General features: G+C 33.3%; 2 protein-coding genes, 1 long non-coding RNA gene and 1 pseudogene across 9 annotated transcripts in view; 2 read left to right on the forward strand and 2 right to left on the reverse strand.

Annotated features, from left to right (window-relative positions):
• The window catches only part of LOC110640018 (uncharacterized), a 16410-nt gene extending 1132 nt beyond the window's left edge, over window positions 1–15278 (reverse strand). The window contains exons 1-7 of one of the 6 annotated variants that reach the window (XR_009148238.1): window positions 14809–15278; window positions 13318–13409; window positions 13185–13244; window positions 12963–13016; window positions 1123–2872; window positions 381–996; window positions 1–300 (exon numbers count right to left, since the gene is read on the reverse strand). The exon at window positions 1–300 is cut by the window's left edge and continues 148 nt beyond it. This is a non-coding gene — a long non-coding RNA (uncharacterized LOC110640018). Of the gene's footprint in view, window positions 301–380; window positions 2873–12962; window positions 13017–13184; window positions 13245–13317; window positions 13410–14808 lie in introns of all 6 variants that reach the window. The other 5 variants (XR_009148241.1, XR_009148240.1, XR_009148237.1 and 2 more) reach the window with 5 other exon arrangements.
• A 52152-nt stretch (window positions 15279–67430) lies between these two features.
• Window positions 67431–80687, forward strand: LOC131179277 (phototropin-2-like; annotated as a pseudogene).
• A 1171-nt stretch (window positions 80688–81858) lies between these two features.
• Window positions 81859–84448, reverse strand: LOC110642414 (AP-1 complex subunit sigma-2). 2 transcript variants are annotated; one of them, XM_058145659.1, is made up of 8 exons: window positions 84306–84393; window positions 84030–84093; window positions 83830–83916; window positions 83539–83630; window positions 83319–83427; window positions 82676–82711; window positions 82337–82423; window positions 81859–82225 (listed from the first exon to the last, which is right to left on the reverse strand). In XM_058145659.1, the coding sequence occupies exons 1-8, from the start codon at window positions 84371–84373 to the stop codon at window positions 82154–82156; spliced, it is 615 nt and encodes a 204-aa protein (XP_058001642.1). In that variant the 5' UTR covers window positions 84374–84393; the 3' UTR covers window positions 81859–82153. The 2 variants fall into 2 exon arrangements, with proteins under 2 accessions (XP_058001642.1, XP_021650161.1); XM_021794469.2 differs by lacking the exon at window positions 84030–84093 and having other exon boundaries at window positions 84306–84448.
• Window positions 84449–97291: 12843 nt separating this feature from the next.
• Window positions 97292–99905, forward strand: LOC131179444 (uncharacterized). The gene is made up of 6 exons (XM_058146289.1): window positions 97292–97792; window positions 97857–97973; window positions 98136–98478; window positions 98578–98712; window positions 98809–99102; window positions 99790–99905. Exons 1-6 carry the CDS (start codon window positions 97292–97294, stop codon window positions 99903–99905), a joined length of 1506 nt encoding a protein of 501 aa, XP_058002272.1.
• The last annotated feature ends 43674 nt before the right edge of the window (window positions 99906–143579 follow it).

A 143579-nucleotide genomic window follows, 5' to 3' on the forward strand; every position in this document is an offset into this window, starting at 1 on the left:
TCATTAGGCTGTCATCCTGGCTAGTGAGAGGTCGAAAGTCAGAAGAAGTAAGTGTAGCTAGTGGCTTCACAATTGAGATATCTAATGGAGCCTAAGGAGTCTGTTCTAGAATATCATAGCCAATAATTTCAATAGTCTCTGACAAGCTGACTCCACCTGGAGGTAGATGCTCTATAATATGGAATGATCACTAGAGAGGTGAGGTAACCTTGGTAGAACTCTATGGCATGTTGATCTTAATCATGGATGGAGTGGCAGTTGGCTCTGCTTTCTTTGGGGTTGGAGAGTTTAATGCATGACCTGTACGAACATGGTTAGTACACAATAACAGGAAAAAAAAAAAAAAAAAAGCTAAGAAACAAAACAGTTTTGGGCCATACCTAATTGGGGAATGAGGAAAGTCTTTGCTCGAATCTTCCACCATTCAGAGAACTCAAGAATGTCATAAGCTAAAAGGGACTAATGTTCTCTAGTCCTCACTGGTCGCATGACTAATGTCATTTGCTAAAGTGTATCTCATCCTATTAGCAAAGGCTAGCCCATCAGACAGCAAAAAGGTAAGCGATAACCTAAACATATCCTAGCTGACGTGCAAACAAGCAGTGAAGATATAGCTCATAGCCATAAAGAGAAGTACGAGGCCAACTGAAGGCCAGTAAGAGCTGCTACAACTCTCAAAGTGATAGACATGGGTCCCAATGCAAGTAACAGTTGCAATGTCAGGACTAGAGTGGTAATAGAGCAGTCAACAGTGGTTCATCACAGACAACATTAACCAAGCTCAAGTTTATCAGCCTCATCAAGTGCATATTTTTCCATGTTTACTCATTTTTGGGGCAAGGCATTCAACTCATTCTGTCTAGCTATCATGTAGTTGGGGCTATGATTTCATGCAACCAAGGTCCCATGAAGCAGATTGTTTGCCCAGAAGAATCTCATATGAGCTAGATAATGGATAGGGCAGGACACATTGAGCAGCTTCATCAAAGGTAGCAACTGGGTATAAATAAGAATAAAGAGGATTAAAAGAAATGATAATGGTGGCCCTATTCAAGGAAGAATAAGAGCAAGTTATGGTGTGAACATTGAAAGATAGGTTGATGGTGATAATAATACACTTACCCGGGGGTCATTTGGAATAACAGTAGCAGCCAGTGGTGGATTGGCTTGAGGATTGGATAGGCCCATGGAAGAAAGTTTAGCTACAGTGATTTGTGAAAACGAAATAGCTAGCTCAGAAAAAAAGCATTTGAGAAGCAAGTCATGTAACACCCCGAACCTCCAAGCTCTAAATAGTATCATTTTTGGTCTGTAACTAGTACTATTCAAAGACACTTTGAGGACAAAAAAAAAAGGGAAATTAATTGAGATAGACACAATAAAAATTCAAGTGAACTAAAGACCTAAGGACTCATCGGGTATTATGAAAAAGAAGGATTATGACTCGATGAGGGGCATTTTGATCAATTCACTTAAAGAGTTGATTTTTACCAAAATGTTAATTAAATTAAATGAAAATAATATATTGAATTATGAAGAAATTTTGAGGAAAAATTAAGTATAAATGTAAAAAGAAAAGAAATAAAAACTTAAGTTTAATTACCTTTATGACACAATTAAAATTTTGATTTAAATAAACTAATTTTTAGGGAGAAATATATAAGAGACAAGACAATTAACTAAAATTAAAAAAAAAAAAGTCATTTCCCTTCTTCTTTCCTTCATGTGCCACCACCCTCTCCCACACTCTCTCTCTCTCTTTTCTTCAATCCAACATCAATAATCCCTCTCAACCCTTGATTTCCCACCTTTCATCTATGGGTTTTCCACCTAATTAGCAGAAAACAACAAAGTGCTCTTTGATTGAAGGATTTACGCAAGAAGAACAAGAGATTTGGAAAAGAAATTGAAGATTAGAAAACCTTAATTAAAGGTAAGTCTCCCTTCCAACCTAAATTAGCTTAAGCTCATGGAATTAAGGTTGAACTAGTGAAAATAATATGAAAAATGAAAGAATTATTGATTGAAATTTACACCATGAAATTTTGGTCCACTTTGGGAAAACTTGAGGTTTGATGTGTTTTAGCTAAATTGATGATAAATTCAAGTTTAATTAAAGTAGTATACATGTTTGGGGTAGTGAAATTTTATGGGAATTTCATAAATTAGAAAATGGAATATTAGGGTTCATGGGAAATTAGGGCTTTTATGTGGTGCTATGCAATTAAGGTTTATAGGACCTAATTATGGTCATTTGAGGTGCCTTGAGGGTGAATTGACATTTATAGGATGAATGGAAGTAATGAAATGGTATGGATTAGGGAAATTGCAAACTAGGGTTTTGGAAAATTTAGGAGTTTTGGAAAATAAAGTGCTAAGGATGTATTAATGTTAAATTATGATCATTTGGGGTGAATTAAATGTGAATTGAGGATATTTAGTGGAAGTAATTAAGGGAAGTGACAATTGAACCTTAAGACAGAATTTCTAGACACTGAGTCTAGTGTGCTTGGCAGCTCATAAGTTGAGCTACATAACTCCAATTGGTGTAAAATCATTTGGAAATGAAACTTAAGACATAGGATAGAACTTTCATGAAGATACCCTACCCATAAAATGACCTTAAGCTGCCCTAAATGAGCCTTGAACCTAGAGGTGGAATTCTGGACACTGACAGTGTGACCACGTAAATAGTAAACTTTGCATTATCATAACTCTCTCTAGAAAACTCCAATTTAGGTGATTCTTGAATTGATGGAAACCTGAAACATAGTAGAATATTTCATATGGAGAACTTAAGACCAAATTATGAACTTAACCCAATCAAATTGCTGAGCAAAGTTGAGTCAACCAATCTGCCAGAATCTGGAAGCTGTAAAATTGGTACACAAACAGTAAATTTTGAATTGTTATAACTCACTCTAAAAAACTCCAATTTAGTTGATTCCTGAACCAATGGAAACTTGAAACATAGTAGAATATTTCATATGAAGAACTTAAGGCCAAATTATGAACTTAACTCAATCAAATTACTAAGCAAAGTTAGGTCAATAAATCTGTTAGAATCTGCCCACGTGAACACTAACTATTGATTTAATCATAACTTGAGCTAAAGAAGTCTAAATTAGGTGATTCAAAAAGGAAAATAAATTTGAGACTTAGAGGAATAGTTTTCATGAAGAAAACCTCACCAAATTATGATGGGAACTAGGTAAAAATTTGGTTCAAAGATTAGGGCACCAAGCTGCTTAAAATCCAAAACTCTTTCAATTTTACAAAGCTAACTTAGGATGCATTAGATATTCATGTAATGTGTACTTGGCAGCAATTGAGATGAGTATTGGGGTATTCTATTTGTGTGTTTTCAGTAGAAAAAGAAGTTAGAACAGACAAGGAAAAATAAGTAACGAGAAAGGAGAATTATTAAAGGTTTGTGCACAACTAACCTTTTTCTTTGTTTTAACCTTGTAAATTGATTTGAATGAGTTTAATTTAGAATGAGATATGGTTTTTCTCTTGCATTTGATAAATTTGGGTGTTGCCACCTCTATATGGGTTTTATGAAGATTTGAATGTGTTTATTGGGTTGCAAATGTGATTGTTGATTCAGAAACTTTTGAAAATTGTTTTGAAATCACAGTTAGCATGACAGTCCCTTTTGGAGCTCCCCAGTAGTAACAGCTACTTGGGGTTTGATATTTTATTATGATTATGTCCCCCAGTAATAACTGTTAGTGGGGTGAGACTATATGAGTACTCATTAGCTAGCTAGCCCTTCCCTCATTAATAATGGTTAATGAGGTTGATTTGCTTTGTCGTGGTGTACAACACGACATTGATTGTGAAATTTTGTGTCATAGTCTAACCTGTGTGTTAATGTTGGCAACACTTATGCTTTGTGAATTGTGATTTGTGAAGTATGATTTCTCATTTGAAAGGTGATTTTAATAAATAGTTTCTATGGACTTAGAACTATTGTGATATTTTCATGCTTATGGAAAATATAATTTATTATGTTTTGACAAGTTGTGCGTTATTTTAAGTTTTGAAATTCTTAGTTGTGCACCACTGAGTGATATACTCAGTGATAGCTTATTTATGCTGTCGCAGGTAAGGGAAAGGAGAAGGCTGCTAAGTAAGAGACTTGGAAGCAGCATTTTGTATTGATTGTGGGTATATATAGTAGATATACACCCCTGTAATTTCCTTTTGATGTAATTTGTATCTATATGTATGGATGTACGAATATTGAGCAGCTTGTATTAAAAAGCATTACATTGCTAAAGCATTTTGAGTTTGTAAATATTTGTACTTTATTTTGACTTTTGTAATATTAAGTTTACTTCATCTAATGAATGTCTACTTGAAATATAATTAAATTTATTATGCTTGTGAAACAGATTGAATGAAATCTTTTATTTGATTTATTTTATGATTTCAACAGGTTATAAATTTTGGATTTTTCTAAAGTTTTAACCACCATAATGTAGTTTTCCGTAAAATAAAGATTAAATAAAATGTTATGTTTAGTTTAAAATCCTTTATAGTATATTTAATAGGTTATCGGTAGGTGTAGTTCTGTAATTCATTAGATATGCTACGGAAACATGTCATGCCTTACAAGGGATAAGGTGTGATATGTTTTAGTAGTATCAGAGCTTTGGTTTTCATACAAGTTTTTAATTTCATATTTGAAATATTTTGATAAGTACAACTGCTCAATTATCATTAATTGATACATATAGTGCATTACATCATGAATATGGACTAAGTGAGGGAAACCTCCTTGTGTTAGTTGTTCAGGGAGTAAAATTCTTTGTGATTCATCATGGAAGAGGGGGATCACACCGTAGAGCAATCTGTAGTAGCTGAGTTACAGGGGGAGGCCCCAGTTCCTCAAAATTCCAGTGAGTCAGTTGCACTCTTCTTGCCCATGCAGTTTTCTGCTCAGTTCACTCAGCAGATGGCTACACTATTTCAAGAAATGGCTGGCAATATACCTATCCAAGCTCCAATAAAAGCACCTCCAGTGCAACCACCACCCCCAGCCATACAGTATGAAAAGTTAATGAAGTATGGGGCAAAAAAGTTAATGAAGTATGGGGCAATAAAGTTCAAGGGTACAGTAGATCCATTGGAAGCAGAATAATAGCTTGAGAGAATGGAGAGGATATTCAAGAAATTACACAGCATAAATGATCTGAAGTTCGAATACTCAGTTTCCCTACTGCATGGAGATGCATATGAGTGGTGGAAGACCATTCCCCACAGTTTGGCTGAGCCCCCAGTGTTGATATGGGATGACTTTTTAAGGGAGTTTAGACAGAAGTATGTTCCTGATACATATGTGGATATGAAGCTTTAGGAGTTTTTAAGTCTGAAACAAGGGGACAAGACTATAGCAGAGTATGAGAGGGAGTTCTCTCACCTGAGTCACTATGCTAGAAGTCTACTTACCACCACCAGGGACAGATGCAAATGGTTTGAGGTCGGGTTGAGACCTAGTCTGATACTGCAAGTGGTTAGGTTTTGACATGATAACTTCTCAGAACTGATATCCCAAGCTCTGGAATTAGAAAGAATTGAGTCAGAAGGGGCCATTAAAAAGGGAATTGAAGAAAAAATAAGAGTGGGAAGACTTCTAGTCAAGCTTCTAGCAGTGGTTCGGGCAAGAGAAAGAGCTTTGGGGGACCGAGTAACAGAGGATCTGGTGGGGGAAATTCTCAAGGCAGAGGCCACCTAGATCCAGTTAGCAGACATTTAGGGGTTCCTTTCCTATCCGTACCTATGAGACCTGTGGCAAGACACATGGAGGAGTATGTTATAAGGCCATAGGTGCTTGCTACAACTGTGGTGGAAGTGGGCATTTTGCTAGAGATTATACTATTACCCACAGATTTGGGCCACCTACCACCACTGAGAGATCTGTTCAAGGTTTTGCCTCCAGAGGACTACAGACAGTCAGTAAAGGCTGAGGTAGGGATAGAGGTAGCACTTCTGGCAGTCAGGGCATAGTGAGCCAACCAGAATAAAGAGGTGCACCAGCCAAGGTGTACACTATGCGCCAGAGGGAGGAAGTAGAGACCTCAGATGTAGTTGTTGGTACTTTCTCCATCTTTAGTAGAGATGTATATGTGTTATTTAATCCGGGCTCTATGCATTTGTATGCTAGTGCTAAGATTGTATGTTCTGCTGCCATCCCTTGTTTGAAAATGGACTTTGATGTGCTTATGACTAGTCCGTTAGGCTAGGAGGTTAGGGTTAAAAAATTGTATAAGGATTGTCCTTCGATAATCCAAGGACAAACATTCCTATTGAATTTAATCGAAATGCCCTTCCAAGATTATGATATCATTTTGAGCATGGATTTGTTAGCCAGGCATCATGCCATGATTGACTGTAGGTTGAAGACAATCACTTTTGGTCTTCCCGAGTACGCAGATGTAGTGATACACGGAGAGAGGCAATTATTGCCATCCAACATTATTTCAGCTGCACTTGCTAGAAAGATGATTAGAAAGGGTGTGAAGCATATTTGGCCCATGTGATAGACACCCAAGTAGGGAGCCCAGAATTAAGGGATATTCCTACTATATGTGATTTTTTGGATGTCTTTTCGGAAGAATTGTCGGGATTGCCTCCAAAGAGAGAGGTGCAGTTTGACATTGAGATTATGCCTGGTGTGGAACCAATTTCCATCACTCCTTACAGGATGGCACCTGCTGAGTTAAAAGACTTAAAGGTGCAATTGCAGGAATTGCTAGATAAGGGTTTCATCCACCCTAGTGTGTCACCTTAAGGAGCACCAGTATTGTTTGTGAAGAAGAAGGATGGCACTCTCTATCTATGCATAGACTACAGACAGTTGAATAAGGTGACCATAAAGAATATATATCCTCTACCACAGATTAATGATCTATTTGATCAGCTGAAGGATGCAACTGTATTCTCCAAGATTGATTTGATATCGGAATGCTACCAGTTGAGGGTGCAGGAGCAGAGTATTCCTAAAACTGCCTTTAGGACTCGGTATGGCCACTATGAGTTCTTAGTGATGCCATTCAGGTTGACTAATGCTCCAGCTGCTTTTATAAGCCTAATGAACACTATTTTTAGGCCATATTTGGATCAATTTATTGTGGTGTTAATTGATGATATTTTGGTGTACTCAAAGAATGCAGAGGAACATGATAAGCAATTGAGGATAATATTGTAGACTTTATTGGAGAAACAGTTGTATGCCAAACTGTCGAAATATGAGTTTTAGCTAAAGGAGATTACATTTTTGGGGCATATTGTATCTGCAAAGGGTATCCAAGTGGATCCTAGCAAAGTAGAAGCTATTCTTAATTGGAAGCCACCCAGGAATGTCACTGAAGTTTGGAGTTTCCATGGTTTAGCTGGGTATTACCGCAGATTTATGAAAGGATTCTCCATGTTAGCATCTCCACTGACTAAGCTACTTAGGAAGGATGTAAAATTTCAGTGGACTAATCAGTGCAAGGAGAGTTTTGATGAGTTGAAGAGGTCTTTAACTGAAGCTCCAGTCTTAACTTTGGCTACTTTAGGTAAAGAGTATATCATATACAGTGATGCTTCTCATAATGGATTGGGCTATGTGTTGATGCAAGACAGAAACGTCATTGCCTATGCTTCTCGCCATCTTAAACCACATGAGATGAATTATCCTATACATGACCTAGAGCTAGCAGCCATTGTCTTTGCCTTGAAGATCTGGAGATATTACTTGTTTGGGGAAAAATGTTATATATACAAAGATCATAAAAGTTTGAAGTACTTGGGCACACAGAAGGAGTTGAATTTAAGGCAGAAGAGGTGGTTAGAGTTGATAAAATACTATGACTATCAACCTAGGAAAGCTAATGTGGTGGCAGATGCCTTAAGTTGTAAGACCATGGCTAGTTTGAGAGTTTCACCTTTATCCATGGTACATGGCTTGAGGACTTTACATGCCAATTTAGAGATTGATAAAGATGGTCAGGTGGTAGTTACTTGGCAAGTGAAGTCAATGTTGATTGATCAAATTAAAACAGCTACTCAGAATGATGAGAAGTACCTAAAATTGATGGAAGAGGCTAGGGATGGCAAGAAACTAGAGTTGTCTATGAATGATGAGAGCTTGTTGCTACAACAAGGCAGAATGTGCATCCCTGATAATGTTGAATTGAGGTAGGTCATTTTAAAAGAAGCACATGATTCACCTTTTGCTATGCACCCTGGTGGAACCAAAATGTACAGAACCATAAAAGAGCACTATTGGTGGAGGGGAATGAAGAAGGACATTGCAGAATATGTTGCCAAATGCCTAGCTTGTCAGCAAGTAAAGGTAGAACACCAAGTGCCACCATTGCTAATTCCCAAGTAAAAATGGGAGAGAATTACTATGGATTTCATAATAGGACTTCCACGTACACAGAAGAATCATGATACAGTTTGGGTTATTGTTGATAGATTGACCAAATCTGCACACTTTTTGCCAATGAGGATGAATTACAGTCTAGAAAGATTGGCTAAATTGTACATTAATGAAGTGGTGAGGTTACATGGAGTGCCAGTGTCTATTATATCAGATAGAGATCCAAGGATCACTTCTAGGTTCTGGGGTAGTCTTCAAAAAGCCCTAGGAACTAGATTAAACTTCAGTACAGCATTCCATCCACAGACAGATGGCCAGTCTGAAAGAATCATTCAGATTTTGGAGGACATGCTTCAGGCTTATGTGATTGAATTTGAAGGAAGTTGGGATTCACACTTTCCTTTGATTGAATTTGCTTACAACAACAGCTATCAATCGAGTATTGGGATGCCTCCATATGAAGCTTTATACGGCAGAAAGTGTAAAACTCCCTTGTGTGTGGGATGAAGGGGGTGAGAGGAAGATAATTAGCCCCGAACTTGTGCAGCAGGCAGAAGAAAAGATTAAGCTCATTAGAGACAGACTCAAGGCGGCATCGGATAGACAAAAGTCCTACATTGATCTGAAGAGAAGAGATATTCAGTATACTGTGAGTGACAAAGTATTCCTTAAAGTTTCTCCTTGGAAGAAGATCATGAGATTTGGTAGAAACGAAAAATTGAGTCCTCGCTTCATTGGGCCATATAAGGTTCTAAAAAGAGTGGGTCCGCTAGCATACAGACTTGCATTGCCTCCAGAGTTGGAAAAGATTCATAATGTCTTTCATGTCTCCATGTTGAGGAGGTACAGATTAGACCCCTCTCACATTTTGCCAGTAGAGAAGATTGAGGTGAATCCAGGCCTAACATATGATGAAGAGCCACAAAAATCTTGGCATATGAGGTGAAGTAGTTAAGGAACAAGCAGATACTTCTAGTAAAGTGTTGTGGAACCATCTTTTAGGCCAGGAGGCTACATGGGAGCATGAGGAGGACATGAGGAGGCAACACCCACAGCTATTCAGAGACTGCGACCAGGTAAATTTTGAGGACGAAATTTTATTTTTAAGGAGGGGAGAATTGTAATAGCCCGAACTTCTGAGCTCTGAATAGTACCATTTTTGGTCTGTAACTAGTACTATTCAAAGACACTTTGAGGACCAAAAAAAAAAAGGAAAATTAATTGAGATAGACACAATAAAAATTCAAGTGAACCAAGGACCAAAGGACTCATCTGGTATTATGAAAAAGAATGATTATGACCCGATGAGGGGCATTTTGGTCAATTCACTTCAAGAGTTGATTTTTGACCAAAATATTAATTAAATTAAATGAAAATAATATAATGAATTATGAAGAAATTTTGAGGAAAAATTAAGTGTAAATGTAAAAAGAAGAGAAAAGAAATAAAAGTTTAAGTTTAATTACCTTTATGACACAATTAAAATTTTAATTTAAATAAACTAATGTTTGGGGATAAATATATAAGAGACAAGACAATTAATTAAAATTACAAAAAAAAAAAGCCATTTCCCTTCTTCTTTCCTTCATGTGCCGCCACCCTCTCCCACACACTCTCTTTCTCTTTTCTTCCATCCACCATCAACAATCCCTCTCAAGCCTTGATTTCCCACCTTTCATCCATGGGTTTTCCATCTAATTAGTAGAAAACAACAAAGTGCTCTTTGATTAAAGGATTTAAGCAAGAAGAATAAGAGATTTAGATGAGAAATTGAAGATTGGAAAAGCTCAATTAGAGGTAAGTCTCCCTTCTAACCAAAATTAGCTTATGCTCATGGAATTAGGGTTGAACTAGTGAAAATAATATGAAAAATGAAAGAATTGTTTATTGAAATTTACACCATGAAATTTTGATCTACTTTGAGAAAACTTAGGATTTGATGTGTTTTAGCTAAATTGATGATGAATTCAAGTTTAATTGAAGTAGTATACCTGTTTGGGGTAGTGAAATTTCATGGGAATTTCATAAATTAGAAAATGGAAGATTAGGGTTCATGGGAAATTAGGGCTTTTATGTGGTGCTATGCAATTGAGGTTTGTAGGACCTAATTATGGTCATTTCAGGTGCCTTGAGGGTGAATTGACATTTATAAGATGAATGGAAGTAATGAAATGGTATGGATTAGGGAAATTGCAAACTAGGGTTTTGGAAAATTTTGGGGGTTTTAGAAAATGAAGTGGTAAGGATATATTAATGTTAAATTATGGTCATTTGGGGTGAATTAAATGTGAATTGAGGTTGGTTAGTAGAAGCAATTAAGGGAGATGACAATTGAACCTTAGGGCAGAATTTCTGGACATTAAGTCCAATGTGCTTGGCAGCTCATAAGTTGAGCTACACAACTCCAATTGGTGTGAAACCAATTGAAAATGAAACTTAAGCATAAGGCTAGAACTTTCATGAAGATAACCTATTTAGAAAATGAACTTAAGCTGCCCTAAATGAGCCTGGAACCTGGAGGTGGAATTTTGGACACTAACAGTATGACCACATGAATAGTAGATTTTACATTGTCATAACTCTCTCTAGAAAACTCCAATTTATGTGATTCTTGAATCGATGGAAACCTGAAACATAGTAGAAGATTTCATATGAAGAACTTAAGATTAAATTATGAACTTAACCCAACCAAATTGCTAAGTAAAGTTGGGTCAACCAATCTCCTAAGCAAAGTTGGGTCAACCAATCTACTAGAACGTAGAAGCTGCAGAATTGGTGCACGTGAATAGTAAATTTTGAATTATTATAACTCACTCTAGAAAACTCCAATTTAGGTGATTCTTAAACCAATGGAGACATGAAACATAGTAGAATATTTTATATGAATAACTTAAGGCCAAATTATGAACTTAACTCAATTAAATTACTGAGCAAATTTGGGTCAATAAATCTGCCAGAATCTGCCCACGTGAACACTAACTATTGATTTAATCATAAATTGAGCTACATAACTCCAAATTAGATAATTCAAAAAGGAAAATAAATTTGAGACCTAGAGGAACAGTTTTCATAAAGAACACCTTACCAAAGTATAATGGGAACTAGGTTAAAATTTGGTTCAAAGATTGGGGCACCAAGCTATCCACATTCCAAAACTCTTTAAAATTTACAAAGCTAAGTTGGGATGCATTAGACATTCATGTAATGAGTACTTGGCAGCAATTGAGATGAGTATTGAGGTATTCTATTTGTGTATTTTCAGTAGAAAAAGAAGTTGAGACGAACAAGGAGAAGTAAGTAACAAGAAAGGACAATTATTGAAGGTTTGGGCACAATTAACCTTTTTCTTTGTTTTGACCTTGTAAATTGATTTGAATAAGTTTGCTTTGAATGAGTTTAATTTGGAATGAGATATGGTTTTTCTCTTACATTTGAGAAATTTGGGTGTTGCCGCCTCTATATGGGTTTTATGATGATTTAAATGTGTTTATTGGGTTGCAAATGTGATTGTTGATTGAGAAACTTTTGAAATTGTTTTGAAACCACAGTTAGCATGAAAATCCCTTTCGGAACTCTCCAGTAGTAATGGCTACTTGGTATTTGATATTTGATTATGATTATGTCCCCCAGTAATAACTGTTAGTAGGGTGAGACTATATGAGTACTCATTAGCTTGCTAGCCCTTCCCTCATTAATAACGATTAGTGAGGTTAATTTGCTTTGCCATGGTGTACAACACGGCATTGAACGTGAAATTTTGTGTCATGGTCTAAACTGTGTATTGATGTTGACAACATTTGTGCTTTGTGAATTGTGATTTGTGAAGTATGATTTCTCTTTTGAAAGGTGATTTCAATAAATGGTTTCTATGGACTTAGAACTATTGTGATGTTTTCATGCTTGTGGAAAATATGTTTTATTATATTTTGACAAATTGTGCTTTATTTTAAGTTTTGAAATTCTTAGTTGTGCACCACTGAGTCATATACTCAGAGATAGCTTATTTATGTTGTCGCAGGTAAGGAAAAGGAGAAGGCTACCGAGTGAGAGACTTGGAAGCAGCATTTTGTATTGACTGTGGGTATATATAGTAGGTATACCCCCGTAATTTCCTTTTGATGTATTTTATAACTATATGTATGGATGTACGAACATTAAGCAGTTTATATTAAAAAACATTACATTGCTAAAGCATTTTGAGTTTGTAAATATTTGTACTTCATTTTTAGACTTATGCAAATGTAACTTTTGTAATATTAAATTTACTTCCTCTAATGAATGTCTACTTGAAATATAATTGAATTTATTATGCTTGTGAAACGGGTTGAAGGAAATCTTTTACTTGATTTATTTTATGATTTCAACAGGTTATAAATTTTAGGTTTTACTAAAGTTTTAACCACCACAATGCAGTTTTCCACAAAATAAAGATTAAATAAAATGTTATGTTTTGTTTAAAATCCCTTGTAGTATATTTAATGGGTTATTGGTGGGTGTAGTTCGATAATTCATTAGATATGCTACGGGAATATGTCATGCCTTACAAGGGATAAGGTGTAACAAGTCATTATGCTAAAGGACTTACTAAAGGTACAATAGTACGCAGAGTTGAGAATAGGGATCAAGTACCCTGTGCTACCTACAAAAAAGAAGAGTCGTGAAAGAAAAAAATCTACATCATATCTAAAAAAATGAAAAAAAAATCGCTTAGCCAGAGCAAATGACATAAAAACAAACAAAGGAGTCACTGCAAGCAAAGTCAAGTCACAATAAGTTCATTGTAAATAAAGAAAGTTGGAGGAGGTACCTGGAGTGATAGCTGTGGCAGTAGGTGATGTCAACATTTCCATAGTTGTGCTGGAGAGACCTAAAAGTTCATGGAAAGTCAACATTTCCATAGTAGAGCAGATGGTATGTGCAAAATGGACAATAATACTCACATGGTTTGATGGATGAAGACTTATCCATGCTGGCAACACTAGGTGGAGAGAAGTTTGCCAAGGGTTCCAGTAAAATGCTAACCCAATTCTAACTGTGAAAAGGTAAGCACAATTATCAGTGCAGCTTGAAAGGTATTTCTCATTACCCTAAAGTTTCATTGGCTTGAAGATTTGGTTATGTCAGATCAATTTATGGTGAGCAAGTTAAAATGACAGCTATATGTGTTGAAGTTGAATGACTGGAAGTGGATTTGGGTATTTAAGTTGAATTGCAATGTGACTTGAGGTTTAGATTTTAGCATTGGGTATGTGTTCTATGAAATTGCCTTGCTAGAGTTTTAGGAGTTTCTTTAGATTTTGGATAAGGTTCTTTTGGGGTGCATTAATTATTCCTTTATTGTGGTTTGATTTTCTAATTTATGGTGGAAGCTTCATGGTTAGAGTTGATATAAATGGGCTAAATTTTGGTACCATGGAGTGAAGTGGAGTGCTTTGATTGTTGTGCAAATTTGGTTATGGATTGGTATAAAGTTTAGTGGAAGACAATTTGGAAAATAATAAAGGACATTTATGGTGTGTGTAGTGAAAGTTAAGTTGGTACAACTGTGAAAGAATGTTTTATAGTTTGTTTATATTGGGCAAGCAGTGAAGCTGATGGTAGTACCACAAGTCAAGTTTGCAATTGTTTAGTCCAAAATTTCTCAAAAAGGGAGCAAAGTTTTAGTTTATGCAGTGGTTACTAGTTTGCGGTGAGCAAGAAAATTGATGTTATAAGTTGCATTTTAATTTTACATAAATTTTGGTAGCATTTCTTCTAAAAATGTGTTATGCCAAAATTTTCTCAGTCAAGACACAAACCATTAATAATCAAGATGTTTAAAGTATATAAGTTTGGGCCACATAATTCGGAAGTTCAACATGTGATCAAGGTTTCTCAATAGTCAAAGGTTCAAAAAAATTCACAGAAACTTAATTTGCAAGAATCATCCATCAATTACATGATACAGACAAAAATTATGCAATACAGTACAGTTTATTTAAAGGTGTGTTATCCAAAAAATTTTGATACTCAAAATTCATCAGTTTTATTCAAAAGTACATTACCCAAAAATTTTCCTATATTCAAATTCCAACATTCTAATCAAATTCTTTACCCAAAAAATTCCAATACCATAGTTTATCAGTTTTTATTAATTTTTTGTTACCTGAAAAATTCTAATACCCATATTCATCAATTTCGTTAATTATGTTCGTTACCCAAAAAATTCTGATACCTACATTCATCAGTCTTATCAATTCTATTTGTTATCCAAAAATTTTCGATACTAAAAAAATTTATGCAATTTCATCAAATTCATCAATAATCTATTACCCATAAATTTTTTAAAATTCAAAATCATACAATTTCATATCATTCTCTTCAAATCAAGGATTTGTTATCCAAAAATTTCTGATAAATGAAAAAATTGCCAAAAAGTCCGAGAAACATACCTTTTCCTTTGATTTTCTTCCTTTTTCCTTCCCTTTCTTTTCCTTCTCTTTTCTTTTCTTTTCTGTCTTCTTCTTTCTCTCTTCTTTTCATCCTTCCTTTCTCCTTGGTGCCACCACTACCTCCTTCTTCCCTCACCTTATGCCACCTCTTTCTTCCTTGGTCAGCGTCCCTCCTTCCTCTTCTTTTTGTGGTCAATAAAATTGGTTGCTTAAATGCTCTCTCTACCGCCAATGGTGGTTCAATGGGATGGATTTATGAGGTTTTGATTTGGATGAGAGAATGGTGAAGGATTTTGAGAGAAATTAAAAAGAAATTAGGATTTATGTGTGATTGGGAAGGAAATTAAGAGAAAAATTATGAGATTGAGAGTGTGTGTGAGAGAGAGAGAGATCAATGGAGAGGGAGAGAGAGTTGGCGAGAGAATAGCAGGGAGAAAGGAAAATCGATTGAGAAAGAGAGAAGGTGAGTGTGGTGTATTTTGAAGGTTTGGGTATCTATGAGAACTAATGGACTTATGATTGGGTGGGTGAGAGTTGTGAATTTGAGCCCATTTGTGAGAGAAATGTGAGACTGGTCCATTAGTTTTGGGCTAAAAGAATTGAGACTGGGTCCATTATATTTGAGAGAGTTAATGGGTCTAATGTGTTTAGGTAATAGGACTAAGAGATTGGACGCATTATATTTGATGAGCTAATGGGTTTATGAGAGTCATGATATTGAGCCCACTTTGAATGAAATTGATGGTCCATTATGTTTGGGTAAGGAAATTGAGAGAGGAAATTGAGAGATTGGGTTTATTGCAAATTCGTAAAAGAGTTGATAGGATTGTAATTCGGTGAGAGAAAAATAAATTGTGAATGAGTCTCTAAATTAAAATACCATATTATTTTAACTTTCAGGGTCTCTGTGGATTATGAAGAAATTGATCCATAGATTATGAAAAAAAAAATTGTGTAGCATACATATATATATATATACACACAAAGAGAAAAGAGAAAAAAATAAAATAAAGAATTAAGAGAAAAATGTGAGCCTAGTCATAGGAAAAATTCAAACCTAATTTTATTAAATAAATTTTAGCTTGCACATCGCTATTTAATTTTTATTTAATAACATTAAATGTTCTTTTATTTAATTTATTGGGTAAAATTTTGGCTTTATTATTATTGTCCATTTTTATTCAGTATATTAAATCCTTCAAAATTTTCTCTATGGAAGCAAGTCAACAATAGAAATATCAGAGCTATAGAATTTTAAGACCAGTTCAAGTCAGATAGTCGAGTGACTACCAAGGTGACATTCAAGTTCTTCTCTATATGTGTACAGCCTAAATTTTCAAGCTATACACATGGAGGCATCTATTTACACCATAATTTAATTTTAATATTTTTGGGTCCCAATTAATTAATGGGTCTAAAATATTAAATTAAATTGTCTATTTAATATGGCATGGCCCATAGCTAAAATTGGTAGCAAACCAACAATTAGTGGGTATTAATTATTTGGAATTAGACCAGTTAAATAATTACCTATATAAGTGGGTGTTATTTATTGGGCAGTTACTAATATTTAATGTGTAAGCGGGTGGTTGTGGATAGTGGTTAGTGGTGAGAAGAATGTGTAAGTAGTGGAAAAAGTGGTCACCAACCAAACTTGGCCACCAAGCAGCTTTTCTCCTATAAATAGATGTGCTGGGTTTTAGTCAAAGAACACACAACCAATCAATCAACACCTGACAGACACAATATTTTAGCTCAATTTTTCTCTAGTTCAGCCAATCTCATTTTTAGCCTAGCATCAGATTCAATTACAGTCATTACTTTTCAATTCAAGCAAGCAACTTACTTTTCTTCTGTAAACATTTTAATTCCAAGCAATCTCTTTAGTTTTCAATGCAATTTGCAACTTTCTTGTCCATATTTCAATTCCTGTGAAACTGCTTTTGATTTCTAATTTCAATTTGCAATTCCTACATATATTTACTTTTCAAGCAATCAACCCAATTAATTTTTAATGCTCAACTTACTTTTTCTAACAATGATTTAATTTTCCTGCAAAGTTATCAATTTACATTTTCAATGCACAGATTTACACTTCCCAAGCAATTAATTTACTTTTCATTAAAGTGATTAATTTCTTTTTCCAATGCACAAATTTAATTTTTTGCAAAGTTCTCAATTCTCGATTTACTTTTTAATGAACATATTTACATTTTTCACAATGATCGGCCTTTATTTTTCAAGCATAAATTTACTTTTCAATGCACAAGACAGCTTTTAATTTTTTCCAGCGATTAAGTTCTTTTCAATTTTCACAAAAGTTGAATGAGTAGAGATCCTAACGAAGCACGTCCTAGTAGAGTTAGGAACCCAAGAGAAAATTATGTAATTTCTTTTCCATCAATCATTCTGTTTAGAAGTCAAACTAGAGCACATTTATTTAACATTGGGATCATACACGTCCCTGGTAGCCCCTAATACAATTCACACTTGAGGAAAGGTTATATATATTTTTGACACGTATAAATTGAGTAAAATCAATTTTACTGGAAAGTACAAATAATAAGTGTTATTTTTAAGAGGAAATTATATTGAACTTTCAAAAGATAAATTTTTACAATTAAGAAATTTGAGTAATTAAATGATATAATTAATAGTAGTTTAGCAGGAAGTGTTATTGAAGATATGAAAGCCTAATCTATATAGTAGTTAGTAATATAAATAGTTATTGAAATAAAAAATAATGTATCAGGTAATGGGTGTTACGTAATCACAAGTGAAATTGATCTAGTGATCCAAGAAAGCACCTTTCCCAAGCCGAGTGCATTGGATCAATAATTGTAGGAGAAGGGAGAGAACCATCAACAAACTTGATCTTGTTCTTTGAGAGAAGTGCTGTCACACCCTATCCCTCCGTAAGGTATAACATGATCCCGTAGTATACCTAATAAATTACCGAACTTCACCTACCGATAATCTATTAAGTACACTACAAGGGATTTTGATAAAACAAATACATTTTTAAAATTTAGAATGGTGATAAAAATTTATCTTAAGTGTTTTGAACTCAAGGATGTATCATAAAACTTATTTAGTAATAATTAGGTATTTTAAAATTTTTATGGAAAATTTGCATGGCTACGGCTAAAAATGGGTAAAAATAGTTCTTCAATTTACCTGCAAAAACAATTTATAAAATCTCTCCATCCAATCTCAACAATTGATAAATCATTTCCAGCAATCAACTCAATTCATTTTCAAACAAAACTCATCATAAAGGAAATAATTCATTAGTTACAAAATTTAGAAAGAAATTTAAGTACTACATTCATTGGGGTAAAAAAATTTATTTCACAAACATATACATGTAAATAAAATTTCCAGATAATTTTACAATAATTTGTATTTGATTACATACCAAAATAATATTACAAGAGTTTTTGTACACTGCTTAAACGTGCTTACATACATATAATTACATGATTACATCACAAACTAATGCATGCGGGTATACATACAATATACTCAAAATTTATCCTAGCCTGTCTTCAAGTCACAGCTCCAAGCGATCTTACTTGGCTGCTCTATCCTTTCTTTCACCTGCGACAGCATACAAAGCTATCGCTGAGCGCTGAACTCAGTGGTGCATAACTAATAATTTAAAACTTAATATAAGTTATGCTTTACCAAACCATAACAAATAAAATTTGAACATTTTCAAATTCTTTAAAATTCATGACACCCAAAAACTAATATTTTCAATCATGCAAATTATTCATTTGAATAACCTTTTGATCAAATAGTAATAATTTATTCACAATTCTCTTAAATCATAAAACAATATAATATTGTTCAAATACTGACAAATATTTATTTCGATCACAATTTATCAAATTATCATAAGTTAAAGAATGTTAAAAACATTCACACAGCTTAGAGCATGACACTAAAATAATGTCAGGTTGTACACCACGACAAAGCTAATTCATACCAATAGCCAACGGCTAATGAGGTATACCAAGGCTAGCTAGCATAATATATGAGTGCTCATTCAAATTCTTCCTCAACTGGCACACACCTCAACACTTCAGCCGGAGAGGGAATTCTTTTCTTCTCATTAGACAAGCTAATGAGGAATTCGATCACATTGCCATGCCAACTGTGGTTTCAAATCATATTCAAAACAATTTCTATTCACAAAAAGTATTTACCAATCACTAAACATATTTAATCATTGTAAATTCATGCACAATATTGACAATATCTCAAATGTACCATTCACAATTTATAATTCTCAAACTATGCAATAAATCCTTAAATGCATAAGAGAAAACATACTTAAATCATATAAAGTCATTCAAAACCCATTATAAATTTAAAACATAGAAAATAAGTTAGTTATGCACAAACCTCTTTTGTTGACTTGATAATCCAACTTTCTTTCTTTCTTCAAAGATCCCTTTCCAACTGAAACACATAATTTAAAAGTGTTTCAGTATGCATTCGAACCATTTCTAATAATTAATTCTAATAATTTTATTTTTGCATACAAGATTTACCTATTAGGTCTTATAAGTTGAATTCTTGTATTTAGGGTTATGGAGTTACTAGTCAAACATAAATGTTGACTTTCCACACTTAACAGATATATTAATTATAGTTGCACTATGATCCCTCAATTTGAGTTTAACTCATGTTGGCCTCAATTGCAAATCATATTTCAAAACTTAGTGTATGTTCTTTTAATTTTTTAGATTTATGGCTAATGTTTACTATCCATTGGACTAATGTTACAGTGAGAATTTAACAAAATTCTCTTCATCAAACTATTTCTTATTGGCTCTTCTTTAAGTCCCTTTTTGAATCACTCCATTTGGAGTTGTATAACTAAAGTTATGGTCAATTAACCATAACTAGATCAAATCTGAATTTTAGTTTTCTCACTAGGCAATTTTGGTATGAAATTTAACCAATTTATTTGGATAGCTTGTAGTAACATTTAGGCTTAGCATTCTTCATAGGATTTTTTGTCCTATGTCTTAAGGTCACTCAAAAATTTTATTGCAATTTTTCAAGTCTTGTAGAATTACTTATGGTCAACTTATTGGGCTGAACTCGAAGGTCTTATATTGGCATGATCCTCAATTAGGTCAGAAATTTTGACCTATAATTCAGACTTCTTGCATTCATAATTTGAGGAGAGTGTCTAGAGCAATGTTTTAGTTCTGTTTCTTAGCTTTCCAGAATGGTATGGCACTTTTCAATTAAAGCTTTCTAGTGGTAAATAAGCTTAAAACAGTATTCTGGATTCATTTGTCAATTATGCCAATTTCCAGATTTTGTGCACTAACTTGACCTAGCCAGATGACCTAGTTTCCTCTATTTTTGGGTTTTGGTCCAATTACCAATTTTGTAGGTCTATGTCTTATTGAAATTTTGGCACTAATTTCATGTCATTTGGAGTTCTATAGACCAAGTTATGGTCATTTTACTAAAGCTGGACAATTTGCACTTGTTTAGCAAATTATGGTCGATTTCGATTCTGGACAGATTTTGTAACCCAACTTGGGCAAGCAATTCGACTTGGTTAATGGTATTTCTGGGCTTTGTGGTCTTAACCAAAGTTGTATCCCTATATCTAAGTTTTCCAATGATATAAATTTCAGGTCATTTGGACATGTCTACAGTGAGTTATGGCCAATTACGTGAATACTGTTCATATAGTTAAATTCTGGGTTTGCACATTACCAATTCCAGATTAGGTCAAATTTAAGGTCAATTTCTAGATAGAATTTTGGCAAGTTTTCTGCATGAAATTTGGTTCATTACATGTCTAATTTTACCTCCAATTGGCTTCACACCAATTAAGGTCACACAATTAGGTTTATAGGCTCAAATGCATACTGCCCTCAATACAGTCCTCAAATACCAATCAATTTACACATTCAACTTGCTATACCTTAACTTCCCATGCCTAAATTCTGGACTCATAATGTACTAACATCATTCATCACATCTCATTATGGTCATTTTGAACAGTATATACAAATCTTCAATGTACAATATACAATCCTAATTCACAAAGTCTAAAATCAACATCATATACACATGAATACACCTAATTATTACATATAATTTCAATAATAATTTACATATACTTCCATTAATCCTTTAGTTCCATAATTCATCAAGTAAATTCATGAAATCAAGCACTCTTCATTGAACCACAAGGCTTCCGAAAATCACCATTGGCCAAAGTCTTCCACAATTTCTTTCAAACCCCAATTCTAAAGCTCAATCACACATACACATGGAATTAATTCACTAACACATCAAATTACTTTAATCAGCCTTAATTTCCATCAAATTCATGTAAAAATAAACCACTTACCTTTCACTTCCATGACTGTCCAAAATTGAATATATCAATAACTCATCAAATCCTTCAAATTTCTTCACCAAACTACTCATCTCAACCTTAATACAAACTTTAATTAAGAAAGGGATGAAAAACTAGCACTAACCTTTTTTGAGCTTGATCAAACTTTACCAAAACTCCTTCTTTTTGCTTCATATATGTTTCCCATAGTGTGGAGAATAACTTTAGTGAAGGGAGTTTGAAGAATCATGGCTTGAATCATGGTAGATGAAGCTTGTATGTGGGATGGCAATGGAGGAAATAATTGGAACATTGAATCGGCCATGGGAGAGGAAGATTGAAGAAAATGAAATTGTTAGTGGAGAGTGCTGTCCTCAAGTCCCTTTTATACTCCACTAATCTTCCACTATCATTTAATTAATCAATATATTATTCAAGTTTTAATAATTGCAATTATTCCCCCCACGTTTCCTTAATTACATTTCATATTTAATTTCTTATTTCCATAAAATTTCAATATTTAATACTACTCATTTTTAATGAAAATTTAGATCAAAAGTCAACTCTAGGTATCAAGTGACCAAAATGCCCCTCTTCGGGTCAAATTCAGACTTTTTTGGTAACACCGATTTAATCCTTGATCCCCCGATTACTTTAATTTTCGTTTTTGTTTATACTGACTTTCTAAATTTTCTTTGACATTTTCAATGTCATTTATACCGCAATAGACATTTAATCATGTCCCAAAAATATTTCCTAAGGCTCCCCGCGGTCTAGGAGTAGTCAACGGTCTTCGCCGTAACTTTCCGATGCGGTCACCCTTCGCTGCAGTTCCAGCTCATTTAACCTAAATGCATTTCATCTCTTTTATTTTTCTTGTATTTTCTTATCATGTATTTCATCATTTTATATCTCCTCAATAACATTTAAGTATAGTTCCAGACATCCTAGCTATCCGGACAGACACCGGTCACCGGAACAGTAGAATGCATAGACTACTTAATATAGGGGTATTACAAGTGCCATTTTCATGGATCTGGCCCAAGAGTGATAATTCTTCCTTGTAAAGATTGGAGATGCTATCACAAGTGTTGGATTCTCATTAGGATGAAGTAAGGATTTGATGGATTTTGGAGAAAATCATTCACTGGATTTGCCATTAATGACTAGTAAGAGAGAGAAAATTTGAGAAATAGGAATGAAATAAGACTTTTGAGAAAATCTAAGAAAGATTAAGAAAAAGAAAGAAAAAAAATAACAATCTAGGAGAAAATTTGCTCCGATACGATTTAAGAAAAGTGGAGAAATGAAATTATTGTATTGATTATGAGTATAATCAGCTTGATGCATGATACACTTTATCATATAGGTATTTTAAAGTGCTTTTGCATTGCATTTCATAGCATTTAGGTAGTTAATTTCATTAAGTTTACTTAGTTTCATTTATTTTTGTTACTCTTGATAATCTCTACTTAATCTCATGTTTTCTGTATCTTTTCAGGTGATTTAATAAAGATCCAAGGCATAGAAGTCAATTGAATAGGTTGAGAAGTCAGAAAAAGTTAGGAAAGTATGCTACACAATTTACATGGGTTGTGTAAACCAAAAGCATGATTCGTGTAACCTTCTAGCCAAGAGAACCTAAAAGAGCTTGAAAGGATAACAGTACATGGGCCATGTAGTTTGCCCCGTGTAACATCCATGACCCGTGTAACTTGCTGTCCTCCCCAAAACACGAAGCATAAAGTTGTCCAGAGACTTACATGGGTCAGGGCTGTGTAGTGGCACACAGGCCGTGCACCATGCACCAGACAAGACTTCTACTTCGACCTAGATTCTACTGCACTCATTCCGAATAGACTTCTAAGGCTTTTGGGACTCTAAAACATGATTTTTAAGCACCTGATATAAATACTAGAATATCGAAATAGGTAGGAGAGTTTGACTTTACTTTCAAACCCTATTTTTCTAAGCAATTTAAAGAGACAGGCTCTAGAAGAAAGACTCTCAGTTGAAGTTTCAAAAGTTCAAGGCTACAGATCTTTATTCTACATTCTTTTTTTTTATTTCTTCAAATTATCTTATGTTCTTTTGTTTTAATTTCATTATGTTTTTTAAACTCACCATGAGTAAGTAGTTTGTTTAATTTTAGGGTTAAGAGACTAGCATCTTTAATTTTTGTTATGGATCTATACTAAAGTTATTTAATGAATTTGAATTTTGTTCTCTGATTTAATATTCTATATTCTTAATGCATGCTATGTGCAGGTACCCACTTAGTTATGATATAAGATACTAATTGAAGAACTGAAAGGTGAATATTAGTATTGGAAATCAAGATTTTGAACTTAAAAAATCTGACACAGAGATAGGCTGAAATCCTTTATGGAGTTTCATAATTAATCAAAGAGCTTAAAGGGTTTTAATTAAGATTGATCCCCATAAAAGTAGGGTTTAGGTTAATTAAAATATACCTTATGTGCCTTGAAAGAGGACTTAAGGTATCTTATGATTAATTTCCATCAAAGTAACAATTCTCAATTTGTTGAATTAGTAAGATTAAATCCATAATAAGGTTGAAGTGTGAAATCCTAATTCTGGAATTACTTTAGTAAATTGTTTTCTAAATTTAAGTTTATTGCTTTGTCTTCTTTTATTCTCAATGTCCTTAGTTTAGATTAAATCTCTTATCATATTTAGCAGTCTAAACAATCAAAGTTGCTGTCTAGTTTGGTGGATAAATTTTGACAATTATCCCTGAACTTATCTAGTTGTAACATTACAATCTCTCAACTTAAAAATGTAACATAAAACCTCATCAACTTTTAAATTTTACACAGTAAAATCCCTCTAATCTCCAATTACCAATTTTTCAGTTAGACGCTGATATAAACAGTTCCAGCAATGATCTTAGTCAGTATTTCTCTTTTCTCTCTAAAGCTATATGTAAATTGTATCTTTTTTTTCTCTTTATAGAAAGAATAATTTTTATGTATAAAGAGAATAATTTTACACTTTGCATAAGAGAAGAGAGAGAAATGTTGACTAAGTGCCATGCGAGAGCTATTCACAGCAGTTTCTAACTAAAAAATCAGTAAATGAAAGTCAGAGGGATTTTACTGTACAAAATTTAAAAGTTTAGGAGTTTTATGTTACATTTTAAAATTAAAGGACTGTAGTGTTACAACTATATAAGTTCAGGGATAGTTGTTGAAATTTATCCCTAGTTTGGTACTTATAAATTTCTCGTTGAAATAATACTCTACTCATTACTATATTACTTGTTGACAATCCGTGCACTTGCGGGTTGTCAACCAGCAAATAATGCACTCATGTACACAGATACAGAGAAATAACTAACTGTACATGTAACAACCTAATAGAAGAAGAATAAATTACAACTTATGCCATTTAACCATATTCTATTTTTTGTGGTAAAAAATCATGCATTATTGAGAATGATCAACATTATATTTCTTACTCGTGGTAATGACGCATTGTGTTAGGTGTGTATCCATCATATATGATACAGAAAATGATCCTCTCATTTCATGGTGATCCATTTTGTTTCTCGTCGCCCATAATAAGACTAGCACATTTTTCAGTATTGTGCGATAGTCAATGGAGTTTCGCTATGCCTAGAGGCAGATGGTTACAAATGTGAAGTCATTTTTCCAAAATCCTCTTTGATTACTCAAAATCAACCAAGAGAATTTCGACCTTTCATTGAATGTAACTATCATCTAGTATCCAGAACGAATACAGCCGTGGCCAAAGGAAGCTAAGAGGAAGAAAAATATTATCAGAGTGGCGGATCGTTGAAATGGTACTCCATTTATTTGAAATTAGCCTCAAAAGCCATCGACTTCCTTGCAACAATCTATCTTCTTTGGGTAGTTAGTATGCGAGGACAGTGGATCAATATTGAAAGCTTCCGATCCCAAGACTCTGATGCCACTAATTTTATTGTGATTCGACGTTGATATCGGCCAGAATTGCCTTCGGAAGCTCGCAGCAAGGAAGCTTCTCTCTTCACTTGTCTCATTAAAATTTAGGTTGTTTTTCACCATTTATGGTTGCTAAGAGGGACAGGGAAATTGAAGTGGTCTGAAGGTGGTCACCAGGTCTAGATTGCCGATCAAATGGGAGAAATCTCTATTCCTCAGCTTTTCCTATTTCTCTTAGCTTCTCAAATTCTCTCTTCCATAGCCTAAAAATAAATTGTATTTAATTTAATTAAAACTCAAAAAAATTATGGACCATACAAATAATTATCGAAAATAATTAAAACGTGTTGACCAGACTTCAAAAACATTCAAAGTTGGATTGAATAAAATTTCAAATACCATAATTAAATTCATAAAATATTACATTAAATTTTAAAAAATATAAAATATAAAAAAAAATAAAAATTCAGAGTATTACAATATCTAAACTATTGAATATCATTATACAATATTTAATAAATATAATTTATGAATAATTAAATGACATTATATACGCCGCGAGCTGATGAAAAAGGGTGTTTTTGGATTTCCGGGAATTATAAATTGCAAATATATTAAAAATAATAGAAAATTTACAATCCATATCGTTGTATTTAATATAATTAATTAAAATGGCATTAAAATTAATATTTTAATTTTAATAATCAAATATAGTATTTATAATATTATGATTATATTATATAATATATAAAAAATTTATAGAAAATTATATAAAAAAATAAATAATGAGTTTTAATAATTAGTATAATAATATGCAACGCACATTTGTAAAAAAAATTTATTATTTATAAAAATAAAAGATATTTTATTTATATGAATCACTTTTGTAGTTATTCTTAATAGATTTTTATTTTTATTTTATAATTATTTATATAAAAATATTTTAATATAATTATATTTAAATTTATGTAAAAGAAATAATTTGTCAGTCAAACATATGAATTTTTTATTAATATTTTTAAATTTTTTTAATTTAATATCTTATAATTTTATAAAAAATATTTTATATAAAATAAATTTATATTTTTTAATTATAGATATACTTCTAAAATTTTTAATTATTGCATTAATATATAACTCAATTCTAATTAAAATTAAATTTATAAGTTCGATCTAAGTACTACTATATTTATTTAAAAAAATTGAAAAAAATACTATTTATTGACTTAAAAAAAATATTTAATTAGTATGTAATATATAATAAAATTATATAAATCTAAAATTTTTAAATAATATATAATTATGTAAAAAACACATAAAACAAATTATATATAAGAAAAAATTTAAATAGATAAATATATATTATTTAAAAAATGAATAATTAACACAATATATTAAGCTTGAGTTTAATTATAAAATTAATATAATTAATAGAATGATTAAAATTTATAATATTAATTTTTTTTGTTATTTTAAAATAATTCATTATTAAATGTTTAAAAATGTTAATGTATGTACATATAATTATTTAATACTATGATCATATCCTAGATTGGCAAACAGTGTGTATATATAAAAAAATAAAAATAATTAGAAATTATATTTTAAATATAAAATCGTTATTTTAGTTTAATAAATATATATTTAAATAATATTTTGATTTAAAATGAGTTCAATTGTCATATGAATACATACAAGTATTAAATTATTTAATAAAATTTTTATTTATTTGAATTCAATAACTTTCTCTTTTGAAATTTGACGTTTACTTTTAAAAATAAATTATAAAATATTTAATTTAAAAATATATTAAAAGTTAGTTTAATAAAATATTTTACTATAAATCTAATAATTGTCTGTACGTTTTTTAACTATTATTATTTCAATTAATAATAATAATAATATACTAATATCAATATTTTTTTATTTTATTAACATTGATTTTTTATTTTTTATATAAAAAAATTAGTTATTAATTTATTAATATTAATATATTTGTCAATTTTATTTTTAAGGTTTTTCTCCATATATTAATAAAATATAAAATTATGAAAAATGTTATATATCAAATAAAAATTAATGATATTAATATTTATTGTTTTTAGTGTGCACAGTTAATTTTATCAAACAAAATTAAAAATTTGAGTAAAAAATAATTAGAAATAAAAAAAATTAATATTATATGAAATTACACTCAATTGAATTTATTTTATTATTTTATATATATAAACTTTTAAATAGTGTTGAAAATATTGAGATTTTGTTAGCTTAATTTATAGGTTTTACAAAAATTATTAAATGCTAAAAACTTATTAATCTTGATAAACTCAATGTTTCATTATTAAATAAATTTAATATGAAAATATATGATAAAATACTTGTAATTATAAATTATATTATAATAATAAATTTTATCTTTATAATTTTTTATTTCCATCAATATATTTTTATTTTCATTAGCTTATTTTAAAAATAATAAGGACACATATATATATATATATATATCATAAAAAATAATAATAATAATAATTATTAGTATGTTATAATAATATTATATCATATAAAAAATTAATAAAAAACTATATATAAAAATATTAAATTATAAATATTTACAATAAGTATAACAAAAAACAACGCACGTTTAAGAAAAAAAAATTTACATATAAAAGTAAGAAGAGAAGGATTGATAAAATAAAGAAAAAAGGCATAATTTAATTTATAATGACAAATTTTCTTATATTTTGATTGATTAAAAAATAATATCAGAATTTATTATTGTTTAAAATATTTTTAAGTTATTAGTTAAATTAATTTTTTATTTAAATCTAAATTTTATTTTAGTAAAAAAACATAATTTTATTAATAATTTTTTAAATCAATTAAAAATTTAGCTAATCGATATAATTAGCCCATTAGCGTAATGGTAATCAAAGAAATATCGTTTCTCTGTTGGACAAAGAATCACGTGGCCCTTTGAAGGGTTCCCGAATGTTGTTATTAAGGGTGATGCTAAAGATATTATTTCTTATGCTAATGGTAATGGTAGTGCGGTACCCTTAGTTCTTCAAGGCATTTTCTATGATATAGCTTTTTTATCTTCTTCTTTTCGCATGTTAGTTTTACTTTTGCTAATAGGGAGTGTAATTGTGCTGATCATTCATTAGCTAAACGAATGCTCCAATGTGACTCTTTTGCATGTAATTTTGCTTGTAATACGTTGGAGCAAATAAATTTTGTAATTTTTTTTTCAATATAATCTATTGGTCTTCCCTTTGTAAAAATTAAAAAAAAAAAAAAAGGAATTGTGGCCCTTTGACCAATAAAATTAATTACTATTTACAAACAATGACACTTAATCTAATCTAATATTAAATGATTTTTAGCTCTTTTAATTGGTTGGTCTCAAAGAATTGAGTACATATAGGGTTAATCTATTTTTTGCACCCAAATTAATTTTATTTTTGACCTTATTTAATTAATGAATTTTAATATTAAAATTAATTTAATGTATTTTATTTATAATATTTTAACTAACTAAAATAATATATTTATTAATTTATTTTTTTATAATTTTTTTAATTAATTTTAATTGAGAATAAAATACCGGTATAGTAATTTGATATTATTAATAATGAAGGATAAATTTAATTGATTATTAAAAATAATATATTATAATAATATTACATTATATTATATAAAAAAATTAATAAAAATTACATATAAAAGTAAATTTTGAATATATACAATGAGTACAAATAACCTGCAATGCACACAAAGAAAAAGAAGTTTTATTTAATGAAACAAATCAAATTTCTAAAACCATACTAGAAATTCAACTTTCCCTGTGATTATGAGATGCAACATGAATGGTTAAATGCATAAATTAACCTTTGATCTTTGTAAAAAAGTGTAGTGGCACCATAACTTTAAAAACTTTTAATCTCACCCTATGAACTTTCATTATTTAAAAAAATTTAGGAATGTAGAATATAAAAATTAACCCTTGACCTCTACTAAAAAAGCCTAATGACATCCTCAATTAGTCTAATTTCTCTTTCAATTTTGATATTAACTAAGATAAAAAGGTTTACTTAATTACACTTTTTAAAAAGTAGAAGTGTGAGATAATATGTTTTTAAATATCAAAATATCACTAAATCTTGTCTCCATGTCCAAAACATGCACTAATTATATACAGATCATTCAAAATTATCAATACAACTCAATTTAATATTTAATGATACTTTATAAACATTAGTTTAAAACAATTTTCTTACTTTTCGAAGATGGGAGCACTTTTGGTAGGAATTAAAAACTTTTACTTGAAGTTCAAAGACTAATTAAAATTTTTGTATATTTTTATTTTTACGCAAAATTTAGAAAATTTTCGACAGAGTGCCGTCTATATTTGAGAAAAACGGTTCTTCAAATACCTGTGAAAAACACTTCTAAATAATTCATTTCATTTCTCAACCCCAACCGCCAATATATCCTCAAATCAATACGATTCAACCAAATTTCAACTTAAATTTCACAACTTAAAAATTGTTCAAAACAATTCGATAATTCATAAACATTGCATTAAATAAAATTTACATACACAAATCTTAATTTACAAAAGAAAAATAAAAAATAATATTATTACAACTTTAATGTACAACTACTCATTTTGACATTAACACATATGACACTAAACTATTTACATCAAAATAAACTACAAGGATATAACTAAATACCCATACAAAAGCCTCTGTGTAGTCTCAACAATCAGCTGCTCATCTACTGCTTTTTCCTTGTCTCTATCCCCGATAGCAAAGAAAGCTATTGCTGAGTATAAAACTACTCAGTGGTGCACAATAAAGTAAAAAATGCAAAATATAAAACATTTGTTATCAATTCATAGTTCAAATATTTTACAATCACATTTCATAATTTTTTAAATCACCTTTATAACAAATCACAATTTAAATATTTTACAATATTCAAAGCTTAATATAACACAATTTGATCAAACAATTTAATAAACACAGTGTTGCCAATCAATAACACAACTTAGGCCATGACACAAAATTTCCAAATATGTTGTGTTGTACACCACGATAAGGCAAACTCACCCCACTAATCGAAATCAATGAGGGAGGTGGCTAGCTAGCTAATGAGTACTCATCCAAACTCACCTCAGACTGGCAAGCCAGAGAGCGAGGAAAGTGATCAAATATCAAACTCAACCCCACAAGTAGAGGAGGAACAGAGTAAGGGACTACCATGCAAAGTGTGAATAAAAAACAATTTAAATCAAGTTATTCAAACATTTCATGCAAAACACAAATCAAGTTCCAACTCAAATTTCTATTCATAAAATGGCAACACAGCATTTCTCAAAACCCATAATTAGTACAATTAATTCACAATGCATAACTAAATAAGTTTTCAATTAACGATAAATCAAAGTTTATTGTGCACAAACCTGATGTGAGTCGTCTCTAGGCCTTGACTCAGTTTGCCCTATCCTTATTCAGGTCTTTTTCAGCTGAAACACATAATTTATAGTGTTTCAATATCTTATCTCACAATAAATGCAATAATTAATTCATATATACTTAATTCTAGCCCCAATATGCTTAAACTAATGTTCTTGAAAATTTTCATTTTGGAGTTACTATTCACGACACTATTCAAGTCAATTTGTTAACTTTCTTATGCTTAATAGGTATAGGGATTCCAATTACACCCACGTACCACTTTTTGGGTGCCTAACTTGTTGGTTTAGGTTGTTTTCTCAAATTTTAAGTCTCTTAGGTAAAATTTCAAAATTTCATATTTGGTGCCCTGTTTTGCACTGTTCCATTGGTTAAGTTTCTATTGAAATTTAGCAAAGTTTTCTTCATAGAAATTGTTCCTTATTGTCTTAACTTTATTTTTCTTTTTGAATCACTCTATTTGGAGTTTTGTAGCCCAAGCTATAGCCATTTGAACATAGCTGGCCAGATTTGGTGTTACCTAGAATTCTGGGCAATTTCCTAGATTATGGCAGTTTTTGTACATTAACTGCAGGTGAGTTTTTAGACAGGTTATGGTCAAATTTTGGGTTTGTTTTCTTATGAAAGTTGTAGGGCTATGTCTCAGCTTTCTATTGGTATAAAATTAGGTCATTTGGACCTTCCTAGACTAAGTTATGGTCATTTACGTAACTACTGTTCATTTAGTCATTTTTGTACAAGTCAGTGTGCCCAATTCCGGATTTGGCATAATTGTTCATTAAGTTATGGTCACTTTCTAGGTATGATTCCTAAATGAAAAATGTGCCATTTTGTGTCTAGTTTCATTCCTAATTGGCTTCACACCAATTGGGTTGATAAATTTTCAGTTTTGGTCCCTGAAAGGGACCTAGGTCAAGCTGCCTACAAATTGACCCTCAGCAATCCGAATTGGAACTTGGTTCCAACAATTCATACATACCACAAATGGTCACAATTGACCATTACTCAACTCAAATAAGGTTAACTACATCATTTGGCTAATTCTCTAATTTTTCTCCAATTTCTTCAAAATGCTCAAACCCTAACTACACATAAAGTTCAATTTAATGCATTCAAAGTGCACATTTATGATCTCTACACCTAATGCACCTCAATAACTATTCAAATACTTCAAACTCATTCATTTCAAACCCTAACCCTAGCTGGACGAATTTCATATTTGGTCCCTCAACAATTATTTTTGTTTGATTTTAAGTTGATTTCTAGTTTAATTGAGCTCCAAACACAACATATAAACTAAAATTTTCAAATTTAATTACTTACCTCCACTTGAATCTCAACTTTTCAATTTCTTCCCTTTTCCACTTTTCTTTTCTTCTTCAATCCCCTTCTCAAGTTGGTCTAACAAGTTTTAATGGAGAATTTTGAGGCAAGGTAAGGTTTAATGGGTGGAATCAAGCTTTGTCCAAGCATTAATGGAGGTTTTCTTCAATGGTGAAGTGAGGGAGAGATGGGGCGGCTGAAATGGGTAGAAGAAGAAGTGAATTTTTCTTCTTTTTTTTTTAAATGTCATATGTCTTTAAATTAGCTATTTGACTTAGTCCAAATTTGTAAGAAAATTAAATCAATTTTGACATCATCCATGATGTCATCCAAGTGATGTAATAACACTTTTTTCCTTTTTTTTATTTATTTTTCCATTAGTTCTTTAATTTAATTCTCAATTCCAAAATTTTTTTTTCTCCGATTTTATTGAACAGTTAGGTCAAGTGTCAGCTTTAGGGGTGAATTAACCAAATTACCCCTCGGCGGTTCGATCCAGTTTGCAAGTAATTCAATATTTCTTCCAGATCCCTGACCTAATTATTTGACCTACTTAACAACTATTTTTCGTGATTTTCTCTTTTTCACTGTGTTTGCAATAGTTCTAAGAACCACAGCGTCATATTTTACGGTTCGAAATTTGAGTTTAGACTGACCTCGCAGTCACTTCCCGAGAAGGTCACCCATCACTGTGACTCCCGGCTCATTTAACTTCTTGTGTTATGTTTTTCTTCTTTATACTTAACTATTTGGCAATTACTAATTATTTGTGTTCAGGGCTTATCTAGGTGTCTTAGATGTGGTTCTACTTCTCTTACTTGTCTGGACCAACACCAGTCACCGGAATAGTAAAATGTACCGGGCTATGCAAATAAGGGTGTTACAATTCTCCTCCCCTTAAAGGAAATTTCGTCCTCAAAATTGTGTTCACTATCTGTCCACAAATAGTCATACGTGTTGTTTTCTCATGTTTTTCTCACATTTCTACTTAGCTTCATAGTCTAAATAATAGTCCATAATACTTTAGCCAATACTATTTACCTAATCATTAGTCTTCTGACTATTCTAGTCAATAATCTTGATAATATTCGTAATATTTCTTTATTATATCTGAGCTAACTATTTAACTTTTTTACTTCCATAACTCTTTTATCTATCAATATTCTATAGCTTATTTTGCACTACTGTGTAGTCATTACTTCCTTTTGTACTGAACTATAACCTTTCGATATTCTAACTTTAGTGTTTTAAATCCCAGGTTAGGATTTTCAAACTCCCTTCCAATAATAAAATTTTGTCCTGACAAAATTTTACCAAAACAGATGTCGCTTGCAATAATCATCATCTTAGTGCACTATCAAGTAGTACGTAGCTCTACACAATAAATCCCAAGTCAGTACTGTAATATGTAACTTACAGCACAAACATAAGAATATTGCATAGTTACTACGATACATCTCAATAGATCAAATTTCCCTATATCTTATTTCTTTCAAATCCACTAATATCTTAAACTTATTTTGATTATGGTACCCACTGACATCTATCAGCAGTAATACCCTTACCCGCATCTAAGGTAGCTATATTACTATAACTTACTTTTAGGTCCTCTTGCCTTACCTAATTAGGCTTACTAAGTAACTTTATAATTTATCTTAGTCTAGGAGATGTCTCTCACTAGAAACTTTTCCAAGATTAATTCCAATCACGCTTATTATCATAATTCTTATCCTAAAAGACTAATCACTAACACATCAAAATTGATTTTTATACATATACATATCTTAATTAAGAATTGAGAAAATACCAGCATCAATGTCAGAAGTCTCATCCTCGTCCCTCTGTCGTATAGTGTATACTCTCGCTAGAGCATCACCTTGTCCTGGCTGATTCATAGTACTCTAACTTCCAGGTGTACTACCCCTACCTCTGCCTCTACCTCTTCCAACTGCTGGTGAACTCTTTGGGGTAGAAACTTGGGCTGATCCTTCTGACGTGGTAAACGATCCATAACGACATACTTATGCAATCCTTAGCAAAATGACTAGTCCCTCCACAATTAAAACATGCTCCTATAGCTCTATAACATACTCCACTATGTGGTTTACCACAAGTCTTACAAAGTCGATCCGACAGCTTATTTCTGTGTGTCTGCTGAGTTTGCTGATCGAATTGGGGTGGTTTTTGTCTAGAAGATCTACCTCTACCCGATTCACGCGAGCTAGATCCTCCAAAATGTTTTCTTTTCCCAGAACCACTCTCAGTAGCTTGGCCAGTAATCTTTTCAATTTTCTCTTTTTCTTGTGTACTCTTCTTCACTGCCCCTTCTGATTTTATCCTTTTCAGTTCCAGGGCCTATGAAATTAGCTCTGAAAAGTTCTGATGTTTGAACCCCAACACTTGCATTCTCAATATAGGCCTCAACTCGGCCTCAAACCTCTTACACCGATCTCTGGGGGTGGTGACCCAGCTTTCGACTAATGCCTTAGTTGAGAGAAATCCCGCTCATACTCTGCTACAGTTCTGTGCCCTTGCTTCAGACTTAAAAAATCTTGCAGCTTCATGTCTACTTCAGTGTCGGGGACCCACTTTTGCCAAAATTCCCTCAAAAAATCTATCCATGTGAGGACTGGTGGCTCTACCAGGCTGTGGGGGATGGTTTTTGCATCCCCTTGTAGAAGTGATACTGAATGTTCCAACTTTAACTCTTCAGCACACTGTAGTTTTTTAAAAACCCGTTCCATCCTCTCTAACCACTGTTCTGCTTCTAGTGGATCCACTATTCCTTTGAATTATATAGCCCCAAATTTCATTAACTTCTCATATTATCTTGCTAGGGGCTGTGGTTGTGCTGTAGGGGCTTGTGTCTGAGCTTGTGTTGGAAAGTTTCTCACCATTTGTTGAAAGAACACAGCCATCTACTATTCAAACTGAGCAAGAAACTGTGGTGCTTTAGGAGGAGATGGAGTGGCTGACCCACTCACATTCTGAAGTGCTGGGGCTTCTCCTTAGGCCTCAGCCTCGATAGATTGCTCTACGGAATAATCTCCCTCTTCCATTCTGTTTTCCAAAAATTTTACTTCCTGAGATCAAACACAAGGAGGTTGACCTCCATTAGTGCATATTCATAATGTAAATATATCATATGTATCAATTTAGGACACTTGAGTAGTTGTACTTATCAAAGGAAATATGTACATGCACAATCAAAATTCATTTAAAAACCATGCTCTGATACCACAAAACATGTCACAACCTATCCCTCAGTAAAATGTAACATGATCCCGCAGTACATCTAATGAATTACCATACTTTGCCTACCGGTAACCCATTAAATATACTATAAGGGATTTTAAAACAATTTTCTTACTTTTCGAAGGTGGCGAGCACTTTTGGTAGGAATTAAAAACTTTTACTTGAAGTTTAAAGACTAGTTAAAATTTTTGTACATTTTTATTTTTACGCAAATTTTGAAAAATTTTCACCAGAGTGCCGTCTATATTTGGGAAAAACAATTCTTCAAACACCTGTGAAAAACACTTCTAAACAATTCATTTCATTTCTCAACCCCAACCGCCAATATATCCTCAAATCAATACGATTCAACTAAATTTCAACTCAAATTTCACAACTTAAAAATTGTTCAAAACAATTCGATAATTCATAAACATTGCATTAAATTAAATTTATATACACAAATCTTAATTTACAAAAGAAAAATAAAAAATAATATTATTACAACTTTAATGTACAACTGCTCAATTTTACATTAACACATATGACACTAAACTATTTACATCAAAATAAACTACAATGGTATAACTAAATACCCGTACAAAAGCCTCTGTGTAGTCCCAACAATCAGTTGCTCACTCTACTGCTTTTTCCTTATCTCTATCTACGACAGCAAAGAAAGCTATCGCTGAGTATAAAAATACTCAGTGGTGCACAATAAAAAGAAAAATGCAAAATATAAAACATTTGTTATCAATTCACAGTTCAAATATTTTACAATCACATTTCACAATTTTTCAAATCACCTTTATAACAAATCACATTTTAAATATTTCACAATTTTCAAAGCTTAATATAACACAATTTGATCAAACTATTTAATAAACACAGTGTTGCCAATTAATAACACAACTTAGACCATGATACAAAATTTCCAAATATGCCGTGTTGTACACTACGACAAGGCAAACTCACCCCTCTAATCGAAATCAATGAGGGAGGTGGCTAGCTAGCTAAAGAGTACTCATCCAAACTCACCTCAGATTGGCAAGCCAGAGAGGGAGGAAAGTGATCAAATATCAAACTCAACCCCACAAGTGGAGGAGGAACAGAGTAAGGGACTGCCATGCCAAGTGTGAATCAAAAAACAATTTAAATCAAGTTATTCAAAATATTTCATGCAAAACACAAATCAAGTTCCAACTCAAATTTCCATTCATAAAATGGCAACACAGCATTTCTCAAAACCCATAATTAGTACAACTAATTCACAATGCATAACTAAATAAGTTTTCAATTAGAAAATGATAAATCAAAGTTTATTATGCACAAACCTAATGTGAGTCACCTTTAGGCCTTGACTCAGTTTGCCCTATCTTTATCCAAGTCTTTTTCAGCTGAAACACACAATTTATAATGTTTTAGTATCTTATCTCATAATAAATCCAATAATTAATTCATATATACTTAATTCTAGCCCCAATATGCTTACACTAACGTTCTTGAAAATTTTTATTTCGGAGTTACTATTCATGATACTATTTAAGTCAATTTGTTGACTTTCTTATGCTTAATAGGTATAGGGATTCCAATTACACCCACATACCATATTTTGAGTGCCTAATTTGTTGGTTTAGGTTGTTTCCTCAAATTTTAAGTCTCTTAGGTGAAATTTCAAAATTTCAGATTTGGTGCCCTGTTTTGCACTATTCCATTGGTCAAGTTTCTGTTGAAATTTGGCTAAGTTTTCTTCATAGAAATTGTTTTTTATTGTCTTAAATTTATTTCTATTTTTGAATTACTCAATGTGGAGTTTTGTAGCCCAAGTTATAGCCATTTGAATATGGCTGGCCAGATTTGGTATTACCCAGAATTCTAGGCAATTTCCTAGATTTTGGCAATTTTTATACATTGAATGCAGACGAGTTTTTGGACAGGTTATGGTCTAATTTTGGGTTTGTTTTCTTCATGAAAATTGTAGGGCTATGTCTCAGCTTTCTATCGGTATAAAATTCAGGTCATTTGGACCTTCCTAGGCCAAGTTATGGTCATTTACGTAACTACTGTTCATTTGGTCATTTTTGTACAGATCAGTGTGCCCAATTCCGGATTTGGCCTAATTGTTCACTAAGTTATGGTCACTTTCTGAGCATGATTTCTAAATGGAAAATGTGTCATTTTTTGTCTAGTTTCATTCCCAATTGGTGTCACAGCAATTGGGTTGGTGAATTTTCAGTTTTAGTCCCTGAAAGGGACCTAGGTCAAGCTGCCTGCAGATTGACCCTCACCAATCCGAATTGGAACTTGGTTCCAACAATTCATATACACCACAAATAGTCATAAATGACCATTACTCAACTCAAATAAGGTTAACTACATCATTTGGCCAATTCTCAAATTTTTTCTCCAATTTCTTCAAAATGCTCAAACCCTAACTACACATAAAGTTCAATTTAATGCATTCAAAGTGCACATTCATGATCTCTACACCTAATGCACCTCAAATAACCATTCAAACACTTCAAACTCATTCATTTAAAACCCTAACCCTAGCTGGACGAATTTCATATTTGGTCCCTCAACAATTATTTTTGTTTGATTTTAAGTTGATTTCTAGTTTAATTGAGCTACAAACACAACATATAAACTAAGATTTTCAAATTCAATTACTTACCTCCACTTGAATCTCAACTTTTCAATTTCTTCCCTTTTCCACTTTTCTTTTCTTCTTCAATCCCCTTCTCAAGTTGGTCTAACAAGTTTTAATGGAGAATTTTGAGGCAAGGTAAGGTTTAATGGGTGGAATCAAGCTTTGTCCAAGCTTTAATGGAGGTTTTCTTCAATAGTGAAGTGAGGGAGAGATGGGGCGGTTAAAATGGGTAGAAGAAGAAGTGAATTTTTTTTTTTTAAATTTCAAATGTCTTTAAATTAGCTATTTGACTTAGTCCAAATTTGTAGGAAAATTAAATCAATTTTGACATCATCCATGATGTCATCCAAGTGATGTAATAACACTTTTTCCCTTTTTTTTATTTATTTTTCCATTAGTTCTTTAATTTAATTCCCGATTCTGAAATTTTCTTTTCTCCGATTTTATTGGACAGTTAGGTCAGGTGTTAGCTCTAGGGGTGAATTGACCAAATTGCCCCTCGCCAGTTCGATCCGGTTTGCAAGTAATTCAATGTTTCTTCTGGATCCCTGACCTAATTATTTGACCTACTTAACAACTCTATTTCGTGATTTTCTCTTTTTCACTGTGTTCGCAATAGTCCTAAGGACCGCAGCATCACATTTTATGGTTCGAAATTTGAGTTTAGACTGACCTCACAGTCACTTCCTGAAAAGATCACCCATCGCTGTGACTCCCAGCTCATTTAACTTCTTGTGTTCTGTTTTTCTTCTTTATACTTAACTATTTGACAATTACTAATTATTTGTGTTCAGGGCTTATCTAGGTGTCTTAGATGTAGTTCTACTTCTCTTACTTGTTCGGATCGACATCGATCGCCGGAATAGTAAAATGTACCGGGCTATGCAAATAGGGGTGTTACAATATATACTAGCAATGACACTTTCTGTAACGTCTTGAACTTCTGAGCTCTAAACAGTACTATTTTTAGTCCATGAATAGTACTATTCAAAATCAGTTTGAGAACTAAAAATGAAATAAAAATAAATTGAAATAAGCAGTATTAAAATTAAATTGGCCATCGGGTTATGGAGTTAAAGGTCATTATCGAAAAAGATTGACTATAACCCGAAGATGGACATTTTGATCATTGGACACCCAGAGTTAACTTTTGACCTAAATGTCCATTAAAATGAGTGATATTAAAATGTTGAAAATGCATTAAAATTTTGAAGTATTTGTGAAAACTAATAAAGGGACATAAAGGGAATTAAAGGATTTGATATAATTAAAATTATTTTAATTAATTCTAATTAAAAATTTCAACTAATTAAAATTAGACAACATATACATATAGGGACAAAATAATTAAATGAATCAAAAGTGGTCTTCTTCTTCCTCTTGCTTACCTTGGCCAAACCATAGGCACTCCCTTTTTCTCCATTTTTTCTGCAATTCAAGCTTGAATTTCCTTAGGTTCTTACCATAAAACCCATAGTTCCCAACACTAAACCTTGTTACTTGATCTTGGTGAAGAGTTTGGAAGCAAAAAGAACTAGAGAATTGGAGTTTTGGCAAGCTTGGAATCCACATAAGTGAGGTTAGTGCAAATTCTTGTCTTCCATCTTCTTCTAACTTTCAAATTAAGTAGAGTCATGAAGAAATTAATTGGAAAAATGAAGAAAATATGCATGAAGGAACAATGTAGAGTTTCGGTCAGCTTTGGTAGTATGGGGTTTGATGAAAAACTTGTTTACTAATGTTATTAAAGATGTTTGCATGAATTATGATTGAAGTTGCATGTGTTGTATGAAGTTGGGAATTGTGGAAGTTAGAGTTTTGAACAAATTTGGGGATTTGATGCTATGATGTACAATTGATGTTGTTAAGGTCAGTTATTGACCAATTGATGTGGAATGGTTGTGGTTTGAAGTTGGTTGTTGAGTTGAATTGAAGAATTGGAAGTGTGACTTTTGTGCAGGAATTCTGGACCTATGAGTCCATTGTGTTTATATGGCTATAAATAGAGCTAGACAGCTCCAATTGGTGTGAGGCAAATTAGAGATAAAATGTAAGACATAATGCTAGAAATTTTATGAGGGAAGCTTGCCCAGAAACTGACCACAAACTATCCTAAGTTGGGCTTGAATCCAGAATTGATGTTCTGGACCTGGGCAAAAATGATCATATGAACAGTGTTTAGTGATTTGAGCATAATTCACTCTAGGAAACTCTAAATGACCTGATTCTTGAACCTATGAAATTCTGAGACATAGGAGAACATTTCTGACGATCAGAAAACCTAGTTTTTACCCTAACTCAACCAAATTGCTAGGTAAATTTAGTCCATCAAATCTGCCTGGACAAAACCTGAATCTAGAAATTCCTGAACTTTGAGTACCCGATTAGTTGTGGTAAAAATATCGTAACTCAGTATAAAAAATTGCAAATGCAGTGATTCAAAAGTCAAAATTTCCATAAAACCCAAAACCACAACTTTGATGTTTTGACCAGGACCCAAAACTTAATGCAACTTGGAGAAATAGTTAGGGCAAGTCAGGAACTCCAATGCTGGAATTCCTGCACTTGGCACAAATTGCCATTTAACCCCTGGACAGTAATCATACCATAACTCCCACTAGAAAACTCCAATTGGGATAAGCCAAACTGATATGAAAATAGAGCTACAACTTTGGTTTAGAAATCTTGCTCAAATTTTGAGTGTAAGAACCTTAAATGTGAATTGTAAAGACTGACCTGAACCTAAAATCCTGGAGGTATAGGGTTCATGAGTCCACGTTAGTTAAATTGCCATAACTCACCCTACATAACCTAAAACTTAGTGATTCTTGAACCTATGCAACCATAAGACACGGGGGAATAACTCATATGGAGAACATTAAGCCAAATTATAACTGTAACTTGTCCAAATGGCTAGAAAAAGTTGAGTTCCAGAAGCTGCCTTATTTTGGAATAGGAATTGGTCAATGGACCAGTATTAGTAAATTGACCATATCTTGAGTTACAAAACCTCAAATTGAATAATTCAAAAAGAAAATTAAAGTTAACACATAAAGGAACAATTTCCATGAGGGAGGTATGGCCAAAAGGACTATGCATCTTAGCTAGATTGCTAGGGGAATTTAAGGCACAAAATTTGGAATTCATGAAATGTTCAAGAATGTCACACCCTACTCCTCGTAAGATGTAACATGCTCTCGTAGTATACCTAATGAATTACCGTACTTCGCCTTCCAGTAACCCATTAAATATACTACAAGGAATTTTAAAATAATTTTCGTTCATTTTTAAATTGGTGGGTAAAATTTTTTTTTCAGATATTAAAAACCTTTTTTTAAAGTCCAAACAAAAATAAAATTTTTAGATATTTAAAATCTCCGTAATTTTTACAAAAATTTCGGCAGAGTGCCGTCTGTATTTTAAGAAAACAGTTCTTCAAAACCTGAAAATAAAGACACTCCCAATATATTTCTTAATCACAACTTCATTAAACAATTTCATTTCACAAATCAGCACAAGTAACTCAATACACAGTTTAAATTAAATCAAACATTGAAACCTCTCATTAAGGTAACAAAATTAATATTTACATTCATGGGATCATTAAAAATTTAGTAGTGAAAAACTTTATAAATACATAAAATCTCAAGATGACCTTATAATAATTTGTATTTCATTGTAATCCAAAAATATATTACAAAAGGGTTGGTACAACTGCTCAAAGTAAATTTCATACATATAATTACAGAATTACATCAAAATCTAAAGTACAAGGGTATACATATGATATACCCAAAGATAGTCTCACTATGCCTTTCAGTAATCTTGCTCAGCTGCTTTATATTTTCTTTCACCTGTGACAGCATACAAAGCTATCACTGAGTGGTGAACTCAGTGGTGCACAAACTAATAATTTAAAACTTAATACAAGTTATACTTGACAATTCATAACAAATAAAAATTTAAAATCTCTAAATTCTTCAAAATCTATGCCATTCATAAATCAATATTTTCATTCATGCAAATTATTCATTTGAATAACGTTTTGATCAAATAGTAACTATTTGTCTACGTTTCTTTTAAATCTCGAAAAAATTCAAAAATATTTTGAATCACTGACAAATTATTTATTTCAACCACAATTTATCAAACTATGCATAATTTAAAGGGCGTTGCCAACAATTCACATAGTTGAACCCATGACCTAAAATTCAAATAGATACCGTGTTGTACACCACGATATTTCACACTCTCCCAATAACCGAGGCTAAAAGGGGGATATATATGAGTACTCATTCAAACTCTTCCCCAACTGGTAAGCCAGAGATGAAGGAACTCGCCCCATCTAGTGGAGGAGATATCTCACTAGACAAGCTAATGAAAATTCACAACAAATTTTGCCATGTCAACCGTGATTTCAAATCATATTCAAAACAATTTCTATTTACAAAGTGTTTACAAATCATCAACATATTTAATCATCATAAATTCATGCTCAAGGTTGGCAATACATCAAACTTAAAATTTACGATTCTCAAAACCATGAAATAAATCCTTAAATGCATAAGAAAATTTACATTTAATTTATACAATTTCATTCAATAAATTAAAATCCTCAACGCAACAAAATTATAAATCACAAAATAAACTTGTTCAAATCAATTTAGAAGTGAAAAGCAACAAAATAGTTAGTTGTGCACAAACCTTAAGCGAGTTGCCTCTTGGCCTTGACTCGATTACTCGGGTTCTTTCCCGATGTTCTTTTCAACTGAAACACACAGTTTCACAGTGTTTTAGTATCATAACTCATCGTAAATCCAAAAATAAATTCAAATTCACTTATACCTAGCTTTAATATGCTAAACTTGGCGTTCTTTTAAATTTTGTATTTCGAGGTTACTATTCAAGTCAATTTGTTGACTTTCTAAGGTTTAATAGGTATGGGAATTCCAACTTCACCCACATACCACATTTTGGTTACTAAATTTATTGGTTTTGGTTGTTTACTCAAATTTTAAGTCTTTTAGGCAACTTTGCAAATTTTCAGTTTTAGTGTCCTATGTTGCACTGTTCTATTGATCATGTTGCTGTTAGAATTTGGCTAAGTTTTCTTCATAAAAATTGTTCCTTATTGTCTTAACTTTATTCTCATTTTTGAATCACTCCAATTGGATTTTTGTAGCTCAAGTTATAGCCATTTGAATCATGGCTGCTGGATTGGACTTAACCCAGATTTCTGGGCACCAAACTGGTTCTGGTAGTTTTAAGTCACCAACTTTGGGTAGCCAAATAACTTGGTTAAGGGCATAATTTGAGTTTGTGTTCTTCATGAAAGTTTTAGGTCTATATCTCAGCTGTCCACTGGTAAAATTTTAGATCATTTAGACCTACCTAGCCCAAGTTATAGCCAAATGAACAAACACTATTTATTTGGTCATTTTTGTACAGGTCAAACTGCATAAATCCGGATTTGATCAATTTGTTCACTAGGTTTTAGTCACTTTTTAAGCATGATTCCTAAATGAAAATTGTATTATTTTGTGTCTATTTTCATTCCCAATTAGCCTCACACCAATTGGACTTGTAAATTTTTAATTTTAGTCCCTCAAAGGGACCTTGGTCCTGTTGCCTACAGCATGACCCTAAGCAATCCAAATTTGCATTTGGTTCCAATACTTATAACATACTCCAATTGGTCACAAATGACCATTTTTCATCTCAAACAAGGTCAAACACACCATTTTACCAATTCTCACATTTTTGCCTCCCAAACCCTAGGTGCTAAAAACCCTAACTCATAAAATTCAAACCTAATGCATTCTAAACATCTATCCATAGTTTACATACTAAATTCAACTTAAGCAACCATTCCAATGCATCAAATTCACCCATTTCAAACCCTAACTAAGGCTGGCCAAAATTCATGTTTGGTCCTTCAACCATGTTTTCCTTTGATTTGTTTCAATTGCTAAGTTTGTTAAAGCATATTTGCATGAAATTTAAAGAAATAAATTAGAGTTTATTACTAACCTTTCTTTGATTTCCACCTCTTCAATTTCCTCTCTTTTCTTCCTTTCTTTTCTTCCTCTAAAGCTTCTTCAAGTTGAACTAATAAGTTTTTATGGATTATTTTGGGGTCAAAGTGGGTTTAAGTGGTTGAAAGAAAGCTTAAACTCAAGCTTTCATGGTGGTGCTACAATGGTGATTTAAGGGAAAGTGGGGCGGCACACTTGGTTGGAAGAGGAAGAAAATGATTTTTCCTTTCTTTTTTTAGGTATTTTATGTCTTTTAAAATTGCTTTTGACTTGGTCAATTTAGGCAGGAAAAATCAAAATTAGTTTTAACATCATGATGATGTCATAAAGGTGATGTAATAAGCTTTTTCAATTTTTTTTTCTTTTATATTTATTTTTTCATTAGTTCTTTAATTTAATTCTTGGTCCCGAAATTTTCATTTCTCCGATTTTATTGGACAGTTAGGTCAGGAGTCAACTCTAGGGGTGAATTGACCAAATTGCCCCTCGCTGGTTTGATCCGGTTTACAGATAATTTAATATTTCTTCCGGATCCCTGACCTAATTATTTGACTTGCTTAACAATTCTTTTATGTGATTTTCTCTTTTTCACTGTGTTCGCAATAGTCCTAAGGACCACAGCGTCACATTTTCCAGTTCGAAATTTGAGTTTAGACTGACCTCGCAGTCACTTCCCGGGAAGGTCACCCATCGCTATGACTCTCGGCTCATTTAATCTTTTATATTTTGTTTTTCTTATTTTTACTTTTCTATCTGGTAATCACTATTTATTTTCAATCAGGGCTTTTCTAGGTGTCTTAAACATAGTTCTAATCCTCTTAATTGTCTGAACCGATACCGATCATCGAAACAGTAACATATACCAGGCTATGCAAATAGGGGTGTTACAAAGAATGACTTGAAATTTGAAATGTATACAACATAAATGAATTGTGGGGCACATTAGTCATATGAAAATGCGATTGGGACTTATGTTCCCATCACAAATAGAGTAATAATGGTATGAACAAATAATAGCACATGAGATGAATTAATGCAAGTTATAAAGTTGCCCATGTATGCCTAGACTTTATGTATGGGTTGGATAGATTGGCATGCCAAGATGGGTTCTAATTTGTAGTACTACTTATGACTTTGTGCCATTCTGTTATCATGGCTTTTATGGCATTCTGTTGATCATGGCTTCCAACCATTCTATTGCATAATGATCTATATGGCTTTATGCTCAATCGCTATCATGGCTTTTTAGCCATTCTGTTGCATACCTGGTTAACATTATGTGTCCCACGGTATGACAGCCCGAGGCACAGATGTGTCCAATTCTAGTTTGCCTGCTTATCCAGTCCAGTCAGTTTGTCATAGGTTGCTTAGGCATTGAATGAGATGTTGAAAAGTAAAAAATAAATAAATGAATGAAAGAATCAACAAATTAATGTAATTCTGATTTTTATTAAAAATGTATCTCTCATGACAACGTGAACATGTATTGTCACACCTTACCCCTCCGTAAGGCATAACATGCCCCTATAGTACACCTAATGAATTATCATATTTTGCCTATCGGTAACCCATTAAATATACTACAAGAGATTTTAAAACAATTTCCGATCATTTTTATAGTGGTGGGAACGTTAAATATTTATTAAAAAGCCTTTAATTGAAATTTTGGTCATGGATCAAATCCTCGATTAAAATCTAGTGTTACGAAAGTTTTTCAAAATTTCGGAAGAGTTCCAACTGTATTTTGAGAAAACAGTTCTTCAAAACCTGAAAAGAAAAACACTTCCAATATGTTTTCTCAACTGAAACTCCAATAAACTCAATTTCATCTCCCAATTCAATACAAGCAACTCAATTCAATTTTCAAGTCAAACTCATCATAAAGGAAACACTTCATTAATTACAAAACTCAGGAAGAAATTTGAATATTACATTCATTAGGGTAATAAAATTAATACTATAAAACTATATAGGTAAATAAAAATATCAAATTTATATTACAATAATTTGCATTTAATTATATAACAAAATATTTTACAAGAGTTTTTGTACAACTGCTCAAATAAAATTACATACATATAATTACATGAATACATCAAAATCTAACAGACTAGGGAATACCTATGATATACTGGAGCTAGTCCCAATGTGTCTTCAAGGAATCTTGCTCAGCTGCTCTATATTCCTTTCACCTGCGACAGCATACAAAGCTATCGCTGAACGATGAACTCAGTGGTGCACAATTATAATTTAAAATGTAATACAATATACATTGACAAAATTATAACAAGAATTTGGAAATCCTTAAATCCATCAAAATTCCAAAAATCAAAATAAACGCTGCCAATAATATAAATCATTTGTTCATATGACCTTGATCAATAATCACAATTTATCAAATCATAATTAGACATCTAAAATAATCCCATTGATTTATGAAAATAAAGACTAAATTTCACTAAAACCAATTATCCACAAATCTCATTTTAAAATCACCATTGCTCATTTTTCCAAAAACCATTCTTAATCTCACTAACTTTATGTAGGACTAATCCATAAGGGCCTATCTTCAAAGTGATTCTCACTCCCTATGGTCGGGGAGATCGAATCGTGTACATTACATCCATAACAAATTACTTCCGAAAAGGGCCAAGTTTCACTTAGATCTAATCTCTGACAAGAGAAAGATCTAAGCATGTGCACGTACCATGGTAATCAAAACAAAGCGAACTCCAGTGTCTTCTCAACAAATGAGGGACAGGTAATAACATGTCAAGCATTTATAGTGAGATATAAAACAACATCATAAATTTCATTATCCTTTTTGTGAGCATAAAATCACAATACAATTCAATTCAATGCCAATTCCAATAACCGATAATTTCCATGCCCATCACAATTCAAAGCATACTTTGTCCTTTTTCCATGTAAATCATTTTCCAATCAAAATTTTTCCAAAGTAAATTTTATTCGATCCATAACAAAAATAAAATCATAACTTATCCATTTCCCAAAACTAAACTCATTCATATTGTAATACATTTCAATAATTATTGAAACAAATTCAATACTTGATAAACATAATACATAAAGAACATAAAATCATTTAATCAAATGAGATATGCAAAACCTTATAAATTGAAAACTAGTTGTGTACAAACCTCTTTCGATTGTCTCGATCTAAGCCAATTTTTTTTCCTTCCTTCGAAGACCTCTTTTTAATTGAAACACATAATTTTAAAGTGCTTCAGTATCCTTTCAAACCTTTTCTAATAGCAAATTCCAATAATTAAATTTGTGCAGACTTATCGTACCTATTACGGTTTCTAAATTCGGGTCCTTTACATTTTTGTTTATAGTAGTACTATTCATTATACTATTTAAGTCAAATTGTTAACTTTCTCATCTTTAATATGTATTTTAATTCTAAATGCACTCACATACCACATTTTGAGTGTCAAATTAGTTGGCATTGGTTGCCATTTCAATGTCTAAGCTTCCTAAGAGAAATTATAAATTTTCAGTTTTGGGTCACTATTTTCTAAGGTTCATTTAATTTGGTTACTGTGGAAATTTGGCCAAGTGCCCCTCACCAAAATTGTTTCTTAATGTCTTAGCTTTAATTCCCTCTTTGAATCACTCCATTTTGAGTTTTGTAACTCAAGTTATGGCCATTTTTCTAAGGCTGGCCAGATTGGTAACAACTCAGAATTCTGGGCACAATTCTGGTTCTAGGAGTTTTGGTTACTCAACTTTGGGTGGTAAATTGACTTGGTTATAGGTAGAATTTGGGTTTGTGCTCTTCATAAAAGTTGTAGTTTTATGTCATAGCTTTCGAATGGTTTAAAAATCATGTCATTTGGACCTTCCTAGACCAAGTTATGGCCAAATGAACAAACTTGGTCATTTTTGTACAGTGGCAGTGTGCCAATTTCGGGTTTGACCTAATTGTTCACTAACTTAAAGCCATTTTCAGGGCAGGGTTTCTATATGAAAACTGTGGCATTATGTGTCTACTTTCATCTCCAATTAGCCTCACACAAATTGAAGTGGCAAAATTATAGTTTTGGTCCTTTAAGTGGACCAAGGTCTGGCTGTCCAGAATTGGACCCTTACGAATCCAAATTTAGTTTCACTTCTCACCATTCCAACACACCCTAGTTGGTCCCAATTGACTAAATTGAGTCTCAATTAGGTCAATTTGTCTCAATTTCAAAAGTTTCCAAATTTTTCCCCAATTTCCCATGGTTCAAGAACCCTAATTCCTCAATAGCTTCAAATCATGAAATCAAAATGTATAAACATTATCTACACACTAAATCAAACTTGCCTACATATTTAATTGCATCCAAATCCATCAAATCTTATTCATCTCTAACATGACCGAATTTCATGGGTTGCTATACATGCATGATTTTTCATTTGATTCTACAATAATTCATCCACATGAACTCAACTTCAAGCATTTATACTAAAGAAAGAGATTTGATTAACTTGCCTCAAATTGTGAATTTTCTACTTCTTCAAATCTCCTTCCTTTCCTCTTCTTTCACTTTCAAATATCAACCCAAGATGAAATTTCAATATTTAGTGTTAAGGATTATGAAGATCATGAAGAAAAGTAAGGTTTTGTAAGCTTTTAAGGTGTGTTAATGGAGGAAAAAATGAGAGAGTTAGAGAGAGAAGATGGGGCGGCTTGAAGTGGCAAAGAAGAAGACCAAATTTTCTAATTTTAATTGTTTTAATCTCTTTTTAACTTATCTTCAAATTTTATAATTCAATAATTAAAGTTTTATCATATTAAGCTCACCTCATCAATGATGTCATAATTCTTTTTGAATTTAAATTTTTCCTTTTCTTTCCATTCACTTCTTCAATTCTAATATGTTTTTTCATAGTTTTAATTTCCTACATTTTATTGGAAAATTATGCCAAAAGTCATCTCTAAGGGTGAATTGACTAAATTGTCCCTTATCGGTCTGATCCGTTTTTCCAGTAACATTTAATTCCTTTCAGAACCTTGGTTTAATTTTTTGAACTGGTTGTTAGTTCTTTTATATGGTTTTCATATTTTTCCTAGCTTCGTAATAATTCTTAGGCCTGCAGTGTCACAATGCCCCAAACAAAAATAGAGTTATAACTGACCTCGCAGTCACTTCTCGGTGCGGTCACCCATCGCTATAACCCCCGGCTCATTTAACCCATTATGCTTTGTTTTCTTTATTTCCTTTTTAACTTCATGTAATTGCTATTTATTTTTGTTCAAGGCTTTTCTAGATGACTTCAATATGGTTCTAATCCTCTTAATTATCCGGAATGACATCGGTCACCGGAACAGTGAAATACACAGAACTATGCATATAGGGGTGTTACAATTCTCCCCCCCCCCCCTTAAAAGAAATTCCGTCCTCGAAATTTTGCCCACTGTCAGTCCTTAAACAGTTGTATGTATTGTTTTCTCACGTCTTTCTCACATTTTCATGTAGCTTCATAGTCTGAATGATGGTCCATAATACTTTAACCAAAGGTATACATTTATTTCTCAACTGCTTCACCTCGTGTGCCAAGTTTATTATTAAATGACCATGGTGGTTGTATTAGAATTACTTATCTAATCATTGGCCATTGATTCATAACTATTATCTTGCAAAATTTATTTTGAATCTATGCCTATGTGCCATTTTATACCATCTTATTTACTTTCGTTTAACTTATTTCTTACTTAATAGAATAATTCAGGATACCATTTCGCGTCTTAAGTAGGTTGTTTGCCCTGATGGCAATCCTCAACTAGTGTCTCTCATTGTTATGACTTAAATGGATATTATCCCCATACTACCTTCTTTAACTTAAAATTGGGATAACAGGGGTTAACCTTTATCTTATGCTTTTGAGCTCCATGGCTGGGTTCTTAACACTGTTCAAAGTTAAGTTACTCCAAAGTTCACGCTTCTATGTTTTTATGCTATAATAAATATTTTTCCTAATGTCATTCCTAATAAATCTGTTATACTTTGATATTACTCTGATCTGGTCCTCTGACCGTCCTAGCCAGCACTCTCACTGATATTCGTAACATTTCTTTGTTACATTTGAACCAACTATTCAAATTTTCACTTTCACAATTTTTTTATCTATCGATATTTCATAGCTTATTTTTCACTGATTTGAAATCAGTGTCTTCTTTTCTACTTAACTATAAACTAGCCTCTAATATCTTAAGAAGGGAATCTACAAAACTCTCCTTTTTTTCTTGTTATATACCAATCATAATCTAGTAATTATGGTCTGCACAATAGAATTATGCTCTCTCTAAGAAATCCCTGGCCAATTATTTTTTTTATTTTTTTTGCACATCATTGTCCTTATTAGAACATCGTTTTTTAATTATTTTATAAGTTATAATTATCATTCATAGCATCTTATCTCTTTCGGGGGAGCAAAATCATATTTTGTATTTTACTGCTACACAAGTAGCAGACCTTAGGCAAAAGATTCATGACAATACCAAAATAACTATAAACCCCATACCAGAGACTGGATGACTTTACTGTATAAAGGTTATCTTAAATTTATAACTATACTGCAATTAGTAATCTCATACCTATGATCTTTTGATATTTTAACTTTAGAGTTTTAAATCCCTAAGTAGGATTTTCAAACTCATTTCCAATAATAAAATTCTGTCCTGGCATAACTATACCAAAACAGATGCCGTTTGCGAGTATCCTTACCTTAGTGCACTATCGGGTAGTACGTAGCTCTACACAATAATCCCAAGTCAGTACTGTAATCTACAGCTTACAGTATAAACATCAAGAGCATTGCATAGTTACTACGATATATCCCAATAAATCAAACTTTCCTATATCTCATCCTTTTAAAACCTATATCTTATTCTGATTATGGTACTCACACATTATCAATGATAATACCTTTGTCCTTATCTAGGATAGCTATATTATTATAGTTCACCTTTAGGTCTTTTTACCTTACACTGAACAGGCACACTCATTAATTCTGTAATTTATCATATTCTAGGGGATGTCTCTCACTAGCAAACTACTCCAAGATTAATTTCAATCACACTTATTACCATAGTGCTTATCCTAAAGGACTAGTCACTAAAGAATCAAAATTTATTTCTATGCAAAGAAATAGTAGCAAAATATATAATTATTTCTTTTAAAAATTAAAAATGTATCGGCGACTATGTCTAAAGTCTCTACTTCTCTCTCTTTATGCGTGAGGTACACTCAAGTCGGTGTACTTCTTTGTTCAGATTGATACCTTGTGCCTTGACTGTCAGTATCACCACCTCTACCTTTACCTCTGCCTGCACTAACTATCTGTGAATCTCTAGAAACAAAACCTTGGACTAATCCTTCTAGGGTAGTATGTGGCATCGGTCGATGTGCTATAGTACAATCTCTGGCGAAATGCCCTATTCTTCCATAATTGTAGCAGGCTCCAGTGGCCTTATGGCAAATACCTCCGTGTAACTTGCCACAAATATCACAGGTATGGTGGGGTAGGAACTTCTGGTTCTTTGCCGACTAGTTCTCGATTGCTTCTGCCTTGAAGATCTGCCTCTGTCATACTTAGGAGTTCGAGGTCCCTCAAAATCTGTTCTCTTCCCTAAACTACTACTCAAACTCTAACCCATAGGTTTCTCACTCTTCTCTATTTCACGCTACCCTTGTGAGGGTTAGGTTTGTGCTTGGGCTTGGGCTGACAGATTATCAACCATTTGTTGAAAGAAAGTGGCCATTTGCTGGGCTATTTGTGCAATAATTTTTATAAGTGGGGCTGGTACAGTTGGGCCTTCGACACTCTGAGGAGCTAAGGCTTCACCTTGTACTTCCGCCATCACAAACTGTTCTATTGTCTCATTCTTCTCTTCCATATTTTCTCAAGGGATTTTCTATTTCTTGAACAACCAACACAAGGAGGTTTCTCCCCATTAGTTCATATTTATGATGTAAATGTATTATATGTATCAAACATTTGAGCAGTTGTATTTGCCGAAAAATATTTCAAATTCACAATTCAAAATTTACATTAAAACTTGCTCTGATACCACTAAACATGTCACACCTTACCCCTCCGTAAGGCATAACATGCTCACATAGTACACCTAATAAATTACCGTACTTCGCCTACTGGTAACCCATTAAATATACTACAAGGGATTTTAAAACAATTTCAGATCATTTTTATAGTGGTGTGAACGTTGAATATTTATTAAAAAACATTTAATTTAAATTTTGGTAATGGATCAAATCCTAGATTAAAATCTGGTGTTATGAAATTTTTTCAAAATTTCGGTAAAGTTTCAGCTGTATTTTGAAAAAACAGTTCTTCAAAACTTGAAAAGAAAAACATTTCCAATATGTTTTCTCAACCACTACTCTAATAAACTTAATTTCATCTTCCAATTCAATACAAGCAACTCAATTCAATTTCCAAGTCAAACTCATCATAAAGGAAACATTTCATTAATTACAAAACTCAGGAAGAAATTTGAATATTACATTCATTAGGGTAATAAAATTAATATTACAAAACTATACAGGTAAATAAAAATCTCAAATTTAAATTATAATAATTTACATTTAATTACATTCTAAAATATTTTACAAGAGTTTTTGTACAAGTGCTCAAATAAAATTACATACATATAATTACATGAATACATCAAAATCTAATACACTAGGGTATACCAATGATATACCCGGAGCTAGTCCCAATGTGTCTTCAAGGAATCTTACTCAGCTGCTCTATATTCCTTTCACCTGCGACAGCATACTAAGCTATCGCTGAGCAGTGAACTCAATAGTGCATAACTATAATTTAAAATGTAATACAATATACATTGACAAAATTATAACAAGAATTTGGAAATCCTTAAATCTATCAAAATTCCAAAAATCAAAATAAACGCTGCCAATAATATAAATCATTTGTTCATATGACCTTGATCAATAATCATAATTTATCAAATCATAATTAGACATCTAAAATAATCCCATCGATTTATGAAAATAAAGAGTAAATTTCACTAAAATCAATTATGCACAAATCTCATTTTAAAATCACCATTGCTCATTTTTCCAAAAACCATTCTTAATCTCACTAACTTTATGCAGGACTAATCTGTAAGGGCCTAACTTCAAAGTGATTCTCACTCCCTATGGTCGGGGAGATCAAATCATTCACATTACATCCATAACAAAATACTTCCGAAAAGGGCCAAGTTTCACTTAGATCTAATCTCTGATAAGAGGAAGATCTAAGCATGTGCACATACCATGGTAATCAAAACAAAGTGAACTCTAGTATCTCCTCAACAAATGAGGGATGGGTAATAACATGTCGAAGCATTTGTAGTGAGATATAAATTAACATCATAAATTTCATTATTCTTTTTGTGAGCATAAAATCACAATACAATTCAATTCAATGCCAATTCCAATAACCGATAATTTCTATGCCCATCACAATTCAAAGCATACTTTGTCCTTTTTCCATGTAAATTATTTTCCAATCAAAATTTTTCCAAAGTAAATTTTATTCGATCCATAACAAAAATAAAATTGTAACACCCCTATTTGCATAGCCTGGTATATTTCACTGTTCCGGTGACCGGAGTCGGTCCGGACAATTAAGAGAATTAAAACCACACTTAAGACAACTAGAGAAGCCATAAACACAAATAATTAGTAATTTCCAATTGGTTAAGTATAAATAAGAAGAACATAACATAAGAAGTTAAACGAGCCGAGAGTCACAGCGATGGGTGACCTTCTCGGGAATGACTGCGAAGTCGATTTAAACTCAAATTTCGAACTGTAAAATGTGACACCGCGGTCCTTAGGACCATTACGAACACAATGGAAAAGAGAAAATCATGAAAAAGAATTGTTAAGTCAGTCAAATAATTAGGTCAGGGAGCCAAAAGATATATTGAATTAATTGCAAACTGGGTTGAACCGGCGAGGGGCAATTTGGTTAATTGACCCCGAGAGCTAACTCCTGACCTAACTGTCAAAGAAAATCTGAGAAAAGAAAATTTCGGAGTTGGGAATTAAATTAAAGAACTAATAGAAAAATAAAAAAAAAAGAAAGAAAATAAAAAAGGTGTAGGGAGATGACATCATGCATGATGCCATAAATGTTATAATTAATAAATTTAATTATATTGATTTTTGGTCTTCCATAAGATAAAGACATAAAGAAAAGAAAAGAAAAAAAAAACTAACTAAAAGCCTTCTTCCTCATCCAAGGTTGTCGCCTCCCTTCCCTCTCCCAAAGCTCCCTCACCAAAACTCCATTAATGCTCATTTTTGAGCTTGAAGAACCAAAATCCCACCATAGAAAATTGTCCTACCATAACTAGACTTTGTTTGGGCAATTAGGAAAGAAGATTCAAGGAAAAGAAAGAAGAAAATTTTGAAGAAAGGAAGAAAGAAAATTCTACACTAAGGTTAGTGATTCAAACTTGAAACTTTTAGTTTAATCTTTGTGATTTTAGCTTAAGGAACATAGAAATGAACATAAAATGAAATAAAAACATGTGTGGAGGACCAAATTGAATTTTGGCCAGCAGGTGTATGGGAGTATATTTGTATGGTTTGATGGATTTGAATGAGTTTATGGACCTCCATTAGTTGAATGATTATAGTTAAAAGCTTTGAAATTAGTTGAATGCAACAATTTAGTGTGGTTAGGGTTTGGACTTAGGGTTTAGACATCAAAAATGTGAGAAACTTGTAAATGATGTCTTGGACCTAATTTGAAGTGAGAAATGGTCATTTGTGACCAAATGAAGTGTGTTGGAATGGTTGGAGTTAAAGCCAAATTCGAATTTAGCAGCATGACTAAGTTACCTTTGAGGGACCAAAAATGAAATTTTATAAGTCCAATTAGTATGAGACCAATTGGGAATGAAAATAGACACTAAATGACACAATTTTCATTCAGGAAGAATACCCAAAAAGTGACTAAAACCTAGTGAATAAATTGACTCAATTCGGAAAATCTCAGTATGTCCCTGTACAAACTGACCAAATGAACAGTGTTTGTTCATTTGGTCATAACTTGAGCTAGGAAGGTCAAAATGACCTGAAATTTTACCAGTGGACATTTTAGATATAGACCTAAAACTTTCATGAAGAACACAAATCCAAATTATGCCATTAACCAAGTCATTTGGCCACCTAAATTTGGTGACCCAAAACTGCCAGAACCAAAATTTGCCCGAGTGCAGGTTAAGTCCAATCTCTGACCATGGTTCAAATGGCTATAACTTGAGCTACAAAACTCCAATTGGAGTGATTCAAAACGGAGAATAAACTTAAGACAATAGGGAACATTTTCTATGAAGAAAGTTTTGCCAAATTCTAATAATAAAGTGACCAATGGAACAGTGCAACTTAGGACATAAAAACTGAAAAATTGTAAATTTGCCTAAAAGACTTAGAATTTGAGAAAATGACCAAAACCAACAAGTTTGGTAACCAAAATGTGGTATGTGGGTGAAGTTGGAGTTTCCATACCTAATAAGCCTTAGAAAGTCAACAAATTGACTAGAATAGTATCATGAATAGTAACTCTAAAATGAAAATTTTCAAGAATGTTAGTTTAAGCATATTTGGACTAGAATTAAGTATTTATGAATTAATTATTGAATTTACTGTGAAATAAGGTACTGAAACACTATAAATTTTGTGTTTCAGCTGAAAAAGACCCGGAAGGCCTAGAGGCGATTAAGTCCAGGTTTGTGCACAATAACTTTAAATTATTGTTTTCCTACTGAAAACTTGATTTGTATGCATTGTGTTAATTATGGGTTTTGAGAACTATGGTGTTGCCACTTGTTAATGGAAATTTGATTTTGAAAATTGATTGTGTTTGTGCACAAAAATTTTAAATTATAGTTTTCATAATGGAAATTGATTTGTTATACATTGTGAATGTATTTGTTCATTGTGAATTTCGATAATATTGTGTCGCCTATTTTACAATGGAAATTTGGAATGAAAATTAATTATTGATTTGTATGAAATATTTGAACAATATGGTTTCGAATTTAGTTATGGCTTTGAAAATCTTATTTGAAAAATAGTGTGTTGCCTACTTTGTAAATGAAAAGTTTGGAATGAAATATGATTTGTGAATTGTATGAAATGTTTGAATAACTTGATTTAAATTGTTTTTATTCACACTTAGCATGGCAATATTAATATGTTCCTCCTCCACTTGTGGGGTGAGTATGATATTTGATCAGTTTCCTCTCTCTCTGGCTTCCCAGTCTGAGGGGTGAGTGTGGATGAGTACTCATTAGCTAGCTAGCCACCTCCCTCATTGATTTCGATTAGTGATGGTGTTTGCCTTGTCGTGATGTATACACGACATGTTCGAAAATTTTGTGTCATGGCCGAAGATGTGTTATTGTTTGGCAACACTATGTTTATTAAATTGTTTGATCAAGTTGTGTTATATTAAGTTTTGAAAATTATGATTTGTTATAAATGTGATTTGAGAAAAAAATTGTGAAATGCGATTATGAGATTTTTGAATGATGATTTGTTCATAAATGTTTTATATTATGTATTTTATGCTTTATTATGCACCATTGAGTATTTATATACTCAGCAATAGCTTTAACTTGCTATCGCAGATAGAGAAAAGGACATAGCAGCAGAGTGAGCTGCTACAGTCAGAGAGGAGCACAGTTGAAGAATTTTTGTACAGGTATTTGTCTATACCCTGGTAGTTTAGTTTGATATAAATATGATAGTATGCATATGTATCTCTGTAATTTGAGCAGTTGTATAGATAAAATTATAATAATATTATTTTTGAGATTTTGCATCTGTAAATTTACTTATGATTATAAATTAATGATTTAAAATGTAATGTGCATAAGTCATGAAATGTTTTGAGATATTAATTCTTGATATAAAATTTAGATTTTGAATTGAAGTGTTGCTATTGCTGTTGATTTGAAGTTTGGTGGTTGCAATTGAAGTTGTGATTGAAAAATATATCGTGAGTGTTTCTATTTTCAGGTTTTGAAAAACTATTTTCTCAAAATATAGACGGCACGCTGCCGAAATTTTTGTAAAAATTGCGAAGATTTTAAATATCCAAAAATTTGATTTATGTTTGGACTCTAAATGAAGGTTTTTAAAATTTGAAAAAAAAAATTTACCCATCAATTCCAAAATGAACAAAAATTGTTTTAAAATCCCTTGTAGTATATTTAATGGGTTACCGGTAGGTGAAGTATGGTAATTCATTAGGTGTACTACGGGAACATGTTACATCTTACGAGGAGTAGGGTGTGACAAAAATCATAACTTATCCATTTCCCAAAACTAAACTCATTCATACTGTAACACATTTCAATAATTGTTGAAAAAAATTCAATACTTGATAAATATAATACATAAAGAACATAAAATCACTTAATCAAATGAGATATGCAAAACCTTGTAAATTGAAAACTAGTTGTGCAAAAACTTTTTTTGATTGTCTCGATCTAAGCCAATTTTTCTTCCTTCCTTCGAAGACCTCTTTTTAATTGAAACACATAATTTTAAAATGCTTCAATATCCTTTCAAACCTTTTCTAATAGCAAATTCCAATAATTAATTTTGTGCAGACTTATCGTACCATTACGGTTTCTAAATTCGGGTTCTTTACATTTTTGTTTATAGTAGCCTTATTCATTACACTATTCAACTCAAAATGTTGATTTTCTCATCTTTAATATGTATGTTAATTCTAAATGCACTCACATACCACATTTTGAGTGTCAAATTGGTTGGCATTGGTTGCCATTTCAATGTCTAAGCTTCCTAAGAGAAATTGTAAATTTTCAGTTTTGGGTCATTATTTTCTAAGGTTCATTGATCTGGTTACTGTGGGAATTTGGCTAATTGCCCCCCACCAAAATTGTTCCTTAATATCTTAGCTTTAATTCCTTTTTTGAATCACTCCAGTTGGAGTTTTGTAACTCAAGTTATGGCCATTTTTCTAAGGCTAGCCGGATTGGTAACAACCCAGAGTTCTGGGCACAATTCTGGTTCTGGCAGTTTTGATTACTCAACTTTGGGTGACAAATTGACTTGGTTATAGGCAGAATTTGGGTTTGTGCTCTTCATAAAAGTTGTAGTTTTATGTCATAGCTTTCGAATGGTTTAAAAATCATGTCATTTGGACCTTCCTAGACCAAGTTATGGCGAAATGAACGAATACTGTTTATTTGGTCATTTTTGTACAGTGGCAGTGTGCCGATTTCGGGTTTGACCTAATTGTTCACTAACTTAATGCTAATGAAAATTGTGGCATTATGTGTCTACTTTCATCTCCAATTGTCCTCACACAAATTGGATTGGCAAAATTACAGTTTTGGTCCTTTAAGTGGATCAAGGTCTGGCTGTCTAGAATTGGACCCTTACCAATCCGAATTTGGTTTCACTTCTCACCATTCTAACACACCTTAATTGGTCCCAATTGACTAAATTGAGTCTCAATTAGGTCAATTTGTCTCAATTTAAAAAATTCTCAAATTTTTTCCCAATTTCCCATGGTTCAAGAACCCTAATTCCTCAATAGCTTCAAATCATGAAATCAAAGGGTATAAACATTATCTACACACTCAATCAAACTTGCCTACATATTTAATTGCATCCAAATCCATCAAATCCTATTCATCTCTAACATGGCCAAATTTCATGGGTTGCTATACATGCATGATTTTAATTTGTTTCTATAATAATTCATCCACATGAACTCAACTTCAAGCATTTATATTAAAGAAAGAGATTTGATTGACTTACCTCAAATTGTGAATTTTCTACATCTTCAATCTCCTTTCTTTCCTCTTCTTTCACTTTCAACTATCAACCCAAGATGAAATTTCAATATTTAGTATTAAGGATTATAAAGATCATGAAGGAAAGTAAGGTTTTGTAAGCTTTTAAGGTGTGTTAATGGAGGAAAAAATGAGAGAGTTAGAAAGAGAAGATGGGGTGGCTTGAAGTGGCAAAGAAGAAGACCAAATTTTATAATTTTAATTGTTTTAATCTCTTTTTAACTTATCTTCAAATTTTATAATTCAATAATTAAAGTTTTATTACATCAAGCTCACCTCATCAATGATGTTATAATTCTTTTTGAATTTAAATTTTTCCTTTTCTTTTCATTCACCTCTTCAATTCTAATATATTTTTTCATATTTTTAATTTCCTATATTTTATTGGACAATTATGCCAAAAGTCACCTCCAAGGGTGAATTGACTAAATTGCCCCTTACCGGTCTAATCCGTTTTTCTAGTAACTTTTAATTGCTTTTGGAACCCTGGTTCAATTTTTCAAACTGGTTGTTGGTTCTTTTATGTGGTTTTCACATTTTACCTAACTTTATAATAATTCTTAGGACTGCGGTGTCACAATGCCCCATACAAAAATAGAGTTATAACTGACCTCGCAGTCACTTCCTAGTCCGATCACCCATCGCTATGACCCCCAGCTCATTTATCCTATTATGATTTGTTTTCTTTATTTCCTTTTTAACTTCATGTAATTGCTATTTATTTTTGTTCAGGGCTTTTCTAGATGACTTCAATATGGTTCTAATCCTCTTAATTGTCCAGACCAACATCGGTCATCGGAACAGTGAAATGCACAGAACTATGCATATGGGGGGTTACATGTATTCATTATTTTTAATTACTTAGTTTATTTTTATATATTATTGCATCAGTAAGCGTTATGCTTAGTGAATGGATTTTTCCTCGCGTAGGTACTAGAGATAAAGCGCAGTGGACATCAGACTAGGATTTTTGGGAGTCCAGACCTGCAGCCAGTGTCCAGCGTGTCATCTCACTCCGCATTGCATTTTGATAGGGTCCACTAGGCCATAGTAGTTTATTTTTTTACATTGTAAATATTGATAAATTTTGTATTGTAAATTATGAATTTGTATAATAATTAATTTTGTACACTATGTAAAGTTATAAATTTTGAAAATTTTATGCATGAATTGAGTATGAGATTAATGTGAATGGAAATGATTATATGATTTGAATTAGAAAATGTTGATGAGATTATGAATTGGACTCATGATTATTGATGAGATTTTAAATAGGTAAATATGTTAACACGGCAAATATAAATAAAACAGAGGAGACTCTGTCAGTTTCTCTGTTTAAATAGAAACTTTATGAAAAAAGATTTTTATTAATTTCAATTACTATAATTATCTTTTGAATCAAGTCAAACAAATCTATGTATCCGAATATAAAATATAAAATTAAATTTATATATTTTTACAAAACAATTTTGAAAAGAATATATAATTGAAAAGAATATATCCCACATGAATTATAAGATCTATTAAATAAAATGTGTATTTTATATATAGTCTACTTTAGTTAAGATATATATTTTATATAATGGATACTCCAATTAATGATAAATTGATTTTAAATATGAATTTTTTGCACTGATTTGTTTTCTTGTTCTTTGTTTTTCCTTGTGAGAGAAGTGTATAATCATGAATATTATTGCAAAGAGTTTTTTTTTTTGTTCCTTTGAATTAGAATTTAAACTCATTGGAGAGTTTTTCAAAGAATCAGAGAGTAATAATTGAAAAAAAAATCATATGTAAATATAATTTATTATGTAGATCAAAATATATGATATATAATACTAAAGCATATAAATTATATAACTCATATAAGTTCTTCACAGTACAAATTTCGTGAAAATGAAAAAAAAAATATACGTGTTCTTCACAAACTTTCATAGAATTGTTTTTCTTTTCATTTTTTTAGTTTTTTATTTTTTTTGAAGAGAAGAATAAAATTGTAAAATCATGTATATATTTTTACATTGACTTTTTTGTTCTCTTCAATTAAAATTGGATCTCATTAATGGTTTTTCAAAAATTTAGTAAAAAATCAATAAAAAATTTATATTTGAACCGATTTATCATGAAATATAACATGCATTAAATAAAACATACATATTAATTAGAGTAAACTATACATAAAATACACATTTTACTTAATAGATGCTACAATTCATAGATGATGTATTATTTTTAATTATACATTCTTTTTTCAAATTTATTTGGTAAAAATTTTTGAATTTCTTTTTATATTTTACATTCAGATATATAAATTTATCTACCTTGATTCAAAAGATAATTACATAAATTGAAATTAATAAAAATATTTTTTTAGTATAAAGTTTTAATTAAAAATAGTATAAAGTTTTAATTAAAAATAAATATAAAAGAAATTTTATTTTTAAATATAAAGTTTAATCAATAGACTAAAAATGTCAAATGTTTATATTAAATTACTATCATATCTAAAATTTTTATTTGATAATCAAATAAAACTTTTGATACTATATTATAATTTACCATTAACTTTTTACATTCAATTTTACTCAATTGGATACAATTATGACAAATCTCAAAGGTGTGGCTATTTCAGCCAAAATTAAAAATTATGGATATAAATGTGAATTGACATAAACTTTTGGCTTTTTTTATCTAATTGGGCTTTTTATATATAATATAATATTATCATAGTAATAATAATTAATTAATTATTAAATTAATATTTAATTAAAATATAATTTATTTAATGATGATTGGTAAAAAAAAAAAATCCAAACCTTTGCTTTGATTACTCATTTTATCCATATATTTTAATTTTGGACAATTAAATTAAAATTTTTATGATTGAATAAATTTTATCCAACACTCTAATTAGAATTTGAGAATTTTGACTTTTATCATCAAAAATGTTAAAATTCTAATGACCTCTTCCTTAATGGCCCTCTCCCAAACTCCCACCCCTAATCTCTACATTAGAGCCATCATTATCTCACCCTCTCATCCCTGTTCTGCCACTTGACTTCAATGTACTCTCTGCTTTTTTCAGGGGGGCCTTCCAACTCCTTTCCCTTCCATGCTCTTCTCTAGATTCTCTTTCCCTTGAACTTCTTCAACTATAGCTCAAAGTTCACAAGGAAAAAGACTTTCTAGTGATTGCATTGTTAAATAAAAAAAGAAGATCTCTAAATAAGAATAAACCCCATTGAATCATTTAATGAACACTTAAGGGTTTTTTTTCCCTAAAAAATTTTTGAGGCAACACACCCATCACCCATAAAATGGACTTGAGGATTGGGGCTCTCTCTACTCTCTATAGATGTACGTTGAATTGACAGATTCGATACCTTACAACAACTTATTCCCCAATGATTTGGCAAGTTAGGACATTTTATAGTCCATGAATAATTACAATTGTTTTATTAAAAAACATTATCATTGATAAAAAAAGTTTAAATACCTTATTCCTATTACATCTCTAATTTTGAGTTTTAGTAACATTCGTTAGGATTACACTTCTTTTCTTTATAATTATCTATCAAACAACATTAATCTCTCCTGCATCTTCATTATATTTGTGTAATTTTATTGGCCACAATCTTATACAAACTCAATATCAAAACACTTATAATCCCATTTAAATACTACTACATGAGAATTCTATTAAAATCCTAATACTATATGTAGAGTTTTTTCAATTATTTTCTTTATTTTTTTAATTTTATTGTATTTTTATTTTATTATATTTTTATTTTATTTAAGATACATTAATTGTCAATAATCAATTAAATTTAGTTTTTCATTAATTTTTAATAATTTATTATTGCATAACAAGAATTTATTTTTAATATTAAATAATATTAGTATATAACGGACTATTAAAAAGACAATTTTTTGGGTAATTATTTTTAAATATTAAGATAAGATTATAGAATTGTAGGAATTTTTTCTTTCTTTTTAATAACAAAACTTAAATTATTTTTTTGAATAATATAGTAAACGGATTTTCAAAATAAAATTTGAATTGAAAAAGGATTTATTTTGAGATTTTTTTCTAAATGAAATTAGGTACAAAAGATTTCCAAGGCAAGGCAGGAAAGGGGAAAAAAAAATTCTATTTTCTATCTCCTTTCTTTTTTCTAATTTATTTTAAATTTTTGTTTTAAAAAATTTATTTTAAACTTAGGCTTCTATTCAAATAGAAATTTGTAAATATTTAATAAATTATAAAGAATAATAAGATTTTATATTTCAATAAAAAAAATTATCCATTTATCAAAACTTTTAGCTTTTTTTAATTTAATATTTGAGAATATATTTATATTACTTTTCAAATTTTAATGGAATCATATTATAAAAATAAAACTTCAATCTATCATTTTTCTTTTTGTTTTAATTGTAGGATTTTCTTATTTTGTTTAAAATATATTAATTGAATTATATTTAGTCCTTCATTGTTATAATGCAAAAAAATAGGATTAAAAATTTTAAATTTATATAAATTATAAAATTAATTTAAAAATAAAAAATATAATTATAAATAATATAAATAATGAAAAGTATTTTTAGCAAGACTAATATTCTCCATGATCCCACACTGATATATAGTATTTATAGATAAATTATAGATTAATTATATTTTTTATTTTTCACATATTAATTTATTGTTTTAGTTAATTACTTGTTATAAAATTTTATATTTAATTAAAGTACAATATGACTAAAAATTTTAAATTTATATAAATTTTAAAATTAAAAATTTTTAATTTGTACAATATTAAAATTAATTTAAATAATAAAAATATAATTATAATTAATTAAAAAATAAAAAATATTTTTAACAAAACTAATGTTCCCTTTCCCACATTTAGTATAGATAATCAATAACATTGAAAACCCCAACATGGCACTAACTACAAATTAATTGGACATTCCAAGTGAGTAATTATAAGAGCTCGTTATAATGCTCATCAATTTAAATGTCTGAAGCCCAATTTATATTCTTATTCTTGGTACTTAACACCATGTTTGGATCATGATTTGTTATTGTTTCATAATAACTGATGTAATTTCTCTTATTGTTTGAAATATTATTTCTTAAAAAAGTGATTTTTATTGTAAAATAATGATTTTTTAACCATCATTTTATAACAGTTTTTCAACCCACTAATTTAATGGGTTGAAATGGTTTAAAGTTTATATATTCATATTTTATTTTTATATAATTTATAAAATTCTAATTATATTATATCCTTTTATTTTTAGAAACCCTTCCTTTCTCATCAAAATCATGATTGGTTCTTTATTTTTCATTAATTAAAATAAATTAAATAAAATATATTTATAACACATATTTAGTGATTAATTAAAAAAATATATATCTTTTATTCTTATTATGATAATATTATATATAAATTAATATTTCATTTAAATAAGTATCTTTAAGTTATTTATATATTTAAAACATTAAATTAAAAAATATTTCAATAATCTTTATATTTATTTTACTATATGGTACTATCTAAAAAAAATTATTATATCATCATATACTATATTATCTTTCTAAATATGTTAAAAATTAAAATTATACATTTATTAATAAATTATGCAGTATTCAATCAAATAGAGTATGAAGTATTAATAAAAAAATTTGATTTAAATTAAAAAAATTTATTATTTTTTAATCTAACACGTGATTTTAAACTTTTTTAATTTTTAATTAAAAGTACATAACTTATTTTATTTTTACCAAAAAGTTGGGCATTTCACATGCCTACCCACATGAAACGAAGGTCAAATCATAAGTGTTGGGAAGGTCTGAAATTGCATGGAGCTGCCAGGTTCGCCTCGTCAAAGCCGGTAAAGCACCACCATAAAGTTAGCAAAGCTACCAATAAGTGAAGGATGTCATAACTATTAAATATAAATATTAATTTATTAAAAAATTAAATAACTTTAATTATTTTTATATTAATAACTAATTAAAGAAAATATTTTCTCACGACTAGTTCAACTTTCTTAATTATTTAAGACTCGTTGACTATTTTGTCCAATGTGACTCAGTCAATCGCCAGAGTCTTTAATTTGTTAATCTTTCTAACACATAATTTATTACTTGTCCTTTTTTATGGTTGAAAAATTTAAAGGGTTAGCGTAATTGACAAATAAGTTTGTCTTCACTTTATTAATCAGAATTTAATTTCTAAAATTAATATCCAAAAATTCATTTCTATTTATAAATGTGGAGCAGCAAATATACATTTCGATTAACATAACAAAAAGATTTAATTTTAATTAAAAAATTATTTCATGTGTATGTGTTTTATTTATAAAAAAAATTAAAAAATAAATTATGAAAAATTATAAATTATGAGGTTTTTATGTTTTTAAGAAAAGAAATTGTATTGAGTTGTTAAATTCTAATTTATGGCGTTATCCAAAGTTTAGAAAAAAAAAAATTTTTTTTTTTCTTTATAGTCAAAATGTGAAAATGAGAGAAGTTCATGTAAGGGTTATAATTGAAAAATTAAATTGAATTGAATTATTTTAGTTTTATTTTTTTTAATTGGTTCAATTTGGTTTAATGACAATCTTTAAAAAGTTCAATTTTTTATTTGAGTTTAGTTGTTTTAATAAAAAATAAAAAATAAAAAAATAAAACCTACTGATTTGTTCAATTTATGACTTTTTATTTTATTTTATGAGTTCTTACACAATACAATGTATGATTAATGGAATTTATAGTAAACTCAAAGAATAAAAATATAGAAATTAAAAAGGCTCAATAAAATAAACTCAAATCAATAAACTGAACCGAATGAAAAATTTTTTATTTGCTTTAGTTTAACCTGTATAACTCAGTTGGATTAATATTATTTCTTAATACAAATTTTTAATTATTTCAATTTGATTTAATTTTAAATTAAACTAACTGATTATACGGTTATATTATAAAGAAATTATTCGAGCATCTGTTTTTCCTCTTAAATACTTGTGAGTGTGAGTCCCAATGGAAGATATACAGTGGAGGTAGTGGGGCACTTGCCCTAACTGGCCTCTAAAATCTCAGTGTTTATATTCTATTTGAAAATTTCTTATTTACACTAAGGTGTACAGTCACTCAACCAATAAAAAATTATATATATGTATTTTTATAAGATACCCATTATGATTTTAACTAAAATAACTATTAGCTGATTATATATACTCGGATGTAGAGAAGAATTACTCGTTGTATTTTCATTATTGCCCCACTGAAATAAAAAGGCTTACCTGCACTTTCCATTATCAACCCATTACTATCATGATCCATTGAAATGGAATGTGTAAGTTTACCCTCAATGTGTAAGTTTACCCTCTAAAACTATATCCTGTATCCACCCCTATGAGTTCCAAACTCAATATTTTAAAGAAGGACTAAAATTTTAAGAGTGTGAGATGCGCTATTTTCTAGTGCACGTGGAGTATTCTATAACGAGTCCATCTTGTTAGAGATGCGTATGACGGCAGCAAGCATACAACGTGGAGGCGTACGAGAGCCTAGTAAAATGCTGTGGTCCTCATAAATTGAAGCTGTCACTGGTAGGGGAGAGGATAGAACAAAATTTAAAGCTGGATGGCGAAATTTTATCTCCAAATTTTGCCACATCGAACCATTGTAGCCTCACACTTCGTGCACTCTTGTCCATTTCTACTCACTCCATTTTCATTCTAATTTTGAGCTCAATTAATCTCATCTTAACATTAGAGATTATATATATATATATATATATATATATATATATATATATATGATGGAACTATTGATTGGATAAAATGGAAACCAATTGGACGGTTCTCAATGCTTCCATATAAAAGAGAACGGCCATGATGCAAGCTTGTAAAGGCAAATTATTTTGCATATGGGGACGGTTGAGGCTTCCTATATATAATGAAACACTAACGTTATCAAAACTCTAGTAGAAACCAAACCATAAACAAAAAGAAGTAAGAACACAGAGACTGTTTAAACTATATTTTTTCTCGTTCAGTTTGTCAAAAATTCAAAGAAGCTCATCTGGGTTATGTCTTGGATGAGTGATGTTTTCATTTCTTATTGATCTCAACACCTGTGAGCAACTTTCTCTTGCTTTCTGTATTTTGTTTCTAGCTGCTATCCTTCTTTTTTTTGTCTGCATTACTGCGGTATAATTCTTAGATTCAAGGGATGTGAAGTTGTTTGAGTGATCTATAGCATATGATGCTACTAAGAAAGTTGATAAAATGTTTCTGTAAATACTTTCCATAGGTTTTGTACAACAAATGATGACTGCAAGTACACTTAACATTCTTTCTGCTTTCTATATTATCCAGTTTAACATATTTATTGATCTGCATACTTTTTTAGCAGCTACTTTTCTAGCATTTTTACATGGATATTGCAGATTTAGAATGTCAATTTATTTCAGTTTGTTTCCTTTCTTATTGAAAATATTTTCGATGTTGATCCATGGCTGTGTTCTTAGTTGTGAATTAGGGATACTGGTTATTATAGTGTAGTGAATTCTTTATTAAAATTTCTTTAAGTTGGATATAGATTATAATCAATTCCTTAGTTGTAAAACAATCTATTTTGCGCTGGTATGATAGGCAGTCTCCTGTATTTGTTGTGAGAAGAGTTGAATCAGGGAGAAAGAGAGCAATGGATCAGGAGAATTTGAGTTTTAATGCCTCAAAATCATCTGCAAATGGTCAATCCATTTGCAGTAATTTTGTTGTTGGACAGCCTAATTCTACTAACAGTAGGAGTTATGGCATTGATACACAAGCCCGAGCAGAAGGAGGATCATCACAAACTCTTAGTTCTAGCAGCAGCAGCAAGGAGCCTGTGAACAAGTGGATGGCATTTGAAAGAGAAGATAAGACCAAGATCACTTCTTCTGCTTATGCAATAACAGAATTGAAGGGAAGTAATATGGCAGCAAAAGATGATGGAAGCTTCAATAATTTCAATGGACAATCCTCTTCCAACAAGATATTAACAGAAGCAAGCATAGCAGAAAGGACAGCAGAATGGGGACTTGTTGTTAAGTCAGATTTGGGGGAAGGTAGTTTCAAAGCAATAAAGATTTCATCTGGAGACGGAGATGGATGCAAATACCCATCGGAGAGATTCACAGCCAAGTCAACAAGGTCATCAGAGGAATCAGAAGCAAAATCCTTTCCTAGGGTATCACAAGAGTTGAAGGATGCTCTGGCAACCCTACAGCAAACATTTGTTGTGTCTGATGCCACAAAACCAGACTGTCCTATAATGTATGCCAGTAGTGGATTTTTTAGAATGACTGGCTATACTTCAGAGGAGGTTATTGGAAGGAACTGGTAAGCATTATCCTTCTGCTTCAGTAGCTATGCTGATCAGTGCACAGCTAAGTTTACATAGAGAGTTAAGCCTTTTGTATTTGCAGCCGGTTTCTTCAGGGACCAGAAACAGACAGGCAAGAAGTGGCGAAGATACGAGATGCAGTGAAGAATGGGAGAAGCTACTGCGGTAGGCTTGTCAACTACAAGAAGGATGGCACTTCTTTCTGGAATCTGCTAACTGTCACCCCTATCAAAGATGACAGAGGCAATGCAATCAAATTCATTGGGTTAGTTAGTTAATTAACATATATATATTACTCTTTCTTGGAAAAAGCATTACATGACCAAATGTGAATTGACAATGAATTAGTAATCCTTCATCTTTGCCAACATGCAGAATGCAGGTGGAAGTCATAAAATATACTGAAGGTATTAACTACAAGGCTTTACGCCCTAATGGATTGCCCAAGTCTTTAATCCGCTATGATGGTAAAAAAGAATGCATATTAATCTCGGTTTACTACTGTATGATATTTGAGAGATTTCATATTTCCAGCTTCTTTTATTTCATGTCAACTGTTATGTTTATATATATGTCATTCAGCTCGTCAGAAGGACAAGGCTTTAGGTTTCATCACAGAGGTTGTTCAAACTGTCAGAGACCGAAATCTCCCATTCGAGCAATGAGCCAAGACACACCCGACAGCCTTGATTATGTTCTGCCTAAATCTGTTGACTTTGATGCCATCAGTTCCAGTACACCTGGACAAACTCCTCAGTTGAACTCCATAGATGATGTTTCTCGGGAAGCTGACAAGAAAACTAGAAAATCAAGTCGCATTTCCTTGATGGGGTCAGTCTCTCTCCTCTTTGGATAAAATTTTCTGGATATTTTCACTAGTATATTGTCTAATTAATTCATATAATATCACTCTCAAGTCTCAACTATATTCTTGGATATATTTTAAATCCTTACACATTGCAGTAACCAAAAATTTTTTCCTATAGTAACTTCCTAAACATGAGCCTAAAAATTTATATGTAATAATAATAAGCTGTGTGATAATTCTCCTACAGGTTCAAACCAAGGTCTATAAGTTTTGCTGGAAAACGAGAAGCACCACCACCAACTGTTGAACCAGAGGTTTTGATGACCAAGGAGGTAAAACTCTCCGACAGTTGGGACCATGCTGATAGAGAAAGGGACATACGCCAAGGAATTGATTTGGCAACCACACTGGAGCGCATTGAAAAGAATTTTGTGATCACAGATCCTAGACTTCCTGATAACCCTATTGTAAGTCACAATTTCATGACCATTATGACATTCTTGTCAATCTCTGTCTCAATGCCAATGCATCTTGGACCGGCAAAAGTTCATGAACTAAGGATTGCCACCTAGTTTGCTTGTTTATAAGACCTTGCTTTCACACTAGAGGCTTGGATGCAACAGCTTTCTTCATTTTAACTTGCAAAATCTTTTCTTGCATGTGTAAATTCATGGTCAATATGTGATAATAGAGCACACACCAAGTTTTATGCAGTTATGGTCAATATTTCCATTCATGCCCGGTCGTTCAACTATGGAAGCGATCTTTCTCATTAGAAGCTTTATGGAGAAATATAGAGATGTGAAGAAAAATCTACATATGGTTTTTATTGATTTGGAGAAGGCTTATGATAGTGTTTCAAGAGAAGTCTTATGGAATGTGTTAGAACAAAAGAGGGTATCTATTAGATACATACAAGTATTGAAAGATATGTATGAAGGAGCAACTACTATTGTGCGCACAGTGGGAGGGGACACAAGAGATTTTCCGATCTCAATTGGATTACACCAAGGATCAGCCATAAGCCCTTACCTTTTTACATTAGTTTTAGATGAACTTACGAAACATATACAAGAGAGTATTCCTTGGTGCATGATGTTTGCGGATGATATTGTTCTGATAGATGAGACACGAGAAGGAGTCAATAGGAAACTAGAACTTTGGAGAAGTACTCTAGAGTCAAAGGGTTTTAAGTTAAGTAGAACGAAGACAGAATACATGCATTGCAAGTTCAGTGAAGGCCAAACTGGTGATAGGGAAGGAGTTAGTTTGAATGGAGTGGTATTGTCCCAAAGTAATCACTTTAAATATCTAGGCTCAATCCTTCAAGTAGATGGGGGATGTGAGGAGGATGTTAGTCATAGGATTAAAGCCGGATGGTTAAAGTGGAGACGTGCCACGGGAGTTTTATGTGATCGTAAGATTCCCAATAAATTAAAAGAAAAATTTTACCGTACAGCCATACGACCGGCTATGTTATATGGTAGTGAGTGTTGGGCACTGAAAGAGTCGTATGCATCTAAGATAAGAGTTGCAGAGATGAGAATGTTAAGGTGGATGAGTGGCCATACTAGACTAGATAAAGTCCGTAATGAAAGTATTAGAGAAAAGGTAGGAGTGGTGCGAATTGAAGATAAGTTGAGAGAAGGGAGATTAAGGTGGTTTGGTCATGTGAAGCGTAGACATACGGAGGCTCCAGTTAGACAAGTAGAGCATATTAGGTTAGAGGATAGAAAGAAAAAGGGTAGACCTAAATTGACTTGGAGGAGAGTAGTACAACAGGACTTAGAAGCATTACACATTTTGAGGGTTTAACCCAAAATCGTTCAGAGTGGAAAAAGCGAATCCATATAGCCGACCCCAAATTTTTGGGACAAAGGCTTAGTTGAGTTGAGTTGAGTTGAGTTTATGTTGAAACTATTACAAAGCTTGGAGTTCAATGTGATCACGGCAGCTAGTTTCTTGCATGTGTACTTTCCTGGCTAATATGTGATCATAGAGCACACACAGTTTTATGGAGTTATGATCAGTATTTCCATTTATGTTGAAACTATTTTCCAGCTTGGAGTTCAATTCTCTTCTGTGTCATAATGTGAAATATGTAGTCAGCACTAGCATCATACTTCAAGCTAGGAAGGTTGCAATGAGTTAAATAAGCAATTTAACATTATGAAGATTATGTTATTTGATGCCTTCTTTGCAGATATTTGCATCCGATAGCTTTCTTGAACTAACGGAATATACACGTGAAGAAATCTTGGGAAGAAACTGTCGGTATGAAATTTACTGTTTTCTATGTCTTCATTTTCAATTCTAGCCTTTTCAAGTACTAGAGCAGAGCTTTCTTGTTTCCATGACAAGTTACAGTTCCTATAAATGCAGTCCATTATTCAGTTCCTGTGTAAATTATATGCGATTCTAAGAGTTTCTTTATGTGTTAATCCTCTGCAAATCATAGAGGAAGATGCCCCCATGAAACTATAACTTCTAACTTCCATCTAATTATTTTGATATTGACAGTTTAATCATTTACAAGGGTAAGGAAAAAAGTTGAGTATGAAATTTCTTTGGATGTTATCAAAACATCAGAACTAGTCAAAGGGTGGATAGTTCAAATTTTCTGAGTAAAATTCTCAAGGCTGCAGTAGTGTAATAATGTTCTTGACTTACCATTTTCATGTTCTAAAGTAACCACAGTTGCTATGATAACTAATTTCATGTTTATGAATGAATTACAGGAAGCCAAAGTAAGAAAATTGTTAGTAATATCATTAATTTAACTAACCTTTCTGTAATTTCTAGGCACTTCAAACTTGAAAGTAATCTGTATTGTATAGGTTTCTTCAAGGACCTGAAACAGATCAAGCAACAGTCTCAAAGATAAGAGATGCTATTAGAAAGCAGCAGGAAATTACTGTTCAATTGATCAACTACACCAAAAGTGGTATGTGATTATTAATTTCCTATGATGCAAAATTAGTAAAAAACTACAAATAGTGCTTGCTCACCTATTTTACCTGAAAGCTAGAGAGGGAGAGAGAGAGAGAGAGAGAGAGAGAGAGTTTTAGCTGAAAGCTCCACATATGTATCAATTTTTTTATGTTCATTAAAAATGTAGTTTTTCAATTTTTTTCTATTAGTATTATGAATTTCTATGATTTCATGACTTGCAGGAAAGAAATTCTGGAACTTATTCCACCTGCAACCTATGCGTGACCAAAAGGTGGCTGTGCTATCCTGGACAATCATCTTCATTTTCAAGCAAACTATACTACATCTTCTCATTTTATCTATTCTCACAAGGTCCTTGTTATTTTTTTAGGGTGAGCTTCAATACTTCATTGGTGTTCAACTAGATGGAAGTGATCATGTGGAACCCCTTCGAAACCGCCTTTCTGAAAAGACTGAACTACAAAGTGCTAAGATGGTTTGTAATTTCCATCATTGTTTTTTATTTTTCTGCAGATATCAGAGCCTCTGTTAAATCTCTTAATAAATTAGCTAAAGCTCTAATTAATCGAAATAAGCAGCTGAAATCAAAGTAACTAGTGATACTGGAGCACTAAATATCTAAAAATATGCTCTTGCCCTCTTGTGCGCACTCATGGTAGCCTGCTCCAGTCCTTTATGAAACATTCGTTATTGGGTTAGCCACAGCCATACACTTCACATGTTTCTAGTGATTCACAATGACAATCAAAATTCAGAACTCAGTTATCATGGTATAAGCCCAAAGAAAAAGAGGGAAATTTAAGGAGCACTGCTAAACATAATCATTAGCAGTAATGACATTTGTATTTGTATGCATGCTCAATGAATTTGAAAATTTTCATACAAGAATAGTACTTTTTTTTATATATAGTAGTAATTATCAAAGGAGAAAATTTCAAAGCTGCACTTAATACTGGTTCTGTGTAGGCCTTGCCATGCAAATCCGTTAACTTCAATCATTTCATTCTGAATTCAAACATAACTTTATTTTTGCATTTATAACCATTTCAACATTTGGTTTTTTACCAGGTTAAAGCTACTGCTGAAAATGTTGACGAAGCTGTTAGAGAACTTCCTGACGCCAACTTGGTAAGGTACTCTTTCCACTCTATGTTAGGACTGTTAATTAGCTGATGTTTTTCATTTTTTGAGCTTTTCAATTTTTGATGATAAATGGCTACAGCCAAGGATAACATATCTAAATGCTTGGTCACTGAAGTTTGATGACTGACAACTTCAAATTTCCCAAAAATAAATGAAATAAAATTTAGAGATGTTTAAAATATCTGGATATAAAGGCTTCAGAACTTTTACTGCATGAATATTAGACAGCAATTTACAGGAACCTTAATTAGTGCACCACACATGGATGTATAATGCAACTCTCAGTATGTATTGTGTTATGTGTCATTTGCACATGTAAGTTTCAGTTGATTCGATAGCTATATTCTTTCATCATTTCATGAGCAATAAAATTTTTCAGAACATTATGGCTTACAGTTAATTTATTCATTACTTTTATACTTCTTACTCCACAGAACTTATTGCCTTTGAATGATGAAAGTTTCTACCTTTTTAGCAATCTTATTGCACATAGCTCATGCAAACCTATATATAATGCTATTTTCCAGACACCAGAGGATTTGTGGGCATTGCATTCTCAGCCCGTCTTTCCGCGGCCTCACAAAAGGGACAGTGCTTCATGGATAGCAATACAAAAGGTGCTAATTCTATAAGATGTTTATTTTGTTCCATGTTTGTTTCATTTCTTATAGTTGCATGTCTCCTTGAGTAATAAATCATGCTATTAAGGTTCACCATTGTCTCCACAGATCACTTCCAGTGGTGAGAAAATAGGATTACAACATTTCAATCCCATAAAACCCTTGGGTTGCGGTGATACTGGCAGGTAGTGAAATACTTGTATTTATGTTATTGTCTTTATGTAAATAATTTAGTCAAATGGGTAATTTCTAAACATGAAACTTAACTATTTGTAACTTTCAATCCATTGCTAGTGTGAAATATGCCATTATTGCTGTCGTATATTCCTTTTGACTTGCTAATGAGTTAAATATCTTGAGAATAAGCATTTGCATGCATATAGAATTGGATTTTCTTCAATGAAGTTTAATGGTTGGTGCCTGAGGAAACCCTTGGTGCCTGAGGAAACCTGACTTTAATCTGCAACTAGCCTTTGTTAATATCTGCAGTAGAAAGCGAAGGAGATAGGAAGGCCAAGAAGGTACAAAGCTAATGAAAGCAACACAGATGGAATAATAAGTTTAAACTTGAAAAGCATTTTGGGTTTAGATTGGTAGGTGGTTGTTGGATGATGATGTTCACAAAAATGATGGAAGAGGTAAAAGGCTCTTACTGTCACTCAGCCTACCTCATGTGGTTAGGGGCATAGGGGATTTGGGTAGAGAGTACACATTTGAGCCATAGTACCAAAAAGAGAAAAACAAGGAAAAACTCTTGCTTGGAGGCAGAATAGGGCACCCTGAAGAAGATGCTAGTCAAAATAACAACAATTCAAGTTCAAAAAGGAGTCAGAAGAAGATCCAGGGGAGATAAAACATAGCTTATTTAACTATCAAAATACAAAGCATAGCTTCAAAGTCCATCAAACATTCAAACATAAACCTCATGTGAAAGCAATTTAGCTTTGCCCCTCAACTGATAGTTTACCTCCCTTCTCCCTAGGGATTTAGCTTTTACATTGTAAGGTATAAAGGGAACTTTAATTGATGTCCCTGCATAACCCTTATCACTAGATTTCACGTCAACACCTTCTTCCTAACTAATCTCCATAATGCCAGGACTTGGAGCAAACATCTTTCACTGCACCAGTGCAGATGGAAGAGGGTGGCTACTTCTAGCTTCTGCCAGGATTAGATAATGAGACCTATGCATCACTTCTAATTTCTGATATTGTGAGGCCTCTTAAGGCAGTTTCTTGTTCCCTACTCCACACAGAATGCTACCACATGGAGCTTAAATTATCTCCTTTCAATATGATTCTTTGAAATCATAATAATTGCATAAGAACTTTTTATTTTCTGTTATATTTATGGTAGTTTATGCATAATGACAACTGATAGCGGAAGAAGGAAAAAGGCTATCCAATATGGTTCTTTTAAATCATTATAATTTCCTAAGAACTTTTTAGTTTCCAGTACATTTATATTAGTTTATGTAGATTGACAATAGAAAGCAGAAGAAAAAAAAGGGGCTATTTTGCTTCATTTTCAAACTCTCGTGTTTGCTTAGTTCATATTCTTGTGCTGCCACTCTCTCTCTACTATTGCTTCTTTATTTTATGTTTAGATGCTAGTCCTTGGTGTTTGATGTTATAGATCATTTACATTGCCTTTCTATTATTCTCATATTGATTGCAGTGTTCATCTAGTGGAACTGAAAGGTAGTGGCCAATTGTATGCGATGAAGGCAATGGAAAAATCTATGATGCTGCACCGTAATAAGGTTTGAATATCCCCAAAGAATTCTAGACATTATAACTTCCTTTTATGCAAGTCAACTACACCACTGATATATGACTGCCTGAAACTCATGACTTCAGCTTCTATCTTTTTCACTTTCTTCTGTTTTTTACTTGTTCTTCTCTCTATGCTTGCTATATGAAATACACTTGATAGAGGATATATTTTCTTGGGAAAATTACAAAGTCCCTCTAAGGTTACAAATGATGTACTAAAACCATCCTGTGAAACTTGGAGATTGATTAAAGCTTACTGAAATTTGATTTTACGTTTTGTCACTAATGACAAAAAGTGTAGAAAGTGGAAAACTATAGAACTAATGAGTAAATCAACTAATTTACTATAGAACTCCCTAATGAGAAAATATGTAGAAAGTGGATATCTATAGATTTTCCCCTAATAAGGTAATAAATCTTGACTGAGGACCAATGACATAAAGGTCATTTAAAACTTTTCATTTTAATTACTATACAGGTTCACCGAGCATGCATTGAAAGAGAAATCATTTCGCTTCTGGATCATCCTTTCCTTCTCACGCTATACGCTTCCTTTCAGGTAATCTCATTGAAGATTTTTCATTAGGAGCTTCAAATCTATCTACTTGAAAATTCCCAACCGCTAGACTACTAGTTCAATGGCAATGGATGGAAACTTCAGTATTTCACAACTGCATATTATTAAGGTTGAAACTGCATAATTTGCTGCCGCTGCTGCTGCTGCAGCATCATTCATGATAGAAGACAACTGTATGAATTGAATAGTAGAATTTTTTGTAGATCTTTATAATTTATATGACATATACTTTCATTACTATGGTAAATAGTTTCACGAGGAGCTTTGTTCAGGCCTTGCTTAGGATGTTGGATTTCTTTTTTCTCGCAAATATGCAGGTTATGTAAATTTTAGTTAGACTTCAGCTAGGGTTTGGGCTCATTTGATCAAGCATTATATTTATAGTTCATTGTATTTGACATCATCATTGATGAAATATGAAGATGTTATTTGACTTGAAAACATTATGTTATCATTAAATGTCATAGTCTCTGATAGTTTATAGTAGAATATCAACTATCACTACAACAAATCTAAACTTTAACAATACTTTTTTAACATCATTTTGTACATAATGTTAAAGTAATAAATAACATCAAGATGACATATTTAGACATCAAGATAAGACATAAAGTAATAAATAATATATACAAGATCATGTACAAAAATGCTGTAAATTAATATAAAAGTACTGTTAAAGATTTTAAGTTACGGGATTTATGCACATCACTAAGTGTTTGCTGATAATTTTTATTAATAGCATATTTTAAATTTTTAACAGTATATAAAGCATATTGTTAAAGCCTAAATTTGTAGTGTATTTGAGCGCTTTCTATATTTTCTTTCTTAGAGAAATCCCATTTCAATATTTGCTTGTGTGTGATCTTTGTTCAGGAATTAATGTGAAGAAGGCCTCTCACCTAGTTTTTGGGTTCAATTCTTTCACTTTTATGAATATGTATAAGTACACATTTTTGTTTGTCTATGCATGTGTGCATGTTATGAGTACTTAAGTACTTAAGAGAACTTAAAAATACAATACTTGTAATTTTCCACTCAAAACTGAAATGCTGTTGTTTGCTTGGTTTCTATTACCATATTCTACAAATATATACTATGGCATGCACTATCTTTAGTAAATCATTAGTTGATTTCGCCTTAATTTTATTAAGTTAACATGCTTGTTGATTAAATGACTGAAATTTCTCCCTTTTCAATGGGATTTCTTGATTGACTAATTTTGTGATGTTTCTTTATTTCCTCAGACTTCCACACATGTTTGTCGATAATGACTTTTGCCCTGGTGGAGAGCTATTTGCATTGCTTGACAAGCAACCTATGAAATTTTTAAGGAGGAATCTGCAAGGTACTCTCAATTATTTCCTAAGTTACCTACATTCTGCCATTTAAAACTTATTTCCCTTATCATTGAAGGTCTTGTTTAGTTTCTTATTCCATTTGAAGTACTAATGTTGTCTTTCTCTTTCGATATATTTACGGACCCAAATTGGCCTGCCTAGAAATTTGAATTTTTAATGTATTTTATGATCAATATGAGTGGGCTAATATTTGGTAAATTTTTAGAATTATGGGTTGTTTTGGAGTCAATTTTAGAACAAAAGGGGATGAAAAGCACAGAGAGTTTGATTTAAACTCGACGCGTTGATTCAGAACACAGTGAGCAGTCTTAATCATTCTTCATGGAATGAGAACTGTCTCATTTAATTTGATTGAAATGATGAAATCAATTGAAAGATTTGGTTTACACACATTTTGAAAGGTTTGAGCCTGATGTGAATTGTAATAGCATGCCCTTTAAGATCCGCATCCTCTTGTTAATTCTCTCACTTAATGCCATAAGACAGTCATTTCCTTAATGAATCCTACAAAAGCTAGGGTTTTAGCTTAGTTGAATATTAAGAGTTGCCTTTTGCATCATAACCTCGTATAAATTAATTCTTTCTATTTCATTATTTATTGCAATTATGTCTTGAGTTCTATGCTGAGAGGTTGTCATTGGCTTGGAATACCTTCACTGTTTAGGTACTTTCATAAACTGAAAAGATACACCTTAACGTTTTTTCTTGTTAGTGCTTATTTTTACCCTTTTCCTTAATATTTCACCAGAATAATTTATCGAGACTTAAAGCGGAAAATATTTTGATCCGAAGGGCGGTCATGTCGTTCTAATCGATTTCGATTTATCATTTATGGCATCCTGTAAACCACAAGTAAGTCATTTTCTTCTGTTCTGAATCATATAATTCTTGTATTTTATTTTTTGGCTTAGGCTTCGACACAGTGTTTTAGTTGCTTCGTTAAATATGTTAAAATTGTTTGCAGGTTCAACTTGACATGCTTTAATCATAAAGAACACCAAAACAGGATTAAATATCTAACTGTGATGAAATATGTTATGCAGATAATAAAGCACCCGCCTCTAGTAAACGAAGAAGCTCTAGGAGTCAGCCACCACCAACATTTGTTGCAGAACCAGTAACACAATCAAATTCTTTTGTTGGAACTGAAGAATACATTGCTCTGTATGTTGAATTATTGTTTGCTTTTAAATTTTTTTTTATGTTCATCGTGGAGTTGTTTAATGTTAATTTCTGGGATGTGGTAGTTAAATTTAGAACAGTTTGGATCGGAGGTTATATTAGAATGCCATAATTTACGATTGGCTACTCAGATTTTAGGTTGCATAGACCTAATAAATTTTATGCCATTGGAGACTTTTTGTAACGGTAAAGTTACTCCATTTATGACTAGAGGTCACAAGTTTGAGCTATAAAAACAGCCTCTTTGCAAAGCAGGGTAAGGCTGCATACATCAACTCTCTCCAAAATCAAATGTGAAATGTTTTGTGAACTAAGTCACCCCTCCGTTCATCAAGGGCGGATGCATGAGATTTTGGAAATATTCACCACATTTTTTTATCTATGTGCAACAGTTCTTACAGGTTTATTTGGTTTCAGGAAATAATCACAGCACAGGCCACAGTAGTGCCATTGGTAGTGGGATCTTGTAAGGATTCTTCTTCTTCTTCTTCTTCTTCTTCTTCTTCTTCCTTGCATATATTATTCGGTATTCTTCATTATCTGAAAATAATTTATTTGTTAATGACATGGAAATTTTATTTACATTTGGATTCGTGTATTTTGTTGTATGAGATGTTATACGGTCGTACACCTTTCAGGAAAGAACAGACAAAGGACATTTGCAAACATTTTGCACAAAGATCTAACCTTTCCAAGCAGCATTCTGTAAGATTTTCTTTACATGCTTACTGCAAATTTTCCAACGATTAAAAATTTTATTTACGATAACCATTATTAAATGATGTTACTGTGTTAGTCTTGCTGCTAGGCAATTGATTAATGCACTATTGAGCAGAGATCGACATCCGTTTAGGATCAAAGACTGGTGCAAATGAAATCAAACAACATCCTTTTTCCGTGGAATTAATTGGCCTCTTATACTGCATGGTACTCTTCTTCTTCTTCCTCTTCTTCTTCTTTGTGTGTTTCTTTTATAGCAAGTAAACTTTAACTTTTGGATTGAAATTGAACATTTTGAGAAGCTCCTAGGAAGTAGTTTGTCCGACAATTTTGCAAGGAAGCAAGTCAAAGACAAAGTTTTAACATTTTTAGTTATAAACAAGCAACAGAGGAAGGTTTTGGTGTAATTTGGGAGAAAGTAATTCCTAAACTTACAATGTTGAGGCAATGTATTTTTATTTAGTGCTTTGGAAATACCTAAAAGAAAATTATGACACTTGGGGTTTGAACCCATAACCTCCTGCACTGCGAGCTAAGTAATTAACCACAGGGCTAGTAGCTCATGGCCAACATAGATTTGTTGTAATTAGCTATTTTTTTTTATGAGTGTAGCTAATTAGAAGCTTGTTCTTATTTAAGAATGAGCTTATCAATCATTAAATTAAATATTTGCATTTAAATTTGTACAATCATTATACACATTTTAATTGATTCTGCACACATTTCGATACAATGTGAGGTGGAGCTTATATTAGATGCACATTTTTTTTTAAAACACAATAATGTATTATAATTTTCAATTAGACAACATAAACATACATAAGTGAACTAAATCTAAATTTAAAGAAACTGTGTGGAACACCCATTCAAATAGATGAATTTCTAGAGACTAGTAGCAGCTGAGGAAGCACAAACAGGTATATTGAGGATAAATGAATCTTTTACCAAGTTAGTACATAATAATGTTTACCCAAGGTTACATGACATCCATTGGATGCTGTATATGTGCAGAGCCCACCACCTCTGGATGTTCCTCTCAAATTAATTGTAAAAGATCCGAAGGCCAAAGATGTTTCATGGGAAGATGATGGAGTGCTTGAATCGTCCATAGATATGGAGATTTTCTGAAGGTTTGTATGAATTACGACGTCAATTCAGAGCTGCATTATTTCTGATTAGCAATCCATAACTTTTCAGTGTCATTGATTTTCTTTTCTTTTGCGGAACTCATATTACAGACAAGTGCTGCTCCAAGTGACATCTTATGATAGCATTGCTCTCTTATTTGTTTATATTATGTCCATTGTACCGGATTACTAAAAAGAGATTATGCAGCTTTATCAGTGTTTTGTATGTTCCGTTAAGGCATCGTATAGGTTTGCCTCAGCTTATAAAGCAAGAAACTGTAGTAACATGCGAGATTTCATAGACTATCCATCTACAAGCACATAAGTTTTATGGGAGTTGAAATGGATTTCCATTCAAGTAATAACCAGATAGCTCCCGTCAGCCCCGGCTGACTGACTGTAATTCTGGAGCCATAGGCATCTGACTTCTATTTCTCAATAAAGTAAATATTCTAAATAATCAAATTTAGATGCTACCCAGCTGCATGTATCTATAATTAGACTTTTTCATCTACTTTTTCTCAAACCATCATCCAACGTAATCTGTCATCAGACCTCACAGCTTCTGGACCTACATTCTGTAAGAGTAAACCAAACATTATAACCTCATTGACTGAATGACTCCAATGGCATAAACATCCTCATATTTTCCTTCTAGTCCTCACAGACAACCCAATAATATTGTTAAGAGACCAAAAAATAATTTAAAAGAAATAACAAAATAAACAGGAAAGTTAGTCTGGTAACCTAGTGTTGTCTCCCCCAGCCAGGCCAGGATATTCTATGTTAAATGACAGCTAACCACCACATGCTCTTCAAGTTGCCAGGAAATGCTCTCAGGTAGTATAATGCCATTTTCCGGGCTCTTGGCAACACGATGTTATGCTGCTTAATCCTTTTTAAGACCAAAAGATACTGCTAGAAAAGAGCCACACTAAAGTACATCAATAGGTAAATAGATTCAGCCTTATTTTATATCCTTCAGAATCTAATGATGGGGTATTTTTGTGACCTACCCCAGCCAGGCAAGAAAGACCTATATTACATTACAGCTGAAAGCATGCAATCCAACTTGCTTGGAAAAGTTCTGGGGAAAGCAACACAACGCCATTCTTGGGCTCTCATCAGTCGGCTGTACACAGTTCTTGGGAGTCTTGAAACAAGGAATCGAACCAAATTAGCCTTATTTTATGTTTTGGTTCGCTGCTCATTTCATTCTTCTTTATCTTTTCCACCGGAACCCTTATTTTGGCAACCATGATTGCGTCCACTAGTGATTTGGGACACAAAAGTTCCGTAAATTGGAACATGCAGTGCAACCCGGATCATGCTATCCAAGTGGTTGTTGTAGCTATGGTTTCTAATTCCCCATTTTGAGAATTAGTACAAAAAAAAAGTTTATCCAAGAGAAATTTTGACAGCTCATGCACCCTAGGGAATAAATGTTCCATCAATCTGTTAACAATGATGTAGAATCTACTGCATTAGTTGTTCTAGCATTTAATTACAATCACTGCCAACAACATTCACAGAACAATTGAGTTAATAATAAATTTCACTTGACAAAGGCCACAATCATATGAATCACATTGGACAGATTCTAGGTGAATCACAATAGCTATCCAGTGTGATAAAATTCTAGAATAACATATACTTCACATATCAACAAGGAAAATTGTAATAAACATCAACAGCAGACTGCACAGCACTTCAAAATCAACCAATGCAAAATACAATTGCTCTTTCGTATCTCACTTGGTGGCCTGGGCAATTATATTACTTATGGAACTGGCCTGCTCTTTTGCACTCTCCACCAGCGAATCCTACAGATCAATGAATAATAAACTCAGCAAACATAGAAGAATCTACAACTACAGTTACAACTTAAGACAAATGTGTGTGTAGGGTGGGGGGCAGGGCAAGAAAAGCTATACCTGTGCAGCTATTAGCCTGGCAACTGTTTTCTTGCTCGACTCTTGAAGCTCACCAGCAATCAAAAGCTCATCCAATATATAGTAAGCCTTCCATGTTAAGAGGAGCAAACAACTAAGCAAAGAAACATTTGTATTCATGTAACATGTATACATAATAAATAACACCAATCTGCTTTAATAACTCAGGCATATTTGGATTAGCCAATTGCAGCATAAATTATCAATGACAATGGGAATACACCAAATTCAACTTTCAAATGCTAAGCTAAGCTAATGAAAAGGAGGTTAAATGAAACCATAATACAAAGAAGAAATCTCGACTGCAAGACGTACACATACCTTATGGAAGTTGAAGATCAAGTCCAACTCACAGACCTGGAAGCATAAATGAATTACCAAACAATCGATATATAGAAGGATTAAGACTCCATTTGTTTCACATATAATATTTTCTTTTCTCACTTTCTGGAGTTTAGGCACAGAAAAATTAATAAAAACAGCAATTTCCATGTCAACATGAAAACCAAGCCACTTTAAAAAATTAAAAAAGAAAAGCAATTTGTTTTCAAGAATTCTACACGCTCACAAAGATGTAAACAACTAAAAGATAAGCACATAAAAGAAGTCTAACAACCACATCAACCGTAGCTGGCTATTAGCAGCTGAGATCAGGGTCTATTAGACTAACAGAACCCACCATATTTAAACATGGCTCTCTTCTATTTTTTAAATAGATTAAAACCAAGAGCAAGAACATAGAGCACATAAAGGTCAACTATTCTCATTCTTTTTCATTTCGAGAAATTTAATGTTTTAGCTACACTCAGAACAGCAAATATATATGCAGCGTGTGTGTAAAAAATGTCATAACATAAATCATTTTCTCAAAAAAAAAAAAAAGAAAATCATATGTAAACCATTTTCCAGGAAGCAAACAGACCCTAAAAGAAAATACAGTGCCCACAGAGTTAGGTATACTCACACTGCCAAAATAACGGTCCAAAATCTCAACATAATGATGAATTATTTCAAGGACCTCTAATTCATTGTCATCCTGATCAATGCACATGCAGAAATAAAGACTAGCATACCTGCAAATAGCATTCAATGGAAGCAACACATTGATCATATCTATGATGACAAAAACACACCTCACAGATTCTCTATATAAAAATGAAGCTGCTGCCATATTCTTGCATTACCTTTTATAAACAACTTTATATCCTCTCCATTCAACGAAATTACAAAGCTTGGGCCCTCGACTCAGAATCACTCCACTTAGTTCACGAATAACCTTCTCAAAATGTGTTACCATAGACAAATAGACATTAGCAAAGTTAAGAAAGCACAATATTTTCAGAGAATTGTCAACATAAAACAGTACCACCAGAGACCAGCAATCTATCATCATCATGGCCTTACAAATATATATTTACTCAAAATCCTAAATCCATAACTGAAAGAGCTGAAAGAAGAGAAGTTCTGATAACTACCTTAGTTCTTTCCTTTTGTGAATAAGGCGAATACCATTTAGTCAACCTCACTTTCCCTTGTCGACTAATAAGAAGGACAAAGTGAATCTGGAACACAAAGTAACAGGAACCATTAATGTTTGTATTCACGTTACTAAATCAATGACAAGAGTTAAGTAAAGCATGTAGAGAGAATTAGAAGATATGAACAATTGGATTTCCTTCTTCTTACAATTTGTTGAACCAGAATGCACTATAGCAACAATTTTCGATACTGGAAAGCTCCTTCAGAGATTTAAACAATTTTCCATCAACCCATTTCAAGGCACACAATAAACAATCTCATTTGATTTGAAAATCTCCAAAATCATATTCACAAATCATAAAAAAGCCTCACCCAACCAGCCATGGTTTCTCTCAACAAAACTAGAATCAAATAGCGCACTAGTACCAGATCTAAAGAGAAAGACAGCCACAATAAAACTGAAAAAGCTTACCATATTCTCTGTTGGTTAGAATCAAGATACCAGTACTCTATCGAAAACCACCTGCAGCTAAGCAGCATACCACCCGCTTTTGTTTTCTCCTTGACACGAATCTTCTGGAGTTAGAAAATTGAAACTTGAAAATTAAAGATCTTAAGACCGAACCGGCGGGTTGGACCGGTGAACCAGCCATCAAATTTGATTCGTTCGAATTTGTTATTCAACTAAACGCATAAGCAATATGGTGTGACCTGATCATCCGACCATTAAATTAATAAATTCTGTTAATCCGACCGATTTAATTACCCAATAAAATTAATATTTTTAGTATTAGCAAGAGAATTAAATTTGTAATTTCATAAAAAAATCTTTATAATCAAAATTAAATAAATAGCTTAGAAAATTTATGTTTGTAATTTTAAAATATATATTATTCTATAATATAATAAATTTTATAAAGTAATTTATTTATTTATTTTTTAAAATTTTATAAAGTAATATAAAAAAATAATTATATATTCGTTAAAACTTTTTATGTATTATATTACAGGTATATGATTTATTTTTATATATATAATTTAAACAAATTGTGTATTAATTAATTAATAAATCTTAAAATATTTTAAGATACATGAAAGAAGAAAAAATTATGTAAATTGTGGTGGCATTTATTTTTTTTTTTAGATTTTAATATTTAAATAAAATTTTATGTATAAATAATAGATAAAATATGATTCTTACGTATGGACTAAGAATGGAATTTAAAAAAAGTTATGTTAAAAATACAAAAATTCTTTAATTATTATAAAATAGAACTCTAAAAAAATAAAATTATGTTAAAAATACTAAAATTCTTTTACTATTAAAATTTGATACTATTATAATTATATATTTTTATAAATATAAATTAAAATTATATTTTAATTACATAAATTATATTATTATTATTATTATTATTATTATTATTATTATTATTATTATTATTATTATTATTAAAACAGAACATATTCTTATCCTTCCTTTCTTTCAAAATTTTAGGCCACCCAATTTTCTACTTTGAATTGTTATGTTTAAATTCATTAGCCTTTGTCTCTACGTGGCAAAAGACTATGAAATTACATAGTCATCCAGTTGAACGGAAAGTTGCATTTGGCTTCTCAGAATTTTTTTTTTTTTTTCACTCTAAATATTATTAATTTATTTATATATTCATGCCTGCCATTGTTATTTCTTTTTCTAATCAAAAATTACTTTTTTTTAATCAAAAAATGTTAACTAAAAATAAAAATGAGATGATATTACAATAGTTTTTAGTATATATATTTTATAGTTATAAAAAATTAAAATTTTTAATTTTAATAATTTTATACTTAACCAAAATTTAAAATAAACAATAAAAATGAAATGTGCAAAAATAATATATGAATATCACCTGTGATTATTTAATTTTATCAATGACTTGATTTTAATTCATTAAGATAAAAAAATTCTAATTTTTTATTTTATTTAATAAAATTAATATTATCAAATTTTAATATATATTTTTAATGGAAAATAGATTTTAAAAAATATTTAACTACTATGTCAAAGATTTAAATGAATTATTATTATAATATACTAAAAGAGCATCACTTTCATTATTTCTAAAAGCAATAAAAATGACATTAAGGTAAAATTTCAATCCATCTCTAATTATGATAAATCTTATGAATGGTTCATTCTATTTACACTTTCTTTTACTTCTACACCTACTTTTTTTCTTCAACAACTTATGAAATATAGTGTGATCACATAATCTCTTACTTTTATATATTTAAATATAATAAAATTTTAGTTATTATTTTATGAAAAATAAGGATGAAATTTATTCAGCAACACAAAAATAACTATATTATTGTTGTTATAATAGATATGACTATATTAAGTTCTACTTCTGCTAGCCCAAGGACTAAGCCTAAGGAAATTTCTGACTATACTCATCCCATCTAGTAAGATTCTTAAGACTCTACTAAGTTGGACACCACAACAATAGGAGAACACAAAGTAGCCACATTTGAAGGTCACAGTAGACCATGGTACGAAAGTTTTTATGGAGATATTAGTCCAACCAGAATTACACAGAGCAACCAAGCATTACAATGTGTATAATCTGTCTCTTGAAGAAATTCATCAACTCACACTTGCAACATTAGAGAGACGATACAAAACAAATCATGAATGAGTTGATTGAAAAAAAAATTAAAATATTTTTAAAATATTTTTAATTTTAAAAGTTAATAATTGAAACTCAACCAAATTCTAAAGAAATAAGTGTTTAATATTTTTTTATATAAAATACACTTATTCTAACTATATTTATATCGCCGTAAGAGTTTATATTTATTTTTAATTAATTTTATATTTTATGAAAAAAAAGGAAAAAAATTTCTAAAAATTGAACTTAAAATTAACTAAATAATGTATTTATCCAAGATTCAGTAAAAAGAATTAGTAACTCTTATTTAATCAAATTTTTTATTCTCTTTTTTCTAGCCTTTAGATATTAATTCAAGGTGATTTTTTTTTAATTTTCTTCTTATTATCATTATATATATATAGTTTATCTTGATTTGACATTAAAAGTATATTGATTTTTCATCAATAACCGAATACTTTTATCTATAAATATTGCATATTTGATTCCGTCCATAAATCTATTTTCTTCCCTATGAATTCTAATCTCAATAAGAATACTAGTTCTTACTATTCATGTGTTATGATATGAATATATCACACCAATTTGTTATGTATGGATAATAAGATTCCATTAATGCAGAGTCAATTCTAATAGACTTATTGGAGAGTCTCATTAATGTGCATCCAGTAAGAATTATATATATATATTGTATTAATCCGCAGTTAGCTATGGGTAACCGTGTTTATTATTATATTATACTAAAACACACAAAATTTTTGCTGTTTCTAAGGAACAAAAAAAAAATCAATTTTATCCTTTTTACTTTTTTTTCCCTCATAAAATCTCCTCGCCAATCCTTCTACAATTTTTTTCCTTTTTTACTGTGCCAATCTTTCTACAATTTTCTTTCAACCCGTTCTACACTCTTCTTCCTTCATTATTATTGAAAATGGAGCCTTCTTCTACCTTTTATTAGAAAGAAAGTGCTGGGAAAAAAGAAAGAAAGTGTTAGGGAAAAAGAGAAAGAAAGAATTCTTTAGGCTCTCTTTCATCATCATAGCTCCGATTAAGGTATTTTTCCTCACTTTTTTTCTTAGCTTTCTTTATTTATCATCAAGTAAATTAATAGCCCATTATTTATATTTTAATTTATCTCTCATTTAAATTTTTTTTAGAGAGATATTTTTTATTCTTTAGTATCATAATATAGATTTCAAATGTTTCTTAAAATGATTGAATGGAGGGGAAAAATACTAGGTGAATTTGTTCTAAAGTTGTTTTATTGGTTTATGAAAAGCTCATGTCTTTTTCAATTTGGTTATTAATGTCAAGGTGATTTTGAAACCTAAGATTGATATTGATTATTGAGGAAGAATTTGTTCATGGAGGAATTCACATGGCATTTCTTGGTTGTTTAAATGTCTCTTAATTAGTTTTGCCTTTCTTTAGCATTGGGATTTATTGCGGAATCATTTTAATGTCCAAATTGAGATTGAGATTCTTCTAATATGTGTTTGATGAGATTATATCCAATTTTTTTTCCTCCTATGAGGTAGAAGGGATAAGTTATTTAGAAATATTGATATTTTTTAGCTTCAATGATTATTTAATATAAATTTATTTTAGGGATGAGCTCAATTTCATTTTATAAGATAATTTATGCATTTTCCTTTTACAAAAAATAAATTGAAAATATTAATTATTATGATTATTATTATATCAAGAGAAGTAAAATATAGGAAATAGAAATAATATATATTTGAGGGCATATTATTTAACATATAAAAATTCAAGAAGATGTTGACGTTAACATATAACATTAGGTATGATTATGAAGTAAGTAATTTTATTTATATATAAAAGGAAGAATAAAATAAAATTTAAAAAATAGGGAAAATTTTGAATTTTAATATGGGAAGTTTTGAACCAACGAAAAGGAGGACTCATGAATCCAATCCCTTTCGATGTCCCACAAGTTAGTCTTTGTCAAAAGCCCAACTTTTTATTATTATTATTATTATTATTATTATTATTATTATTATTATTATTATTAGAAAAAAAAGTTTATTAGCTATGGGGTTTGGGTCATTAAGCTCAATATTCAATCCATGCTTTTTTTTAAACATTGTTTTTATTTTTTTAATGTGAAATGTTTTAGTAATATCTCATGCTTATTGTATAAACATCTTCAAGCAAATTTTAATATTGATATATTTTTAATTTTATAGTTTAAAACTGTTTGAATTAAACTATATCTAAAAAATAATTTTAAAATATTAACCAAACATTATTAAAAATTAATTTAAAATTATATTTAATATATTTTAAGTAAGGATTTCTAAAATTATTAAACAATCTGTTAAAATTATTTTTTAAAATTTTTTTTAAATATATATATTTATATTAATTTCTCAATCTCAATTTGATATAAGATTTTGAAATTATGATTAGAATTAATGAAAAAACACTTTATTAAATAATAAATTTTTTAAAGATAAATAATATAAATGCTTCTTATCTATAATATTTGCTTGATTACAAGCTAAATATATAAAGCATGTTAAATGGATTTTTTTTTTAATATCATATTGTCAAATATATTTTTTGATTTAGAGATAATATGGATAGTGAATTTACATCATTTCATAATTTTGCTTACAATTATATAATAAAAAAAATTAACCTTTTTTTTTGAATTATAAAAATTATATTGATTTTTCTTTATATTCACAAGAATTATTTTTTATCTTACTTTTTCAACTAACCAATTTTTTCTTTTGTTATTTTTATGTTTGAGATGCTAGCGCGACATCCACTGACAAAGCATATTGTCACTAAAATTTTTTTTTATATCATATTATCAAATATAATCGTGGATTTATAGATAATATGGATAATGAATTTACATCATTTTACAAATTTGCTTACAATTACATAATAAAAAAAATAACCTTTTTTTTCGAAATTATAAAAATTATATTGATTTTTCTTCATATTCACAAGGATTCTTTTTTTTTTAAAACTAATAAATATTTCCTTTTGTTATTTTTATATTTTAAATGCTAACTCGATATCCATTGACAAAGCATATTAAAATTTTCAGGTATATAACACATTCAATTTGTGTAAATTTTGTATTTTCATTTTTTTTCAACACCAAATTTTTCTCCAAATTTTGATAAATAAGTTCATTATATATTGACAATTATTTTTTTTTATTCTATGCGATCTAATATAGGATTCTGGTAAAGATAGTATGTTCGTCTATAAACATTTAGCAAATCTTTTTGCAACACAACAACAGGTTGGTAGCATTTTTAAATTTGAATATCCCAATTTATATTCATTACAAGTATTACTTGATCAGCATAAATATCCTAATTTTCTTTATATTGTCTACGTGTTTTTTGAATTTGGAAAATTATAAAATGACAATGATTGTGATGACTTATTCATTGGTGCACATTTTTCTTTCCCATATTCTTTTTTATATTTTAATTTATTTTAAATATTGTGATAAATAATTAATAATTCTATATGAAATACAGCTACAACAGCTGGAAGGAAGAAGCTACAATATATTTTATTATTGCTACATTATTAATGATAACGTATAGTCTGGGAAGTCTAAAAGATATGCAACCTTCTTTGATTTACAAATAACCATCACCTGCTTCTTCAAGGATCTTCAAGCATCTCTCAATCACAAACTGAAAATTTGCCCATTGAATCAAATCCTTTTGGAGTTCTAGCTAATAACGAAGAATATATTTATTTTAGAGATAGGTCCTCTGTTTGTACACATTGTGGTGCTTTATACTGGAAAGAGGAATGTGTTTAAAATTTATCTAAGCAAAAGTATACCTTATGTTGTCAAAATAGAAAAATATCATTACCCTTGCCCAGGGAGACACCACATTATCTTGATGTGTCGCAAAGGTTTGCAGTCGCCAGACGATTCTCAACAAAGTGAAAAAAGTGAGGAGTCGCCACTTTAATTTTAAGGAAAATTAAAGAAAACTATTTGTAAAAAAAGTTTATAAAAACCACTTCTAAAATAAAGATTCTAGGTTTGGGGTCCATGCATGGGTGGGGAAGGTGTTAGGCACCCCACCTTGTCCCTCAAATGGGATAAGCAGATTTAACAATGTGCTCTTCATAATTTAAGATCGATAATTTTTTGCTTTAGAATTACGATGTTGGTCCCTGTTATTGATAAAAGGAACTTGGGTTTCCCATCTTGCGTTTCCCAGGAACACAAGTATATGGAATGACCCTACAGTGAATTGATGTTGTATTTATTTAATTAGTTATGTATTTGTTAAATTCCTCTCTCCTTGAATTAGGACTCTAATTTCAAAGAGGTGTTATTTGGTCTCTAAAGACTCATAATGAGTAAGGAGGACTCTCGGCTCACATATTATGTATCTCATCATTGGCATTCTGATAACTAAGGGTGCGGTGTATGTAATGGGTATACAAGAAATGATATGGGTATAGATTTTCATTCCTTTTAATTAGGACTCTAATTTAAAAGGGATATGTTAATTAAAACCTAGAGAATTCTCTTCATTAATGAGGACTCTCAGTTAATGAACGAAGGTCTCATTATCGGTATAATTATCCATAAAATCTTTACCTATATCATTTCCTATTAACTTATCTGATATTTCTTAATAATGGTATTTCAGTTGACTAAACCGAACTGAAGGGAGGAGTCTCCCCTTAGCAATATAAGTATGAGGACCTTGAGAAAGACTCTCCATCAGGTCTCACTATAAGGTTCGTGGTTCTAGGAAGGACCATCCCACGAACCAATTATTAGAACATGTAATTTTTTAATAAAAATGTCGAGGCTACCAAGGAAAGGATTATTTCTCGATCTCCCCAATTTTATACAAAAACAGTTTTATTAGAAGTGTAACTATGGGAATTGTAGACACCATATTTTGGCCGACCTTCGAAGGCAAGGTTCTTTTAAAATCGAAACTTTATTATCCGTTCTCGACAGATGTCCCGATCACAGGTAGCTTTTTCGAACTCACCAATGGCTCATCTCTAGAACAAATCGATCTCACACTCAAGTTAGATTACTTTCCGATCCCTTGGTCTTTATCAGATGAGTTCGAGTCAATATTGGATCTCCGGACCATCCAATCTTGCCTGCTGTTGTTCTCCGATCTCTCTATGTACAAATATCACAAAATTCCATTTGACTAATGTTGTGATCGGGCTTCTCGCTCGAATTGCCCAGATATTCCTCAAAATGAAGTTAAGGTTTTTATCCGGTCTAATAATGGTTTTAACCTTAAAAGTTCAAGTCAGTGTCAAATCTTTGCAATTCTAATATTCTAAAGTTCCATTCGATATTTGATCATGGCTCTGTCTGATCTCATGTTCGCGTGTAACATTTTTCCGATCTCTTGGAGTAATTTAATATCTTTTGATTAATGTCGCTCTCAGGTTTAATGTTCAACTGCATTTAATCAATTAAGTACTCAGACAATTTGGTTTGGATGCTTTCCGATCTCATCAAAAAATTGAACACAAAAGACTTCAATTTACTTTAAAAACAAAAAATATATACAAGTCAATTAGCAAGGGGGTCTTCTTTGCCCTGCGCCCCAGTTACATTCCCCTCTCTGTCCTCACCCTTGTGCTCCTCATCGCTGTCCTTTTCGGCTGCTGGGATGAGCTTATCCATCCAAGAAAAGTCATCCTCAGGATAACGCTTCTTTAGTTCGGATAGGAGGTCGTTATGGGCGTTCACATATGCCCCAGCCTCTTTTGTAGTGCTCTCCTCCTCCTTTGCTTAGAGCTCCTCCTACTTTGCTCGAAGTTCCTCAGAAAAACGAGCGAGATCGGCAGATCGACCAGTCTGAGAGACTTTAAGTTCTCGCTCTACTTCAGTTATCCTCTCTTCATAATACTTCACCCGATCTTCCAGTTTGACAATGTAATCATTGGCAGTGGAGAGCTGAGCCTTTGTAGTTGATGCATCCTAGACCGCCTTAAGAATCTCTTTCCTTAAGACGTGGGCTTTTTCTCTGATTACGTGTTGGTTTGCAATAGCCTCCAAGCCCAAACTCATTGTCTGAGTTAGACTATCATCAATACTCTCCTCAGCCAACCGGTTTCGATCTTCTTGGAAGTAGATGGAAGCGCCCATGACCTTGGCTAGACCAGGATTCCCTTGGGTAGAGCAGTTTCTTTCCAGCGATTCGATAAAAAGTTGAGCTCCTTGGGAGAGCTTTCTAACAGTAGGGCCAGAAGACTCCCCTTCTACATTGGAAGAGATCAGAGGAGGCAGACATTCAATCTGCTGAGGTGGAGAGACGATGACCACTACTTCGGAGGTTGGCTACTCCTGAGGTCGAGGAGGGGAGCTCGAAACTTCTACCAAGTCTCGTCGAAGTGTCTGAACAGCAGTGGCAGTGGCCTTTTTCATCACTCATACCTTTCGGGAGACCTCCCTCTTTCGCTTGTGGCTCTCTTTGGAAGCGTTACCACTCGCCATACCTGTATAAAGAAGAAGTCAGTGAGTTTGCTAAGATTGAGAGACTAGAGATCTGGATTATACCGGTAGCAGGACTGAGGTCAGAAAGCTGAAGCTCGTAATCTTCATGGGAGATCAACCGCATCATCCACCATTTCAGTTCGGTCATGATCGCATCTAAGCACGAATATTTATGGGTGGCTGCCTAAGTTTTTAATTCTTTCACCATGGCATCTTCGTCTTTATTTTAAAATAAGCTTCTTAGGGACTTGGGGGACCAAATAATTCCAATTACGTGGGATCTCCTCAAAGTCATTTCAATCCTTGCTCCTAAGGATGAAAAATCGATCCTTCTAGTTCTTCAGCAAAGAAAGGAGATCGGTGAAAAGCCTGCAGTTCGACTTTGCCTGAAAGAACCAGAATTCATCATCTTTTCTTTCGGTAAGCCTATGCAACTCGGCAAAGACCCTAACCATGGGCTCCAGTCTTTTGGCTTGGCAGAGACCTCTGAAGGCTACTAAAGTTCGCCAAGAGTTCGGATGTACTTGAGCTACCGAGACATGGTGAAATTTTAGGACGGCCTTGTAAAATCCATCCAAGGGAAAATGGAGCCCAAACTTCAGCTGCTCCTCGTACACTATGATGAGATCGCCTTCTTCAAAGAAGTGATCGACCCAAAGATCACCATGGCATTTGATAAGTTCAAAAGAGTCGATCCGCAGATTGTATTCTTGACTTATGGATTGGAGATCAGTTTCTCTAAGGACTGATGGTAGTTCATCAACTGGCAGGTTCTCCTTTCTCAAAGACATTCTTCGCTTCGGTCTGGTAGCCAGACCAGTAAGCGGAATGATGGCTATGGTAGATCGTCCGCTTGGTCTAATCACGTTGCCTTCTTCCGAGGTCCACGAAATATGGACGAAAGGCGGGCTCGCAGCTCTCTGACCCTTGGTACCACTCATTTTCATAAAATAAAAAGGAAAATTAATCGAGAAAATATCAGAACCCTTGCAACAGCTTGGTGACTCCACTGGGGATTTATCACCTTAACCCTAGTTTAGAGGTTCAAAAGCAAATTTAATTTTATGTTCATGTAAAACCGTAATTAAGGGGCTTAACTTACAAAAGTCAAAAGTCTTAATATATTGATTATTGTTATTCTCTCTAACCATTTTGCTTATTTTGATTATCTTATTTATTACAGCAATCTTTGTCTAAAACTCCCCCCGTACAGGGAAGAGGTAAATATGTCCCTTCACACACTGATTACTTACACGATGTCCTCACACACTTCAGCCTTATACCCGGGCTTTCTTACCCTTTTAGGAAATAGGAGGGAGTCATGTAGTGGCACCCGTGGGTTTTACCCCGTTAGTATCTGTGAAGGCTTCTGCTTAGATTGGAACTTGGTCCATCTACTGTGATACCCGTGGAATTCTCCCGTTAGTATTATGGTGGTGGAATGAGGCCTTGCTGTATACAATAGGGACAATTTGGGAACCTTTGAGCTTTTAGAACTCGACCTAAACTATCACATTAGCTGAAAGCCATTGCAAACTACCTCGTAAGATAGAACTATCCAATTAGATAGTACTTACCCGGTATTAGGACTCTCCCTATTCGTAGGACAAAAGGGACATAATTGCTCTTACTCCACTCCCTCGTTTACTTTTTAATTTTCTTATGTAATTTAAAGATAATTTTGAATTATGTTGATAAGATAATCTGTACACCTTCCTACCTTGATAGGTGTAAAGATATCATCACCTTAATTCAAAATTAGCTAAGTTTATTCTGCTGACCTACTCTCTACAGGTATTGTAAACTGGAGTCTGTAAAGGATAAACAGAAACTTTAAAATGGCATCCTCGAGTCAGTCAACTGAAGGAGTTTCAAGGCAGGAACAAAATGCTAGACAATGGTCCAAACTAATTCATTGTTCAAAGTCCTTACAGATTGATGACATAGGGGTAGACATTGGCTCATTACCTCCATTGGATCCAAGTAAGGTTGAGGTTAGAATGACTGGTCTTAAGGATTTATTCAGCAGTTGGAAATCACTTCCCGATCATGTCAAAGTAAAGTTTAAGAAAAAGTATGGGAGGATTGCAACTTTGATATGGGTCAGAGTACAAGTTCATGCATTAAAAGCCATGCTATCAACTTGGAATCCCAGGTATATGGTGTTCTCCTTCAACAATATTGATACAATTCCCACTATAGAGAAATATCAGGCGCTGCTAGAAATCCCTTATGTGGCACAGAATCAGATTTATATACACCTCGAGCATAGGCAGACCTGGAAACGGTTCTCGTATATACTTGGAATCTCTATAGAGGAAGCAAAGGCAAAGGAAACCGTTAAGGGAAGCACACATGGGTGGTATTAGACTTACATCAAAAAGCATTTGGATCTATATATTCAGAGCAAGCAATGGGAACAAGCTTCGTTGGCACTAGCTTTGGGAATTTACAACCTGATCTTGTTTCCTGGGCCTTTGGGAGTTATAACTTACAGCGTCACGGAGTTGTTTTGGGTGGTAGAGAAGCAAAATGTCAATCCAATACTTGCCATCCTAGCAGAGACCTTTTTGAATCTAATGTATTGCTGACAATAGGGTAAGGGAACCATCAATTGTTGTTCCCAATTACTACATCTTTGGATCCTCAACCACATTTGTCCTTTGGAAACTAAGGGATTAACCTGGTACCCTGACTAGCCTCTCATCGAAAAGATGGCTAAATTGGCAATAAGTCCAAAGAATGAACTACAATGGCAAGAGCAGATTCTAAGCTTCAACAGTCACAACTATTGCTGGAGGAAGTTATGGACTATGGGGATAATGAGACACTTAGTACTTTTGATAGGACTGACCGGGTGCACAAGTTACATCCCAGCTTTGGTAATGAGACAATTCGATTCAACCCAGTTCATGCCCAATGTTGAAGGGTTTCATCAAGCTCATTTCTATCATGAACTCGGCAGAGAGGAAGAACTGAAAGCATTTTGCAAATCCTGGGAAAAGGTCACCATGATTGAACAGTCGCCTAAAGAGCCAAGCACCATGAAAGATTATCTCAGATGGAGAACAAGCAGAGACCAGGGATATCAAGTTTTCGAACTAGCAGAGCCTAAGGGAAGAACGCCTCATTGAGAAGTTCTTTCAGAAGAAGTTAGTGCCAAGTTGGTCAGCTCTCTATAGAATTCGAGCACCGAGAACTAGCAATTGCAAGAACGTATAAGGCAGTTGGAAGACCAACAGAAACTCCTGAAAAATGAGGTAAAAAGGCTCAGGGAAGAAGTGATAGTAGGAAAAGCAGAATTTGAGGGACAGGAAATACAGTGGGAGAAAGAAAAGACCTCGCTTCAAAGTGCAGTGAGAGAGGCAGGAGTCCATAATGGCAAATTACAGGAGAAACTAGAATATCAGGAACTACTTATGGAAGAATAGAAACAGGAAAACAAAAAGAAGAAGCTTGAATTGAAGGAGCAGGCATAACTTATTAATGACATTTTGAAAGAATGTGCCAAAGAAAGGAAAGAAAAAGAAAGGCAAGCAACCCTTCATCAAGAGCTGAGAGAAAATATTGACTAGTTAGAAAGAATGATAGCATAACAGAAAAAAGAACTACTACCAGAATCTGAGTACACCTTGAAGACATTTAATCCTACTAGACAAGAAGAAAGACTCTATGAGTACCTCAAAAGATGTCATTGTATTTTAAAGAGTCTTCCTGAACCTAGGCAATAGCAAAGAATGCTATGTATGAATAGATTGTTAATGAATTGTTTGAACCATGTTTAGCAAAATATGAATGAATAGTGTAACTCCCGTAGGAACTATCCTCGTTAGGGTTATATGGAAAGACAAATGCGTCATATAAACAAGCATCATAGACATGCATACGATCCCGTAATTCACTGTTGGACTATCGAGTGATGCCATGATAAAGTTAACACAATTCGCCTTCTGCAGACTCCATTTCGGCGATCATCTACCACTGTATCCTTTGTCTAGTTAGGATCTTTAACTATAACAGAATTTAAAACTAATAAAAAACTTTCCACAGGAAATCAACATTGCTCCAAACAAAGCAAACCCGATCAAGCAAGCAGTTTAACCAAAAAGAGTGTACTTAACAAGGTCCCGAGCAAAGAAGATAATGGAAGATCAAGAACAAGTGCAGAACCTATAAGGACAAGTTTCGAAATTGAGAGACCAAGTCTCAGAGTTGATGAAACTAATGAGGCAGATGTCCCAGAGTAAAGAAAACATTCGACCTACACCAGAATCAAATCTACTAGTAATTCCCCCACTCGCAATGATGGTTGATTCCCATCAAGCTTCAACCTCTTTTACCTTTCAAGCCCCTATTCCTGATCCGACAATCACTATCAGTCCAACATTCCCAAATAATGACTTACCCATTTCTTATCATCCGGCTGTCTCAAACGCCGAATTTCACCCTTCCATACCAATCCCTTCAATTTACCATGTAACTAATTTCCCAACCAAAGGCATGGCTTATGTAGCAGGGGGTGAAAATAAGGAAAAAGAAAATGAGAATTTGTCTGCTCTAGAGGAAAGACTAAGAGCGATAGAAGGTCTGAACATGTATGGCTCAGTTGATGTATCTTCACTGAGATTGGTACCGGATGTAGTGGTACCACCTAAGTTTAAAGTCCCAGACTTTGATAAATATACCAGAAATTCAGATCCCCGCATCCATTTGGCCACTTACATAGCCAAAATGTCCGGCCTCACAAAAGATGACAGACTTCTAGTCCATTTCTTTCATGAAAGCCTCTTTGGGGCATTTACGATGGTGCATACAGCTGGATAGGAGAAAACTACTCTCCTGGAAAGATTTGGCTGATGCTTTGCTCAAGCAATACAAATTCAATTGCAATGTTACCCCGACACCAAGAGACCTTCAAAATCTAGTGCAGAAGGAGAAGGAAAGCTTTAAGGAATATGCACAGAGATGGAGAGAGAAGGCAGCTGAGGTATATCCTCCAATTACTGATAATGAGCTTTACTCTCTATTCATCGAAACCCTAAAGGCCCCGTATTTCAATTTAATGATCGGAAATACGTCCAATAGCTTTTCTGACATTATCCAGGCCGGTGAAAGAATTGAAGCTAATCTCAGGTGATGAAGGTTGCAGGAATTGACTGGAGAAAACCTCGCAAAGAAAACTACTAGTTTTAGGAAAAAGAAGGAAGGTGATGTACACTCTATCACCAGACAAGCTCAACCACCACTCCCTCAAAATAACTTTCGACCATACCCTCCAATTCAGGGTCCAATAATAGCAAATGTTCTGCCCCCTTTTCCAAATTATCCTCACCCTCGCCCACAATATCCACCTCAGGCTGCTTACCAACCCAAATTGCCTGCTCAACCTATTCAGTTAAGACCACCTGCTCCTCAAACCAACCCAAGACCACCAAGGAATCCTGATCTACCTCTTCCCCTTCCGCTCAGTGAAATCTACCGATACCTATTGGGTATAAATCAGATAGTGCCCATCCCCCTTGACCTGGTTTAGCCACCATATCCTAGGTGGTATGATGCTAATGCCGGATGTGAATATCATGGTGGGGCAGTGGGTCATTCAACCGATAATTGTGGAGCTCTTCGGGGAAGAGTACAGGCCCTGATTAGAAACGAATGGTTAAAAATTGAGGAAAATGGCTCTCTTCCCAACGTCACTTCAAACCCATTACCTAATCATGGTACAGGCAATGGCATGAATGTGATATAACCTTGGGATGAAAGATCAATCTTGGAGGTAAATCAGCTGATTCTGCATTTCAAGGAGATTTTTGTAATTGCAGCAAGAGAGGGATATCTATGCCCTCAGGGATCCGGGTCGGGAAGTAATCAACATAATTCAGGATGCCCCTACCACGGAGGAGCGGCCAATCATGAGTTGCACAACTGTGATGAATTTAGGCAGGAAGTTCAGAGAATGCTATCACTCAGAATTTTGAGATATCAGCGGAGGTCGGGGATAAAGGATGAAGTGAACACAGCCAGGTTTGGCCGAGATGCCTCTACCCCCAATCCAAGAATAGTCTATTCTACTCCTAACACACCAACACCACTAGTACCACCAATAACGATCATCCGTAACTCCCAGTCACTAATACCCATACAATGCCTTGGAATTACAATCTCCAAGTGTTTACTCAGAACGCATCCAGCAGCACTTCAATTCCTACCCTCAACCATACCTACACTCAACCCATCACCTCTCCTAAGCCATGCTTCACCCCACATGAGCATTTCAAGATGACCTATACAGGACCCTCCAACAATACTACTCCCCAACCAAACCCAAAACCTGTCATAACTAGTAACTCGCTCCCACAAGATCAGGAAGTAGAATTTATAACCAGGAGTGGGAGATGTTACAGAAATGATGAAGTAGAAAAGAAGAAGGGGAAAGTAAAAATGGGAGAGCCACAAAAAAATATGGAGGAAGGGGCTGTAAGGGTTGAGAAAGGGGAACCTAGTGAAAAAAAAAGAAGAAGAGGAACTGCTGCTACAGATCATGAAACAAAGTGAATATGACATCATCAAGCAATTAGGAAAGACACCGGCTCGAATATCCTTGTTGTCATTGATTTTGAGCTCGGAAGTGCATCACCATGCCTTGCAAAAAGTTTTGGACCAAGCCTTTGTGATCCCCGATATCACACCGGGGCAATTTGAGAAAATAGTTGGGCAAATTCAGGCATCCAATTTTGTCACTTTCTCGGAAGATGAAGTAGACTCGGCTGGCTTGAAGCATACTAAAGCTCTGCATGTGACAGTCAAGTGTAAGGGATGTATAATCGCTAAAGTTCTGATTGATAATGGATCTGCCCTCAATGACTTACCTAATGCCACTTTGGCAAAACTATCTGTTGATCCATCAGCTGTGCGCTAAAATGCCATGGTAGTAAGAGCCTTTGACGGTACAAAGAGAGAGGTACTAGGGGACATCGATTTACCGCTTCAGATCGGGGCATGCACTTTTAACATTACATTCCAAGTAATGGATATTGAGCCAGCATACACCATGTTGTTGGGGAGACCCTGGATCCATTCGACAAATGCGATACCTTTAACTTTGCATCAGAGGATCAAATACATCATGAGCGGCAAAATCATCACAGTAAGAGGGGAGGAAGCCATGCTAGTCACTAAGCCTCAATCGGTTCCTTATGTAGAAATAACCGAAAGATCCTTGGAAAGTTCTTTCCAAGCGCTAGAGTTACAAGGAACTACTCCAAAGGATGAAGGAGCTGCGACAATGGTTGCAAAGGTGATGTTGAAGAGTGGCTATGAAAAAGGTAAGGGATTAGGCATCGCATTACAGGGGATTATCAAACTTGTACCGACTATTCAGAAGATCAGTCGCTTTGGCTTGGGATATGAAGAAGATGCTTTAGTGGATGGAAGATTCTGGATGAGGAATATGCTCAGGGCTAAAAGGTTTAGCAGAACATTCGGGAAAGTGAAAGTTGTCCTAAAAATCACAAATGTTTTCACCAAACCAATCATCGAGAATCTATAAGAAAGTGAAGAGTCTCCTTTAGAACCATCCATCGATGTCATACAGCTAGACTCCATGTTCGAGGAGCTGATTTCACCAATCACTGAAGGACAAGAGCTTGATAATTGGGAAGCAGAAGATATCCCTGTGCTTAATCTCGAGTAAACTACATTTTGTTATCAACACTTTATCATTCTGGCCATGGTGACAAGTGTAATGCTGTAAATGGACCCTTTTTTTATGATAGAAGTATTAATAAATTAATAGCGCATTTTGTGTTCAATTTTCTTTTCCTTTCGCCATTAAAATCCATTTTTTTTAATATACCCCACTTTCATTTCTCCAAAACCATTGACCAATCCAGACTTAATAATTCAATTGACTCTGAAACTCCATATGTTAACTTTGAAACTCCCATAACTGCCATTGGTTCGAGTGATTCCGAAGAAGAGTCTGTAGAAGAATAGGGCGAAAGAGATAAACCTTCCCTGGTGCCTTGTGGGGATAAAATGCACACCATAAATCTAGGGACTGTGGAAATGAAGAGGGAACTTAAGGTCGTGAATAACGGAGAATTATAGAGTATGGTCAGTTTGCTCAAGGAATTCATTGATGTATTCTTGTGGAGCTATGATGACATGAGAGGATTGGATCCTCAGATAGTAATGCATAAAATCCCTATGATTCCTGAGACGATTTCAGTAAAATAGAAGTTGAGAAGAATGAACCTCGACACGCTGCTCAAAGTTAGGGATGAAGTCAAAAAGTAGTATGATGTAGATTCCTAGAAGTGGTGAAATACCCTTAGTGGATAGCTAATGTTGTCCCTATAATGAAGAAGGATGGAACAGTAAGGGCATGTGTTGATTACAGGGATCTCAATAAGGCAAGCTTGAAGGATGATTTTCCTCTCCCACACATAGATGTGCTGATAGAAAATGCTGTAGGGCTGGGAAGATGTTCATGTATCGACGGGGCATCGGGGTATAACCAAATCCCCATGGATGAGGAGGACAAAGACAAAACTGCTTTTATCACCTAGTGGGGGGTATTTTGCTATCTAGTGATGCCCTTTGGATTAAAGAATGCCGGAGCTACCTACCAACGCGCCATGATCACATTATTCCATGACATGATGCACAAAGAAGTAGAAGTGTAAGTGGATGATATGATCATCAAATCCAGAGGGGCAGAAAGTCATGTACAGGTGTTGAGAAAGGTGTTCGAAAGGCCCAGGAAGTATCAACTGAAGCTGAACCCGACTAAGTGTGTGTTTGGCGCCAGGTCTGGTAAGCTATTGGGATTCATAATAAGCGAGAAGGGAATAGAAGTAGATCCAGACAAAGTTCGAGCCATTCAAGAAATGCCATCCCCAAAGACAAAAAGGGAGGTGCATAGTTTCCTGGGAAAACTGAACTGGAATGGACCCAATCAAGTATGTATTTGAAAGCCTGTTCATGCCAAAGAGGATAGCAAAATGGCAGGTCATACTTTCTACATATGACATTGTCTACATAACCAGAAAAGCAGTGAAAGGAAGTGTGATTGCTGATCTCCTAGTAGAAAACTCGATGCAGGATTATGAAGCCCTGGATTTCGAATTCCCCGATGAGTATATTAATGAAGTCAGCAGTGATAACAAAGAACCGAATGACATATGGGAAATGTATTCGACGGAGCAGTCAATTTGTTAGGTAATGGGATTGTAGTAGTTTTGATGTCCCCAAATGGAAAACACTTCCCAATAGCTATCAAGCTAAGGTTCAACTGCACCAACAATGTTGCAGAATATGAAGCCTGTGTGATAGGTTTACAAGCTGCCATCAAAATGAAGATCAAGAAATTAAAGGTGTATGGAGATCCGACCTTGATCATTTACCAAGTTAAAGGGGAATGGCAAACTAAAGACCCAAAACTAGTCCCGTATTAAAAGTGTCTCCTAGAATTGATTAAGAAATTCGAAGAGATTTCCGTCACTTACCTCAACCATGAAAAGAACCAATTTTCTAATGCCTTAGCCACTCTAGCTGTCATGACTCAGATGGAAGAAGGACAGACGACACATGTGTTACAAATTAAAGCAAGGAGTGAGTCGGCGTACTGCTTCATGATCGAAGAAGAAACAAATGGTAAACCCTGGTATCATGACATCCAGGTCTATATCAAAACTAGGGAATACCCTCCCAGGGCAAGCAGAAATGAAAGAAGAATGATCAGGAGATTAGCACTAGGATACTTCCCCAGTGGTGAAATTTTATACAAAAGGAGTTCCAATGGCGAATTGTTGAGGTGCATGGATGCAAAAGAAGCAAGGATGATCCTTTTTGAAACTCGTGAGGGGAATTGCGCTACTCACACTAATGGGCATATGATGGCCAAGCAAATCATGAGACGGGGATACTTCTGGGCTACTTTGTAAAAAGACTGCATTGAGTACTTTCGGAAGTGTCATAAATGTCAAATTTATACTGATCCGATAAATGTCCCACCTCATTAGCTTTTTAATCTTGTCTCACCTTGGCCTTTTGCAATGTGGGGCATCGATGTAATCGGTCCTATTAATCCCAAAGCATCCAATGGGCACAGGTTCATCTTGATGGCTATTGACTTCTTTTCCAAATGGGTTGAGGTAACGTCATTTGCTCATATCACGCAAAATACATTCCTCAAAATTTTCAAGAATAATGTTATCTGCCGATATGGCCTTTCTAGTGAGATTGTCACCGACATTGCTAAGAATCTGAATGGCCCAAAGATCCAAAATTTATGTGACCAGTACAAAATCCGGCATCTCAATTCATCACCATACCGTCTCCAAATGAACGGAGCGGTAGAAGCCGCTAATAAAAATGTCAAGAGAATAATTAGGAAAATAATCGTCACTTATAAAGATTGGCATGATATGCTTCCCTTCGCCTTTCATGCTTATCGGACCTCCATAAGGACATCGACTGGGGCAACTCCATATTCATTGGTCTACGGAATGGAAGTTGTTCTACCTATAGAGGTGGAAATTCCCTCCCTGAGAATTCTAAAAGAGTCGGGACTCGACGAGTCGGAATGGATTCAATCGAGGCTAGATCAACTGAATTTAATAGACGAGAGAAGACTAACAGCGGTATGTCATGGCTAGTTATATCAAAGGAGAATGGCTAAAGCATTTAATAAAGACGTTCGCCCACATGAATTCTAATCGGGAGATCTAGTTTTGAAAAAGATCCCCCCAAATCAAAATGATCCTCGGGACAAATGGTCACCAACTTATGAGGAACCCTATGTGGTTAAAAAGGCATTTTCTAGCGGTGCACTAATCTTGAATCATATGGATGGGGAAGAATTCCCAAGACCTGTGAATGTAGATGCTATAAAAAGATATTATGCCTAAAAAAAATGATGTAGGAGTGAAAACCCGAAATGGCGCTCCTAGCAAAATGTGTGAAAGAGGGCGAAAACCCACAAGGGCGCTTTCTATAAAATGAGTAAGGGGTGAAAACCCGAAAGGGCGCTCCTAGGACCAGAAAATGGAGAAATAAGGAAGGGGGCCTGAGACCAGAAGAGGTAATAAGTCACCACGGTACGAACGTTCGTCGGAAGATTACTTGAAATGGTGGCAATTAAGGGAGTTCAAAATTAGCTAAAAGGAATTTGTGAGATCTATTCTTGTACCTTTTTCCTTTGAAATTGTACCTTTGTTTTTAAGCCATAATAAAATTATTCCTTCACTCTAATCTGTTTTTTTTATACCTTGATTTATGCTCTATTAATTCGTTAAAACTTTATTATAAGATCAGGATTTGAATATTGATAACCTCATATACTTTGCTATGAGATTTACAGGGGATAAATGATGGCCGAGTGAATGGCAAAAAAAAAAAAAAAATGTAGGAGTGAAAACCCGAAGGGGCGCTCCTAGCAAAATGTGTGAAAGAGGGTAAAAACCCACAAGGGCGCTTTCTGCAAAATGAGTAAGGAGTGAAAAACCCGAAAGGGCATCCTGAAAAAGTGAGTAAAAGGAGGGAATTGCAGGCCAAGCCTTGGGGCTCATTTTAACCGTCTCCATTAATCATCTATCTTCGGGACCTTGTTAAGTACACTTTGATTGGAGGAACATCTTGCGTCAGGTTTGCTTTGTGATCATTAAAGGTACAAACACAACATTTCATATCCTCAACCTCTTAGTTGATTTTATTTTCCTGTTATCAACCTCTGGGTTCAAGATCTAAGTTTATTTTAATTTTCAGCATTTATTTTCCTATTATCAACCTCTGGATTTAAGATCCAAGTTGATTTTAACTTTCAGCATTTAATTTCCTATTATCAACCTCTGGATTCTAGATCCAAGTTGATTTTAACTTTCAGCATTTAATTTCCTGTTATCAACCTCTGGATTCAAGATCTAAGTTGATTTTAACTTTCAGCATTTATTTTCCTATTATCAACCTCTGTATTCAAGATCCAAGTTGATTTTAACTTTCAGCATTTAATTTCCTGTTATCAACCTCTGGATTCAAGATCCAAGTTGATTTTAATTTTCAGTATTTAATTTCCTGTTATCAACCTCTGGGTTCAAGATCCAAGTTGATTTTAATTTTCAGCATTTTAATTTCCTGTCATCGACCTCTGGATTCAAGATCCAAGTTGATTTTAATTTTCAGCATTTTAATTTCCTGTCATCAACCTTTGGATTCAAGATCCAAGTTGATTTTAATTTTCAGTATTTTAATTTCCTGTTATCAACCTCTGGATTCAAGATCCAAGTTGATTTTAATTTTCAGTATTTAATTTCCTGTCATCAACCTCTGGGTTTAAGATCCAAGTTGATTTTAATTTCAACATTTAATTTCCTGTCATCAACCTCTGGGTTCAATACCTAAGTTGATTTTAATTTTCATCATTTAATTTCTTATTGATCTTTGGTTCTAATATCCCAACCGCCCAAAATATGGTTCTAAATCTTTACACGATTCCTATACAAGAGAATTTCATTCTCTTTAATAGAAATTATGTAAAGAGGGGCAGCTGTAGACACCATATTTTGGCTGACTTTCAAAGGCAAAGTTCTTTTAAAATCGAAACTTTATTATCCATTATCGACCGATGTCCCGATCACAGATAGCTTTTCCGAACTCACCAATGGCTCGTCTCTGCAACAAATCAATCTCACGCTCAAGTTAGATTACTTTCCGATCCCTTGGTCTTTATCAAATGAGTTCAAGTCAATATTGGATCTCCGGACCATCCAATCTTGCCTGCTGTTGTTCTCTGATCTCTCTATGTTAAAATATCACAAAATTCCATTTGACTAATGTTGTGATCGAGCTTATCGCTCGAATTGCCTAGATATTCCTCAAAATGAAGTTAAAGTTTTTATTCAATCTAATAATGGTTCCGACCTTAAAAGTTCAAGTCATTGTTCTTTGCAATTCTAATATTCTAAAGTTCCATCTGATATTTGATCATGGCTCCATCTGATCTCATGGTTGCGTGTAACATTTTTTCGATCTCTTGGGGTAATTTGATATCTTTTGATTAATAGTCGCTCTCAGGTTTAATGTTCAACTGCATTCAATCAATTAAGTACTCAGACAATTTAATTTGGATGCTTTTCGATCTCATCAAGAAATTGAACATAAAAGACTTCAATTCACTTCAAATATATATATATATATATATATATACAAGTCAATTAGCAAGGGGGGTCTTCTCCGCCCTATGCCCCAGTTACATTCCTCTCTCTCTCCTCACCCTCGTGCTCCTTATTGCTATCCTCTTCGACCGCTGGGATGAGCTTATCCATCCAGGAAAAGTCCTCCTCAGGATAACTCTTCTTTAGTTCGGACAGGAGGTCGTTATGGGCATTCACATATGCCCCAGCCTCTTTTGTAGTGCTCTCCTCCTCCTTTGTTTGGAGCTCCTCCTCCTTTGCCCGAAGTTCTTCAGAAAAACGAGCGAGATTGGTGAATCGACCAGCCCGAGAGACTTTAAGTTCTCGTTCCACCTCAGTTATCTTCGCAATACTTCACCTGATCTTCCAGTTTGACGATGTAATTGTTGGTAGTGGAGAGCTGAGCCTTTGCAGTTGATGCATCCTGGACCGCCTTAAGAATCTCCTTCTTTAAGACATGGGCTTTTTCTTTGATCACGTATTGGTTTGCAATAGCCTCCAAGCCCAACCCATTGTCTAAGTTAGAATATCGTCAATACTCTCCTCAGCTAACCAGTTTCGATCTTTTTGGAAGCAGATGGAAGCGCCCATGACCTTGGCTAGACCAGGATTCCCTCGGGTAAAGCGGTTTCTTTCTAGTGATTGGATAAGGAGTTGAGCTCCTCAGGAGAGCATTCTAACAGTAGGGCTAGAAGACTCCCCTTCTACATTGGAAAAGATCGGAAGAGGCAGACATTCAATCTGTTGAGGAGGAGACATGACGACCTCTATTTCTGAGGTTGGCTGCTCCTGAGGTCGAGGAGGGGAGCTCGGTACTTCTACCAAGTCTCATCGAGGTGTCTGAGTAGTAGTGGCAGTAGCCTCTTTCATCGCTCGTACCTTTCGGGAGACCTCCCTCTTTCACTTGTGGCTCTCTTTGGAAGCGTCACCACCCACCATACCTGCATAAAGAAGAAGTCAGTGAGTTTGCTAAGATTGAGAGACTAGAGATCTGGATTGTACCGGTAGCAGGACTGAGGTCAAAAAGCTGAAGCTCGTAATCTTCATGGGAGATCAGCCACATCATCCACCATTTCATTTTGGCTTTGACCGCATCTAAGCATGAATATTTATGGGTGGTTGACTGAGTTTTTAGTTGTTTCACCATGGCATCTTCATCTTTATTTAAAGTAAGCTTCTTAGGGACTTGGGGGACCAAATAATTCCAATTACTTGGGATCCCCTCAAAGCCGTTTCGATCCTTACTCCTAAGGATGAAAAATCGATCCTTCCAGTTCTTCAGCGAAGAAGGGAGATTGGTGAAGAGCCCGCAGTTCAGCTTTGCCTGAAAGAACCAGAATTCATCATCCTTTCTTTGGGCAAGCCTATGCAGCTCGGCAAAGACCCTAACTGTGGGCTCCAGTCTCTTGGGTCGACAGAGACCTCTAAAGGCTACTAAAGTCTGCCAGGAGTTCGGATGCACTTGAGCTATCGAGACATAGTGGAATTTTAGGACGGCCTTGTAAAATCCATCCAAGGGAAAATGGAGCTTGGACTTCAGCTGCTCCTCGTACACTATGATGAGATCGCCTTCTTCAAAGAAGTGATCAGCTCGAAGATCGCCATGGCATCTGATCAGTTCAAAAGAGTCGATCCGCAGATTGTATTCTTGACTTATGGATTGGAGATCAGTTTCTCTAAGGATTGATAGCAGTTCATCAACTAGCAGGTTCTCCTTTCTCGAAGACATTCCTCACTTCGGTCTGGTAGCTGGACTAGTAACTGGAATGATGGCTGTACTGGATTGTCCGTTTGGTCTAATTGTGTCGCCTTCTTTCAAGGTCCACGAAATATGTACGCAAGGCAGGCTCGCAGCTCTTTGACTCTTGGTACCACTCATTTTCACAAAATAAAAAGGAAAATTAACTGAGAAAAGATCAAAACCCTTACCGGAGTGTGAATCGGTGCCTGAAAACTTTAAAAAGTGAGAAGTGTTGAAATCGCTAAGGAAAGGTCTGAAAATGACATAAGGAAACAAATGACTAACCTTTCCCCTATTTATACCCGTCTGAGCATTAAATGCTCATGAAGTCCCAAGTGACGCATCGGTTAGTGGGACCGGGCCGCCTCCTTGACACGTCACAAGAAGGTTCCAGAAACATAGTAAAAAAATTGGATAAATGAGATCGGTCAACTAAGGTCATCGGATTGAACAAATTTCCAAACCCATGGATCGGCGAATGGCGATTCATCTAGGGATCAGATCGAGTACACTTATCAAAGATCGAAAAAATAACCAATGCAATAACAAAACAAAAACATTCAAGTAAAAGTTTCATTTCATTTCCAAAAGATCAGATTACATCATTTGGGTGATCTCAAAAGATCATATTACATCAGTTGGGTGATCTCAAAAGATCATATTACATCATTTAAGCGATCTCAAAAGATCAGATTACATCATTTGGGCGAGCTCTCAAAATCAGCACTACATTTTACCTAGCTTAAGACTACTCCGAAGCCCAGAATGCTAGCCTATGTCAAAGCCTAGTCTTGTGGCTGAATCAAATGATGTGTTTGATCAGAAAGCCAACAATAAATACTGGGCAGATGTACAGCTCAGGTGGGATGATTATGACTCTCATGATATTGAGGAGCATCATTGTTGATATCATCGACCAAAACCGAGCTGCAATCGTAACCCTCGGGATGGTAAGGAACCAAGTGAACTTCAAGAGGCTGTCACCGATATTAAGATTGAAATTAGCGATCCTCTTATCAGAGATCGGTTTACGAGCCATGCCGATGGGCTGACCCGAGATCGGTGCGGTAGTTAGTTTTGAACTTGATCAGCTAATTAGTCTAGTTCCCTCACCATCATCGGATGACACCCTCATGAATCTCTGATCACCTGAGTTGCTCATTTTCAGAAAATGAACAAAGAAAGCATTCGAAAAAAGACTAAAGTGGTTGTCATGGGAAGTATTCTTGTCGGAAAAGCCAAAAACTAAAGAACGAAACATTGAACGTTCACCAGAGAAAATTATGAATATGTAAAGGAAAATCCCTCAGTATATATATAGGGCCCCAGCATTTATTGCATACAGAACCCGAAGCGGACTCATCGGTAACTAAAGAATTTATTACTTTGATCAATACAAGTTAGATAAAGAGGAAAGATTAGAAATGAGAGGGATCGAGAAATAAGAGCGGACCCAATGCAAGAGATAGAGATCGGAATAATGACCCTAAAAGGGGACGGTCATAATGGAAAGATCGGAAAAGCAAGGAATGACCCCTGAGATCAAAGAACTCAGGGAGTTGAATAACTATCGATCATGGCCTTTAATTAGCTTCCCCCACCATTAGATCTAAGTTAGTTAAAGCATTGTAGGTATGATCAGATCCTCACCACACATCTCATTCGCAAGGACACACTCCTAGCTATCAGACGACAAAATGGTTAAAGCAGCCCTGTACATCCTGATCTACATCGTTGATTATAATTGTAAGGATGGATCTAGAGCCCTTAGATCAAAAGTAAATGACAGATTTAGTGCCTTTTATTCTCAGCCTTTGGATCCATTTCGTAAAGCAAAACCCTTAACCGTTGGATTAAGGGAAGAAAGGACAAATATTCTAAATGGAATCCTGACCCTCCATTTTGATTCTCTTTAATTCTCAGACATCAGATTATGTCCTTTTGAATCTAAGCCTTTCGTCTCCCCTTGATAAGATCCTGACCCTTCCGTAGAAGGAGAAGGTGGTGATTATCATGGAAAGACTTTGAACTTTGATTCAGTCTTGCTTCTTGTCATTCAAAGCTTTCAAAGTGTTGAGAAACTTTAGAAACTAGTTTTATGAAGTATTTCATCAAAAGGAGCTCTAAATCCTGAGATTTTCATTTTCAGTACCAGTGCACTACCCTGTGAAACCATCTTTACTCCGCCTCATTACCACTGCCCTAGTATCTGTGCATTACCCTCCGAGCACAACTTCATTCCGATCTATTCCCATTACCTCGGGTAAGCTCAAGTCCTTTGGCCATCAGCTTTCACCTCTCCAAGATTTGTGGATACCGGAGTCAGCTCGCTTTTCTCCTCAACTTTCCACAGGTAAGCATCTAAATTGTCATTTTGTTGAATATCCTTGGTTTGTTTTCTCCAGTTTTCTTTTAAAGTTTCTTTTATATCCAGTCACACTAAATCTCAGAATAGGTTATCTAGGCCCGTAGTTATTTCCTATGTCTTCTTTTTATTCATTTGTAAACTCCATTTATCGTCACCTAGTTTTCATTCCTTTCGAGAGTAGATGTTCGAGTCATCGGTGACTTGTAAATACTCTAAAGAATACAGGCAGGAGTACTTTAACATGAGAGTTTTTGGTCTAAATAAATGAAAAATGATAAAGGAAGATAGGTGTAACAAAGGTCAAATAGGTTGGAAACAAGATTAGAGCAAACAAATAAGTTATGAGATCGGGCCTTGGAACAAGCCCAGACGATAAGACAATAGATCGGGAATCAAGACAAGTTTGGATCCCGGGTGAGCAGCTAAAAAGAGATCGGATGTCGCAAATGAAAGAGTTCTGATAAAGCGATCATGCAAAAGATCGGTAAGGAGTTCGGCCTATCGTTCGCCATCTAGTTATAAGGTCCCGTAGGCTAGGAAAAGTTTTACACAGGGGTTTCCTGTGTCTTCAGTACTTCATTCCCGTATAAAAGGGACCAAGAAAGACCCTTTACCTAAATCTCTAGTTTGAAGTTCTTATAAAACACCATTCTTATTAATATATTAAGAGATCGGGGGAGAGTTCTTACCCGAACTCAACCTAATTTTTTTTTAACGTGATATATTAAGAGATCGGAGGAGAGTTCTTATCCGAACTCAGCCTAAATTTTTTTTAACGCAATATATTAAGAGAGATCGAGGGAGAGTTCTTACCCGAACTCAGCCTAATTTTTTAACGCAATATATTAAGAGATTGGGAGAGAGTTCTTACCCGAATGCAGCCTAATTTTCAATGCAATATATTAAAAGATCAGGAGAGAGTTCTTACCCGAACTCAGTCTAATTTTTAACGCAATATATAGAGATCGGGAGAGAGTTCTTACTCGAATTCTTGGCCAAAATTTTAATAAAATATGTGGAGATTAGAGGAGAGTTCTTACCTGAAATCCTCCGCTTAAATTTTAGCAGAATACATTAAGAGATCGGGAGAGAATTTTTACCCAAATTCTCTTAGCTTAAATTCAAACTAAAATACACTAAGAAATTAGGGGAGATTTCTTACACGAAGCTCTCAAATTAAATGCTTAATGCACCAAAGGATCGGTGGGAGAGGTCTTTCCAAAGTATCCCGAATACTAGGTTGAGGCCCGATGGAGTGTTCTCCTCAACGCACTCATATTTATAGGACAAAAATTTCCCCCTGAGAATATCACAACTTCAGTATTCAAATTAACCCCCAACAAAAATCCATTACACAACACCTATTCACTGAAGGGTCATCTCATGTACTCGTGTTCTTGGGTAACTCAAAATAGTGAAATATCAAAAATTTCTTTTATCCGTACAAAGTATTAACATCATCATTCTAACCCCTAAATTATCAATTTATAAAGAGCATAACATTAAATCTACTTAACCTCGTTGAGGGACGAGGTCCGGTGCCTAACACCTTCCCCACCCATATACAGACCTCGAACCTAGAATCTCTGTTATCAAAGTGGATTTTAATTTTTAGAAATGGTTTTCTTTAATTTCTCTCAAAGTTAAAGTGGCGACTCCTCACTTTTCCCACTTCGGTGAGAATTCGTCCAGCGACCGCAAAACCCTTGCGACAGTTATCTAGGAAATGACTCTCTCCCGATCCTCTTAATTTAATGCCAGAGAATTTTTAAAAGGTACGAAAATTTCAAGAAAGGAGTCTCTCTCGATCTCCCTTAACTTGGTACCGAATAATTTTTGCAAGATAAAAACTACTAGAACCCGGAGAAAAGACTCTCTTCCTATCCCTTAACTTTATACCACTGATTTGAGAAATATAGGGATCTCAGGAGAGGACTCTCTCCCAATCCCTCTATTTAGAAAAGTGAATTTTGAACATTGTGTATTTCGAGCTGAACTCCTTCTCGATCTCCTTCTAGGGAGCTGAAGTAGTGTATCGCTCGCGTAATTTTCTCGATCTCTTTACTATCCAAACTCTCTTGATTTTCGATCTCAAAACTTATGATTCGAGCTTGTATCGGCTTCTAACATCGTAATTTTTGAAATCATTTCAGTTTCTGATCTCGTAGCTTATTTGCACGAGCTCGTATCTATTTCTGGCCTCCCGCTAATTACCCGAACCTTTTCATGTCTGTCCGAACTATCTCTACTTACCCTAATTATTTTCCCCTTTAACCATATCAGAACTCTCAATGTCAACACTTCCACCCTTACTTCTCACAATACTTATGAAATCTCAGTAACTTTTATATCACCCGAACTTTATTCAAGTAATAAAAAAGATAAAAATAAGGATAAAAACAAAAATTCTTTGAGATGACGGAGACGTCACAATAGAAAACTAATGGTGATATTTGTGAGATAAATTAAATTAATGCTATCCTATCTTGAAGGTTTGTTATGACATGATATCTTAAAAGTTATTACATCAAGAACACAGGTTATTTATATTTGGAGAATGAAGGGTTAAAATGCTTACTTGTGGAGAGCTGAAGTGATGGGAGAGTCAATACTAATGCTCCATAAAGTTGGAACTGCTAGAGCTGGGATGACTTGAGCTACTGGAGATGATGAGAATAGGGTCTTGACGACGATCTGATATTGGACCTTCAAGTTGGCGTGTGAGTATTGAATATATGAAATTGCTATTTTAGTAGCTCTGGTGATAAGATCCTTTAGAAAACTTGTTTCTAAAGTCTCTAGAAAACTTAAAGGCTTCCCCCAAGATGAAAGCAATAAGCTACAACAATATTTAAATTTCGAGTTTTCTCTCGGCACTGTGATCCCCCTTTACAGTATTACATGTAAGTATTTATAGGGAATGGGTACTCAAAATAGAGGGTCAGGATTTTAGTAGGAAGAGTTGGAGGGCTCGGATTTAAAAGGACAGGATCCGACGTCTTAGAATTAAAAAGAATGAAAATTGAAGGTTGTGATTTACTTCATAATTTCTGTCCTTTTCATTCTTTTATCCAACGATTAGGAGTCCTACCTTACAGAACCGATCCAAGGGCCGGGAATGAAAAGTGCCAAATCTATTATTTACTTTTGATTTGAGGGTCTCAAATCCATCCTTACAAGTATGATCAATGGTGTAAACTGAGATTGTTTAAAGGGATCGAATAAATTTAATCACAAGTGGGAGATTGAAAAGCCTTGTGACTAAAAATCGATTAAACTTGGACGCATAAAAAAATGATTTGAGAACAGGTCTTAGTCTAAATTTGATAAGTTTCGGGACCGCTCATTTAAAGATCGGTTAAAAAATTAGCTTGGTTAAACACTTGAACAATTCGAGCGAGGTAACTGATCACAATACGTCCCAGAATTGGGATGTTGAACATGAAGAGATCGAAAAACAAAAATACAAAATCAGATGGTCTGAAGATTAATCAAAACAGGTTGGGCAGATTGGAAAACACTTGGTTTGAGAGCACTTTGAAGTTTATTATTTATCTTGGAGGTTACTAGCTCAAAGAAAATGACCTGGGGTCAGATAACTGGTTGATATTGATCAAACGCCTACTAGGGAGATCGACATAATTGCAAATTTTCAAACTATGAATTTGAAGATCGACCAAAATATGGTGTCTACAGTTGCCCCTCTTTATATGTTTTCTATTAAAGAGAATAAAATTCTCTTGTATAGGAATCATGTAAAGATTTAGAACCATATTTTGGGTGATCGGAATGCTGGAATTAAAATTAACTTGGGCCTTGAATCCAGAGGTTGATAACAGAAAAATTAAATCAGAGTTAACTTAAGTCGATGAAAAATAAATGCCGAAAATTAAAATCAACTTGGATCTTGAATCCAGAGGTTGATAACAGAAATTAAAATGCTGAAAATTGAAATCAACTTGGATCTTAAACCCAGAGGTTGATAACAGAAAATTAAATACTAGAAATTAAAATCAACTTAGATCTTGAACCCAGAGATTGATAACAGAAATTAAAATCAACTTGGATCTTAAAGCCAGAGGTTGCTGATGGAAATTAAAATACAGAAAATTAAAATCAACTTGAATCTTGAACCCAGAGGTTGGTAACAAAAACTTAAATGTTGGAAATTAAAATCAACTTGGATCTTGAACTCAGAAGTTGATAACAAAAATTAAAATCAACTTGGATCTTGAATCCAGAGGTTGATGATAGAAATTAAAATGCTGAAAATTAAAATCAACTTGAATCTTGAATCCAGAGGCCGATAACAGAAATTAAAATACTGAAAATTAAAATCAAATTGGATCTTGAACCCAAAGGTTGATAATAGAAAATTAAATGTTAAAAATTAAAATAAACTTGGATCTTGAACCCAGAGGTTGATAACAGAAAATTAAATGTTAAAAATTAAAATCAACTTGGATCTTGAATCCAAAGGTTGATGACGTAAATTAAAATGCTGAAAATTAAAAGCAACTTGGATCTTGAATCCAAAAGTTGATAACATAAATTAAAAAGCTGAAAATTAAAATCAACTTGGATCTTGAATCCAGAGGTTGATAATAGAAAATTAAATGCTGAAAATTAAAATTAACTTGGATCTTGAACCCAGAGATTGATGACAGAAATTAAAATGCTGAAAATTAAAATTAACTTGAATCTTGAACCTAGAGGTTGATAACAAAAATTAAAATCAAATTGGATCTTGAATCAATGACAGAAATTAAAATCAACTTGGATCTTGAATCCAGAGGCCGATAACAGAAATTAAAATGCTGAAAATTAAAATCAACTTGGATCTTGAACCTAAAGGCCGATCACAGAAATTAAAATACTAAAAATAAAAATCAACTTGGATCTTGAACCCAGAGGTTGATAACAGAAATTAAAATAAACTTGGATCTTGAATCTAGAGGTTGATAGTGAAAATTAAAATGCTGAAAATTAAAATCAACTTTAATCTTGAATCCAAAGGCCGATAATAGAAATTAAAAAGCTGAAAATTAAAATCAACTTGGATCTTGAACCCAGAGGTTGATAATAGAAATTAAAATCAACTTGAATCTTGAATCCAGAGGTTGATAGCGGAAATTAAAATGCTGAAAATTAAAATCAACTTGGATATTGAATTCAGAGGTTGATAACAGGAAATTAAAATCAACTTGGATCTTGAATCCAGAGGTTGATGACAGAAATTAAAATCAACTTAGATATTGAATCCAGAGATTGATGACAAAAATTAAAATCAACTTGGATCTTGAATCCAGAGGTTGATGACGGAAATTAAAATAAACTTAGATATTGAAACTAGAGATTGATGATGAAAATTAAAATCAATTTGGATCTTGAATCCAGAGGTTGATGACAAAAATTAAAATGTTAAAAATTAAAATTAACTTGGATCTTGAATCTAGAGATTGATAACAGAAAATTAAAATCAACTTGGTTCTAAATTAATCTTAAGAACTAGCTTGAGTTTTATATATGTACCTTTAATGCTCAGAATACAAAGCATATCCAATGCGAGGCATTCATCCAATTAAAATTTACTTAACGAGATCCTAAAACTAAATTATTGGTGAGAGATGTAAGAACGAACCCATAGCCATTGCTAATAAGCTGTTCTAGTCCCAATATTCACAGGTTTCTAGCAACTTCTCCTTGTTTTGCTTCATGATGGTGTTTTTTTTTTTTTTATCTCTCTCTTTCAGTGTGCCCTTTTGGATTTTCACCCTTCGCTCATTTTGCAGAAAGCCTCCTTGCGGGTTTTCGCCTTCTTTCTCTCATTTTTCTAAGAGTGCCTTTCCCACCTCCTTTTTTTTTTTCCTTCTTTTTTTTTTTTTAGATATGTCGATCGCCTGCTGATTACTTACCCCCTGCAAATCTCAAAGCAAATTATATAGAGTTACCTATGTTTAAAATCTTTATCTTATAATAAAGCTTTGACAAATTAATAGCGCATAAACTAAAGTAAATGAACTGAAAATGAGTTGTTTATAGAATAAAGAGATAATTATAATTTTAATGAATCAAGGGATAAGGAAACAATTTTTTTAAAAGAAAGGACTACAAGGACGGATCTCACGAATTCCTCTTAGTTAACTTTGAAGTCCCTCAATTGCCAGTGTTTCAAGCAATCTTCCAAAAAGTCTCTGTGCCATGGTATTCCTTGACTTTGAGTTCCCTTAGTTCCATTGCCTTCAACTAGGAGTGCCTTTTCGGGTTTTACCATTCGCTCATTTTGCAGAAAGCGCCTTTGTGAGTTTTCGCTTTCTTTCTCTTATTTTGCTAGGAGCGCCCTTTTGGGTTTTCACTCCCACTTTTTTTTTATGTGTAATATCTTTTCACAGTATCCGGATTTATTGGCCTAGGTAGCTCTTCCCCATCCATGTGAGTTAAGATCAGTGCACCGTCGGAATATGCCTTCTTAACCACGTAAGGCCCTTCGTAAGTTGGTAACCATTTGCCTCGGGAATCGCTTTGATTTGGAAGCACCTTCTTTAAGACTAGGTCCCCTGGTTGGAATTCATGTGGGCGTACATTTTTATCAAATGCTCTGACCATCCTTCTTTGGTATAACTGCCCGTGACATACTGTTGCTAATCTTTTCTCATCGATCAGATTCAACTGATCTATCCTTAATTGAATCCATTCTGTCTCATCTAACTCGGCCTCCTTTAGAACTCTCAAAGAGGGACTCTCGACCTATATGGGTAAGATAGCTTCCATTCCATAGACTAGCGAGTAAGGGGTTGCCCCAGTTGATGTCCTCACAATGGTTCAATAGGCATGAAGGGCAAATGGAAGCATATCATGCCAATCTTTATAAGTGATGGTCATCTTTTCGATTATTTGTTTCAGATTCTTATTGCAACTTCCACAACCCCATTTATTTGGGGTCGATAAGGCAACGAGTTGAGATGGCGTATCTTATACTGATCACAGAGCTTCTAAACATTTGAGCCATTCAGATTCTTAGCATTATCGATGATAATTTTACCGAGAAGACCGTATCTGCAGATGATGTTATTTCTGAGAAATTTCAAAAATATATTTTGAGTGATATGAGCATATGAGGTAGCTTCAACCCATTTAGTAAAGTAATCGATGGCCACCAAAATAAATCTGTGACCATTGGATGCCTTCGGATTAATTGGACCAATAACATCAATGCCCCACATTGCAAATGGCCAAGGAGCTACAAGGTTATAGAGTTGATGAGGGGGAACGTTCATCCGATTAGCATAGGTTTGGCACTTATGACACTTCCGAAAATACTCAATACAATCTCTTTCCAACGTAGTCTAGAAGTAATCTTGCCTCAAGATTTGCTTGGCCATCATTTGCCTATTACTATGAGCAGCACAATTTCCCTCATGAGTTTCAAAGAGAATCTTCCTTGCTTCTCTTGCGTTCACGCACCTTAATAATTCACCATTGGAGCTCCTCTTGTATAGGATTTCGCCATTGGGGAAATATCCCAGTGCTAACCTTCTGATCATTCTTCTTTTATTTCTACTTACACCAGGAGGATATTCCTTATTTTTGATATACATCCGAATGTTGTGATACCAAGGCTTGCCGTCCCTTTCTTCTTTGATCATGAAGCAGTATGCGCGTTCGCTCCTAGCTTTAATTTGTAACAACTGCGTTATTTGCCCTTCCTCCATTTGAGTCATCATAGCTAGGGTGGCTAAGGCATCAGCAAATTGGTTCTTATCACAGTTCAGGTAAGTGAAGGAGATTTCTTTGAATTCCTTAATTAGCTCATGGAGATATTTCTAGTACGAAATTAGTTTCAAGTCTCTAGTATGCTATTCTCCTTTGACTTGATAAATGATCAAAGCTGAATCTCCATACACCTCTAATTTTTTTACTTTCATTTCAATGGCAGCTTGTAAATCACTCATGCAGGCTTCATATTCTGCCATGTTGTTGATACAATCGAATTTTAGTTTGACAGTTATTGGTAAATGTTTCCCATCTGGGGATACTAGCACTGCTCCAATCCCATTACCAGATAGATTGACCGCTCCATCAAAATACATCTCCCACACATCACTTTTCCCCTCAGCCTCACTGTCTATTGCATCAATTGGATTTTTTACTAAGAGATCTGCTATCACGCTACATTTTACTACCTTTCTAGTCATGTAAACAACGTCATATTAAGAAAGTATGATTACCATTTTGCTATTCTTCCTGGTATGAATGGGCTTTCGAATACATACTTGATTGGATCCATCCTGGAGATGGGCCATGTTTTGTGATTCAACATATAGTATTTGAGTCGATTGGCTGTCCACGCCAATGCACAATAGGTCTTTTCCAGGAATGAGTACCTCGACACGCATTCATTGAATTTTTTTACTTAAGTAATAAATGGCTCTTTCTTTTCTCCCAGTATCATCATGTTGTCCCATAACACAGCCCATTGAGCTTTGTTGAATAGCCATGTACAAAATCAATGGCTTGCCCGTCACTGGAGGAACCAACACAGGTGGGTTGACAAATACTGCTTAATCTTTTCATAGGCTTCTTGACAAGATTCATCCCACTTCGTAGTACTGTTCTTCTTGAGTAATTTGAAAATGGGCTCAGCCTTAGCGGTGAGATTAGAAATAAATCTTGAAATATAGTTTAGCTTTCCTAAGAAACTGCGAACATCCCTTTCTGTCTTTGGGGATGGCATTTCTTGAATGGCTTGAATTTTATTTGGGTCCACCTTCATTCCTTTCTTGCTAACTATGAACCCCAACAATTTTCTTGATCTTTCCTCAAACACGCATTTTACCGGGTTCAGTTTTAGTTGATACAGTCGGAGCCTTTCGAACACCTTTCTTAACACCTGTATATGGCTTTCAGTCTCTTTGGAGTTAATGATCATATCATCCACATTGACTTCTACCTCTTTGTGCATCATGTCATGGAATAATGTGACCATGGCATATTGGTAGGTAGCTCTTGCATTCTTTAATCCGAAAGGCATCACTCGGTAGCAAAACACTCTCCACTGGGTGATGAAGGCAGTCTTTTCTTTATCATCTTCGTTCGTTAAAATCTGATTATATCCAGAGGCTCTGTCAATACAAGAGCATCTTCCCAATCCTGCTGCATTATCCACTAGCACATCTATATGTGGTAGAGGAAAATCATCTTTCAAACTTGCGTTATTGAGGTCCTTGTAGTCAATGCATACTCTTACTCTGCCATCCTTCTTCATTACTGGGACAACGTTGGCTACCCATTCAGAATACTTTACCACCTCCAAAAATCTAGCATCGTATTGCTTTTTAACTTCATCCCTAACTTTGAGTAGCATGTTGGGGTTCATTCTTCTCAGTTTCTATTTCACTGGGGCTGTCCTAAGAATTAGAGGGATCTTATGTGTCACTATTTGAGGATCCAATCCTGGCATGTCATCATAGCTCCATGAGAATACATCGACGAACTCCTTTAGCAGTTAAATCATGTCATCTAATTCTTTGTTATTTATGACCTTAAGCTCCTTTTTATTTTCTTCACAAGGCACCAAAGTGCGCTCATCTAGTTTTTTTCGCTCGTGCACAGGCTCTTCTTCGGAATCACTTGTGTCAATGGCAACTATGGGACTTTCAAAGTTAACATAGGGAATTTCAAAGTCAATTGAATTATTATGTCTTGATTGATCAATGGTCCTAAAGAAATGAAAATGGGGTATATTAAAGAATGGATTTTAACAATGGACTTTGAAATGAAAAGATTGGACACAAAATTTGGAAATTGCACTATTAATTTATTAATGTTTTATCATAAGAAAAAGGTTCATTTATAGAATAACACTTGTCACCATGGACGGAGTGATCAAGTGTTGGCAATAAAATATACTTTACTTGAAATAAAGCATAGGGACATCCTCGATTTCCCAATTATCAAATTCTTGGCCTTCTGCGATTGGTAAAATCAACATCTCTAGTATAGGATTTGGCTGTAGGACATTGATAGATAGCTCTGAGGGAGATTCCCCATCCTCTTCTTCTATATGTTCAATAATCGGTCTAGTGAAGACATATGTGATTTTCGGGATGCTCCTCATCTTTCCAGATGATCTATCAAATCTCTGATCTTGGAGCATGTTTCTCATCCAGAATCTCCCATCAGTCAGAGCATCTTCTTCTTATCCCAACCCAGAGCAGCCATTTCTTTAAGGAGCTGATACAGGTTGAACAATTCCTTATAATGTGGCACCTAATCCCTTGCTTTCTTTACAACCATTTCTTAGCATCACCTTTGCGACCATGGCTACAGCTCCCCCATCATTCAGAGCAGTTACTTGCAATTCCAATGCTTGGAAAGAACTTTCCAAGGATCATTCAGTTGTCTCCACATAAGGAACTGATTGGGGCTTGGTAACCGGCATGGCTTCCTCTCCTCTTACCGCGATAATTTTGCCATCCATGACGTATTTAATCCTCTGGTGTAGAGTTGAGGGCACCACATTAGCTGAATGGATCCAAGGTCTTCCTAATAGCATAGTGTATGCTAGTTCAATATCCATCACCTAGAATGTAACATTAAAAGTACATGCCCCAATCTAAAGCGGTAACTCGATGTCTCCCAATACATCTCTCTTTGTACCGTCAAATGCCTTTGCTATCATTGTACTTTGGCATACAACAAATGAGTTAACTGGGAGTCTTGCCAAGGTCGCATTAGGCAAAACATTGAGGGCTGATCCATTGTTGATCAAAACTTTAGCAACCATACATCCTTTACGCTTGACTGTCACATGAAGAGCTTTGGTGTGCTTCAATCCTTTCGGGCCTATTTCGTCTTCTAAGAAAGTGATGAAATTAGATGCCTGAATTTATTCCACTATCTTCTCAAATTGTCCCGGTGTGATGTCAGGAGTCACAAAGGCCTGATCTAGAACCCTCTGTAAGACATGGCGATGCACTTCTGAGCTTAGTATTAATGACAGCAAGGAGATTTGAGCAGGTGTCTTTCTTAACTGCTCAATCACATCATATTCACTCTGCTTCATTATTTGTAACAATAATTCATCCTCTTTTTTCTTTTCACTAGACTCTCCTTCCTCAACCTCTTTAGTCCCTCTCTCCACATTCTCTGGTGACTCTCCCACCTTTACTTTCCCTTTCTCCTTTTCTATTTCATCATTTCCATGGCACCTCCCACTCCTAGTGATAAATTCTACCTCTTGATCAAGCGGAGGTGGGTTACTAATTACAATAGGTTTTGGTGCTGGCTAGGGAGCAGCATCATTAGAGAGGTGAGAAGGTCCCATAAAGGTCATTTTAAAATGAGCATGTGGGTAAAAACATGATTAAGGGTTGTGATAGGTTGAGTATAGGTATGGCTGAAAGTAGGAGTGAAAGTGCTGCTGGATGCGTTCTAAGTAAAAACTTGGAAATTATAGTTCTAAGGCACCGCATGTGTATTGGTGACTCGGAGTTGAGGTGGAGTTAGGATAACTGTTCTTGGTGGCACTAGTGGTGTTGAGGAGGTAGGTGCAGAGAAAACCATTTTTGGAGTAAGGTTTGAGATGTCTTCGCCATATCTCGCAGTATTTACTTCCTTCTCTATTTTTGACATCCGTTGACATCTCAAGATTCTGAATGATAACATTCTCATAATTTCTTCTTTAAATCTACTGCAGTTTTCCAGCTCATGATTGGTTACTCCTCCATGGTAAGGACATCCCGAGCCATGTCGGCCACTTTCAAAGTTGGATTCCCATGGGCTTCTATACCCTTCTTGTACCGCCATCATGAAAATTTTGTTAAAGTACGGAATCAACTGATTCACTTCCATAGTTAGATTTTCATCCAAGGATTCTACCATATTTATATCATTCCCCCTTCCAGTGTCATAGTTAGGTAATGGGTTTGAAGTCACACAGGAGCGGAACTATTCCCCTCAATTTTTAACCATCCATTCCTAATCAGGGACTGTAGCCTTCCTCAAAGTGCCCCACAATTATCTGTTGAATGTCCAATAGCCCCGCTATGATATTCACATCTAGCATTAGATTCGTACCATCTTGGATATGGTAGCTGGACGGGGTCTAGTGGGATGAGCACTATCTGATTGATGCCAAATAAGTAACGATAAATTTTGCTGAGTGGGAGAGGAAGGGGTAGGTCAGGATTCCTTGGTGGTCTTGAGTTGGGTTGAGGACTAGGTAGTTTAAATGGAGCAGATTGGGCAGGTGGTTTCAAAAAATAAGCCATTTGGGGTGAATATGGTAGGCGAGGATCAGGATAATTTGGAAATGGTGGTGGGACATTTGCTACTACTGGATTTTAGGTAGGCGAGTATGGATGAAAATTTTTTTAGGGAAGGCATGATGAATGAGTTTGTTTGAAAATGCAGTGTATGTCCCCTTCTCTTCTTTTCCCAAAATTAGTGGTTTTCTTCGTGGAGCTTTCCCCAGCCACTTCCTGCAACCTCCCTAACTTGAGATTTGCTTCAATCCTTTCTTCCGTCAAGATGATATTGGAAAAGCTATTGGACGTGTTCCTGATCATCAGGTTGAAATATAGAACTTTTAATGTCTCAATGAACAAAGAGCAGAGCTCACCGTCTGTCACTGGGGGATAAACCTCAACTACTTTTTCCCTCCATCTTTGGGTGTATTCCTTGAAGCTCTCCCCCTTTTTTTGAATCAAATTTTAGAGATCCCTCCTGGTTGGGGCCACATCACTGTTGAATTTATATTGCTTGAGGAAGGTGTCTGCCAAATCTTTTAAGAAGTGTAACTTGCTCCTATCTAACTACACGCACCAGTGTAATGTAGCTCCTGAGAGGCTTTCATGGAAGAAATACACCAAGAGTCTATCATCTTCCGTAAGAGCTGACATCTTGGCAATGTAGGTAGCCAAGTGGATGCGAGGATCTGAACTATCATTATACTTGTCAAATTTTGGGGCCTTGAACTTCGATGGTACTACAACATCTAGCACCAATCTCAGAGAAGATACATCGACTGAGCCGTACATATTTAGCCCTTCGATGGCTCTTAGTCGATCTTCCAAAGTAGATAATTTCTCTTTTTTTTCTCTATTTTTCCCCCTACTATATATACTATTCCTCTAGTTGGAAGATTAGTTGTAGGGTAAACTGAAGGGACTGGCACTGAAGGGTGAAAATTCGCACTTAGGATAGTTTGGTGGTAGGAGACAGGTAGTTCATTTCGCACTTAGGATAGTTTGGTGGTAGGAGACAGGTAGTTCATTGACTGGGAAAGTTGGATTGATGGTAATTGCCAGGTCAGGGATGGGAGGTTAGAAGGTGAAAAAAGTTAAAACCTAGTCATGAAGTCTTTGGGCATGGGAGTCGATCATTATTGTAGGTGGGGTGATAACTGGCAGGCTTGGTTCTTGTGAAGGTCTGGTGGCTTCTTTATCTTAGAGCATGTCTTTCATCATTTTCATTAGTTTTGAGACTTGCTCCTTTAATTCTGAGATCTGTCCTTGCAAGTTCTATACTTGTTCTTGCTCTTCTATTATCTTCTTCGTTCTAGATCTCGTCAAGTATACTATCTTTGGTACAACTGTTTGCTCAATCGAATTTGCCTTTTTGGGAGCAATATTGGTTCCCTGTGAAGAAAACGTATTATTAATTTAGTTTACTTAAAATAATCTTCTTATAACTGACGTCCTGGCTGATTAAAGTATACAATGGCAAACATTTACCAAAATGGTGTCTGCCGAGGGTAAATTGCGTCAACTTTATAATGGCATTGTTTGATAGTCCAACCGTGAATGACAGGAGCATATGTGTTTATGATACTTGTTCATATGGTGTATACGTCTTTTCGCATAGCTCTAACGAGAATAAATACCATGGGAGTTACGCTATTCATTCATAATTTTTAAAGGCACAAAACATGATTCAACTAATCTATTAGTTATTTACTTGTGAAGCATACATAGCATTTTGCTATTGCCTAGGCTCAGTGAGGCTCTTTAAGATACAATGACATTTTCTAAGGAATTCATAGAGTCTCTCTTCTTGTTTTCCAGGATCAAATGTCTTCAAAGCATATTCGGATTTTGGCAACAGTTCTTGTTTTCCTTGTGCTATCATCCTTTCTAGCCGATCGACATTTTCCCGTAGTTCTTAATGGAGAGTGGCTTGTTACTCCTTTTCTTTTCTTTCTTTTGCACACTCCTTCAAAATATCATTGATTAATTGTGCCTACTCCTTAAGTTCCAGCCTCTTTTTCTTGTTTTCTTATTTGTACTCATCCACTAGTATCTCGTGGTATCCCAGCTCCTCCCGCATTTTGCTATTTTGTATTCCTTCTTCCCTTATCGTGCTTCGGAGCAAGGCTTTCTCTCTTTCCCATTGGGCTTTCTATCCCTCATACTCTGCCTTAATTGTTGTCATTCCATCTCTAAGTCTTTTTACTTCTTTTCTCAAAATTTACTGTTACTCTTCCAACTGCCTTATATGTTCCTTCAATTATTGATTCTTGATGATTGAATCCTGGAGAGGAATGGCTAAACTGGCATGAGCTTCTTCTAAGCAGACTCCTTTATGTGACAAACTATCCTCGACCCGATTAGTTTGAGGACTTGGTACCCCTTGCTCCTCTTATTTCTCCATATGGGATATTCTTCTGCCACGATTGGCCCTTTAGGCGACCATTCCATCAAGATCACCTTTTCCTAGGATTTATATAAGACTTTTAGTTCACCCTCTTTACTAGGTTCATAATAGAAATGAGCTTGATGGAATCCTTTGGTACTGGGAATAAACTGAGTTAAACCAAATTGCCTCATTATCATGGCCAGGAGATAACTCGTGCATCCGGTTAACCCTATTAAAGGTACAAACTGATAATCCCCTGTACTGAGCAAGATGGATTGGCTAGTAGTCCATAATTTCCTCTAGCAATAGTTGTGGCTATTAAAGCTTAGAATCTGCTCTTGCCATTGTCGCTCATTTTTCTCACTTATTGCCAATCTCGTCATCGTTTCAATAATTGGCTGATGTGAATACAAGGTTAAACTGTTAGTCTCCTGCAGACAAACATGGCTTAGGATCCAAAGATACAGCAACTGAAGGTAGCATTTAACGATTCCTTTACCCTGCTATCGGCAATATGTCAGAGTAAAAAAGGTTTTAGTGAGGACGGTAGGTATGGGTTTATATTTTGCTTTTCCACTGCCCAAAATAATTCTACCGCGCTTTGGGTTACAACTTTCGAAGGTCCAGGGAACAAAATCAATCCATAAATACCCAAAGCTAATGTTGACAAAGCCCTTTCCCATTTCTCATCTTGAATATGTTGGCTCAGATGTTTATTAATGTAAGTCCATGGCCACCCATGTGAATTGCCCTTAATAGTCTCTTTTGCTTTCGCTTCTTCTACTAAAACTCCTATTATGTGCGCAAGCCATTTCTATGTCTGTCTATGATCAACATGAAGATAAATATGATTTTGAGCCATATAAGGAATCTCTAGTAGCACTTGATACTCCTCTATTATTGGTGATGTATCAATATCATTAAAGGAGAAGACTCTATAATTGGGGTTCCACGTAGATAATATGGCCTTTAGTGCCAGGGTTTGTACTTTGACCCATGTCAAAGTGGCAATTCTCCCATACTTTTCTTCAAACCTTGCTTGGGCATGGTTAGGCAATGATTTTCCACTGTTTAGTAGCTCATCAAGACGTTCTGATTTCAATTTTATCAGGATCAAATGGAGGCAATGGACAAACCTCTACTTCTACTTCCTTAGTCTGTAAAGATTGTGAGTCATGGATTAATCGAGACCATTGTTGAGCGTTCTGTTCCCGTTTTGAAATCTTTTCGGCTGACTGACTTAAAGATGTCATTTTAAAGTTTTTTCTTACCCTTTGCAAACACCCGACACCTAGAAGAAAATAGATCAAAAAAATAGATGCATGATTCAGGTAATTTTAAATTATACTGCGAGGGCGATAATGTTTGTACACCTATCAAAGTAGAAAGGCGTTTAGATTATCTTGATAGTATAATTCAAAATTACCCTCATATTATGAAACGAAAACCAAAAGATTAAAACAGAGTAAGGTGAAAGTAAGTATGTCCCTTTTGCCCTAAAATAGGGAAACCTTAATATCGGGCGGGTGCTATCTAATCGGAAGGTTCTACCCTTAAGGATGGCTTACTATGGTTTTCGACTAATGTGATGGTTTAGCTTGAGGTCTAGTTTTCTAAAGTCACAGGTCCCCAAATTGTCCCTACTGTAAACAGTAGAGCCTCATCCCACTACCATAATACTAACGGGAATAGTCAACGGGTATCACAATAAATGGAACAAGTTTCAATTTGAGTAGAAGCCTTCACGGATACTAATGGGAAAGAACCTACGAGTACTGCTACATGACTCCCTTCTACTTCCTAAAGGGTAAGAAAGCCTAGGTATAGGGCTAAAGTGTTTGAGAACATTGTGTAAGTGTCCAGTGTGTGAAGGGACATTTTTACCTCTTCCTTATTCAGGGGAATTTAAACGATGTTTGTTGCAATAAATCACATAATTAAAACACACAAAAAGTATAAAAGAATAGTGATAATCTAAATGTTAAGGCCTTCAATTTTGTAAGTTAAACCCCATAATTATTGATTTTAATTTACAAGAGCACAAGATTAAATATGCTTTTTGACCTCTAAACTGGGGTTAATTTAACTCCCCAGTGGAGTCGCCAAGCTGTCGCAAAGGTTTTGCAGTCGCCAGACGATTCTCACCGAAGTAGAAAAAGTAAAGAGTCGCCACTTTAATTTTAAGGGAAATTAAAGAAAACCATTTATAAAAAAAAAGTTTACAAAAACTACTTCTAAAATAGAGATTCTAGGTTCGGGTTCCATGCACAGGTGGGGAAGGTGTTAAGCAACCCACCTCGTCCCTCAAATGGGATAAGCTGATTTAACGATGTGCTCTTCATAATTGAAGATCGATAATTTTTGGGTTTAAAATTATGATGTTGGTCCCTGTTATTGATAAAAGGAACTTTTAATATTTCACCATCTTGGATTTCCCAGCAACAAGAGTATTTGGGATGACCCTACAGTGAATTGATGTTGTATTTATTTAATTAATTATGTATTTGTTAAATTCCACTCTCCTCGAATTAGGACTCTAATTCCAAAGAGGTGTTATTCGGTCCCTAAAGACTCATAATGAGTGATGAGGACTCTCGGCTTACATATTATGTATCTCATTATTGGCATTCAAATAACTAAGGGTGCGGTGTGTGTAATGGATATACAAGAACCGATATGGGTATAGATTTCCATTCGTTTTCATTAGGACTCTAATTCAAAAGGGATGTGTTAATTAAAATTTAGAGAATTCCCTTCATTAATGAGGACTCTCAGTTAATGAAAGAAGGTCTCATCATCGGTATAATTATCCATAAAATCTTATCTATATCATTTCCTATTAACTTGTTTGATATTTCTTAATAATGGTATTTCATTTGACTAAACCGAACTGAAGGGAGGACTCTCCCCTTAGCAATATAAGTATAAGGACCTTGAGAAGGACTCTCCATCAGGTCTCACTATAAGGTTCAGGGTTTTAGGAAGGACCCTCCCACGAACCAATTATCAGAACATGTAATTTTTTAATAGAAATGTCGAGCTACCAAGGAAAGGATTATTTCCCGATCTCCCTAATTTTATACAAAAACAGTCTTATTAGAAGTGTAACTTTGGGAATCTAGGAAAGGACTCTCTCTCGATCCTCTTAATTTAATGCTAGAGAATTTTTAAAAGGTACGGGAATTTCAAGAAAGGACTCTCTCCCAATCTCCCTTAACTTGGTACTGAATAATTTTTGCAAGATAAAAACTACTAGAACCTGGAGAAAAGACTCTCTTTCGATCCCTTGACTTTATACCACTGATTTGAGAAATACAGGGATCTCAGGAGAGGACTCTCTCTCGATCCCTCTATTTAGAAAAGTGAATTTAAACATCGTGTATTTCGAGCTGAACTCCTTCTCGATCTCCTTCTAGGGAGCCGAACTAGTGTATTGTGTGTGTAATTTTCTCGATCTCTTTACTATCCAAACTCTCTTGATTTCTGATCTTAAAACTTATGATTCGAGCTTGTATCGACTTCTAACATCATAATTTTTGAATTCATTTCGGTTTCCGATCTCGTAACTTATTTGCATGAGCTCGTATCCATTTTCGGCCTCCCGTTAATTACCCAAACCCTTTCATGTCTATTCGAACTACCTCTACTTGCCCTAATTATTTTCCCCTTTAACCATATCGGAAATCTCAATATCAACACTCCAACCTTACTTCTTACAATACTTATGAAATCTCAGTAACTTTTATATCACCCGAACTTTATTCAAGTACTAAAAAAGATAAAAATAAGGATAAAAATAAAAAATCTTTGAGATGATAGAGACGTCACAATAGAAAGCTAACGGTGATATTTGTGAGACAAATTAAACTAATGCTATCCTATCTTGAAGGTTCGGTATGACATGGTATCCTAAAAGTTCTTACATCATGAATACAGGTTATTTATATTTGGAGAATGAAGGGTTAAAACGCGTACCTATAGAGAGCTAAAGTGATGGGAGAGTTAATACTAATGCCCCACAAAGCTGGAACTACTAGAGCTGGGATGACTTGAGCTACTGAAGATGATGAGAAGAGTGCCTTAACGATGATCTAAGATTAGACCTTCAAGTTGGCATGTGAGTACTGAATATATGAAATTGCTATTTTAGTAGCTTCGGTGATAAGACCTTTTAGAAAACTTGTTTCTAAAGTCTCTAGAAAACTTAAGGGTTCCCCAAGATGAAAGCAACAAGGCTATAACAATATTTAAATTCTGAGTTTTCTCTCAGCATTGTGATCCCTCGCTACAGTATTGCATGCAGGTGTTCATAGGGAATGGATACTCAAAATAGAGGGTCAGGATTTCAGGAAGAAGAGATGGAGCATCTAGATTTAAAAGGACAGGATCCGACGTCTTAGAATTAAAGAAAATCAAAATTTAAGGTTGTGATTTAGTTCAGAATTTCTGTCCTTTACATTCTTTCATCCAACGGTTAGGAGTCCTGCCTTACAAAACCGATCCAAGGGCCGAGAATGAAAAGTGCCGAATCTATTATTTACTTTTGATCTGAGGGTCTCAAATTCATCCTTACAAGTATGATCAATGGTGTAAACTCAGATGTACTGGGCTGCTTTAACTGTTTGAGATCCGATGGTAAGGAGTGTGTCCTTACAAATGAGATGGGTGGTAGGGATTAGACCGTACCCCAAAAGCTTTAACTAACTCAGATCTGACGGTAGGGGAATTAGCCTTATGAATTAAGGGTCATGATTAAAGGTGATTCGATTCCTTGAGCTCCCTGATCTCTATAGGCTTACTCTTTGGTCCACCCGATCTCTCATTATAGTCCTGAGACCCCTCATTTTGATCTCTCTCTATGTCTGATTTCCTCTTGCTTTTGACCTCCTCTCATCTCTTCTTTGAATCCTACCTATATCGGCAAACTCTTAATAATGAAGCATTAAAATTTTCAATTGCCAATGAGCCGTTTCGAGTTATGCACGCAATAAATGTGAAGGCCCTATATATATGAGGCAGAATTTCGTCATTCTCCCACTCACACTTCCTTCTCTGGTGAATTTCTAATGTTTTCCCTTTCTGATCCTTATCTCTCTGACGAAAATTCTTATCATGAAAACTGCCTTGATCTTTTTCCAATCGTCTTATTTGCCCATCTCCTGAAAATGGGTGGTGCTGGCGATTAGAGAATTATGAGAGCGTCATCTGATGATGATGAGAGAACTCGACTAATTTACCGATCAGGGTCCAAAATGACTATCGTGCTGATCTCCAATCGACTTACCGGTATGCTCTGTGGACCGATCTCGGACAAGGGGACTGCTAATTTCAATCTTGATGTCAATGATCGCCTCTTGAAGTTCATTTGGCGCTTAACCATCTCAGGGGTCCTGACTGTTGCTCGGTTCTGGTCAATGACATCGATAATGGCCCCGAGCTTCCCATAGTCTTTACCATAGTTGACGAGAGTTATCCTCCCGATCCCCACATATCTTTTGAATGACCACTTGAGATCAAGAGAAGTCTGCACTACAAGAACGAGACAGGTATAATGTAGGGTAGAATAGGTGATCTATGTAATTACTGATCTTAAGAGATTGCCCAAATGATGTAATCTGATCTTTTGAAAATGAAATGTACTTTTACTTATTAAAATTGGCTTCATTTATTCTATTTTTATTTTATCATCACATTGATTATTTTTTTATCTCTAATGACTGGGTCCAATCTAATCTTTTATTGAATCCCTAATTCCACCAATCTCTCCTATCCGAGCTCTATTACTATATGCTTTATGGTTGTACTCTGCAACCAATCTCACATGTCCGATCTCCTTATCATGCTTCTGGAATTTTCCTTTGATGCAAAATTGAGATGACTAGGTTTTCACTAACCAGTGCATCACTTAGGGCTTCACAAACATTTAATGCTCAGACGAGTATAAATAGGAGAGGGGGAGGGGGTAGCCATTCACACACTTTGCTTTCTCTGCTCACCTCAAATATCCTTGAAGGCTTTTCTCAAGTTCTTGATTTCTTCAGCACTGATTTATAATCAGGTAGTAGTTTTAATCCTTTTTAGATCATTTTGTCTCCGTTACCTGAAAAATGAGTGGTTCTGATGATCAGAGAGTTATAAGCCTGCTTTTCATTCACGTTTCTTGGTCTTCCAATGAAGGTGATGAGGCTGAACCGAGCAGGCAACCCGAAACTGTTAGGGCTATCGTTCCGACTACTAGTCATCCTACAGGGCTAAACTGGCAATAAGCCTCGATCATAAGGACAGAATCTTCTATGGTAGATGAGCTCACCTCAGTTCTGGGGATGTTCGATCTCAAGTTAATAAGTCAGAAGTTCAACCTTCCACCCAATTCCTTCGAACTCATTACTTTGATGAAGTCGATATGATTGTGGTATACGAGGAGTAGTTGAAGGCTGGGCTGCGGTTTCCTCTAGAGTTATTTTACAAGGACGTCTTGAAGCACACTCGGGTTTGTGTCGCCCAGGTGCATTTGAACTCTTGGCAAACCCTGGTAGCTTTTAGAGGATGTCGAGCTAAAGGACTCGAACCTACGGCGAAGGTTTTCACCGAACTGCACAGGCTTGTTCAACAGAAAGACAATGAGTTCTGATTCTTTCAGGCAAAACCACGCTGTGGGTTGTTCACCGATCTCCTGTCTTCACTAAAAAATTAGAAAGATAAGTTCTTTGAACTTCAAAGCAAAGACCCCCATGGCTTTAAGGGGGTTCCCTAAAGTTGGAATTATTGGTCGAGAAGCCAGAGAGAAGAGTCATGCTGACTGATGTCGAGAGTGCCATGGTGAAAGAGCTTAAGAGCCAGGCAAACTCTTGCAAATATTCGTGCTTGGATGTGATCATGGCCGAACTCAAGTGGTGGTTGATGAGTGTGATTGCTCACGAGAACATCCAACTGCAACTCTCTGATCTTGATCCCGGGATGGGTAAAACCTGAATCTTTAATCTCTTAATCCCTAGCGATCTCACTAATCTTTTTTTTTGTGCAGGTATGGCTGGAAATGAGGCAGCGAAAGAAGCTCAAAAGTGGAATAAAGAGCTCAGCAGGAAGGTATTAGAAATAAAGAGATCTGAAGCTCAGAAGAGAGCCCAAATTGAAGAGACGAGCTCGGAGGTTCAAATCCAAGATCAACCGATCCCAGAGGTGTAAATCCTTATTGTAGAGCCTCCCACCCGATCTGAAACTCCTCCCCAACCTCCGATCACTTTGGTTTTAGAGGGCGGATCCTCAGGGCAGGGAGGTTCATCTGGACGACTTCTTTCACAAGCTGCTAGAATACTACTCCAATCATTGGAGAAAAATAAATCGGTGAGGGGCAATCTTGATTTGGCAAAAGTAGTGAGCGCCATGATCTGTTTCCCTGAGGATCGGACTAGAATGGGTCTTGAAAGTATTGATGATCTTCTCAGCCTTTCAATGAGCTTGAGCTCGAAAGCAATAGTGACCCAGCACACGGTCAAAGAGAAGGTTTATCTTATGAAGAGGGAGATGTCGAGGATGTCTCAAGATGTGGCGTCAATGCAGAATCAACTTTTTACCACGAATGCTCGGATCATCGAGCTGGAAGAACAAATGAAGTCTTATGAAGAGAAGGCAACTTAGCTGGAAAAGGAGCTTGACAATGTCCAGGTTAAGTTCTCTGAAGAGATCCAAGATAAGGATGAGGAGGCTCTGATAAAAAAAGCTAGGGCTTATGTGAAAGCTCATAGTGATCTCCTTGCCGAGCTTGTCAAACGTTATCCCAACGAGGACTTTGCCTGGCTCGAGGAACTTGCTCTGAGTGCTGAAGCCGAGAGTGAGGGCGAACAAAAGAGAGAGGAGGGAGTAAATGTTGAAGATGTAACTGAAGAGCAGGCTAGGGAAGATCCTCCTGCTGAATGACTCGTGTATTTTGTTTCTTGGAATGAATTTTAAAGTTTTTTGTTTGTGATCAAATCTTGGTAAGATCTGAAAATATTAAACTAAGTATGGATGAGTATTGAATCAACTCCCACTTGATCAGATAAGCTCGGACACAGAACTTAAGATTGGTTATTAATCATGAAACATGACTGTTTAAAGGGATCGGATAAATTTGATCACGAGTGCGAGATCGAAAAGCCTTGTGATCGAAAACCGATTAAACTTGGACGCATAAAAAAAATGATTTGAGAATAGGTCTTAGTCTGAATTTGATAAGTTTTGGGATCACTCATTTAAAGATCAGTTAAAACATTAGCTTGGTTAAACACTTGAACAATTCGAGCGAGGTAACTGATCACAATATAACCCATAATTGGGGATCTTGAACATGAAGTGATCAGAAAATAAAAATACAAAATTAGATGGTTGAAAATTAATCAAAACAGGTCAGGGAGATCGAAAAACACTTGGTTTGAACGCACTTTGAAATTTATTATTTATCTTAGAGGTTACTAGCTCAAAGAAAATGACCTGGGGTCGGATAACTGGTTGAGATTGGTCAAATGGCTACTAGGGAGATTGACATAATTGCAATTATTTGAACTATGAATTTGAAGATCGATTAAAATATGGTGTTTGCATGATGAACTCTCAGATTATCAAGGAGGATCTATTAGAAAATTTAGAGAAAATATAAGAGCATATAATTCAATGTTTACTTTTACATCGTTTGGTGCAAAAAGTTGAAACAAATTTTAATAATTCTAAAGGACCACCCATTTTTAAAATAAATGGGCAAGTTCACCACCTAATGGGTTCCTTGATTCCTCTAGAAGGGGATATTGCAAAATTGCACAATTATATATGTATGACACCGAACATGATGTTCAAAATAGAATGATTGCTTTGCAAGGCGAAAAAAGTAACTCTGACTTAGACCCTAATATTGTTAGAAAATTGATCCAAATGTTTGATGAGAGTAATCAATTGGTAAAGATTTTTAGAACAGTTAAAGATAGATTCAAAACTAAAGACATAATACCACTGAACCTTAAACTATTAGCACATAGAAAACAAGATTCTTCTCAATATGAAAAACCAACTTCTAATGACATTGGAGCACTAATTGTTGGAGACATTAGTGAAGATCAAAACAATTGAGAAATTATTGTAGAACTTTAATCAGGTCAATTACAAAGGATCACAAAATTACACCCATCTTTTATGTCATTACAATATCCCATATTGTTTTCATATGGAGAAGATGGTTTTACAATTGATATAAGTTGGAATCAATCTTATTATGGAGAAAAAACCACATAGACAAAGAATTTCAATGAGAAGTTACTATTGTTTCTAGTTACAATAACAACTTATCAATAGAAATGCCATATTTAAAGGTATAAAAGTATTTCAACAATACTTGGTTGATATATATGCAACAATCAAAGAAGATAGATTAGATTTCATAAGAAAAAAAATAAAAAAAGCCTACGATCTGAGATGTACAAAGGCATTTAAGATGCTATTGTAAGAGGAGATAATGATGCGAAAGCATTGGGTCAAAAAATTATTCTCCCCTTTAATTACATGGGCAGTCCTAGGTACATGTTTCAAAACTATGAAGATGCTATTGTTATTTGTAAAAATTATGGCAATCCAGATCTGTTTATTGCCTTTACATGTAATCCAAAATGGCCAGAAATTACAAAAGCTTTAAGTATCATTCGTGGTCAAAAAGTTCAAGATAGACCTGATTTGGTTGCTACGATGTTTGCAATGAAATTAATCATATGTTACAAGTTATCAAAACTGGAGCAATTTTTGGTCCCATCATCGCAAGTAAGAACTATTTCATATAAATCAAACATTATTTTTTATCATATAACTTATTTAACAATGATAAATCAAAAAACTCTAACACAAATTAAATCTTATTATAGATCTTTATGTTATTGAGTTCCAGAAAAGAGGCCTTCCTCATCGTCATTTGCTTTTCTAATTGCAAAGTGATTATAAATGTAAGACAATTGAATGAATAAATCAAATTGTGTTGGTTGAAATACCAGATACAAATTTTGATCCTCTAGGCTATGAAGTTATTACTGAGTACATGATGCATGGTCCATGTGGAACAGCAAAAATGGATTCTCCATGTATTAAAAATGCAACATGTTCAAAGAAATTCCAAAAAAAATTCAAAAATGAAACTATTATCGAGGATAATGGATTTATTTCCCATAAAAGAAGAGATAATGGCAACTATGTCTAAAGAGATGGTCTCAAGTTAGATAATAGATTTGTTGTTCCATACAATAGAACTTTATGTGTTAGATATCTAGCTCATATCAACGTAGAAATTTGCTCCCAATCAATGTTGATCAAATATTTGTTTAAGTACTTAACTAAAAGACCAGATAGAATTCGAATGGTCATTGAAGAAACATCATAATTAATGATTCTGGTCAAACATCATATAGACAAATAGATGAAATAAAAGCCTATCTAAATTGTAGATACATTGGTTCACATGAAGTTGCTTGGCGAATCTTTGCTTTCCTTCATTATAGAAATTTAGTAATTTTAAGAATGCTAGTTCATCTACCAATGATGCATAATATAATATTTGATCATAATCAATCTCTTCATTCTATTGTTAATAAGCCAGGGGTCGAAAAAACCATTCTAACTAAATGGATGAACACAAATCGAAATTACCCTCATGTTAGACATCTAACCTATAGTTAATTTCCAAGAGAACGGACTTAGAATTGTAGAAATAAATAATGGACTCCAAGAATTGGAGGCAATACCATAGGTAGGATGTATTACATGCACCCAAATGCTAGCAAGTTATATTATTTAAGAATATTGTTAAACTATGTTAAAGGTGCCACATGTTACGAAGATTTAAGAACAATAAATAATACATTATATTTTACATTTCAAGAAGCAAGTGAAGCACTTGGACTATTAGGATATGATCAAGAATGGGATGAAGGATTAAAAGAAGCAGCACAATGGATAACTTCTTCTCAATTAAGATATCTTTTTTCAATAATTCTCCTATTTTGTAACGTATCTAATCCTAAATCTGTCCTTGAAAGGCATTAGTCTTCCATGTCTAATGATATAGTGATTAGATTGAAAAACCTACATAACAATTCTGATTTCCAAATTCAAAGACATGAATTACAAAATTATGTTCTTTGTGAGCTTGAAAAAAATATTAAATACAAGTTCTACATCTTTAACATCTTTTAAGCTTCCATTGCCTTCTGCATCTTTACCTCAAGAATTAAATAATAGACTACTAAGAGAAGAATTGAATTATGGTATTATCAAGTTAAAGATTAAACATAATCAATTGCTTCAAAATCTTAATGTAGATAACAAAATATATATGATAAAATTGTCACGGCATTAGAAAATAAAGGAGGAGGATTATTTTTTGTGTATGATCATGGAGGAAGTGGTAAAACTTATTTCTGGAGAACAGTTATATCAAAAGTCAGGTCAAATGGAAAAATTGTTTTGGCTATTGCCTCTTCAGAAATAGCCTCCTTATTGCTTCCTGGAGGTAGAACAACACATTCTAAGGTTTAAGATTTCTTTATCAATAGACCAAATCTCAATTTGTAAGATCAAGAAAGGGAACCAATTAGCTAAATTAATTGAAAAAACATCTTTTATTTTCTGGGATGAGGTACCAATGAATGATAAATTTTATTTTGAAGCCTTAGACAAATCACTTAAAAATTTATTTAACAATGATAACAAACCTTTTGGAGGAATGCCTATCATTTTAAATGGCTACTTTAGACAAATCCTTCCTGTTAAACCAAAAGGAAGCACAGATGACATTATTAACGCTAGCATTAGGAATTCATATCTATGGTCTAAATGCAAAGTTTATCACTTAAGAGAAAACATGAGATTAACTAAAAGTTTTGATAATGGACTAGAAAAGCTTGAAGTCTCTAATTTTTCAAAATGGATTTTAGATATTGGAAATGGAACCATTAGTGGTATTCAAGATGAAAATGATGAAGATACAACTTAGATTAAAATCCCAAGTAAATATATCCTTGAATATGAATCTGACCCAATAAAAAGCATTGTTGTTGCTACTTATGACAATTTTCAAGATAACTATAAAAACATTCATTATCTAAAGGAGAGAGCCATTGTCATCGCAAAAAACAAAGTAGCAGAAGAAATAAATGATAAAATACTTAATTTGGTTCCAGAGGTAGAAGAGATTTATTATAGCTCTGATTCCTTATGATCGACATCTGAAAATTTAGAAGAACTTAGTGTATTATATCCTATTGAATTTCTTAATGCCTTAAATTTTAGTGAATTACCACCTCATGAGTTAAAGTTAAAAGTTGGTTTGCCTATTTTGTTATTATGAAATATAAACCAAGCACTTGATTTATATTATGTTATTGCGAAATATAAACCAAGCACTTGATTTATGTAACGATACGAGATTAATAATAACAAAATTCACCAACAAAATAATCAAAGGACAAATTATTACGGGTAGTCAAGAAGGTGAAAAAGTCTATATACCTAGAATAGAAATTACTGTTCAAGAGTCTAGATGGCCTTTTATCTTAAAAAGACGTCAATTTTCAATCAAAGTTTGTTATGTAATGACAATAAATAAAAGTCAAGGTCAATCATTTAATAAAGTTGATTTATATCTTGATGACCATGTATTTTTACATGGTCAGCTATATGTTGCTTTATCAAGAGTGACATCTCCAAATGGATTAAAAGTATTGATTTCTCCTTCAACAACTAAATAGGGAGACCATGTAAAAAATATAGTTTACCGTGAGATACTTAATACCTTACATACAAATTAAAACTATTGTTATTGCATGTTAAACTTAAAATAAAACAAAATAGTAAGTATTTTACTTAATGTATATCATATTTAATAACATAATTTCTTACTCTTTTATCTTACTTGCTTTCTTTATACTTAGATGGAAATACAAATAATGCCGATCAAAGATCTAAAACCTACAGAGTTGTCTGAAGCTATCAAAACTAGAGTCTATAGACTATGGAAGACCTACAATGTCAATACAGATAGGCTCCTTAGTCTAGATTGTATTTTAGTTGATGAACAGGTATTACACTATAAATTAATAATATTTTTACTGCTAATAATTTATTATTACATATATATTTTCACATTATCCTTTATATTTGATAAATTTTTTTCTTTGTTATACAGAATGATGCGATACAAGCAACATTAGTAACTTTTATGTTTCTTCCAATAAAAATTACCACAAAATAGTTCTACACATAGAGATGTTGTGGTTTGGACGTGCTACAAAAAAACTAGAGGTCAATGATTCTCATGATCACATTCCACTTCATAAATTCAACTTTTATGAATATGCAAGCATTCAAAAAAGAATTGCCAACAACACACTTTTGACTGGTAATAACATAATTTACATATTCCCATTATTATTAATTATATTTTCATATTTAACTCTCTCTGTATATATCAATTGGATTCTCTCTTTATTGACATTATTATATAGTTTTTTTTTGTTAGAAATATATTGTTTTGCTTTTAACGCTATATTGTTTCCTTAATCATCCTACTTCTCAAAATGATTATACTTATTACTTTTATCTTGATCCTAAAACATTAATCCTTTAAACTTTTACAATTCTTGTTTATAGATGTTATTGGACAACTACTGAGCATGAAAGAAGCTGAAATCATTTATATTGGTGAAAGACAGACCATAAAAAGAGATGTCATCATTCAAAACCTTGAGTAAGTGATTTTAACAATCAGATGATATTCTTTTATTTTTACTTATTTCAAGCATAACAATTTCATCAACCATTTCTATAGTGAACAGAAATTAAATGTGACTCTTTGGGGAAGACTAGCTCAATCATTCAATTCCAATATCATTCAAGGTTTACCTGGACCAATAATTATAGTATTTATTGCTATGACTGTGAAATAATATATGGGTAAAATCACTAACATGTATCTTTTTTTTTTTTTTACTCTTACTATTTTCTTGCTCATTTCTCATAAAAAAAAAAAATCTCTAAATTTTTGCTAACATAGGAAAACTAAAATTGGGTAGTTCGATAATGACATTATATTATGTGAACCCTGAGATTGAAGAAGTTGATACTTATAGACAAGGTAAAAAGTTATGATATATTAACCTTTACTTATTTTAGTTGTTTGTTAAAACATTTATAAAGAGCACTCACTGATGAATGTGATTCCAAATGTGCAGATTCCAAACTTCTCAACTGGTCCAACTACTTCCTGCCTCAAACAAGCAACCTATTTCCCCTGCTAAAAAAAAAATATCAATAGAAAAATAATATCTGAGCTTAAGAATATAAATCTAGATCAAAATAAGGTAATTAACACTAAAAGAATTCATATCAAGATTGCAATTAAAAGCAAAATCATATTATAACTTGCATTCATTTATTTATAAGCAGAAAGTACTCTTAACTTGCGAAGCTGAGATCATAAGCTTCAAAGAGACATAAGAATGGTTTTATAGGGGATGTCCACAATGTTTTGTACAAGTAAAAAAAGTTGGACCTGAATGGTGGTATCCTAGCCATGGCCATTTCTCTAACCCACAAACATCATGGTAAGAAGCAATGAAATCTCTTTATCACATTTCTTTAAATTTATTTTACAATTTAAATAATCAAATATTCATGATGACAATTAAATTAAACAATTATATTTTGTTTTCAAATTATTCTCTCTAGCCACTATATATATCCATAACCATAACATTATCTTTCTTTTGAAATATAACATTAAATTGCATGATACTTCTTGTTTAAACAGGTATCATTTGGTTTGTCATAGAAAAGATAAAATGGGGAAGAGTCCCATCCATTTATTTGGTAAGGTTGCTTAGGTCTTAGTTGGTATATCATGTGTAACAATCATAAAAGATCTTGATCATGTCAATGAACACTGCATCCCACTACCATTAGGCAACATGATTGGCTCAACAAGAATTTTTTAACTGCACGATCGCACAAATGTAGCCCAATTATACCTCATTGCATCTAAGGTCTATAATGATAACACAATTTTTAGCATTGATTATTCTTAGCCTCAGCCTATACATTCTCAGCCTCCAATCTCATCTTCACCCTCACCACCATACAACACAAAAGACACAATTTCTCCTTCACCTGGGCATGAAGAAGAAATCCTCCATTCTCCTCTAACAAATGATCCTCCAACTAATCCCCAACCACTAGCAAAAGGACTTACTTTTCCTATGAAAAGATAGCTCTTCATTCTTCCATTCAAATCAAAGTGGAAAAATTCAGTTAATAACAAATTAAAGATTTCACACTATTACTATTTAATCTTTCATAATAAGTTAAATTACAATTTTCTTTTTCCTAGCGAAGAAGATGAATCATCTGCTTCTGCACCATCAAAAACCTCTGTCAAAGCAAAAACAACAAAACAACTTTATAGGTATATATCTATTTCCTATATCCTTTAGACATAGAAAGATTATTAACTATTGTCATTCAAATTATATCATTTTATATTAGAAAAATATTTGCATTAGCTTTGGAAATTGAGGAATAAGATTGAAATAATCTTTTACTATTCCATGATTGTTTTGATTTTAAAATTGATTTAAAATCTTAAGAATATTGTAGTTTTACATATGAGAATAAATTTATAAATTTCAAAAACATAGCAGCAAATAAGAAGAAGTTCGGGATTCAAGTTCAACTAACTTGAATAATATTACAAGCTTAATATTATGATATAGATAACTAGAATTTGTTGATATTATAAAAGAATTTTATGTGCCTAGAATGCCTACAAGAACACCTATATCAAATGAAACCTTATCAAGTTGTTAAATGGTATTTAAGCCCTTATATTGATAGAAGTTGCACTTTTGGTTTATAATTTTACTTAAAATTACCTTTCAAGAATTATTGCAATGGCATATGATATGCTCCCATCTTCTCACTTTATTTTATTGTAGCATTTTATCATTGATATTGTATATGATATAAGATTATAACACACCTAATCTCATATTTATTCTCAATTGTCTATTAATTTTATTCATAATATTTTTTTGCAGTAGCACATAACTAGAGGAGAAAAAGTTCAAACTAGCCTGAAAGTAATCCAATAACCTTATTTTGTAGGATTAGAAAAGAAACATTAGCTCTCTTTCACTAATAGATATAATGACCGCCTAATTATATATATATATATATATATATATATATATATATATATATATATATATATATATATAAATGTCACCTCATTTTGCACAAGTTAGGCAGCATAACATTACTAAATCAATATGTATTTATGTATATACTTATATAAGTCATTTTGTTTGTATATAAAAAACGACAATATGCTTGAATTGTTAATTCTTGCATGATAGATAAACCTTAACAAAACAGGCATTTTGCTAATTTTGTCAATATCATTATATGACATCAATATATATATATAAGATGTGTTTGTGTATTCATTTATTAAAGAATACCCAAAAATGTTGTGCTAATCTGCAGCAAGCTGTGGGTAACTGTGTTTGTATATATGAAAGAAATGTGTTATTTTTACTGTTTTTAAAAACAGTAAAAGTATCTTCATATCCTTAATTTAAAAAAAAAATTTATTTTAAATTACTTTTATACTTGAATATTTGTAACACCGTGACACGTAGTAAAACAGTAAAAGCCTAAAGGCAACTAAAATCAAGCATGATTTCTGTTTTTCCCATTGGTTCCTTCTCAATACTGTTCATCTAAATAAAACATTAATTCTAAGTGTTTAAGAAAAAGCCTTAATTCTAGATCTCAGATTTTTTTACCTTTTTAAATTTTTTAAATTAAAGATATTTAATATTATGAATTTTTTTATTATCTATAACTTCATAACAATTATAAAATAAATATAAAAAAATTATATAATTTTAATAGTTTTTAAAATTTATTAATAAATAATAAAAATATAAAAATAATTATATATTTCATAATTTGATCTAAATATATTATCGTTCAAATTAATTTTCTCTTTTTAATTTTTATGTTCAATTTTAATTACTTTAAAATATTTAATTATTATTATTATTATTATTATTATTTTCTCTGAATAGCTTTGGAACAATTTTATAGCAAAATGTAATTCATTGTTTTAACTACAGTTTTTTAATCATTTTACTTTGTAAAATTTTTTTATATTTTCATTTTTTTAATTAATTAAATTTTCAGAATAAAAAAAATGCAAGTCCTATTTAAACTTTTATTTAGTTGTTTATTTTATTAATAAAATTTTAAAATTTCTATTTATTTATTTTAATTTTAAACCACCAAAGTGTTCATATGAATTTCAAAATATTTTTTACTATTTTATTTTTATATTATTATTATTTTAATTATTTTTTAATCATTTAACTATTTAGTGAAATATGCATTAATTAATATTATATTTCTTAAATTTGATTTAAGATCATTTTATTTTAAGATAGAATGAATTCCATTTTTTTTATTTTTTCAATAAACATTACTTTAAAAAAATTTAAAATAATATACATTATCTTATAAACTAAATCTATTAATATAAAAACTAGGCTTTTGAAAAAAAAAAGTTAATAATTTACCTTTTTAACCAATATTATCATTTATCATTATTTTCTTTAATAGCTAGACTCTACAATCAAATATTTCTTATTATCAAATTATGTTTTATCTAATATATTATAATAATAAATATTATATTATTAATATTAGTTGGTCTTAAATTAATAATATACACATAATTAATATGAAATATAGTAAATAAATTAAAATTTTATTTCAATTGAATGGACTAAATAATTTTAATAATTATTAATAAATAATAATTTTATTTATATGATAATAATTTATTTTATTACACAATAAAATTTAATAGATTTTTCATTATAAATACTTTTTATTTATTAATTATATTAATATATTAAATATAAAAAAGAGAATGGGTTTTAGAACTTGTTAAAATTCTAAATTGAGATAGACTTACAATAGAAAATGAATTTCTTATTTTATGATACTCTTATTTTATTTAAAATATATTAATTTTTAATAATCAATTAAATTTAATCATTCATTATCATAATAAAAAAATCATATCCTAATTAATTTCTAACTTCTCCTTCTTCTTCTTATTATTGTGAAATTTAATTATTAAAATTAAGTTTTAATACTAATTTATTTCATCTAATATATACAAATATTCATTAATTTAAAAAATATTTATATAGGAAATTGTTTAAAAAAATTAATTATTATATATTTAATTAGGTAATATTTTTATGAAAATTTATATTATTATATTCCTAAACGTATATGATTTTTGTTAATATTCCTAAGCTTAAGACTTGTACCTTATGATAATTTTTTAAATTCAATAGAACTAGAATTTTAACCCTAATTAATGTTTACACAGTCATATAATTTAAATAAATTTATTTTATTTTAATAAAATTTTATTTAAATTATAAGTTATTAATATGAAATTTTATTATATAAATCTATGAAATTAATTAAATTTATATAGAAACCGCTTCATTCAATCAAATTAAAAATTTTTTAAATAGTAATAAATATCTATATTTTTTTAAAAAATTTCATGGTCTA

Source organism: Hevea brasiliensis, chromosome 4 (genome assembly GCF_030052815.1).
Source record: "Hevea brasiliensis isolate MT/VB/25A 57/8 chromosome 4, ASM3005281v1, whole genome shotgun sequence".
NCBI lineage: Eukaryota > Viridiplantae > Streptophyta > Magnoliopsida > Malpighiales > Euphorbiaceae > Hevea > Hevea brasiliensis.

Coding starts and splice junctions, on each gene's coding strand:
- LOC131179444 (XM_058146289.1), top strand. CDS start 97,292: ATGGTTGATTCCCATCAAGCTTCAACCTCTTTTACCTTTCAAGCCCCT. Junction 97,974..98,135: donor GGAGAGAGAAGGCAGCTGAG/GTATATCCTCCA, acceptor TGAAGGTTGCAG/GAATTGACTGGAGAAAACCT. Junction 98,713..98,808: donor ATTACCTAATCATGGTACAG/GCAATGGCATGA, acceptor TTGTAATTGCAG/CAAGAGAGGGATATCTATGC.
- LOC110642414 (XM_058145659.1), bottom strand. CDS start 84,373: ATGCTGCTTAGCTGCAGGTGGTTTTCGATAGAGTACTGGTATCTTGAT. Junction 83,631..83,829: donor CACAAAAGGAAAGAACTAAG/GTAGTTATCAGA, acceptor CATTTTGAGAAG/GTTATTCGTGAACTAAGTGG. Junction 83,428..83,538: donor TATAAAGTTGTTTATAAAAG/GTAATGCAAGAA, acceptor TGCTATTTGCAG/GTATGCTAGTCTTTATTTCT.